The sequence below is a fragment of the Oreochromis aureus genome, linkage group 12 (genome assembly GCF_013358895.1).
Source record: "Oreochromis aureus strain Israel breed Guangdong linkage group 12, ZZ_aureus, whole genome shotgun sequence".
Classification (NCBI taxonomy): Eukaryota; Metazoa; Chordata; class Actinopteri; order Cichliformes; family Cichlidae; genus Oreochromis; species Oreochromis aureus.
In genome coordinates this window covers 1,046,437-1,168,332 of record NC_052953.1, presented here as the reverse complement: position 1 = coordinate 1,168,332, position 121,896 = coordinate 1,046,437, and the positions used below count along the sequence as shown (strand labels likewise).

The window sequence follows — 121,896 nt, the reverse complement described above, 5'->3', positions numbered from 1 at the left end:
TTAAAGATGAAAGAATTTAGACAGTTTTTAACTCTCAGTGATGCTGCAGTGTTCCTTTGACTTTGGGACCTGAAGGGGACGGAGTTTAGGACCCAGATTACTCTGCGAGGCTCCTGACTACGGTAGCCGCAATGCTCCAACAATCCATCAAGCAGTGCGGCTTCATAGCTTAGCAAAGTGCCATGTACCACATAAAATCAGTTCGAGGTCAGTAAGCACAACCAGAATTCATACATAAGGCGCGCTGTTGATTTTTGAGAAAATTAAAGGATTTCAAGTGCACCTTATAGTGTGTAAAATACGTTATACAGAAGAAAAGAATATATCACGATATATATCGTTACCGCACATGCTTCAAATTATACCGTGATATGGATTTTAGGCCATATCACCCAGCCCTAGCCTGCAGCAGGTCGTGTGCCGTCGCGCCATGATCAGAGTGATGCGATATCGGTGCTCCGATCACGTTTCTCTTTCTAACATCATCACAGATCTGTGTCCATCTACAGAGACAAGGATGTAAACAGTCGGCCATGTTTGGTTTTCTCCGTGGAGCCGTTCACGCCCCACGATGACGTTTATTAATCACACAGTTATGAAACAATAACCTGAAGCTACAGAGCGCCGTGTCACAGTCACACACACGTGAGAGTTCCCAGAGTTCAGTTCTGCGCCGTCAAACCTGTCAGCACACGGCTCTTTAAACTTCCTGTATCCAGATTACTTCCTGTATCCAGATTACTTCCCATGCCGTAAGCTTCGCCAACGTGCTGCCGTTTGTCTTTAAACGTCTGCTGAGTGTCAGGAGGCCGCAGCTGCTCGCCGTGGCTCTTAAAGCTCCGCCTCCAGTCTCGCAGCTTCACCTGTCAGTCGCCGTGGCTGCTGTAGCTAGGCAACCAAGCACCTCCAGGCTGCAGCAGTTGCTGTCGACCTCCTGGAGGAGGCGCTGAGAGAGAAACGGATCAGATCAGATTTCTGAGTTTGTGGCGTCGGTACGATCAATAATCAATAATTTACACTGATCGATTATCTATCGCTACAACCAGCATGCAAACTCCGCCCCCTCCACATTAAACAGCAGCTTTTCAAGTTCATCTGAGAGACTCAGAGGGGAAACAGGAAGGGGCGTGGCCAGATGTTAAGCAAGAATAACACTTTCAAATTAAGAGCATGAAGGTTCAGTGTAAACACACCTGAGTGTGTGCGACACGTTTCTGCAAAATGTCCTCATAATTTTATCAAATCAGCTTCACAGGACAGCAAAAAGAGCACAGAACACGCTGACACTACTCCAGTACTCTGATTACTCTGAGGCCTTTAATGTAATCTAATAATAAATATGAATATGAATAAGAAAACATTACATATTACAATACTCATTCATGACAAATAAACAGAGGAGGCTACGACTCAGATTACAATCCTGAACTCACGAGGTCAAACTGGAGGATGATGACATCATGAAGCCTCACGCAACAGGTGACTCACCTGCATGTGTCCGTGTGAGGCGGCGTCCAGCAGCCGGAGGCAGGCTGCGCTTTCATCCATCAGCTGCCGTCTGAGCGAATCACAGAGCTCCGAGTCCGAGGAGACGTCAACCATCAGCCGCAGCAAGCAACGCAGCAACGCGTCGACACGACACGCCATCCTGACGAGGGGAAACGTGAGCACGTCAAACGGGACGGTCCAACGCCATCAGGACAGGAAGTAAGTAAAAGCTTCAAACTCGCAGCCGTGTGTGTGTGTGTGTCTGTGTGTGTGAGCGTGTCCGTTACCGTGGCCACGCTGCTCTGGTCGTCTTCTGCAGCGCCTCCAGCATCCTCAGCCGGGTCGCCTCCTCAGGTGGGTCTCTGACCTCCAGGTACCCGAGCACCACCCGCTCTAGCCGCCACAGGTGTCTGCACACAGCCACGCCCACCCTGCATACCCACGCACACACACGTGTGTATTCATATCCTTGTGGGGACATCTCATTGACATATGCTTTTCTTCGCCGCTTACAGTAACCATCAAACATGCCCAACCATAACCCGACTGTAACACTAAAACCACAGTTTGCCTTCAGACTCGGGGGGATTCATGCCGCTGGAAAACATTCAAACTGTTCTGAGATCAGACTGTAGCAGCGGCGCCCCCTGCTGTGCAGGCAGAACAACAACGAGCTCTGAACCTAAAGTCTGATTATCTACAAATTCATAAAAGACTTTTCTGTTTTAATCACAGCTGAGTTATCAAAGCACGACTGAAAACATTTAATTAAAACTGAAAAAATGAATCATTATAGACGCTAAAAATTAAATACACGCATTTATCATTCCTCCTTTATTTAATAAATAATTAAATGTATTATAAGTGGGTTTACTATTTATATGCAATTCTAAATGTATTTATATAGTAACAGGTAAAAATACATTATCAATAAAATATACCACTTCACAGTAATTAATGTAACATGTAGCATCTTATATTAAATATGAAATTATAATTAAATATATTTAAAGTAAAATGAAACAAATTATTCATAATTTAATGTGATGAGCCATAAATAGTATAGATAAAAAATATACAAATAATTAAAAATTAAAATGTTTATAATTTGTCATTCATAATTAAATGTACAAAAATACAAATGATAATTTATTAAAAACATTTTAGACACAATCAATATAAACTTTAACACTTTAGTACAATATCGTAAACTATGATTTGTACTTATAATAAATAACAATAAATGTGATCATAATAATGAACAGATAATTAATATCAATAAAGATGTTGTTTAATGTGTCACATTTTCATCCAGATAAATTAAATCACTGATGCTTCCATAGTAACCAAAGGTCAAAGGTCAAACCCACCTGTCGATGTACGCCGGCAGAGCGGCAGCGTAGACGCGCCGTAGCACCACCTTGTTCTCCGCCTCCATGTGGGTCAGCATGAGACGCAGCACGTCGTCATGGCGACACGGCTTCCTGCGGGAGGACGTGGAAGCGGAGGGGGGCTTCTCCAGAACCACCAGCAGGTCCAAAAGGCAGGACAGGACCAGCTGGGTGGGAGGGGGAGGGGTCAATGACGTGTCCTCAGACAGAGACAGAGTGTGTGTGTGCGTGTGTGTGTGTGTGTGCGCGTGTGCTACCTGGATGATGGCGGCCTCCGTCCTGTACAGGTGTTTGAATAACGCCTCATAAAGAACCTCGGCTCTGTTGAACTGACGCAGCTCTGCAGGCGGCTAAAGACACACACACACGCGCACACACACATCATCATCCAATGCCAGACACTACGCTGAGTGTGTGTGTGCGTGTTTTTACCGTGTTGAGCACAATATGGTGCAGACAGCGAACTCCCAGCATGCAGTTCTCCAGTCTGTGGTGGTCACTGAAGAGGAGGGAGGGGGGAAGGAGGCGAGACAGGTGAGGTGAGAGTCCTGGGCGGGTCACCTGCACCAAAACACCAACACACAGGTGAAGACAGAGCACCTGATGGGTCCATCAGCTCCAACCTCTGTCACAGAGGAACTACTTTCTGTCCACTGTCTCCATCCACCAGCCAAAAGACACACAGCGAGATGGGAGGGCCGTTTGCCTCCCGTCAGGTTTTATCCTGCTCAGCGATGCGGCTGGCGGATGGAGACAGTAGAAAGGAAATAGTTCCTACATGGAGGCTGGAGAAGGAGCAGGTGTGTACGAGAATGAAGCTCACTTCATAAAAGACACCGGCCTCACCGCAGTCCTACACTTCTGCCTTCACAGTCTCACCTGTTCGGACCATACCACCCTCACAGGTAAGCGGGGGACGATCAAAGCATAAACAACCAAAAATATCTTTAAACACGGGTTGAAGGGGGAGCCTGGCTCCTGCTGACCTCGGACAAACTTATCTCATTAAACATCTTCAAGTGGCATCGAGAACGTTCCCGAAAAGAGCAGAAAGGGGTCAAAGGTCAAACTGACCTGCAGAAGACTCCAGACAAACACCAGCTTCACGGCTTCACAGCACTGCCACGAGTCCCTGCTCACACACACACACACACACACACACACACACACACTTAAATATTCAACAAACTTGTTTTTTTCTTATAATCACAGAAAAAAATAACACGCTAACCAATCACACAAACACAGTTTGAACCAGGTGGAGCTCAGAGCGCTGAACACGCATGTTTTAGAATTTCATGTGTCTGTGAGGACGTTTGTACAGAGCAGACATCCCTGCACTCTCTGTGGGGAGAAGGCCAAGGTCCTCACAATGTGGCTGTTCCATCAGGGACTGGTCCTCCTAAGTGATGGAAGGCAAGTGTACACACACACACACACACACACACACACACACTCCCTCACTTGGTGAGCTGTGGCTGCAGGATGTCCAGGACTCCTCCCAGAATCCCTCTGCTCCCCTCCGTGTCCCCAGTCAGCAGGTGGGCGGAGTTTCTCCACCCTCCTGCACTCAGCAGCGCCTCCAGCAGGCCCCGTGCTGCTGCTCTGGAGGCGGAGCTAGTCCACACCTGATCCTGATGAACAAAAGCACACCGGAAATCAAACAGCTGTCAGTGAATGCATCACGGGGTCAGACAGGAAGTACCTGTGTTGCAAAGGTGCATGTTTGATGTTTGCAGACTCACCTGGAAATGTGTGACAGCAAACACGCAGGTGGGTGGAGCAACAGCAAGTAGCAGACTGGTTGTCCGTTCTCTGGCCTCGCCCCCTTTCCGCCAGTCACCCAGAGCTGTTAGCAGAGCCGTGAGAGCGGCACACACCGCCGCCGCCTGTGTGGGGATGCTCTGATAGGCCGCAGCGCTCAGAGGGCTGCAGTCATCCTCCCAGAGCGGCAGAGCAGCACAGCCAATCAGAGCACTGATCAGAGAGACGTATGCTGCTTCAAGCTCCACCCACCCACTGTCCTGGCTGGCTGGAGAGAACAGCCAGTCAGATCCAGCGTACTGGAAAAGCTGCTTTATTTGAGCAATCAGAGAGTGGGATTTAGGACGGGAACCAATCAGCTTCTCCCGCAGCTGAGAAAGGAGTTCTGTGATTGGAGGAGGAGAGGAAGGGGACTGCTCCTCTGAGGAGGAGGAGGAGAGATGAAGGTCATGAAGTAAAGCGGAGAGCTCCATCCTAGACGAGAGAGAAAAGGAAAACGTCTCAATCTGTGACTCACCTCCAACATTCTTCACAAGCTTTTATTTTGAAGGGCTTCCCACACATTGACTATGTGCACGTTAGCATATGCTTCTTCCGGTGCGGAAACTCCTGTGGGGAGCTTTGTTTCCAGTGTCCTATTCGCGCCTTGTTTACGGTCCACAACAAGTTAAGCAAATGAATGAATCAAGCGGTGATTTACATTTCTATAGATGTCTTGGGCATTTACCCAATATACCTGTAAATGATGTTCATCGACTTGTTGATATTTTTCCCCCACGCCTCAGAGCAAAAGAGAAAAGGGATTCAAATGTTATATTTCTCAGCTGTCCCTCGTTTATCGCAGGTGTTATGTTCTAAAAATAACCAGCGATAGGTGAAATCAAGTAGCCAATTTTATTTTTTGATGCGTGGACATCGTGGACATCCAGTACTGCACTTCAGAGTCACACTGCTAGCGATCGATGCAGCGATTCTGTACTGTACAGGAGAGACGTCACGGAGGAGATCGTCTGCAGCGATCAGGACGCAGGACATAATGTGATGTAAAAAAAAAAAAAAGCATGCAAACTTGCACTAAAAAATCTGCGAAACAGCGAGGTGAAAGGTGAACTGCGTTATAGCGAGGGACCACTGTAATTTTGAAGGCAAGTCACAACACACCCTTCGTAAATACTAATCTATAGAAACCCTTACCAGCAATCATTCATTTTTTGTGTGGCTTTTTTTCACGGTTTGTTAACATGCTGTGTAGGTGTGTACTTGACTAGCTGATATCGACATAACGGGGGAAACATCTGGTTTGACTATTGTTCACCTGTAGTTTGAATGCTGAACATTTGCCTGTTTAAATCATAAGACCAATCACTATACAGAGATGTGCTTCTGAATGTGGACGATGTGTCTTCTGATTCTGTAATGCAGTTCTGCTTGTGTTGAGTGATGTAAACAACTGATCGATCTAAACTCTTTAAACGTCAGAATTGATCATTAGATTTTTTGTGACACAACAGTGGTGAGTGTTCCCACCTTCTCCTCTTTGCAACTTAACGCGATCCTCCCGTTTTCGAGTTTTGGACATGATTTTGGAGTATATCTTTGCAGTAGCGATTGACTGCAAAGTAAAGCTACCGGAAATGTACAACCCCACATCCGGTCTCAAACCAGGAAGTTAGCATTTTCTCGTGCACAGGGTCAATTCTGATATCCTGTACTTCACTCCAATACCGCGTGCTTCCACCAGGGGCACTGTGACCTCTAAGCTGGGGTCAGGTGATCTGCAGCTGCTGTGAGGCCAGAGGTGACCAGATGGGATGAAGGTGGAGCTGGGGTGAACCCAAGCAGACACCTGTCAGTCAAAGAGGCCACGCCCCTAATTATGTTACCTTTAACCTAATCGATACCTCAGTCTTTAACACACTAGCCTCCGATCCTGTCTAATACCTGGGTTTGGTACGTCCAAAAGCAGGATCAAGATCTAACAGTAAACAACAACCTCACCTTACTACACCTGAGACAGGTGACCTGTAGGGCCGAGGCATTGTCTTTTACAGGTGTAGCATACCTGAGCTCCATCGCAGCTTTCAGACTGTTTTTTTTTTGTGTGTGTTTGTTTGTTTTGAAATCTGCCACGCTTTACGAGGAGGATGAAGCTCGTCTTTGAGCTCCTTGTTGGAGTCTTTCTGGCTCCTCTGTGTTTGCATTTCTTCTTCTGCTGTTTTATTGTGGCTCTGTGGCTCAGCAGCAGCCATGTTTCTGTCCGTGATCAGCTGATGGAGACTAAAACTCTTCCTCAGATTTAATCACAAACATTAAAGACTGCTTCACTTGGCTCTATTTTTCTATTTTATTATCATATGCAGCGTTCGGCTGGAGTGCCTGTAGCTATGGTTACTGTACAGGTGAGGACACACCTGTCTCTGCTGGCTTTAACATCAGTCACGGGCAGAGCTTGCACCTGCACACGTCAGTAGAGCGGGAAACCCTGACCTGTGCGCGCGCTCACTGTAATCTGTACTCGTGCAGTAGAAGCACACCTGCTGCACCCCAGAAACCTGAGCGCGAGGCTCACCTGTACCAACACTCCCACTGAATAAGATCCCCGCGCGGACAGCCGTGACGTCTGTTAGCTGTGTAGTCTGAGCCGGCCTGATTAACAGATAATCTATTAATCGATGGTTTTTCGTTAAATGAGTGAAACTGACCTGAGAGCGGCTTCAGTCCTGCGCACAAGCTCATTCAAATTTACGTTAATTTTACAGGAAAGCAGCAGCGCGTGCACTGACACCCGCGGACTGTTTACGGGTACGGACGGTGTGCCTGCAATAGGCTTCCGGCTGGGAACAAGCTCCGCGTGAAAGGTTCCTGGCCCTGCTCTGTGCTTTAGTGCTGCAGGGGAGTTCGGTCCAACGGTGGAGCCGCATTCTCCGTGACCTTACAAACACGTCCACGTGTGTCACGTTAAATCTGACACCGACAACATGAACTCCGTGGGCTCTGCCTCCGTTTTCCCACAGGGGAAATCTCTGCATCAGCTGATCGACTGAAACGCTCTTCTTCAGAACAGGTTTCACTCCTGCGGACGTCCGAGTGGATCTGAGATTAAAGGTGAGGCGGGTGGAGGCGGGGTTTCCAGTGATGGCCAAATGAAGCTTTGTGAAGCTTGTGTTGAAAAACGGTTCATTACTCAAAGCTTTTCAACACAGTCCTCTCTGGTGACATCTGCTGGCCAAAAATACGAAGATCAGCTTGAATCTACAAAATAAAATGTACTGCTTCATTATGACTGAACACTACAGAGTGGGGTTCTGTCTGATATTGGGCTGCCGTTGTGTCCTGGGATCAGCAGCTTTCTGTTAAATGTGGTTTGCTGTGTGCTTTATTACAGTTTGGTGTTTGGTCTGCTGACGGAGCTGCACCTCAACCCCACCTGTGAGGAAGCCTGAGGATGAAGAGCTCAGAAGCACGAAGCAGCCAATCTGCACCTTTCTCTGATTTTTTTAAATATATTTTTTCTGATTACTGTTTATTCCAGTACAGTTGGTGTGAAGCGCCCACGATTTCGTTGTACATGTACGATGACAATAAAGGGCTCTTCTATTCTATTCTATTGCTCAACTGGAGAGATGACAGCTCATACATCCACCACCACTGATTAAATACTTTGTTACTGTACTTAAGGATAGGGATGCACCGATCCCGATACTGGTATCGGGTATCGGGGCCGATACTGTAAAATGTGTGCGTACTCGTAAAAGTCAACCGATACCATGAACCGATACTAATGTAGCCCGGATGGGAATTTGGTAGTAGATACTCATAATTCCCATGGACTTGAACGTCACATAAGGTGTTCACAGTTCACAGAAGAGAACGGCATGGAGAGATGCACGAGGTTAGCTGAACCAAAGTGAGAGACTCGGCTAGTTTTACTGAGGTTAACTAGCACAAAAGAGTGTGTGACTAGAAAGCTAACTGTGTGAGAGCTTCGCAACAGAGTGTGGGTGAAGTGACTTTTTGTTTCAACGGTCGCACCACCGTGGAAAACTGTGTTTCCAGCCATGACCGCCGAGGCTAAAGGCTAGCCCGGACTGCTTGGTTGCGCCACGGAGGCAGGACTGTCGGAGAGCTGGACAGTGACTGGCTAACGCGCTGTAGCAGAGACAGCATCGGGTCCGCAGGGAGTGGATTTAGTGTGGGACTGGTGAACGGCGACCTACCGAGCAACGGAACTGTAAGTCAGACTTTTGTGCTCTCACTGGGGAGAAGAGGATTTTTCTCCATCGTCCGGCGTGAGCAGCAAACAGGCCTGCAACAAGTGTGAATGTGAGTGTGTGGAGCCGATGTGTGAATATTGTGTGTTTAGTGGATTTATCTAAAGTGTTTTGGAGTGTATATTAGTGAGTCACTTACCAAAAGGTGATAACATAAGTTGGGTTGTTTAATATAATTTGAAAGGGAATTATGTCATTTATACAGTGTATTTCATTTGGTTAAGGAATTGGAATATCATTTGAGTTTAAAAAAGGGATGTGTTGTACAGTATTTGTCTCTGCCCTTACGTTCAATAAACGTTTCGTTTGTGTTAAAGAGTTGTCTGGGGTAGTTTCTTTACTACTGGTTAAGTTTAACTTGTGTGTGGCAGAAGTATCGGTTTTTGTACTCGGTATCGGCAAGTACCGGTATCGGATCGGTTTGAAAAAATTGGCATCGTTGCATCCCTACTTAAGGAGCATCTTCACCTGAACACCAACAAGGGCGGGATGAGTGTGTGTGTGTGCTCGTGTGCCATGTTTACATATCTTTGTGGGGACCATCAGCCCTTATGGGGACAAAGTGCCGTCCCCATAAGTTTGAAAGCATCTTTGAGACTCAAAATGTGGTTTTAGTGTCAGGATTACAGTCAGGTTATGGTTAGGCATTCAGTTTTGATGGTTAGGGTACACGACTAGGGAAAGCATTATGTCAATTAGATGTCCTCAGTGAAACATGAAAACAAGTATAAGTGTTTGTTTGTTTGTTTATCAGACCCCAGAGGGCTTCTTTGACCTTTATTGACCTTGATTATTTATTACAATCTGAAGTGACAGAAACATTCAAACTCTGAACGAAGAAAGACTCCACCCCTCAGTGTGACATCACAGTGACATTCAGCTGCAGGCCCCTAACTGCAGGTTCAGGGCGAAGTCCCCCAGGTGGTTAATGTAGTCCGTACACTCAGGAGAACTACAGTCTGTCGGCCACAGCTCCAACACGGCCTCCGAGTCCAGAGGGAGGCGATACCTGCAACACGAGCACACGAGCTCAGCCTCGGCCAATCGCGAAGAGCGACAGGTGACACAGAGAGACAGGGATACTGACTTGTAGTTGTTGTCGAGCGTGACCTCTGTCCCGCTGGCTCCCATCAGCAGGTACTGTCTGTTGTTCTGGATGTCCATGCCGCTGCAGGTCGCCTTCTTCACCAGATCCACCACGGTCCCAGACCTCACGCCCTCGAAATCTGCAGCAGGCGAGGAAAAACCACAGAAGAAGAAGATTTCACTTCACAGTGCAAAAGTGTTAAGATGTGCTTAACTATCCAAAGGCTGCGCCATCACTCCCACCACGGTCAGCACAGTTTCATCAAAACCAGCCAGGCGCAGAGCCAATCGTGACGTTCGGGCTCTAACGCAGCCGTCTGACAGCTTTCAGAATCCCGTCAGCTCACCTTTATCTGTGTTCTTAATGACTTCATCTACGGTGGCTGTGTAGGTCATAAAGTCTCCTTCTGCTGCTGACTTCGTCACAGTCACCTTGTACGCTGCGGCAGAAACACAGACACAGTGTGAGCAGCTTCAAACAATCAGGCATGAACCCACCGCAGTGAGCTCAGGTCACTGAGCTCACTGCACTCAGACGGGAACATCGAATACAAACACGTGACTAAACTCAGAATTAAATCCAGAATTCAAAATCCTGCTCCTCACATACAAGGTCTTAAATAATCAGGCCCCATCTTCTCTTAATGACCTTGTAGTACCATATCACCCTATTAGAGCACTTCGCTCTCACACTGCAGGCCTACTTGTTGTTCCTAGAGTATTTAAAAGTAGAATGGGAGGCAGAGCCTTCAGTTTTCAGGCCTCTCTTCTGTGGAACCAGCTTCCAGTTTGGATTCAGGAGACAGACACTATCTCTACTTTCAAGATTAGGCTTCAAACTTTCCTTTTTGCTAAAGCATATAGTTAGGGCTGGACCAGGTGACCCTGAATCCTCCCTTAGTTATGCTGCAATAGACGTAGGCTGCCGGGGATTCCCATGATGCACTGGGTGTTTCTTCTTCACTCACTATGTGTTAATAGACCTCTCTGCATTGAATCATATCTGTTATTAACCTCTGTCTCTCTTCCACAGCATGTCTTTATCCTGTCTTCCTTCTCTCATTGCCCCGCCCCTCCCTGAGCCTGGTTCTGCCGGAGGTTTCTTCCTGTTAAAAGGGAGTTTTTCCTTCCCACTGTCGCCAAAGTGCTTGCTCATACCCACATAGCAGACAGGTCTGGCCCAAATCTGGTGTCAAGCCGGCACTGCTGGCTGACTGGTGTCATGGCAGAGTGTATGTCAACCAGATGTGGGCCAGGTCTGGCAATGAGGCACTATTTATGTTCCTATTTTCCTATTTTAGTCAGAAGACCCAAATGCCATGTTGCAATACTATACTGCTACGGTATCCAACGTTTCAAATGCACGTTTGACAGGTTTGTGAGTGTACACTTTATCCAAAACCTAGTGAGGATTTATTCAGGTTTACCACTGAGTGGCTGTAGGTCAGGAGTTAGGGCAGGTCACCTACTGATCAGAAGGTTAGTGGTTCGAGCCCTGGTTTCTCCAGTTTGCATGTCAAGTGTATAAATGTAGTGAGGAAGCACTCAGTTTAGAGAAAGTGTGTGAATGTGACATGTTGTGTAGAGCAGCGGTCCCCAACCTTTTTTGCGCCACGGACCGGTTTATGCCCAACAATATTTTCACGGACCGGCCTTTAAGGTGTCGCGGATAAATACAACAAAATAAAACTAGTACCGGTACCGAAAAAAAGAAGATTTATTCATAACACACGTGAAAAGACCCAGGAAAACCGAGTTAAGGATAAAAACGATAACAAAATAACGCTGAAAACCGATAAAAACCCTGAAAACCATACATTTCACACCTGAGCCTCAACTCTCGCGGCCCGGTACCAAACGACTCACGGACCGGTACCGGTCCGAGGCCCGGGGGTTGGGGACCGCTGGTGTAGAGCACTTTGAGTAATCTGGGAGAGTAAAAAAATGTAATATAAGAATCACTGTCTGAACAGAGCTTCATCATGTTACTTTTGCGCTATTATGTTCCAGCACATGTTGTTATTACATGACTTGATTAAGGTACACATTAGGCTGACATCTGGGTCCAGAGCTGAAACTGTTCTGGGCCAGCACAGGGCCAGCAGTGTGCCTGCAACTGGCCTTGTGCTGGCCCATGTGTGGGCCTCCTCTGGCAAACCAGATCTAGGCCACCAAAGGGCCGTCATTCTTTGCGGTATGTGGTCCATGTGTAAGCACATTGTGTGGGCCAGATCCGGGCCATACCAATTTTGCTATGTGGGCAGGGGGTCATATGATTGTTGGGTTTTCTCTGTATGTATTGTTGTAGGGTCTACCTTACAATATAAATCGCCTTGAGACGACTGTTGCTGTGATTTGGTGTTGTATAAATAAAGTTGAATTGAACTCTGAAGCTCCACCTACACGAGGCTCAGAGGCAGAGCTGGGGTGTAAACGTTGCATTTTGGTGCGGACGTCGCTCAGCTCACCGTATTTGATGTGGGGCTGACACGTCTCGTTGGTTCGTTTGTCCACTGTGAGCGTCACGTCCACGTCTCCTCTGTAGGTGGCGCACGCCGCTGCACGACGACATGTGAACAAACACGTTACCAAAACCTCGCACAAGTGACAGAAACCTCAGCCAATCAGACAGCCAACTACCTGTCATGCACTGACACTGTTCGCCCAGACAGAGGCGCTGCAGCTTCTGCTGCTCGTAGGAGAACTGCTTTGTGCACAAACTGCCTGAAAGAGATTAGAAATAAGACTTTATTGTTATTATTCTTCATAGCAGGAAACAAACAGGGACATGATGAATCCAATAGTTCAGGAAAAACGAGAAGCTTTTCCTCACAGCGTCCCGTGTTTCCTTCTCAAGCTGTAAATAAGCGATGGGAACTTGGATGAACATGTTTAGAGCTTAAATGGATGGAGCACTGAAATAACGACACGAAGCTCTGCTGCCTCAAGAGTTTAACTGAACACGAGACTCGAGCAGCTTTGCATGATTCTCAGTTCAAAATAATCCCTGTTTGTCTCATACTGTGACCTCAGTTCATCCTGTCTGAAACAAGCTCTTTTAACACCTCTCTTTAAGCCCCTCCCTCACTAAAAGCACACTTCCTTCTGATTGGCCAGCTTCTGGATGCCAACTGAGGGGCAGCACTCAGTGTCTAAATTTGACTTTTGTAGCAGACTAGTTATTTTTAGAGGTGTTTCTTATGAAGGGCTGTAACTGGCAGGAGGCAATAAAAACAGAACAGATACTTTTAATTTGAAAGGACTGAACTTCCATGTTTCCAAACGAGTGACGGGTTTCGGACTCTCACCTCTGTCCTGGGGCTCGCTGACACTGAGCAGGGACTTGGTGGCTCCGGTCACCTTAAACGTGGTCCTAATCCGAAAGCCCACGCACAGAAATATGTCTGAGGGAACCTGGGAGCCAGACAGGAAGTGACAACAACACGTGGAAGATTCAATTCAATTTTATTTATATAGCGCCAAATCACAACAACAATCGCCTCAAGGCCAGATTGTGTGTGTGTGTGTGTGTGTGTGTTTGTGTGTGTCTGTGTCTGTGTGTGTCTGTGTCTGTGTCTGTGTGTGTCTGTGTGTGTGTGTGTCTGTGTGTGTGTGTGTCTGTGTGTGTGTGTCTGTGTGTGTGTGTGTGTGTGGTTCCTCACAGAGTCCATCTGGATGACGATGGTGTGCCCCTGGAGCTCGTAGTGGGAGATGATTGGCTGACTCGGGTCCATCAGCTGTGGAACAGCAGTCACTGTGAACACGTTCAGACTCTCTGAGCATCATCAGGCTGATCATCAGAGCTCAGCTCACCTGCTTCAGGTCCTCCAGGTACGCGTCCACACCTGTGGGCAGCTGGATCTTCATCACGGTCAGACTGGACTCGGTGAACACCTCGTTAGGAGGAGGTTTATACCTGAAACACAGGTACATGTCCTCTATGCAACATTCAGTTACTAAACATTTTCCTGCCATCGTGCTTTGATGATGACGACGTGGAAAATTGGAGCGTCTGATTCGTCAGCCTGTCCTCATTAATGAAGCGTCTACATCACAGCTAACATTCTGCTGTTTCAGAGCAGCTAGCCAACCTGTGACAGCGTCAGACACACAGAGTGGACACTTGATCTTTAACATAAACTTACTGTTGCAGCACCAAAGTGACCTCAGACTGATTTTTAGTTTGAGTGTCCTTATTTTCCTCTGAGCTATTGATTCTGTCACTAGTTAGCTAACATAAACTACTCAAAGTCTGTTAACCACAACCAACCCGGCGACGTCACCCTCTGTAGTTACATGTCTGAGAGTCTTTAGAGCAGGGATCCATGCTGTGAGTTAGCCTTCATGCATGCAGCATTTCAGTGAGTGAGAAAGACGATCATACAGAGACTCAGTGCTCTTACTTTACACAGGCCACCAGGGTAGGAGTTCGTAATCTTGGATCTGAGGAGGAGAAAGAAGACATTTAATCTGGTGACAGGCAGCTGCTGCTGCAGGTAAACAGCTGGAGCACTGTCTCTATTCTTCTCTATTCAAACAGAAGAATAGAAAATAAATGAATAAACCTCTCTGTAGTGAGACAGGAAGTGTAAGATCAATGAACAGAATCAACTTTTTGGGATTTACTTACCTGGATGATTGAGCATGAAGACAAAGGAGGACGCGTGAAAGAGTTTAATGTTCAAAGTTTGGTTTAAAAGAGGAAAAGAGGAAAAACTCTTGGCTGTTGAGGGAGTCGCACTTTCTCCCTCTCCTTCTCCCTCATCTTTCCTCCTTGGCTTCTCATGTCTTTTATATAGTCTCACTTATTCTCTAACCCTAAGAGAATCTCACAGACTTGTTCTCTAAAAATATAAAGAAGAATTATGGATTTGATCAACTGGTCCCTTAATGGAATTGACACCCTCCTGGGCTGGGGAGAGCCTGATTGTCCTGCAGAGACGTTTGCTGCCGGATACTCGATGGTCGGTTGCGTCGTGTGTCTGGCGACACTCTTGATGGAGGACACTGAACAACATCTACCAATTCGGAACCACGATAACAGAGTTCTGGCTGACTTGAGTTGGCTCGGACCTGGCCTATCGAAGAACGAGAAGCGGCTACAGCTGTTCAAAATCCCACAAGGCTGGCCGACATGATAGACGATGGGCAAAGCTGTGAGTACTCAGACTGTGTTTTGAACGATATATGGATAAGATCTTGGAGAAGAACAACAGGAACTGAGAGACCTGGTGACCAGTGATGGACATTAGACCAACTGTAAAATTGGAAGCAGTTTGTTCGCACTAACCGAAACAACTACCATCTTCATCTCATGCGGCCCCCCCGGCACCAGCTGGATGCTCAAGGCAAAAGCTAACGGGAATAACAAAACTGTTTGTTGTCACTCTCTCCCTCCTCATTCAAGGTCACCCACGTCGACCGAAGACTGTTGACTTTTGCTTAACTGGGTGAAAATAAATGGTAAATGGCCTGTATTTGTATAGCACTTTTCTAGTCCCTAAGGACCCCAAAGCGCTTTACATATCCAGTCATCCACCCATTCACACACACATTCACACACTGGTGATGGCAGCTACATTGTAGCCACAGCCACCCTGGGGCGCACTGACAGAGGCGAGGCTGCCGGACACTGGCGCCACCGGGCCCTCTGACCACCACCAGTAGGCAACGGGTGAAGTGTCTTGCCCAAGGACACAACGACCGAGACTGTCCAAGGACACTGTAGGAGCCATTTTTGGGTTAATACCTTATGTGGCCGCTAGAGGTCACCTTTTTCTGTTTTGTTCATGTAAAGGTATTTAAGGTAGACGCAAGTAATTGGCGTCAGGTGTGTCGTTAATTGTAAGAAGGCAAACAGTTTGTGACTGCTGCGCTGTTATGTTAAGTTGATATTGGAATAAAGACCAAAAAAGGACAAGATAAGCACTGCTGGAGTTATTGGACTGTTTAACTAATTCATACATACCAGTGACATCGCGTCACCCCCGTTAACAACCACCTCAGTGGCTTCAAGCGTAGGCTTAGCCTCTACAGACACTTTCTCTCAGCTGAACACGGAGCACACACACACACACACACATACGCATGTACACTGACACAGACCTACACTCACCCCCCACCCCCTCCAAACGCCTTTGAAGCTTATGTCTTCCATGTAGTGAGATGTGCTGATTCCTGTGCTGAGGTGTTTTTTCTGTTCTCAAACTGATCTCCCTGTTGGAGCTCAGTCTGGGGGGAGGTCTTTTTTTCTCCTCGTCTTTCCTCGTGTTGTGCATTTTCCATTGTTGTTTGGATTGCGGGTCGCTGCTCGTGTGGGCGACTGGCCAGCTACCTAGCCTGACCTGTCTCCCCAATGTGATGTTTGTGTATTGTATGTACGGTCGGCAAGGTCAGTCTCTTAATTGCCCCTTGGGGATAAATAAAGTCTTCTGAATCTGAATCTGAAAACTGTTTGGTGTGAAATCTGTTTTTGGAGTTTGAAAGTATAAAACCAGTAAAAACAGCAGTTTTCTGAGTGGAGTCTGCTGTGGCTGTGATCTTTCACATACACCTGTACATCCAGGTGAGATACTCACTGGTTTCAGGCATGACCACCTCGATCGTGAGGTCAAAGTTACACGTGGCCTGTGCGGACTCCACGGTCTGATAGTACACCGTCTTCATCTGCAGACAGATCGGGGAACGTTAGAGTCGATTCTGCCCACATGGCTTCAGGTGAATTAAACCACACCCACCTTCACATTGGACACGCCGCGACCATAACCTGTGGACACGGTGATGTCATCATTCTTTGTTACCTGGGAAGGAAAACAAAAAGGTTACTGTTAACCAGGAGCTGCACCTGACCTCGCTGCACTGAACCGTTCTCACCTGGAAGGGCGAGGCCACGGGTCGACTCTGGCTCAGGTGGATTTGTCCCAGAATTCCTTTTGTTCTGTAGCGGATGCTGATGTCCTGACTGAGGGCGGCTCGAGAGACAACTCTGGTGTACTCCGTTAATGCCTCCAGAGTCAAGAAGGTGTCCTGAGGGAGGTCAAAGGTCAACAAGAAGTGCAAAAGAGGTTAACAGAGAGTGGTTTTAGGTGGCAGGCCGAGTTTGGGGCGTATTTACCTGCACAGAGTAGAAGCCTTCACCATAGTGCTGATCCTGGGTCAGCCAGGACAGGATGGGTTTCACATACGAGATCCTCCCCTTAAAAAACAACAACATTATTTTAAAATGAGAGTGGAACTACAGAAACACGCCCTCTACGGGCTGAGAGTAGAACTACAGAAACACGCCCTCTACAACCAGAGAGAACTACAGAAACATGCCCTCTACAACCAGAGAGGAGAACTACAGAAACACGCCCTCTACAACCAGAGAGGAGAACTACAGAAACACGCCCTCTACAACCAGAGAGGAGAACTACAGAAACACGCCCTCTACAACCAGAGAGGAGAACTACAGAAACACGCCCTCTACAACCAGAGAGGAGAACTACAGAAACACGCCCTCTACAACCAGAGAGGAGAACTACAGAAACATGCCCCCTACAGGCAGACAGGAGAGAACTACAGAAACACGCCCTCTACAGGCAGACAGGAGAGAACTACAGAAACACGCCCTCTACAGGCAGACAGGAGAGAACTACGGAAACACGCCCCCTACAGGCAGAGAGGGGAAGTACAGAAACACGCCCCCTACAGGGAGACAGGAGAACTACAGAAACACGCCCCCTACAGGCAGAGAAGGGAAGTACAAAAACACGCCCCCTACAGGCAGAGAGGCGATGTACAGAAACACGCCCCATACAGGGAGACAGAAGAACTACAGAAACACGCCCCCTACGGGCTGAGAGCAGAACTGCGGAAAAAGAGGAAAAACTAAAATATCAGCAGGACGTCACAGCACCTTAACCAGCATAGTCAGCAGGACGTACGCCGTCATCTCCACCGTCACACCGCTAGATTGGTCGGGCTTCGTCCAGTCAGATGTCACACTGGCCTCCTGCCAGTACCTGAGTACAGCAGGATTACCTGAACAAAAACACAAAAACACTTCCAAGTTTAATTTCCTGAATCTTAAGCCTCTATTCTACTGACACCTACTCAGCGCGACATTTTTAGGGGTTTTCATAAACTAGTAGTACCTGGTACTTTTTAGTACCTACTCGATCTGAAAATGTGATGTCAGCAGGCTCCATGCCACTGATTGGCCAGGCAGTGATGTCACTTGATGAGTCATGAGACCGAGAATACAACCCGAACTGTTTGAAACCCAGCAGAGTGAGAACCCTACTTACTGGACTCCACCCACACTGAGGTGGTACTCAACTTTAATGCAAAACAACCAAAACCCAGTAGAGTTGAGCTGGTGTTGGAAACGAGGCATTAGTGATGGATGGAGCATGAGCAGTGGATGTGATACACTTCAGTGACTGTTTTCTGCCTTTCTTCTTACTGATGTATTAATGCCATAAACTTTAAAATCCTGAAATTAATGTAAAGGAAAAGAAGCACACTGATTTTTGAATATTATCAGGCATCCTTTGAGTGGTTTATAACAAATCCATCAAACAGTCTAAGAAACAATCAAACAGTAACTCAAAAAACTGCCATTCAACTAACAGAGAGTCAATCACAAAGAAGGAAAAAAACACACAAACACCTTTTTGCCGTGCCAGCTTCTCCAGGCTGCTGATGAGCTGGAAGGATATCATGCTGTTGGGGTCATGAAGGGTCAGCGCATAGGTCGCCACTGCACGTACGTAAACACTCTTCACACTCAGGGCATGCTGGGAAATGTAGGCTACAGCAGAACTAATACTGTCCTCGTGGATCTGAAAGCAAGATGGTTTATGAGCAGCTTTTTCATTATTCATTTGTTTAGCGCTCAAGTTAGCTGATGTGTTGAGTGATGAGACGAGGAGGTGTGGTCTCACCTGAAGCTGCAGGATCGGGTCTCTAATCTTTGTTGCTTTGTGTAGAGCAATCAGTGTAAAGGATGTCAGATACACTGATTGGTCCACTGGATCTGTCCCCTCAGCCTGCAGCCAATCACAATACACAAAATTACACAAAGCTCTGTCTCACCACCTTTACCTTTATTAGTCCCACAAGGGGAAATTTCATGTTAAGGCTGCCGACCTATTGCACGCAATGGCGGCGCCATCTTACCCTCCGACCATACATACATTACACAGAAACATCACATGGGGAAGACAGAGAGGTATAACATGGAAAATGCACCACATGAGGAAAGATAAGGAGAAAAAAATAACTCCCCCCAGACTGAGCTCCAACAGGGAGATCAGTTTGAGAACAGAAAAAAAAAAACACCTCTACACATAGCACATGAAAAAAATCTTAAGAAGCATTCAAGTGAGAACAGAAGAAGAAATGGAATAAGCGGAGGCAGAGACCAAGATTCTGTTGGATTTGTAGGGCGACTCCTCAGTGAAGGATCCATCCGGCTGCTGAGCCTTGAACATCAGCCAGGTCACAGACTCTGAGAGAGTCTGATGGTTCACGGACACCACGGGGTCCGCCGCAGCCAGAGCCCTCACCACCAGGGCCGTGATCCTGACAGACAGCACAGAGGGACAGAAGTACCATGGTGTCATTCTCAGTAGAGATGGACCGATCCGATATTACGTATCGGTATTGCTCCGATACTGACCTAAATTACTGGATCGGATATCGGAGGGAAATAAAAAATGTAATCCGATCCGAAGTATCACAAAGTCACCTCACAAAGCGCGCAACTTGGCGCAACCCAGCTCGGCGCATCGGAGCACTATGTGTCACGTGATAGAGCGGCTGTTGTCTGCGAGACCTGTCGGCGGTCTGTTGCAGCATTTGGAGCCTCGCTACATGCTTCCTAACCGCAGCATTTCATCTCGGCAAAAACTATCCCAGAGAAGTAAAGCAAGTGTGTAAGTTCATCCCTGAATGTTTGCATAGTATTTCCACGTTAAGCTTAACAACTGATATATTGAGCCACAGCTGGACTGGCCATCGGAGTTCCATATTGAGGTGAAAAGGAAGCGATTTGTCCCGTAATTCAGCTAGAATGAAAAAATAGACACAAAGCTGGAGTGATTCTGTCTTTGCTGCGCAGTTGCGTCTACTTCTCTCATTCACTCTCCCTCCCTCTCCTGTTATTACTTCAAACATGAAACTGATTAATGATCAGCTGATCGGCTTTTCTGCCGCAAGTCCAGCCTTTCTTGTTTGTTTATCGCCCACTTTGCGCTAGAAAGAGCAGACCAGCGGATAAACAACAGCAGCACGTTTAAGTGTGAGCAGCTGTTGATAGAATTTATTTAATATTAATTTCTAGTATCAGCTGATGTTTGCTGGAGCCACAGCTGTAAAGCTGCTGGTCATGATATCGGTTTGGTTATCTGGTGAGAGGGAAACATGAAGATGAAACCAGGAGATGTCCTTACTGAGTCATCAGAGCTGAACAGGTGATGGAGAAACAGGTTTACCTTTTAGGTGACATGAATGAGTTGAAGTTATGAGCTGTTTCTGAGAGACAAATAACACCAGGATCCTTTTCTATGTAGCTGACAGCTGGTAACTGTGCAGGGGCGGGTCTAGCAAAGTTTTGCCAGGGGGCCAGGTAGGGCATTAACAGGGAGAGGGGGGCACAAAGAAATACTTTTCTTTGTTATGTAATTTAGAAACTTTGAATAAATATCTGAATCTTACAATAAAAGTGCCCATCTGATTAAATGTATAGAAGTCCATTACTGTATATAGTAACTGTTAGGTCTAATATACCCTAGTAAGCTATAGTACTTTTTCCGTTGGGAAGGTATCTGTGCAGTCTGCAATTCTGTTGAAGAAAGATGTTGAATCTATTTAATTATTGTAGAAAAATAATTGATTTCTGTGCATTTGTCTTACACTTGCATTAAATTAAAGTTGATTACATCGATTAAGGGCGGGGGGTGGTTCCCTAATATTTTTGCTGGGAGTTTGCAACCCTATTAGTTAGGTTGCTTAGTATTTCCACTAAGTACTCTTTAAAATACCAGAATAGGGAGGATGGAGCAGGTTTAAATTTATTAGATTGATCAGTGTTGCTGAACTATAAAATGTTTTGGGTGCAGTGTATTTTTTGCATACAGGTATAACAGAGTAGCTTCAGTCTCTTGTTTTTTAAAACTTGAGTATGAACTTATACAAAATGCAGCAAGATATTTATAAAAAACAGTTTTATTGACAAAATACGCTATATCGGATTCATATCGGTATCGGCAGATATCCAAATTTATGATATCGGTATCGGACATTAAAAAGTGGTATCGTGCTATCTCTAATTCTCAGAACCAACCAGCAGATGGCGCCAAAAGCACAAGGAGGAACCCGTGCAGATCCACACGCTCACGTTTGATAAAAGCCAGTCTGGGCTTTACTACAGCAAAACATCTCACCTGAATGTGTTCATGTGTTTCTTTTACTTTAGACGGAAGCTATGCTGTTAAATTCAAATACTCCATTACAAGTGTGATCCTGTCAGATGGCTGACCACCGTCTCATAAAACTACAGGTCCATTCTGTCTCACCTGCAGACAGGTGAGGAGGACACTGCTGCCGAGGCTTTGATGTTGACCTACCAGGTGCTGGGCTCTCTATTCCTCCACATGCTGTAGCTTGAGTCTCCAAGTCTGAATGAACTGATGCTGACGAGGCCTACACACACACACACACACAAACACAAACACACACAGTAAATGAACTGTTAACCCTCTGTGCTACCATCGGGGCCTCTTCAGTGCCTCCTCACCCTCCCTGATCTTCCTCTTCATGTTAGCTGCGCTCTTCTGGATGTCTTCTCCCAGCACGTTCCAGCTGCCCGATGTTTCCAGGTACTGAAACAGCTGGATGAGGGGGAGGAGGCCACCAAGCTCCACCTCCGCTGATCCAACCGGCAGGTTGATGAGCTGCCGGAAGCCTTCGGGGTTGTGCGCCACTGACAGGACTTCCCCCAGCACCTCGCCTGGTACACAGAACAAACATGATTTTGTTTGACATGCAGCTCTGCAGCGAGAAATGCGTTCCACTTGTTACCATTGATCGTCAGCATCCTCTCCACATCCGTGTTGGGAACCATGTTGATCGGCACTTGGTTCTTCAGCTCCACTGTCCTCTTCTCTGAGCCTGCAGGGCCACAAACAGCCCGAGACAGACTGACATCAGCAAAAACTTTAGGTGGAGCAGAGCTTCACAGAGCAGAGCCTACGCACCATACACTCCCTGTGGGTCGAGTCTTCCTCCAGAGCTCACCTCCCGCCTCACTCCTTCAGGCTGGAAACACACCCGAGGTTAGCATCATTTTACAGGCAGCGGTCTGGTTTCAGTCTTTAGGCTGGAAACGCTGTTAGCAGCAGGTTGGCGAGAGCGTGGCTCTGCTAATGTGATTATTAGCATCTGTGTTTCTGTTCACTTTCATACTCCTGAGACAGTCCAGTGTTACATTCATTTTAAATATCTGACCAATAATATGTCTTTAGCAGGTTATCCTGATCTTTGTGCAGGTACGTACCACCACTCGCAGCTTCTTCTCCACGATGTCTGCCCGTCTGTAGGGTGTTTTCAGGGTGAAGGTCAGGGTGTGCTCTCCAGGCTCCAGACCCAGTAGGGTGAAGGTCACTGGTTCCACCCCTTTTCCTGGTATGTTGTTCCATCTGCATGCTGTAGAGCGAAGCCCTTCCTGCCCAATCACAGGCTGAGACTTGAGCAGGCAGATCGCTGGGCCGACTGTCAGCGTCACGCAGAACTGAGGGTGAGTACGGACAGAACCAAGATTCTTCATCAGTGAAGCCACAGCTTACATGGATGCATGGCAGAGGATCATGGGATATGTGGTTGGGTGATGTGTGTTGTGTACCCTAACGCGGTCGAGCTGCTGGTTGTACACGGAGCCCTTCAGCTCCAGCTGCTCTCCTCTGACCACCTGATAGGGCAGCGGGATGTCCACGCTGAGCAGCAGACTGACCGACACCTGGACGGGATCTGCCACGCACATACCTGTCGGACAAACGGGAACCATCCGACTTTATTTATCCCTGCATACTGAGGGGCAGAAAACTGAAGAGCAAGGCAAAAAAGCTGTTACAGACGAGTAAATGAAAGAAACTCGCCGTTCTTGAACATGCCGACGGCCTTTATCTGCCACGTGGTGAGAGAGTCCGGCAGAGTCCTGCTGACCACCAGCCGCCCTGAACTAAAGACAGGAAATACAAGGACAGTCACAACAGTCCCTAAAGACAGGGAGGCGGATCTCTAACCAGCTGTGGCGCCTAGAGCATTAAGGCTGCCATCATTGTTGGGACCATGTAGAGACCATCGTTCACCTTTTCTGCCCAAAGACACAGCAGGTGGAACCAAAGATCTCAGATGTGGACTCATCAGACCAAAGCACAGATGGTCTGATGTCCACTCCTTGTGTTTCTTGGCCCAAACAAATCTCTTCTACTTGTTGCTTTTCCTTAGTCGTGGTTTCTCAGCAGCTGTTTGACCATAAAGGCCTGATTCACACAGTCTGCTCTGAACATGCAGAGATGTGTCTGCTACTGGAGCTCTGTGTGGCATCTATCTGGGCTCTAATCTGAGCTGCTGCTACATAATCCCAGATGTCTTCAGTTTGTATCTACTATTTGGAAAGTAGTACAAATAAAGAAAGCCCATTAAATGAGAAGGTGTGTCCAAACTACTGACTGGCAGTGCAGATTCAATGCATTCAGTGCTGTCACCTGTAAGACGTCCTGGTTTGAATCCACTCTCTGTGTGGAGTCTGCATGTTCTCCTCATGCCTGCTTCCTCCCACACACATTAGATTTACTGGTAATTTAAAACTGACTGAAGGTGTGAGTGGTTGTTTCCCTCTCTATGTTAGCCATGAAACAGACCGCTGACCTGTCCAGGGTTTACCCTGCCTCTTGCTCTATAACAGCTGGGATAGGCTCCACCCCCTCTGTGACCCCGAGTTGGATAAGTGGAAAAAAAGGAATGGAGTTGTCTTAGAAGAATGTTTCCTGCTGAGCTGCATCACTTTGAAAGCTCAGATGGTCATCTCGGAAGCCCCACCTTTTAGTAGTACAGCCGTGTTTATGAGGCAGCCAATCAGAAGAGCATTAGTTTGAAGGGGGGTGGAGCTAAAACAGCTTGTTTCAGACAGGATGGACTGAGGGTTGCACTGAGGCCTAGTATCAGATAAATAAGCATTATTTCTAACTGTGAATCATGCAAAGCTGCTCTGGTAGAGAACAGAACTACGGAGCTGGGACTGAGCAGAGTAGGTCCACTTTAATCGATTTTCTTCCTGAGGTGTGTTTGATTTGTGTCACCTGATGCGCTGCACCTCCCACATCCAGCTCTCTGGAAAGTAGCTCCGCACCAGAGAAGGAGCGAGGTCAAAGTCTGCACCCATTTCTGTACACAAACAAGAGTGCAACACAGACTGACTTACACCTGCTCTGACATCATAATAAACTCTATAAACCAGTCAGAGAACAGCTGTCTGTATCAGCATACAGGAGCTGCTAACAGGTAATTCAGCTATGAAATAAATATGTGCTGAACAGGTGGAGCAGCAGTGGATTGTAATAGCACAGAAATGAGCTCCTGTTGTTACGTCGGTATCATCAGAGTGTGATGCTGTAAACAGAAAAGTCCACACTGACCATTACGTGCAATGACGCTGCCTTGGCCGAGGCTCCTCAGGAGATGCTCACAGCATTCTTGGTAGGCCTTTACGCAGGCTTCTCTTCCTCTCTCATGTTTGAAGACATTCCTGTTCTTGTGGACAAATACCTTAGCTTCTTCAAGGCAGGTTCTATACGTTGGAGCACGCTTCATCCCATTTTCACAGCACCAGTTGAAGTTACCATATCTTGCCGCTGGACAGACAGAAGGACACACTTTACTTTACATCGACCACTGATTTATCCCCCATCATTACAAACATGTCAGCAAAACACACAGGTGAAGGTGTGTGTGTGTTAAACTCATATCTATCTAATAGACTCCAATTTGTACATGTAAATGGAGAGTCCTCATCACACACTGAAGTTAATTATGGTGTTCCACAGGGTTCAGTGCTAGGACCAATTCTGTTTACTTAATACATGCTTCCCTTAGGCAGCATCATTAGAAGACATAGCATAAATTTTCACTGCTATGCTGATGACACGCAGCTCTATCTATCCATGAAGCCAGGTAACACACACCAATTAGTTAAACTGCAGGAATGTCTTAAAGACATAAAGACCTGGATGGCCGCTAACTTTCTGCTTCTTAATTCAGATCAAACTGAGGTTATTGTACTCGGCCCTGAAAATCTTAGACTCTTAAATTCAATTCAGCTAAATTACACACACACATATATGTAAATGGTGGTCACTGGGTGCTGCACAGTGGCTTTGTCTACTGATCAGGATAGGATGGGTTACATGAGCTACAGTGGCTTGCAAAAGTATTCGGCCCCCTTGAACGTTTCCACATTTTGTCACATTACAGCCACAAACATGAATCAGTTTTATTGGAATTCCAGGTGAAAGACCAATACAAAGTGGTGTACACGTGAGAAGTGGAATGAAAATCATACATGATTCCAAACATTTTTTACAAATAAATAACTGCAAAGTGGGTGTGCGTAATTATTCAGCCCCTGAGTCAATACTTTGTAGAACCACCTTTTGCTGCAGTTACAGCTGCCAGTCTTTTAGGGTCTGTCTCTACCAGCTTTGCACATCTACAGACTGAAATCCTTGCCCATTCTTCTTTGCAGAACAGCTCCAGCTCAGTCAGATTAGATGGACAGCGTTTGTGAACAGCAGTTTTCAGATCTTGCCACAGATTCTGGATTGGATTTAGATCTGGACTTTGACTGGGCCATTCTAACACATGGATATGTTTTGTTTTAAACCGTTCCATTGTTGCCCTGGCTTTATGTTTAGGGTGGTTGTCCTGCTGGAAGGTGAACCTCCGCCCCAGTCTCAAGTCTTTGCAGACTCCAAGAGGTTTTCTTCCAAGATTGCCCTGTATTTGGCTCCATCCATCTTCCCATCAACTCTGACCAGCTTCCCTGTCCCTGCTGAAGAGAAGCACCCCCAGAGCATGATGCTGCCACCACCATATCTGACAGTGGGGATGGTGTGTTCAGAGTGATGTGCAGTGGTAGTTTTCTGCCACACATAGCGTTTTGCATTTTGGTCTCATCTGACCAGAGCACCTTCTTCCACATGTTTGCTGTGTCCCCACATGGCTTGTGGCAAACTGCAAACGGGACTTCTTATGGTTTCCTGTTAACAATGGCTTTCTTCTTGCCACTCTTCCATAAAGGCCAACTTTGTGCAGTGCACGACTAATAGTTGTCCTATGGACAGATTCCCCACCTGAGCTGTAGATCTCTGCAGCTCGTCCAGAGTCACCATGGGCCTCTTGGCTGCATTTCTGATCAGCGCTCTCCTTGTTCGGCCTGTGAGTTTAGGTGGGCGGCCTTGTCTTGGTAGGTTTACAGTTGTGCCATACTCCTTCCATTTCTGAATGATGGCTTGAACAGAGCTCCGTGGGATGTTCAAGGCTTGGGAAATCTTTTGTAGCCTAAGCCTGCTTTAAATTTCTCAATAACTTTATCCCTGACCTGTCTGGTGTGTTCTTTGGACTTCATGGTGTTGTTGCTCCCAATATTCTCTTAGACAACCTCTGAGGCCGTCACAGAGCAGCTGTATTTGTATTGACATTAGATTACACACAGGTGCACTCTATTTAGTCATTAGCACTCATCAGGCAACGTCTATGGGCAACTGACTGCACTCAGACCAAAGGGGGCTGAATAATTACGCACAGCCCACTTTGCAGTTATTTATTTGTAAAAAATGTTTGGAATCATGTATGATTTTCGTTCCACTTCTCACGTGTACACCACTTTGTATTGGTCTTTCACCTGGAATTCCAATAACATTGATTCATGTTTGTGGCTGTAATGTGACAAAATGTGGGAAAGTTCAAGGGGCCAAATACTTTTGCAAGCCACTGTAAATGACAACATGGACACTTTAACCTCTTGAGAGCTACATGTAGGGTTCAGGATGTAGTTTAGGTTCATATATTTTGGGGGGGTGGGGGTGGGGGGTTGTTGACTTTTTGCCATTACAGTTCATCTGCTCTTTTGGTGCTGCAAAAGGTTGGTGCTGTGGCTGCAATGATGTGGATGCTGTACTGGTCCGTCGTGGTGAAGAGGGAGCTGAGTGTGAAAACAAGGCTCTCAATTTACTGGTCGATCTACGTCCCTACCCTCACCTATGGTCACGAGCTGTGGGTAGTGACAGAAAGAACAAGATCGCGGATACAAGCGGCGGAAATGAGCTTCCTCAGAACGGTTGCTCTCCCTTAGAGATAGGGTGAGAAGTTCAGCCATCCGGGAGGGGCTCAAAGTAGAGCCAGCTGAGGTGGTTCGGGCATCTGACAAGGATGCCCCCTGGGTGAGGTCCCGGGGCAGACCCAGGACACGCTGGAGAGATTATATCTCTCGGCAGGCCTGGGAACGCCTTGGTGTTCCCCCAGACAAGCTGGAGTTTGTGGCTGGGGAGAGGGAGGTCTGGGCTTCTTTCCTTAGGTTGCTGCCCCCATGACCCGGCCCCGGATAAGCGGAAGAAAATGGATGGATGGTTGGATGGATACGTCTGGACTAATCCTAGACGGGTCACTGGTCAGTTGTTGGATGTGAAGAAGTGAAATGTCAGAGATTTCTGCTTATCCTTGTCAGTGGGTGGAGCCTATCACAGCTAACGCACTGTGAGAGGCGGGGTCCACCCTGGACAGGTCGCCAGGCTGACGCAGGGCAGTCAAACTTTAATCAGACACAATGTTTGTCATGTATTCTCTGAGGAGTGTGATTATGCTTTGTGTTTGAGTCACACCAACCAACGTGATGCTCAAATGAGCAGACTGACGGGACAACATGGAACCGAAAGGAAACATGCTGCTGCAGTCTCACCTTTCTCTTTTTTCTCCTCTTCGGTCAGAGCTCGCTTTGCACGCACGACAGCTGTACACGCCTCATCTGAAACAACATAACCAAAGCACGAGTGAGCCGTGCAGCACTTTAACCACAGCGTCTCCCTTCACTCATTTACTGACTGACGTACTGCTGGTCGAGGGGGCCGTGTTGGCGTTGGTGATGAAGGTGAGGCCGGCCAGACGGAAAACATCTGCGCTGTCTTTACCGCCGCCTCCACCGCAGCCCAGGTCGCTCTGCTCGATGTGACGAAGAACCTGCGGGTCAAAGTTCATCCTGTCAGCTGTCAACACGTGGAAACTGAAATATCGTCCTTTAAAGTCAGGGCCATCAGTTTGTTGTTGTGTACGTTTTTAATAACAAACAAAAGCAAACTGCCTCGGATAAAACGGGATGATTTTGGCGTTACCATGGAAACGGGGTCTTGGTAGTTGGGTCGTAGGGTAAAGATGGCGGCGTCGACAGCAGACAGAGCCACCAGGCCATCCTGATTGGCCCTCACATCCAGCTGGAGTTGTTCCTTGGGCTTGTAGTACTGCTTACCCAGAGACATGTCAGTCTACCACACACACACACACACGCACACAAAGGATATCAGTCACAGCGATATTCGATGTTCTGACCAGAAGCTTACAGGAAGTGCACAAACATACCCGACAACACTGACACAGAACCTTTTCTGGTGTTTAAGAAGTCCTAACTATCCATCAGTTTTCTCACGCTTATCCAAAGACAGCCATGATGACTTTGGATAAGCGGGTACTCCAGGCATCCTCCGCTCTACAGACACTTTCCAGCTTCTCCTCTGGGATCACGATGTGCTCCAAGGCCAGATGAGATATACAAATTACCTCTCCAGACACCCTCCCTCCTGACCAGCGAGGTCACATTCCACATCCCAATAACCACATCTGTAATGCTGAGGGTCAACACACCTTCCACCCAGCCTGTCCCTGTGGGTGGCGGTCCACAGAGATGGGGACATGGCAGCGCATTCCTGTTATTTCTTCCGGCTGTGCTCGGCCCTCTGAATTCAGCCCTGTCCACCAACCTCTACTCTGGGGTCCAGATTCAGGAGGGGGCCCTGGTTTTTCACTTCCAGTGCGGTTATCCAGCACAGAGACTTCTGTTTCTCTCAGGTATTTTGAAGTATTAACTTCTCTAGTGATGAGAGGCTGTTCTGTCCTGGGCTCAGACACACAGAAGATGAAGGTGCGGGCAGGGTTTGAGCCACCGGACATCAACCATCAGCTAACAGCTAATTCTTTTAATCTCCTAAGCTCGAGTGAAGGATTTTGAGTTTGTAACACATAAGATGTGTCACAAAAGGGGGGAGTTACAGGATTTAAGGTTTAATTTGAAATGGGTTTTAGGATCGTTTTATGACGTTTGGGGTTTTTGATCATTTAGATATGGTAAAATTGAGGCAGAAATTGTTATTTTCATGTTCTTTTTGATCTGTTTTTATGCTCAGATGGTGATGGTTTATATCTTACCCTGGGTGTGTTTAACAAGGCTAACAGTGTTGCTCACACACATGAAGGGCATGGAGATTAAGTAAAGTTAATATAAAGGACAGAGCCCAGAACATGATATGGTGAAACAACTTTGAATGATTAAAGGAACCTTAGATGAATATAGTAGATTAGTGAGGTGTAGCAGAGAGAGGCTTTTTGTTTTCTATCCTTTACAGGAGAAGATTTCAGGACCACAGCAACCACAGGGGTGGCAAGAATCCTGGAAGCCTGAGATCGAACGGAACCAACCAGAGAAAGGAGAAAAACAGAGCACAAATACACCTAGTTGTTTATATTACAAAGAAGATCAAAAGCTTGTTAGACATAGGTTATAATGGAAGCATAAAAGGGATGAGAGGAACTTTACATAACATAGAAATCCTGCAACAATTCGTAAATTGCCCAAACACAGTGTTCAGACCGGATATGCGCTACCCGTTAAAGGGGCGAAGAAATCAGGCCTAAGTTTGAAAAATGAAATGGGTTAACTCGATGAGAGGATGTTTCCAAAGGTCGAGAAAATAATGTAGGACCTTTTACCAGGAGAAAGCTAATTGTATCTTTTACACTTTACAGTGTGCACTGAGGGAAGTCAGGAATAGTTTAAACTAGGATTAAAAAATTAAACTAGGTGAAAAGGGGGTGTAGCAAGTAGATTTAGGGCAGCTCACAGCCTGGCGTAAACGCAAGGTGCTGTCACACAGCTTAAGTTATTTGTTTGATTTATTTTAAACATTGAAAACATACAACCCGTTGAGGAGACAGATAGGGTTGGGGAATTGAAAGGTTTTGTTTGTTTAGCATAATCTCTTTTGTTATATTTTAGCTTTAACAGGGAACATGCCTCTCTGGAGCTTCTCTCCTGATGCTACCCTGCCAAAGACCCTTATCCATAGAGACTATGTCAGCTCCCAAACAGACAACAACAAACCAAATCTAGCAATAAACAACTTAAACATCAATAGTAACAAAGCAAGAACAATACAGAATCCACATCTGAACCGAAGATTAAAACAGTGAAATGTGGATTATTAAATATTAGGTCTCTCTCTTCAAAGCCTCTGTTAGCTCACGCCAAGCGGTCGCAGCAGATGGCTGCCCGTACCTGAGCCTGGTTCTGCTGGAGGTTTCTTCCTGTTAAAAGGGAGTTTTTCCTCCCCACTGTTGCCAAAGTGCTTGCTCATAGGGGGTCATATGATTGTTGGGTTTTTCTCTGTATCTATGAAGCGCCTGGAGCCAATTTTTGTTGTGATTTAGCGCTATATAAATAAAATTCAATTGAATTGTATTGAAGTAAACTTAATGTAATAAATTAGGAATTAGTTCATTTCTCAAGTGAAAAATGAAAAAGGGGGACTGGTGTTAGGAATAAAAGAAATATTTTTAATGTGTATCTGCTCATTATCTTGTTTTATGTACTTTAATAATGAAGGCTTGTAGAGCAAGGCCACCTTTGACTTACAAACAAGAGCTCAGCCAGATTGAAAAACAGGAAGTTTTAGTGCACAAGGCATATTAATAGATATAGACACAAAAAAGAGGAACTCCCCATATAAACAACGTTCAAGCCTGTGTGACGTGTAAAGTACCGAAATAACACCATATAGGTCACAGCTGATGATTCTAATGTTAGAGAGCTCTTGCAACTGGCGTCTGAGCTGTGCAGAGGTCTCTCACCCCGGAAGATGATTGAATAAAGAAAGACAGGTACTTATGTATATGTCAGCATAAGGTGGAGTCCAACAGAAGCAAGGCACCCTACATGCGCACAGCATGCAGCAGGGGTTGCCAAAATAATATAGAAAACAGCACATGTAGTGAGAGAACACCCACTAAAAGTTCTGACTACACATAGTGTGGTGGCATATGTGAACTCGCAGGCGTTCGACTATGACATCATTAGCACAACAGAGACTGAGTAAAGTTTTAGATGCTCCAAATCTGACATTTACACGTGAAGGAATCAATATGGCAGATTTAATGGGATCAGGAGAACCTCATGATTGTACTAAGAAAGCAGAAGTTGAAGGGAAAGTCAGGGAAGATTTAAAAGCAGAACCTATCCCTGGAGCTGAGGATTGGTTCAGAGATGGCTGCTGTCATCGTGATGAAGAAGGATCGAAAGCAGGCTATGCTATAGTCTGCAAACAAGGAACTGAATTTGAGCCCACGAGGAGCTCCAGCAGTGAAAGGAGCCACGCTGGACGGGTCCTTATGAGGTCGTTGCCAGAACAACTACAGCAGGTCAACTAAAAGGGAAAGGCGATACCTGGTATCATTGGTCGCAGTGTGTACCAGCACATGAGAGGTTGGTAGAGGAAAACCCCTCTACACCCAACACAGGTGGTAACGAGCAGAGGCAAAATAAATCCTCTCACCTGTGCAACGGGCCAACCAGTAGTCTACCTGGGAGGCCAAGAGAGAAGAGGAGCAGCGCAGAAGGTCGCCACGCCAGCAGAAAGGAGCGGTGACAAGTTGAGGACTCCACAAAAGCAGGGGAGTTTCATTCCAGGATATAAAGTTTATATAACATGATGCAAACACACGAATCAGAGACACGTAATGAGAAAACTGATTAGAATGTTCCTTACAACTACATGTTTATTGTATGCAATGATATTAATGATGGCTGTGTTGTTTATTGGTTATATTTTGCAGGGCACTCCGGACCACTTGTCTGAACACGGAGGCCAGTCCAGCCCAGCACTTCCTGAGACTGTACTTGCCAATGGGATCGGTAAAAACGACAAAAGCGCGAGAGGTGTCAGGTAAAGGTGATGAGTGTCTCAGCATGAATAATGGCATAGAGTTGAATTATGTTAAAGGGTCTACCAGCTCATTCATGTTTGATTTGTGTGACGTCATTAAGTGTACAGGAGCTAGTAGTAGCTGGAGAGCATATGATGTATGGGTCTGCAATCACCCCATGATATGCTTAGGGTAAATTTAGTTGATGCAAAGTCTAAGCCGTTCGCAGAAACCTTAATCACCATTCTGACTGATCAGATGGTAACTTCGAGAACAGTAGCTCAAAAGGAACAGGAACCAAAAGAGAGATTACTTCTGACGACAGATTACTCTAGACTGAAGCCTAAGGATTTGATAAAGCGTGCCACCGGTTTCAAGGACAGTAACCTCTGGCTTGATTGGGTGGCTCAAAATGCTAGAGAACAACATGTATCTGACTGTGTTGCCTGTGCTTCAGTTAGGCAGGTAAAGGCTATTCCACAACACAACACACGTACCTTAGCCGCCAGAGGTAAGAGACATATTTTGGCCGAAAGAGGGACCCAGGGTACACATGCATATGACCCTAGGTTAAACTCTCCAACCTAGACTCTATTGGAGTGCCCAGGAGAGTTCCAGATGAGTACAAGCTGGTAAATCTGATAGTGGTAGAATTTGAAAGTAACTATGTTCATTGGAATCTGCTGAGACTCTCTAACCTAACCAGGGATGCCATGATGGGGTTCGCAGAACAATTGGGTCCGAGTTTGCTGATGGGAAATCGAATGGCCCTTAACATGAGAAGGGAGGTGTGTGCGCCATATTCGGAGACATGTGCTGCACTTTTATCCCCAATAATACTGCCCCAGATGGCTCAGTAACCCGAGCTCTGGAGGGCTTGAAAACTTTGTCTAAAACTATGCATGAACACTCAGGTATCGAAAATCTGCTGGCGTCCCTGGATGACATCTGTGTTTGGACAATGGAAAGGTGTGGCTATGTCAGTGATGTTTTCTTTGACTGTACTTTTGGGAATACTGGTCATCGCTAGTTGTTGTATCATTCCTTGTGTCAGAGGATTGTTGGTAAAAGTAATGGCGAGGGTTCCTAACCCTGGCTGGGTTGAGGGCATCTACCAGATGAACTTAGAACCCCTAGAGTGGGGCAGGGAGTGATACAACATGAAGTGTGGTGACATTCCTTGATGGAATGTCAAAAGAGGGAATGTTGGGATTTAGAGATTCTTTTATTGCTGCCATATAATCTGCCTTATGATAAATGCATTAATAACATGTTCTACAGTATTATTTTATCAGTAATATTGTTTACAGGGTTCATATTGCATTGAATATGTTTGTCATCACATTCATTCTATTCACAGGTTGAGTTCATTCTATACACAATGCATAACTGTGCATGTTTAGAGTTGATGTTCTATCCAAGAGGGTTTTAAGCTTCACTGGTGAGAGTGTCCAGGTGATACATGTTGACGGAAGATGAGAACATAGCAGGTTAATTGCATGCATGCTTACAATACACATAAATCTAGTAGCAGGCCTGAGCGAAGGCCCAAGTGTCTTCTGCTTCTTATTTGAGACCTGCGCCAATTTAGTCTACTTAGTGATTGAGGACGAGGGTCCATTATTAGCCCTTAGAGACCCTGAAGCTTGAAGTTATTACCTTAAAAGGAAGGTGTTATCAAAGAGAGAAGTTATATGTCTGTTTATAGTTATTAGAGATGTACAAGATGTACCCTTGTCTGTAAACAATGACTGGACATAATGTATTTTTGACCTGTATTGACGTGTATGTGGGGGTGTGATCCTCTATGCTATAAAACCAGAACTCAGTGTATTTTTGTCAGAGCAAATAAGCCATATGCTGACGGTTGTTCTCCGTTGTCAATAAACTCATCGTTTGATTGTACTTTTCTGGGCCTCCGTCGTTTGTTGTCTGGTCTACAGTTGATCGATCTCGCTTCACACCACACTGATGTCCATGCTGTGTGGTCTCACAGCATGCAAACTGGTCTCAGGATTGCACCCAGGATTAGGCTTGCACTGGTCTATTAGCTTTAGGTCATCCCGAGGTTCGACTCTTGGATTACAGGTCCAGTTATGCTGAGCTTCGGCTCTTCTTGGGTTTTTGGTTCCTGTTAGATACAAAGATGGTAAAAGCCCTACCCCCATTTCACACCTGCAGCACCTCCCTGCCCACCTGAAACCTTGTGTCTCTCATGTTTCTGATGTTGTTTGTCATTGTTTCGTGGGTCGGTCTGATTCCAGGCGTGTTTACCTTCCTCGACGTCCGTTTGAACACATCATTACACCCGACTCTGGAGCAACAAACCATAGGCTGTTGTGTGTTGTTGTACCTGGAGCCCGCTGATGCATCTGTCTTCGACGTCCAGCCACACGGAGTCGGCCACCAGCTCGGACGTCCCCTCTCCGAACAGGATGTAGTAGACCAGCAGCCTGATGGACGGCACCATGGCGGGCGTCACCTGAAAGCTCAGGCTCTGTTTGCTGTCAGCGTTGGAGAGAAATTTCTGGCTGCCGAAATCCACCACCTTCCCTTTAGAGATCACCTGAGGGACCGCGGCACGATGTTGTGAGAAATAATACAAACAGGAAACGCAGCATCGTGTGGCAGCTTCTCCTCACCAGGTAGCTGATGGTTGTGATGGGAATGTAGGAGGGCGTGGCTGAGTACACGCTGAGACGTGCTGGTCGTCCCACCTGGAGGCCGGGGCCCATCAGCGGGGCGTCGATGTAGAGATAACGTTGGTTTGGCGAGTAATAAGCGACCGCTGTCAGAGTCAGACTGCTCTGACTGGCTGCTGGGAGGGTGGAGTCATCCGTCTGAAACTGTCAACAACAACAAGGGGAGATGTTAGCAACAAGTACACAACTAAACAATAAGTACACACCATCATGACACGAAGTTAAAATTTAAAAGACAAATAAAGAACAACGAGTAAAGAAGCAGTCAGGCAGACAAGATGGAAAAAAGTAAACAACGAAATACAAACAAAATAAATAAACAGTAAACAAAAATAAGAAAACAAGGAAACAACACGTAAAAAACAAACTAAAGAAGCACACAGGAGACAGATCTGAGTAACACTTCCTGTCTTCTTTCTTTGGTCGTTGTCACACAGTCACATGATCACATGCTCACAAATCCAGCACGGCGAGTTTTACCTGTCCCTGAGACACACACATCTAAAGCACCTGCACCGCCCACCTTGAGAACAGCCCTGACTCCATCACCAGGTGTGTTGCAGATGAAGAAAGCGAGGCCGTTTGATTCGCTGGTGGAGCTGTCGCTGCAGGACATGGCCTCGGGGTCCCTCCCCTGTCTGAACAGCTGATTCTCCACCAGACTGACCTGAACACCTCTCACTGGCTTGTCCAGGTGATCCTTCACCTGCACCTGTAGAGACACAGTGAAACAGCAAAAATGGACAAACTGCTTTAAACTTGAGGAGTGTTTGCGAGATGTATTTGTGTTAGTTGCAGCTGTCTCAGAGAAGATTCATGGATGTAGGACATGTGCAGAGAAGGATGCTGGGATGGGAGGAGGTGGATGATCCTCTGTGGCCACTTCTAAAAGAAGAAGAAGCTGCAGCAACGTCTCTTCTTGAGTGCTAGTTATTCGAGTGTATAGACATTTCTGTTGCTGGTATCTTCAACATAATGAAAGATGTCATATGATCCTTCTGTGAAGTAGGTGCCATCGCAGCAATGTGTCTTTGCTATCATCTGTTTGTTAAATCTGATATAATTCACCATCTCCAGGTCAATATGCTTCCCAAAGACAACCAAGCGCAAAAGGTTAAAAATGTAACGTCCAGCAGAATCCAGGGGAAAAAGGGGACTGGAATTACAGGTTAGGACCAAAGTTCCCAGTGAAAGATGTGTTTGAAACTCATGTAAGGCTCATGTCTTGTGACAGAAAGAACGAGATCGCGAATACAAGCAGCGGAAATGAGCTTCCTCTGAAGGGTGGCTGGCCTCTCCCTTAGAGATAGGGTGAGGATTTCAGCCATCTGGGAGGGGCTCAGAGTACAGCTGCTGCTCCTCCATATCAAAAGGAGCCAGTTGAGGTGGTTTGGGCATCTGACAAGGATGCCTTCTGGGTGAGGTGTTCTGAGCATGTCCCACCAGGAGAAGGCCCCGAGGACACACTGGAAAGATTATATCTCTTGGCTGGCCTGGGAACGCCTTGGTGTTCCCCCGGACAAGCTGGAGCAGGTGACTGGGGAGAGGGAGGCTTCTCTCCTTGGGCTGCTGCCCCTGTGACCCGGCCAGAAGAAGATGGATGGATGGATGGATGGATGGATGGATGGTTGGACGGACGGACGGATAGACGGATGGATGGATGGACGGACGGACGGATGGATGGACAGACGGACGGATGGATGGACGGACGGTTAGACTGATGAATGGATGGATGGATGGACGGTTGGACGGACAGACTGATGGATGGATGGATGGATGGATGGATAATGGTAAGGCTCATGACTGTTCTTCAGTAAAGCTGCTTTCAGCTGCTCCTTTGCCACAGGAATCACTACAGCAGGTAGCTCCACCTGTGTGGTTCAGCAGAGGTTTCACAGTGGATGTCCTTCCTGACAGGGATCTGCATCTCTGGGAGGAATCACACCTAAGAAAATGTGTTCTTCCTGTTAAAAGGGAGTTTTTCCTTCCCACTGTCACCAAGCATTTACTCAAAGGGTCTCATCTGATTGTTGGGTTTTCTCTGTATTATTGTTGAGTCTTTACCTTACAGTATGAAGCACTGTTGTTACCATTTGGCACTATATGAATAAAACTGAATTAACCGTTTCACACATAGTGGTCACTACAGTGGACAGTTATTGAAAGGCCGTGTTCTTGTATTTGTGTCAGTGTTGATGGTATACTTGCACATAAACCACTACACTGGACACTAATGATGTCACTCCATACCTGCCACCCACTGACATGTATGTTGTCCACCTAAGTGGACATGTAAAAAACTCTGAAAAGTACATGTTTAAAAAAAATGAAGTTCAAAGATGAATAAAAATACTTAGGAAAAAAAATCCTGATTAAGGCTGTCATAATTCATGCATGAAAGGGTTAAACTGAAATGGATGAACAGGCGTGGGCAGCATCTGGGCAGCCAGACTGATGTGGTCATCGGTGTCCAGTGTTGGGAAGGTTACTTTTAAAATGTATTCCACTACAGAATACTGAATACATGCCCCAAAATGTATTCTGTAACGTATTCCGTTACGTTACTCAATGAGAGTAACGTATTCTGAATACTTTGGATTACTTAATATATTATCATGCTGTTTACAACTACGTGAATGTACTATTGCTGTGATTTATTACTGTTACTGAAGGTCCGCGGCTCTGAACCGTAGTAAAGGGACCTCTGGCTAATACGGTGGGTTCGTGTCGGGCTGGTAGCCGAAAACTAGCTTTACTTTGTTGTCTGGGTCACTTTGCTAGCGAGAGACAGAGAGAGGCGTTGAAAGGCTGCTCCAACGGAACTTATTTTTTCCGGAGGAAAACACGAACACAGTGTACAGTTGAGTCTTAATAGCTTACTTACAGCTGGGCTCGTCAGGCACTCTTCTTGGCTGCTGTGGTTATTATTATATTTACATGCTTCCAGCTCCCGTTTTTGCTCCGTGACAGCTCGGACTTTTCCTTTCTCTCCCTCCCTCGCTCACAGACACATAACGTGTATGGTAGTCCATTCTCGCTGCAGCACGGACTACACTGCCCATCAGGCTACATTCTTTAGGGCCATGCCTGTAGCATTCTGCCTTTTAGCTTAGCACAACAACAACAACAAAAAAGCGCTCTCTCACCCAGGAAACACGCAGAGAGAGAGAGCGTCACCCTGTAACCATGGCAACCGTAACGCTGCCGCCTGGAACAACATTACGTAGCTGTCAAACAAACCCAAACAATCCTGACCCGCGAAAATTTGAAACAGGGAAGTACCGCCGTGTATTCCATTTATTTCAACAAAGTAACTGTATTCTGAATACCACCTTTTTAAACGGTAACTGTAACGGAATACAGTTACTCATATTTTGTATTCTGAATACGTAACGGCGGTACATGTATTCCGTTACTCCCCAACACTGTCGGTCTCTGACCCACAGTTTGGAATTATTGGATTCTTGTGTTTTTCTTCATTATTAGACGGCCCTCTGTGTCCTTTCATATATTGTTTAGTCTGTTCTGTGAGTTTCGTATCAATATTTTTAGTTGGGTCATTTTCTAACTAGTATTTTCAGAAACTGTTTGAGCTTTGGTGAAAAATGACTTTGACGCTGTGGTGCTGATGCCTGTCCACAGCCTGGGACACTATGGATGCTCACAAATGGAAGATAACCTCAGCATAGCAAAGAAGAAGAGGATTCAGAAAAAAGTAAGCGTAGTCAAAGACTTCCTGGTTCTGAAAACCCTGTGAAACGACTGCAGCTATCACTAATACTGCTCCCGCTCCCATTGGCTATAATGGGAAAGTATTTGTGGGATGTGAAGTGCTTCAAAAACACAGCGACTGTATTCGTGCGAGGACCACGACATGAAACTTGGTCTGAACACGGCATTGCACAATCCCTCAAAAAGGCTTCAAACTGAGCGACGGTCACCTGAACCACACGTTAAACATAAAGAGCTTCTATGACACACACCTGGATGTTATAAGGAAGTCCAGGTTTGAGGAAGGGGGGCGTGGACACCAGGCTCAGGCTGTAAGGTGATTTGACAAACTTCACAGCAGCAAACTCGGTCTCCTGAGTAATACCACCTGAGAGACAAAATCCGCCCCACAAAGTAAATATTTAAGTATTTTAAAGACTCGGGCTAAGAGCAGTGATCCATGCTCACCTGTGCTCTCTTCCACCAGTACAGCTATGTACAGGTACTTCCCCAGCAGGCTGTTGAGGTCTTTTGGTCCATTGTATTCAGACAGAACCTTCTGCATATTAACATTCACATCCACGTCACCCGCTGAGGACAACTGAAAGAGACACACACAGACACCGCTGTCAAAGAAACACAACAGATATCAGTTACATGATGAGAATCACCTGGAGGAGGATTGTCAATAACCTAACACCACTAGAATGACGTCGGCTTCTCTTTATGCAGGTAGCATCCTAGAAAAGGCCCAAAGTTAGAAGCACTGACCTCATCGACTGTCGGTGGGATTAAGTGGTTCAGGTGCAGATGCAGCAAACACAGAGTTTCTGTAGTCTTGGCCCCAAAACGCCAAAGTTCAAATCAACATTCTGAAATGTAAGATGATTCTTAAAAAACACCAGCACAGTGAAGCAGCTGGACAAAGAACCTGACTCTACGATCACGCCTTTTTAAGAGACCACATCGAGCATTTCCACCTCCACATGGAGATGAAGTTCGTTTGTTGTTTTTGCTTCAGTACCTGTTTGGAGACCTGTAAGATTTGTGACATCCTCCAGCATTCAGATCAAGTGAGTAGTGTGCGAGGTGAATACCACGGCAGGTCTCGCACACATCACACAGTTCTGAGTTAAAATGGACCGTCTGCAACTTCAAAACATCTGTTTTGGTTTTGGTTATTGGAAAACTTGCCTGATAAAAGAAATCCATAACAGTCTAAATATTGAAAAAACAACTATAAAAGTTACAAAAAGTCAAAGTAATACGTCAGTCATCCTGAAAAAGCTGAACATTCGGATATCTGGATGGTTTCTGTAGCATAAAACAGCTGGAGCACGAGTGAAATGGTTCGAATAACAATAATGTCAACATTAATCAGCATTAATAATAATAATAACAACTGTCCTTGTGTTTGTTCATGTCTCTTACACTTTCTCTGATGATTGAGTTTGGGATGATAACTGGAGGACTTTTCCCACTAACATAGCCGTAGCGCAGAAACACGTCACCATCAGCCACCGGAGGGCCGTGGAGATACCTGGGACAGGTAAAAATACCACTCGTGTGTAACTGGCAGCTTTAAATTATTTGAAAGTTTATAAATGGTGCTGAAATGTTTATTCACCTGGCTGAAACCTTGAAGTTGAAATTGGTGAATAAATTGTGACTGATGTAATTTGCTTCTGGTTCCACTTGGATGGAGAAACTGGGAAGAACTGATGCAGGGTGAAAGCTGTTAATGATGTGTGTTTTACCCTCGATCAGCACCAGCAGTTTGCCTCATGATATTATAATGTACCGTATTCTCTAACTTCAAAGTCGGTGGTTGCTGTTGTGGTGAAATCATTGGAGTAAGAAGCTTCAATGGACCAAATGCCCAACCTGGAATCACAGACATGACCTTAGATACACGACCATGCAGCTGTGCGTCGTTTGCTTTACACTCTTATTTCTTACTTTGGGTTGACGGGGATCTTAAAGGGGTTTTGCAGAGATGGGATTCCATTGTTCACATCGACCATCTCCACAATGTCCACTGTTGTATGGTCCGGGTCCTGGCGGGAGGGAGGGGGTAAGATATTATGGAACCCATCAGAACATATCACTGCCCCCTTCTGCTACTACACGGGACGACTTCCTGCTTACCTTAAATGTCAGGTAGACGCTGCGATTAGCTGGCCTCAGCTCCTGGTTCAAGGAGAACGCCCTCACTTTGACTGGGAACAGAAACACAGCCGTATGAGTGACGAGGGTGATGGTGTAACGGAGACCCTGAAAGAGGATCAGCTGAATTTTAAGGTTAATGAGAACTATCCGACTACAGAAACCATGACAAAGACAGCCTGAAAGATGAAATCCAGCTCTGAGCTGATGGAGACCTTAACAGGAACCCTTGGCAAGGACTGGCTGAGGAGATCTACCAAACTCTATGAATGCATATGAAGCTGTTGATCAATGACACCACACACCAATGCTTCTCATGGAAACTGAGCGGAGACAGAACTGGCTGACTCAGAGAGTGAGGGGGCGGAGTCTCCAGTGGACCTCCAGGTGTACGAACCCTCTCCCACATGCAGGTAGCTGTACTGTTACCTTCTTTGACTATGGCCACTAGTCCCAAAAGGATGATTCTGTTCATCTGGATGTTTTTAGTGGGAGAAACGTTTCATCATCATCAGGTGACCTCTTCAGTCTCAGCTGACTGCAGGTTTCAACCTTATAAACAGGACATTTGCATAATGACTGACACTAGTTCAGGGGTCTGCAACCTTTAACACCCAAAGAGCCACTTGGACCCGGTTTCCACGCAAAAGAAAACACTGGGAGCCGCAAATACTTTTTGAAATCTAAAATGAAGATAACACTGTATATATTGTTTTTTATGCTTTGTGCGGACAACTAAAGTAAGTAAAGTTTATTTATTAAGTGCTTTTCACAGACAGGCAGCCACAAAGCGCTGTACACAAATATTAAAATAAACAATACAATCAACAGACATTATACACAATGTAAAAGATCAAATGAAAATAATGTAAAGAATATAAAATACGTAGATCAACAAAAGGCTTGTTTGAACAGAAAAGTTTTTAACTGCTTTTTAAAATCAATCAATCAATCAATCTTTATTTATAAAGCACTTTTCATACAAACTGTAGCACAAAGTGCTTTACATGGTTAAAAGCACCCCACCCCACCCTCCCACTCATTCCCCTGCACTGTCATTAACAGAAGCGGTCATGATACACATCCCCCCACACACACACACACATACATACACACACACCTAAAGAGTAAAATTGGGCTGGGTACGCATTAGCCAAGTGAGGAAACACTATCACAGGGAGCCGTCTGCACCGGGAGCCGGTCACAGACCGCAGCCTCCAGGCTGGGCACACAGCAGGAGGGAGGCAAAGAAGCCCCCAGCCAGGCTGAGAGGACCCACAGAGCCCCAGCAGCCACGGTCGATCACAGCCCCGGTGCAGAGAGCCCCCTCCGAGGAAACACTGGAGATATGACCTAATAAGAATATAAACAGGATAAAAAGATAAAATAAATAAGAGTGGGATACAATATAAATATAAGTATAAACAGAGTAAGAAGATAAAAAATGAATAAGAATACAATCAATAGGTATTAGGTAAAACTAAATTAATAATATAAATAGAATAACAGGATAGAATAAATAAGCATTAAATAAATAAACGTTAGTTAAAAGCTAAATTAAAAAGGTGGGTCTTGAGCCTGTTTTTAAAAACATGAACGTTCTCTGTGGCCCTGAGCTCCTCCGGCAGGCTGTTCCACAGTCGAGGACCATACCACTGAAAAGCTGCCTCTCCGTGAGTATGTGTCCTGACTTTAGGGACAATCAAAAGGCCAGTACCAGAGGACCTCAGGGTCCGCGAGGGTTCATATGGTAAAAGCAGATCTGAAAGATAAGAAGGCCCAAGACCATTAAGACATTTAAAAACCAATAAAAGAACTTTAAACTCGATCCTGAAACACACGGGGAGCCAATGCAGCGATTGTAAAACCGGTGTAATGTGGGCCCACCCTCTGGTCTTCATCAGCACACGAGCCGCAGAGTTTTGTAAAAGTTGTAAAGATGAAATGTTCTTTTTGGGGAGACCAGAGAGCAGGGCATTACAATAATCAATGCGACTGGTAATAAAAGCATGCATCAGCATCTCTGTGTTGGCCCGAGAGAGAATAGGGCGGACTCTGGCTATATTTTTTAGATGATAAAATCCAATTTTGGTTACGTGTTTAATATGTGGGATAAAACCAAGCTCAGAGTCAAGAATAACACCCAGGTTTTTCACTTGTAGTGAAGGGCATAGTGAAAATGCCTGTAATTTAGACAAGAGTTTCTCTCTCTGAGCCTCAGGACCGATGATTAAAACTTCAGTTTTGTCCTGGTTAAGCTGTAAAAAGTTTTCTGCCATCCAAGATTTTATATCTAGAATACAGTTAAAAAGGGCATCCATTGGTCTGGTGTCGTCAGGAGACACGGAGATGTACAGCTGAGCGTCATCAGCGTAACTGTGGAAGTTCACTCCATGCCTCCTGATGACACCGCCAAGAGGAGCATATACAAATTAAAAGTACAGGGCCTAAAACCGACCCTTGAGGCACACCACATGTCATTTTATGGATCTTAGAGGAGCATGTATCCATACTCACCATAAAAGTTCTGTCTGAGAGATAGGAAGTGAACCAGTTGTGTACAGCACCAGAGAGGCCCACCATGTGTTTCAGTCTGTTTAAAAGTATAGTGTGGTCTACTGTATCAAAGGCTGCGCTTAGATCCAGTAGCACCAGGACTGAGAGCTTTTGGGAGTCCCAGTTACATCTAATATCATTTAAAACCTTTAGGAGAGCGGTCTCTGTGCTGTGGTTCACCCTAAATCCAGACTGAAATATCTCCAGGATCTGTTTCTCATTCAGAAAATCATTAATCTGAATAAAAACAAGTTTTTCTAAAATTTTACTTAAAAATGGTAAGTTGGATACAGGTCTGTAGTTATTAAAATCATTACAATCCAAATTGCTCTTCTTCAGAAGGGGCCTCACCACCGCCGAAAAGAATCCACAGAGCAAAAAATCCATGAAGTGCTACAGAGAAAATTACATTTTATTTATGTAATTAACACATTTTGAACTCTTAAAGAAATATAACAAAAGGAAAGACACCCAGCTGAACTAAAATGATCCATGTAGCAAACAAAAACTGTTGTGAGCCGCCACCCTTATATTTGGGCTTTTGGAGCCTTGACCTGACTTTTAAAAAGTAATTGGAAAAAAGCACTATGCTGCTAAAAAAAAAAATAAAAATAAATATTTGCAAAATTCTGCCTAAATATCTATTTTACCTTGTTAATGTGTGTGGCGGGGCGTGGTCTGCAGTGCCGCTGCAGGGGAGTCGGACGCACCTGAGCAGCACCCGCAATCGCGCCTCGCCGCCTTAAAGTCTGTGCTCTCTCTGCTGTTGTGTTGTCGGGCTGTGAGCTGCAAAGCTACAGCCGGCTGTATGCGTACAGCAACCGTGTGAGAAAAGTGGTCAATAAAGAGATGCTGAAAAGCGCGTTCATGCAAACATCGTCGGGTCTGCCGTGATGTGTTTACAATGAGACTTCTGGTCCCGAACCTCTGCGCACAGCGTCTGCAAATCGGGGCTTTCATCTTTACGCAGGACTGTAAGCTGTCATCTGTGAGGCGGGAGCGGTGTTTGTTTTTAACATAGTTCACGGTGGAGAACAGCTGCCGATATAATGTGGATCCGAAGATCCATAATCGGCCTATCTGGGGTTGAAAGTCTCAATAAATGCACGGCGTTTCGGCGGGTATACCGGCTTCCGCGAGTGTGATGCTTATTGTGAGCGATGAAAAAAAATTATAAGATATAATTTTATTTTTATATTTCAAAATCACAATAATCTTCCAATTTAGAACTACAAGTTAAAAAAAAAGAACTAAACACAAATAAAATGCACTTCAGCGAAATACTTCTATTTTCCCAAACCACCCGGAGCCGCAGTATAAGGACTAAAGAGCCGCGGGTTGCCGACCCCTGACCTAGTAGCACTGAACGAACGATGGGCTGTGAGGTCAGTTTATGATCATGTACCATTCACAGTGAGTTGGGGAATGGCTGCAATCACAGCATTGTAAGATGGTGACAGATGTACCCTTAGGCCCCCTCCTCGATTCAGAGATGGTCTTTCCCTTTTCACGTAAATGGCCTCCTTGACTCCGCCCTCAAACCAGCGTTCCTCCCTGTCCAGGATGTGTACATCCTCATCATTGAAAGAGTGTCCACTGGCCTGTAGGTTTAAATAGACTGCAGAGTCCTGGCCTGACGAGGTAGCTCTTCTGTGTTGTGCCATCCGCTTCGCTAGAGGTTGTTTGGTTTCCCCGATGTATAAATCCTGGCAATCCTCCTGGCACTTAACAGCGTACACTATGTTACTCTGTTTGTGTCGGGGGACCCGATCCTTGGGGTGGACCAGTTTTTGGCGCAGCGTGTTTTGGGGTTTAAAAGCCACAGAGACCCGGTGTTTAGAAAAAATGCGTCTCAACTGCTCCGATACTCCTGACACATATGGGATCACTACAGGTTTTCGCTTGGGCAGCGGTTGTCCTTCTCTCCTGGATCGGCTGGAGCTTTCTTTAGGCGCCTTCCCAGCTTTGACAAAAGTCCAGCTGGGATAACCACATTTACTCAGGGCCTTCTTGATGTGCTGTTCTTCTGCCTCCCTGGCTGCTGTGTCAGTGGGGATGGTGTTCGCTCTGTGTTGTAGCGTCCTGATGACACCCAGTTTGTGCTCCAGTGGATGATGAGAGTCAAACCTTAGATACTGATCCGTATGCGTAGGTTTACGGTACACGTCAGCTTTTAGATGTCCCCCATTACTGATGGAAATCTCACAGTCTAAGAAGGCTAACCTGCCACTTTTCATATCCTCCCTGGTGAATTTGATGTGTTTGGTATTTACTTACCTGGATGATTGAGCGTGTCCAATAGTTTGTTGTGTTTGTGTACAGATCATGTTGAAAGTGAATTTAAATATATTTTATTATGTTTTATATTATATTTAAATATATTTTTTCAGCACCTTAAAATCTGACAGATGATTTTTAGATGCTACCCAAAGACCCCAACAGCACACAGACTCTGGAGGGAGCAGTCCCCGACTGGACCTCCAGGTATATGAACTCTTTTACACATTGGGCATTGAACTGTAATTTGCTATGATACAGGTACAGTGATACAGTGGTTAACATGCAGCTGGAATTCAGATTGAAGTTATGTCTCTGTTCTCTTAAACAGACATCTCCAAATCAGCAGCTGATGGTTCCAGTCCAGCCACGCCTGAAGCTCCCAAAATTAAGAAGGACATTTTAGAAACATCACCTTAGATGGTACGTCCCTCCATCATAAAAACATTTAAGTGGTGTATCTGTGTCTTTGTATTCCTGATGATACCGACAATGAGCTCATAATGCTGCTGATCACACACAGCACTAACACAGCTGTCTGTAAAATCTGCTTCTTTCTTCTTTAATCTGGACGAATAAGGAAAAAAGTTCAACACACCGAGTACTATTTGATCTTTTTCACCTTCACCTGGTTCATTATTATCAGGATGTCCTGAAAACTCCCTGAAAAGTCTTCAGCTAATCCAAAATGCTGCAGCAAGAGTCCTGACAGGGACTAGAAAGAGAGAGCAGATTTCTCCTGTATTGGCTTCCTGTTAAATCCAGAATTCAAAATCCTGCTCCTCACATACAAGGTCTTAAATAATCAGGCCCCATCTTATCTTAATGACCTTGTAGTACCATATCACCCTATTAGAGCACTTCGCTCTCACACTGCAGGCCTACTTGTTGTTCCTAGAGTATTTAAAAGTAGAATGGGAGGCAGAGCAGCATGTCTGTATCCTGTCTTCCTTCTCTCACCCCAACCGGTCGCAGCAGATGGCCCCGCCCCTCCGGGTGAAGTTTTTCCTTCTCACTGTCGCCAAAGTGCTTGCTCATAGGCAGTGTTGGGTAAGTTACTTTAAATTAGTAACTTAGTTACATTACTAGTTACTTCTCTAAAAAAGTAACTCAGTTACTTCAAGTTACTCGTTACTTTCAGAGTAACTAGTTACTCGGGAAAGTAACTTTGGTTTTACTCAGAATTCTCTTGTTAATGTGTTGCTTCCGTAACTGGATACCCAGCCAGATTGCCAGTCTTCTAGCTTGCTTACTTGCCACAAGTGCACTGTGCCACCTACCAATAGAAAGGAAAAAATAATGTGCACATTTCCACGAGAGAAATCACGCCTGGACCGTCGTTGACCGCCGCCATGATTCTAGCCTGCTTTTTACATCCAACACAAAAACTGCAGTCGTGGTGCTTTTGATTGTACTCAGAACTTGGAAATTCTGCCTTCTGAATAGGAAGATGTAGGTAACTCCAGACTGCAGATGAGCTGCATACAGAGCTGGACTGGGACAAAAAAATCGTCCCGGGCATTTTGACTAGAGACCGGCCCGCCATTATAGGAAAAATCATAAAGCCTTTGAATGAAAATAAACACTGTTGTGACAGTGATGTACACTGTTCTGATGGTATATATGTATCAATCTATCAATCGTTTGTTGTAAGACTCAGATAATTATTTTTTTAAAAGCGAGACATTTTAAATGAGAACTAGAAAGCGAAAATTTCAGAAGAAATTTTATGTGTGCCTATGCCGCTGCTAATCTGTGTAGTTTTCCATTCATACGGCTACAGAGAGCAAAACTCAGAAGAGCAGCCATTCTCCACCATGAATTATGGTAAAAACAAACACCGCTCGCGCCTCACAGATGACAGCTTACAGTTTTGGGTAAAGATGAGGTCACTTTGTACAGCCCGGATTTGCAGACGCTGTGCACACAGGTTCATAAGCAGAAGTCCCTCTGTACCACGGCAGACCCCGACAATGTTTGCACGAACACACTTTGAACCAGTACGTTATGGACCACTTTTCACACATGGTTGGTGTACCTCCCAGCCAGCTGTAGCTTTTCAACTCACAGCCCGACACACACCCAAAAACAGCCGAGAGCACAGACTACGCCCGAGAGGTGTGATTGCAGATGCCCCTCAGGTGGGTCCACCTCCCCTGCAGCGGCACTGCAGACCACGCCCGCCACACATATCAAACACGTAAAATAAATATTTATGCACTTTTGCATTCACTTTTTGTTTTTGTTATTTTTACACAGTGTTCTGAATGATGAACAATGGTCTACAGCCAATCTTGTGTATTATTATACAAACTTTGGTTGTAAGATTCAGATAACTATTTAATAAAAGCTAAATATTTTATACAGGAGTGCAAAATTATTAGGCAAATCAGTATTTTGTCCACATCATCCTCTTCATGCATGTTGTCTTACTCCAAGCTGTATAGGCTCGAAAGCCTACTACCAATTAAGCATATTAGGTGATGTGCATCTCTGTAATGAGAAGGGGTATGGTCTAATGACATCAACACCCTATATCAGGTGTGCATAATTATTAGGAAACTTCCTTTCCTTTGGCAAAATGGGTCAAAAGAAGGACTTGACAGGCTCAGAAAAGTCAAAAATAGTGAGATATCTTGCAGAGGCATGCAGCAGTCTTAAAATTGCAAAGCTTCTGAAGCGTGATCATCGAACAATCAAGCGTTTCATTCAAAATAGTCAACAGGGTCGCAAGAAGCGTGTGGAAAAACCAAGGCGCAAAATAACTGCCCATGAACTGAGAAAAGTCAAGCGTGCAGCTGCCAAGATGCCACTTGCCACCAGTTTGGCCATATTTCAGAGCTGCAACATCACTGGAGTGCCCAAAAGCACAAGGTGTGCAATACTCAGAGACATGGCCAAGGTAAGAAAGGCTGAAAGACGACCACCACTGAACAAGACACACAAGCTGAAACGTCAAGACTGGGCCAAGAAATATCTCAAGACTGATTTTTCTAAGGTTTTATGGACTGATGAAATGAGAGTGAGTCTTGATGGGCCAGATGGATGGGCCCGTGGCTGGATTGGTAAAGGGCAGAGAGCTCCAGTCCCACTCAGACGCCAGCAAGGTGGAGGTGGAGTACTGGTTTGGGCCGGTATCATCAAAGATGAGCTTGTGGGGCCTTTTCGGGTTGAGGATGGAGTCAAGCTCAACTCCCAGTCCTACTGCCAGTTTCTGGAAGACACCTTCTTCAAGCAGTGGTACAGGAAGAAGTCTGCATCCTTCAAGAAAAACATGATTTTCATGCAGGACAATGCTCCATCACACGCGTTCAAGTACTCCACAGCGTGGCTGGCAAGAAAGGGTATAAAAGAAGAAAAACTAATGACATGGCCTCCTTGTTCACCTGATCTGAACCCCATTGAGAACCTGTGGTCCATCATCAAATGTGAGATTTACAAGGAGGGAAAACAGTACACCTCTCTGAACAGTGTCTGGGAGGCTGTGGTTGCTGCTGCACGCAATGTTGATGGTGAACAGATCAAAACACTGACAGAATCCATGGATGGCAGGCTTTTGAGTGTCCTTGCAAAGAAAGGTGGCTATATTGGTCGCTGATTTGTTTTGTTTTGTTTTTGAATGTCAGAAATGTATATTTGTGAATGTGGAGATGTTATATTGGTTTCACTGGTAAAAATAAATAATTGAAATGGGTATATATTTGTTTTTTGTTAAGTTGCCTAATAATTATGCACAGTAATAGTCACCTGCACACACAGATATCCCCTAAAATAGCTAAAACTAAACACAAACTAAAAACTACTTCCGAAAACATTCAGCTTTGATATTAATGTGTTTTTGGGTTCATTGAGAACATGGTTGTTGTTCAATAATAAAATTATTCCTCAAAAATACAACTTGCCTAATAATTCTGCACTCCCTGTATGAGAGTAAGAAAGAAAAGTATATCTTTGTGTCCACCTTTCTCTGTTAATGCCCTACCTGGCCCCCTGGCAAAAGCTTTGCTAGATCCGCCCCTGCACAGTTACCAGCTGTCAGCTAAATAAAAAAAGGAGCTTGGTGTTTATTTCTCTCAGAAACAGTTCATAACTTCCCTTCAACTCATTCATGTCACCTAAAAAAAAGGTAAACCTGTTTCTCCATCACCAGTTCAGCTCTGATGATTCAGTAAGGTCATCTCCTGGTTTCGACCAGCCGCTTCTACAGCTGTGGCTCCAGCAAACATCAGCTGATACTAGAAATTAAAATCAAATGAATTCTAACAACAGCTGATCAAGCTTAAACGTGCTGCTGTTGTTTAGCGCGATAAACAAACAAGACAGAAAAGCCGATCATTGATCAGTTTCATGACTGAAGTTTGAACAGGCGAGAGAATGACAGGGAGGCTGTCATAAAGTTCAACATCAGTAACTTAGCGCGCACACAGCTGTATAGAAACTCCATCGTGCTAGCTACCACGCAGTACGAGTTATTATAACTGATTGTAAAAAGTCAGCACAACGAAAATAAACTACACCTAAACTCGGTTTATATCTGACCCAAATAGAGTGCAGGTCATAACTTCTTACCTGAAATTCAGTTCACCTCACGCTCCGACCGGCAGCCGCCTGCTTCTCCTGCCTTCGGTTTCCTGATCCACGATCTACCACCGGTCGATCGGCGGTCGCCTCGCCGCCTCGTTCCCCGCATGTTCTTTCTGACACACACGGTGGATAGCTGCCCTCGGTTGTAGCTCCGTCAGCGACTACCAAACAACTCAGTTATTTTTTCCACATCGACCAGCATCTGGACAATCCACCGCCTTTCACTGTTTGTACCGTTACTAAAAAAAAAACCCCTCATCGGCTCATAAAAACGAAAAATAAGTCCAGCTATGACCCTGAGTCAAAAAGACAGCCAGCTCGGGTTAGCTAGCTACCTGTCTAGCTCTTTGCAGGCACCGAAAACATCAGAGCTAATATGGGATGTCTTGGTAACACGAGCAGATATTTGAAGTTTACATCTGGCCAATCCACCACCTTTCACTGTTTATACCGTTACTAAAATGAATAAATAAATAAATCATCGGTCCATATAAACGAAAAATAAGTCCAGCTAAAACACATACTGTCGGCGAGCGACCGGTGCTGACACGAGTTTCACCCGCCTCAATATAAGCCAAGCCTGGGTGCTTTTTCACGAAGGGTCGCTAGCGGTGCGAGCTAACTATGCTAGCGGCGCTAGCTAGCTAGCCGACTATCAGCAACACATAAGAGAACTGCTGCTAAATAAACTACACCTAAACTCGGTTTATATCTGACCCAAATAGAGTGCAGGTCATAACTTCTTACCTGAAATTCAGTTCACCTCACGCTCCTGCCTTCGCTTTCCTGATCCACGATTGACCTCTGTGTTAGCAAACACCGGTCGATCGGCGGTCGCATGTCCTTTCTGTCATACACGGTGGATAGCTGCCCACTGTTGTAGCTCCGCGTTATAGCACCACCAAACAACTCAGTTATTTTTTCCACATCCAGCTGTAACTCCGATTCTATGCGAGCATTTGCGAGAGACCGGGAGGTGAAACGACAGAGAGAGTCCCTCGCTATCCATTTGCAGCCAAGTCGGCAGCTAGCTAGGTAGCCGGCTAGCTGTCAGGCAGGACCGACGTCGTCAGAGCACTGTCGCTAAATATGGGATGTCTTGATAAAACAAGCAGATATTTGAAGTTTACACACCTACATTCTCGCCTGAAAATATCTTAAAAGTTTATTTTGTGACCTAGAAACACGAATAAAAGACATATAAAACGAAGTGGTGGCGCCATTGTTCACTCTGTAGAGGCGTGCTATGAATTGTGGGATATGGAGTTTTCAACACAAGGATAAAATCTTTTCGGCTGTACTACTCCCGGTATACCACTAGAGAGAGCCAAGACACCACAAATGAAGTCTGTTTCTATGGTGCCAAAAGCAGAATCTTTCTCAGGAGCCTAGAAATTGGCCTAAATTTGCACTAAAATCTAAATATTTCAAAAACTATAAAAGTTATAAACACCAAAAGTCACACCATACTAGCCCAGCTCCAGCCGCACAAAATGATGTAACATATGTACCCCTATTGTCAAAACTGTTTGGCAGAGGAGCGGAAAAAATTTTCACTAAAATATTAATATTTAAAAACTATAATATTCATAAACACCAAAAGTCATAGCACACCATTCCAGATCCAGCCGCACAAAATGAGGTAACATATATGAAGCTTGTCCAAAAACTGCGGGTCGAGATACACTGCAAAATTTCAGGCGGAAAAAGGAAAATAATAATAATAATAATAATAATAATGAGAATAATAAATCCGAGGAATAGTAATATGTGTGCCTCTTGGCATAGGCACACATAATAATAACTAGAAAGCGAAAATTTCAGAAGAAATTTTATGTGTGCCTATGCCGCTGCTATTCAGTGTAGTTTGCCATTCATACAGCTACAGAGAGCAAAACTCAGAAGAGCACCCATTCTCCACCATGAACTATGGTAAAAACAAACACCGCTCACGCTTCACAGATAACAGCTTACAGTTTTGTGTAAAGATGAAGTTACTTCGTACAGCGCCGATTTGCAGACGCTGTGCACACAGGTTCATGAGCAGAAGTCCCATTGTACCACGGCAGATCCGACAATGTTTGCATGAACACGCTTTGAAGCATTACGTTATGGACCACTTTTCACACATGGTTGCGGTACCCAAACAGCTGGCTGTAGCTTTTCAACTCACAGCCCGACACACACCAAAAAACAGCCGAGAGAGCACAGACTACGCCCGAGGGCGTGATTGCAGGTGCCGCTCAGGTGGGTCCACCTCCCCTGCAGCGGCACTGCAGACCACGCCCCGCCACACACATCAAACACGTAAAATAAATATTTATGCACTTTTGCATTCACTTTCTGTTTTTTGTTATTTTTACACAGTGTTCTGAATGATTAACAATGGTCTACAGCCAATCTTGTGTATTATTATACAAACTGTGGTTGTAAGATGCAGATAACTATTTAATAAAAAGCTAAATATTTTATATGAGAGCAAGAAAGAAAAGTATATCTTTGTGTCCCCTTTCCCTGTTAATGCCCTACCTGGCCCCTGGCAAAAGCTTTGCTAGATCCGCCCCTGCACAGTTACCAGCTGTCAGCTACACAAAAAAAAAAGGAGCTTGGTGTTTACAGGGGTGCAGAATTATTAGGCAAATGAGTATTTTGTCCACATCATCCTCTTCATGCATGTTGTCTTACTCCAAGCTGTATAGGCTCGAAAGCCTACTACCAATTAAGCATATTAGGTGATGTGCATCTCTGTAATGAGAAGGGGTGTGGTCTAATGACATCAACACCCTATATCAGGTGTGCATAATTATTAGGCAACTTCCTTTCCTTTGGCAAAATGGGTCAAAAGAAGGACTTGACAGGCTCAGAAAAGTCAAAAATAGTGAGATATCTTGCAGAGGGATGCAGCAGTCTTAAAATTGCAAAGCTTCTGAAGCGTGATCATCGAACAATCAAGCGTTTCATTCAAAATAGTCAACAGGGTCGCAAGAAGCGTGTGGAAAAACCAAGGCGCAAAATAACTGCCCCATGAACTGAGAAAAGTCAAGCGTGCAGCTGCCAAGATGCCACTTGCCACCAGTTTGGCCATATTTCAGAGCTGCAACATCACTGGAGTGCCCAAAAGCACAAGGTGTGCAATACTCAGAGACATGGCCAAGGTAAGAAAGGCTGAAAGACGACCACCACTGAACAAGACACACAAGCTGAAACGTCAAGACTGGGCCAAGAAATATCTCAAGACTGATTTTTCTAAGGTTTTATGGACTGATGAAATGAGAGTGAGTCTTGATGGGCCAGATGGATGGGCCCGTGGCTGGATTGGTAAAGGGCAGAGAGCTCCAGTCCCACTCAGACGCCAGCAAGGTGGAGGTGGAGTACTGGTTTGGGCTGGTATCATCAAAGGTGAGCTTGTGGGGCCTTTTCGGGTTGAGGATGGCGTCAAGCTCAACTCCCAGTCCTACTGCAAGTTTCTGGAAGACACCTTCTTCAAGCAGTGGTACAGGAAGAAGTCTGCATCCTTCAAGAAAAACATGATTTTCATGCAGGACAATGCTCCATCACATGCGTCCAAGTACTCCACAGCGTGGCTGGCAAGAAAGGGTTTAAAAGAAGAAAAACTAATGACATGGCCTCCTTGTTCACCTGATCTGAACCCCATTGAGAACCTGTGGTCCATCATCAAATGTGAGATTTACAAGGAGGAAAACAGTACACCTCTCTGAACAGTGTCTGGGAGGCTGTGGTTGCTGCTGCATGCAATGTTGATGGTGAACAGATCAAAACACTGACAGAATCCATGGATGGCAGGCTTTTGAGTGTCCTTGCAAAGAAAGGTGGCTATATTGGTCGCTGATTTGTTTTTGTTTTGTTTTTGAATGTCAGAAATGTATATTTGTGAATGTGGAGATGTTATATTGGTTTCACTGGTAAAATAAATAATTGAAATGGGTATATATTTGTTTTTTGTTAAGTTGCCTAATAATTATGCACAGTAATAGTCACCTGCACACACAGATATCCCCTAAATTAGCTGAAACTAAAAACTACTTCCAAAACATTCAGCTTTGATATTAATGAGTTTTTGGGTTCATTGAGAACATGGTTGTTGTTCAATAATAAAATTATTCCTCAAAAATACAACTTGCCTAATAATTCTGCACTCCCTGTATGAGAGTAAGAAAGAAAAGTATATCTTTGTGTCCACCTTTCTCTGTTAATGCCCTACCTGGCCCCCTGGCAAAAGCTTTGCTAGATCCGCCCCTGCACAGTTACCAGCTGTCAGCTAAATAAAAAAAGGAGCTTGGTGTTTATTTCTCTCAGAAACAGTTCATAACTTCCCTTCAACTCATTCATGTCACCTAAAGTGTAAACCTGTTTCTCCATCACCAGTTCAGCTCTGATGATTCAGTAAGGACATCTCCTGATTTCATCTTCATGCTCCAGCAAACATCAGCTGATACTAGAAATTAAAATCAAAAGAATTCTAACAACAGCTGATCAAGCTTAAACGTGCTGCTGTTGTTTAGCGCGATAAATAAGAGCGAACAGCCGATCATTGATCAGTTTCATGATTGACGTTTCAACACGCGAGAGAATGACAGGGGAGGCTTCGTAACGACAGAATAAATCATAATGTTTTCTCTGAATGTGGGACGATTCCGTTTGTACGGCACGGCAACTCTATGAACTAACCCTAATGAATAAAATAAAGTCCAACGACAGTAACTTAGTGCGCACACAGCTGTATATAAACTCCCGTGGCATTACGATTGTAAAAGGTCAACGAAAATAAATTACACCTAAACTCGGTTTATATCTGACCCAAATAGAGAGCGACCGGGTGCTGACACGAGTTTCACCCGCCTCAATATAAGCCAAGCCTGGGTGCTTTTTCACGAAGGGTTGCTAGCGGCGCGAGCTAACTATGCTAGCGGCGCTAGCTAGCTAGCCGGCTATCAGCAACACATAAGAGAACTGCTGCTAAATAAACTACACCTAAACTCGGTTTATATCTGACCCAAATAGAGTGCAGGTCATAACTTCTTACCTGAAATTCAGTTCACCTCACGCTCCTGCCTTCGCTTTCCTGATCCACGATTGACCTCTGCGTTAGCAACCACAGGTCGATCGGCGGTCGCTGCATGTCCTTTCTGTCATACACCGTGGATAGCTGCCCACTGTTGTAGCTCCGCATTATAGCACCACCAAACAACTCAGTTATTTTTTCCACATCCAGCTGTAACTCCGATTCTGTGCGAGCATTTGCGAGAGACCGGGAGGTGAAAGGAGAGAGAGAGTCCCTCGCTGTGCATTTGCAGCCAAGTGCGCGGCTAGCTAGCTAGGTAGCCGGCTAGCTGTCAGGCAGGACCGACGTAGTCAGAGCACTGTCGCTAAATATGGGATGTCTTGATAAAACAAGCAGATATTTGAAGTTTACACACCTACATTCTCGCCTGAAAATATCTTAAAAGCTTATTTTGTGACCTAGAAACACGAATAAAAGACATATAAAACGAAGTGGTGGCCGCCATTGTTCACTCTGTAGAGGCGTGCTATGAATTGTGGGATATTGAGTTTTCCACCAAGCATTACCGTAACTTTTGAATGATTTGCGCAACCTTAAAAATTCCAATGGCTCCTGAAAGCAGCGACGCTGTGCGCACCGTTGAAATTGTCATCATTACGGTAATCCAAATAAGGGTAGACAGGTTGTACCACTCCCGGCATACCACTAGAGAGAGCCAACACACCACAAATGAAGTCTGTTTATTTGGCGCCAAAAGATGAATTGGCCTAAATTTGCACTAAAATATTAATATTTAAAAACTATAAAAGTCATGAACACCAAAAGTCATGACATAATAGTCCAGCTCCAGCCGCACAAAATGATCTAACATATGTAACCCTAATGTCAAAACTGTTCGGCAGAGGAGCGCGGGAAAATTTTCACTAAAATATTAATATTTAAAAACTATAAAATTCATAAACACCAAAAGTCATAGCACACCATTCCAGATCCGGCCGCACAAAATGAGGTAACATATATGAAGCTTGTCTCAAAACTGCGGGCGAGATTCGCTGCAAAATTTCAGGCGAAACTGGAGAATAATAATAATAATAATAATAATAATAAATCCGACGAATAGTAATATGTGTGCCTCTTGGCATAGGCACACATAATAATAATAAGAATAATAAATCCGAGGAATAGTAATATGTGTGCCTCTTGGCATAGGCACACATAAAAAGTTTGCATTTCCTGCGAAAATGCTGTGTGGATGCCTTAACGCTGAAGTTGCCTGCTGAAAATGACTGAAAAAGATGAAAAGCTGCAAAAATTCTATGGCAGTAAAGAAACTGAAAAATTATGCTGAAAACAAGTGAAAAAGCAAAGATTCTGTTTCAAAGGGGTACAGAAGTTCAAATTTGTACTGAAAAGAGGTGAAAAGGTTTCCTCTGAAATGAGCAGAAGATACTGAGATTTGTATTGATAAGAGGTGAAAGGCTGAAAATTCTGCATAAAATAGGTGAATCAGCAGAATATTAAACTGAAAAGAGGTAAAGAAGTAGAACGTTGCACTGAAAACAGGTGAATCAGCAGAATGTCTGCTAAAAAAGAGATTTCTGTTGAAAACACCTGAAAAAGCTGGGATTTGTGCTGAAAAGGGGTGAAAACACTCACAATTCTGCTGAAACGGGGTGAAGAAGAGGTGTTAGGCTGTTGAGAAGAGTTAAATAAGTTGAACTGATATGTTTGACTACAAAAACTATGATTTGGCAATAATACTGGGTTTTAGCACAACTACTGAGATTTGGGTGAAATACTATGGTTTAGAAGAAATACTATGACTTCGTACAAATACAATGTTTTGGTTCAAATAATATGATTTGCAAAAAATACTATGATTTGGTACAAGTACCATGATTTAGTACAAATACTACAATTTCGCTCAAATACTATGAAATTGCAGTGATACTATGATTTTGAAGGAATACTATGATTTGGTAGAAATACTATGCCTTAGTAGTAGTAATACTATAACATAGGAGATATAATGTGATTTTGCAGACATAGTATGTTTTTGCACAAATACTACGATTTCGCTCAAATACTATGAAATTGCAGTAATTCTATGATTTGACAGAAATACTGTACTTCGTACAAATACAATGCTTTGGTACAAATACTATATTTTGATTTCAATACTATGATTTGGCACGAGTAGTATGATTTAGTACAAATACTACGAATTGGCAGAAATACTGTGACTTAGTAGTAATACTATAACATAACAGATATACTATGATTTTGCAGACAGTCTATGTTTTTGCACAACTAGCACAATATGGCAGAAATACTATGATTTGGCACAAGAACTATGATTTAGTACAAATACTCTTATTGGCACAAATACTATGTTTCAGTACAAATACTACGATTTGGCAATAATACTGGGTTTTAGCACAACTACTGAGATTTGGGTGAAATACTATGATTTAGAAATGTTTTGGTTCAAATAATATGATTTGCAAAAAATACTATGATTTGGTACAAGTACCATGATTTAGTACAAATACTACAATTTCGCTCAAATACTATGGAATTGCAGTAATACTATGATTTGGAATGCTATGATTTGGTAGGAATACTATGCCTTAGTAGTAATACTATAACATAACAGATATACTATGATTTTGCAGAAATTCTATGTTTTTGCACAAATACTACAACAACTACTACTACAAATACTACAAGAAATACTATGTTTGGGCAGTAATACTATTATTTGCTATAAATACTATTATTTGGCACATATACCATAATCAGCAGATATACTATAACATAACAGAAATTCTATGACTTAGTAGTAACACTAATATAACAGAAATTTTAACTGGCGACAAAATAACATGATTTGGCACAAATACCATGATTTGGCAAAAGATACCATGATTTGGCACAAATACGATCATATTGCAGAAATACTATGATTGGGTACAAATACTATGATTTGGCACAAGTACTATGAATAAGTACAAATACTATGATTTGGCAGAAATACTATGATTTAGCAGAAATACTATGTTTTAACATAAATAATATCTTTTCACAGAAATTTCTGCTAAAAGGTACTATTTCTACTTTTAGCAGAAATACTGTAATTTTGCATAAATACTATGATTTGGGATAAATACTATGATTTGGCAGATATACTATATTCAGCACATAAACTATAACATAACAGACATTCCTGCACTTAGTAGTAATCTCATAACATAAAATTAATATTATGGTTCTGCCCCAAACCATGATTTGGCACAAATACCATGATTTTTCAAAAATACTATGATTTAGCAGAAATACTATGATTGAGCAGAAGTACTAAGATGTAGTAGAAGTACTTTGATTTAGCACAAATACTATTATGGAGGAGTAATACTTTAACATGGGAGAAATATTGATATACACACACACATACACATAGAGCAAAGTGTACAGGGGCTGTTAAGAGTCTGGGCTTGGTATATCTAGGTCAGCTAAATTGGCTGCACCTGCTGTAATCAGCACTTACACACACAGACACAGAGACAGCTATGAGTTTTCTGCAGTGTATTTCTCACATTCAGGATTCCCCTCGAACAAATGGCCATAATTTCCTAACCGTAGGGGCTAGAACGCTCATTCTGACACCGATTTGTTCAGAAGAGATGGGGAAAACTTCAGGCCTTCATAATTCAGAGATAAAATATAAATTATTGAAGATATATGACTTGTAATACACTGTAACTGAGTAGAGGCGAAGCAAAACTGCCTTGACTTGCCCTCAAACAACGTTTTGTAACTCTAAATCTATATGGAGCATCAAAATCATTCTTTCACCGTAAGAAACAGCAGGCTTTGGTGAACAGTCATGGAAATTTTCAGGTCTCTGTTGAAATCAATCAAAAGATATGACGAGAGAAAAAAGTGCCTCATTTCCAGAGTTTGAAATCTGAAGAAATCTGAGCGAGGAAAAATTTCCTACCCTCAAACAAGTGTAATTCATGGCCAAACGGTAATAGGTGAGGAAAAAATTCTTGAATTGTGAGCATCAGGGATGTCTGAAGATATATTGGCACAAGCGTCATGTCTCAACTTTGTTTCGTTAAGGAGATATGACGATTTGAAAATGCCTCTCATTAGAGAATTCCAGCGCTGATTTTGAAGAAACTCTCCATTGAGTTTCTATGGAGAGTTTTGAGACTTTATGTTACTCTGAGGAGATTTGCAAAAGTCTATAAGTCCCACAACAATGATAGTGACATTTTCTGAAAGCCAGCAAAAATACCTACGTTTTGATGTATAATTTGTGGGGTTGAGTGGAAATTGAGCGAGTAGCAAGAAGTTGTTCAGACATGAAGAGAAAATTCAGAGAAGGACGAGTGCACACTCTGAGTTAATTGCATAGCAACCATAACAACGCATGTATTTTCTGGAAAATCACAATTTTGCAACTGAAAACTTAAAGAGGTATAAAATTAAAATGGTAGAAGATCTGAAAAGCTGAATCATTCAGGAATAGCCCAATAGTCTGAGAACATTTTAAAGTTTGAATGGAGTTTCTAGGTGAAAGTATGACAAAGTAGTTAAGTTTCAAAAACAAGCAAGTTTTAGCAGAATTGTGGAAGTTTTCCATTCATTTCAATGGGACAAATTAAAGGAAAAAAGTGTAATATTTTAAAAGTATAAGAGTAATAAACACCAAAAGTCATAGCACACATTAGCAGAAAGAGCAGAACAGTATAGAGTTTGAACGGAGAAAATCGGCTGAAAACTGAGGCAGTAGATAGACGGCAAAAAAAAGCGTCGGAAGTCCTAAGAATAATAATAAAGAACTAGAAAATTTGCATTTCCTGCGAAAATGCTGTGTGGATGCCTTAACGCTGAAGTTGCCTGCTGAAAATGACTGAAAAGATGAAAAGCTGCAAAAATTGTATGGCGGTAAAGAAACTGAAAAATTATGCTGAAAACAAGTGAAAAAACAGAAACTTTTGCTGAAAAGAGGTGAAAAGGCAAAGATTCTGCTTCAAAGGGGTACAAGTTCAAATTTCTACTGAAAAGAGGTGAAATGGTTTCCTCTGAAATGAGCAGAAGATACTGAGATTTGTATTGATAAGAGGTGAAAGGCTGAAAATTCTGCTTAAAATAGGTGAATCAGCAGAATTTCTACTGAAAAGAGGTAAAGAAGTAGAACGTTGCACTGAAAACAGGTGAATCAGCAGAATGTCTGCTAAAAAAGAGATTTCTGTTGAAAACACCTGAAAAAGCTGGGATTTGTGCTGAAAAGGGGTGAAAACACTCACAATTCTGCTGAAACGGGGTGAAGAAGAGGTGTTGGGCTGTTGAGAAGAGTTAAATAAGTTGAACTGATATGTTTGAGTACAAATACTATGATTTGGCAATAATACTGCGTTTTAGCACAACTCCTGAGATTTGATTGAAATACTATGATTTAGAAGAAATATTATGACTTTGTACAAATACAATGTTTTGGCACAAATACTATGATTTGGCACAAATACTATTATTTACCAGAAGTACAAGGTTTCTGCAAAATTACTATGATTTTGCAGAAATACTATGTATTAGTAGTAATACTATAACATCACAGATATATGATGATTTTGCAGACATTCTGGTTTTACACAAATACTATAATGTGGCAGTATACTATGTTTTAGCACAAATACTATGATTTGCTATAAATACTATGATTTGGCACATATACTATATTCAGCAGATATACTATAACAAAACAGAAAGTCTATGACTTAGTAGTAATGCTATAACATAATAGATATACTATGATTTTGCAGACAGTCTATGTTTTTGCACAACTAGCACAATGTGGCTGAAATACTGTGATTTGGCACAACTACTATGATTTAATACAAATACTCTTATTGGCAGAAATACCATGCCTTAGTAGTAATACTATAACATAACAGATATACTGTGATTTTGCAGACATAGTATGTTTTTTCACAAATACTACGATTTCGCTCAAATACTATGAAATTGCAGTAATACTATGATTTTGAAGAAATGCTATGGCTTAGTAGTAATACTATAACATAACAGAAATTTTAATTGGGCACAAATACTCTAATTTGGCACAAATACCATGATTTGGCAAAAATATACCATGATTTAGCAGAAATACTATGATTGAGCAGAAGTACTAAGATGTAGTAGAAGTACTTTGATTTAACAGAAATACTATTATGGAGTAGTAATACTTTCTGCAATCAGAGGTACTGCTTCTGTCTGCTTCATCAGGCTGTGTACTTGTATGTATTTCTGCCATGGAGCGTTAACAAGAATCTGAGGTCCGTATTAGACAAACTGCTAACATCATAAAACTTTGCAGAATTGTAATAAATTAGCAATATAAATTACAGGTCTGTGATAGTGTATAAATTTGTAGTGAAAAAAAATGTGGACCAAGGTGGAATTGAACCCACGACCTTTGGGCTACAGACCCGTGTCATTACCAAATGCGCCACCGACAAAGAGAGCCAGTGCCTGGAAAACAGGGAGATGAGCAGTCAGAATTAGATCGCGGTGAGAGGCGTAAAGCGCCGTTTTCTGGAGTTACAAAATGTCGTGTAACTCAAAAACTAGGTGGGATAGAAGCACAATTCCTTTACTGGGTGAATCAGCAGAATTTCATGAACTTTGACTGCGATAGTCTTTGTACCTCCGTCATGGAGATATGACGAGAGAAGAAACGGCTTCATTTTAAGAGTTTGAAAACAAATGTAATTTATGGTTCAAGAGTTTGAAAACAAACGTAATTTATGGCTCAACAGTAAGATGACAGTAAAAACTGCTCCAACCGTGAGTGTCAGCAGTGCTTGAAGATGAATTGGCACCAGCCTCTCATCTTAACTTTGCTTTATTAAAATTATTGTGGCATGCAGATGAATCTTGCAAAGAAGCTCACAGGGACAGATTGAGCCTGTATTTCCACCCCAAGCTGGTAGGGGAGTTTTTATTGAACATACTTGCTTGTGCCACAATGTGCTTCAAGGGTCAATAACAGCATAACAGAACTCACTTATGGTACTGCATTCTTCCTATAAAACAATAACTGTCAGTGACTTTGTACCGTAGTATAAACACAACATTCAAGACAACAGTTAAAAGTAACGTAACCATAAACAATGAAACAAGAACATCTAAAATGCAGCACGTGTCCCAAGGCATGATGGGAGAGAACTAGCTGTTCCCCAACACGCCACATTATTTATGATTTATGATTTGGCAGAAACACTGGGACTTGGTATAAATACTATGATTTACATGAAATACTTTGACTTAGCAGAAATTCTGTAATCTAGCAAAAGCACTTCAGCATAGCAGAAATTCTATGATTGAGCAGAATTACTAGGATTTAGCACAAACACTATGATTTGTCTAAAAAAACCCTTTATTTTGCAGTTATATTGTGATTTGGCAGAAATACTATGCTTTGGAACAAATACCAAGATTTGGCAGAAATACTATGAGCAGTAATAATATAACATAGCAGAAATACTGTTATTTTGTGGAAATACTATGCTTTGGCACAAATACCATGATTTGGCCAAAATACTATGATTTAGCAGAAATACTAAGATGTAGTAGAAGTTCTTTGATTTAACAGAAATACTATTATGGAGGAGTAATACTTTAACATGGGAGAAATATTGATACAGACACACAAACATACACATACACAGAGCCTAAAGGGAACAGTGGCTGTTAAGAGTCTGGGCTTGGTATATCTAGGTCAGTTAAATTAGCTGCACCTGCTGTAATCAGCCCTTACACACACAGACACAGAGAGAGGTATAAGTTTTCTGCAGTGTATTTCTTACATTCACATTCAGGATTCCCCTCGAACCTCCTGGTCTCAAGGCAGCTACTCATCTCACTGAGCCAAACTCATTCTCACAAAAAGAGGTAGATAGACTGACAATTGTGCTGAAATTATCAGAAGCTGCTGAGAACTGTGCTGATAAGAGGCAAAAATGATGAAAATTTTGCAGAAAAGAGGTGAATCAGCAGAATTTCTGCAGAAAAGAGGCAAAGAAGCAGAATGTTGCGCTGAAAAGTGGTGAATCAGCAGAGTTTCTGCTGAAAAGAGTTTTTTTTTCTGAAAACCGCCAAAAAAGCTGGAATTTGTGCTGAAAAGGGGTGAAAAAAATGAAAATTTTGCTGAAAAGGGGTGAAGAAGCTAAAGTATACCAAATCAAAGTGTTTGTGCCAAAACATGGTATTTCTGCCATATTGTGGTATTTGTGCCACAAAAGTTACTACATTACAACATGAATACGGATTAAAGATGAAAGAAACTGGCAACAAATTCCTCCACTACAAACCAGTCTGATACCACTTCTTTGCAGTGTTCACGTTTACTAAGGCACTACCCAAAAGGCGCCACAAGAGGGCACTCCAACACAAGAGATGACCTATGTACACTGATGCACTTAGTAACAGTCAGCCTTCTACTTAGCCACTACGTAATACAGTGATATTACAGTGTACAAATTCACATAAATTTGCAGGGGGAACAAACAAAGCAGGAACAAGCCCAAAACAATCAAATAACTGTGCTGCCATAGCTATCGCTAACTAGCACATACGCTAAAGGTAAGTAAAACCAATACACACAAGTAGCAGGGTAAACATCTTAAGCATGGAACATTAACTCACGTTTATGTGACACACACCATCCCCAACAAATACAGGATGGGCTATTTGCTCCCCTTCCCAGCAGCTCTCTCCTCAATCGTTAGCCCAGGAACGAAGGAAGACCATCTAGCTCAGAAGTCCCATGAATCCCCTCACTGCTCAGAGGCTGCTGGGTAATGTAGCTCACACTAACACAGGTTTTTCTACAAGCACAAATACTATAACATAGCAGAAATACTGTGATTTTGTTGAAATACTATGCTTTAGGACAAATACTATGATTTGGCAGAAATACTATGTTTTAGGACATATACTATGATTTGGCTCAAATACTATGATATAGCAGCAATACTATGTTTTGGTACAAATGCTGTGCTTAGGCACAAATATTATGATTTGGCAGACATGATGATTTAGCAGAGATAATATGAGTTGGCAGAAATACAATGTTTTTGCAGAAACACTGTAATTTCACTCAAATACTTTGAAATAGCCGTAATACTATGATTTGGCAGAACATAACAGAAATTCTACGACTTAGTAGTAATACTATAACATAACAGAAATATTAATTGGGCACAAATACTATATTTTGGCACAAGTACCATGTTTTGGCAAAATCCCATAATTTGGCACAAATACTATGATTTCATGAGACACTATGATTTAGCAGAGATAAAATCATTTGGCAGAAATACTAAACTTTAACACAAATACAATAATTGAGTACTTTAAGATGAGAGAAATACTATGATTTTGCAGAAATACAATGTTTTTGCAGAAACACTGTAATTTCACTCAAATACTATGAAATAGCAGTAATACTATGACAAAGCAGAAATACTATGACTTAGAAGTAATACTATAACAAAAGGGATTCCTCAAAATACTATGAAATTGCAGTAATTCTATGATTTGGCAGAAATACTGTACTGTTACAAATACAATGCTTTGGTACAAATACTATATTTTGATTTCAATACTATGATTTGGCACGAGTAGTATGATTTAGTACAAATACTACGAATTGGCAGAAATACTGTGACTTAGTAGTAATACTATAACATAACAGATATACTATGATTTTGCAGACAGTCTATGTTTTTGCACAACTAGCACAATATGGCAGAAATACTATGATTTGGCACAAGTACTATGATTTAGTACAAATACTCTTATTGGCACAAATACTATGTTTCAGTACAAATACTACGATTTGGCAATAATACTGGGTTTTAGCACAACTACTGAGATTTGGGTGAAATACCATGATTTAGAAGAAATACTATGACTTCGTACAAATACAATGTTTTGGTTCAAATAATATGATTTGCAAAAATACTATGATTTGGCACAAGTACCATGATTTAGTACAAATACTACAGTTTCGCTCAAATACTATGAAATTGCAGTGATACTATGATTTTGAAGGAATACTATGATTTGGTAGAAATACTATGCCTTAGTAGTAATACTATAACATAGCAGATATAATGTGATTTTGCAGACATAGTATGTTTTTGCACAAATACTACGATTTCGCTCAAATACTATGGAATTGCAGTAATACTATGATTTGGAATACTATGATTTGATAGGAATACTATGCCTTAGTAGTAATACTATAACATAACAGTTATACTATGATTTTGCAGAAATTCTATGTTTTTGCACAAATACTACAATTTGGCAGAAATACTATGTTTGGGCAGTAATACTATGATTTGCTATAAATACTATGATTTGGCACATATACTATAATCAGCAGATATACTATAACATAACAGAAATTCTACGACTTAGTAGTAACACTATAATATAACAGAAATTTTAACTGGACACAAATAACATGATTTGCCCCAAAACCATGATTTGGCACAAATACCATGATTTGGCAAAAAAATACCATGATTTGGCACAAATACGATGATATTGCAGAAATACTATGATTGGGTACAAATACTATGATTTGGCACAAGTACTATGAATAAGTACAAATACTATGATTTGGCAGAAATACTATGACTTAGCAGAAATACTATGTTTTAACATAAATAATATCTTTTGACAGAAATTTCTGCTAAAAGGTACTATTTCTGCTTTTTAGCAGAAATACTGTAATTTTGCATAAACACTATGATTTGGGATAAATACTATGATTTGGCAGATATACTATATTCAGCAAATATACTATAACATAACAGACATTCCTCCACTTAGTAGTAATCTCATAACATAAAATAAATATTATGGTTCTGCCCCAAAACCATGATTTGGCACAAATACCATGATTTGTCAAAAATACTACGATTTAGCAGAAATACTATGATTGAGCAGAAGTACTAACATGTAGTAGAAGTACTTTGATTTAGCACAAATACTATTATGGAGGAGTAATACTTTAACATGGGAGAAATATTGATACTCACACACACATACACAGAGAGCAAAGTGTACAGTGGCTGTTAAGAGTCTGTGCTTGGTATATCTAGGTCAGCTAAATTGGCTGCACCTGCTGTAATCAGCACTTACACACACAGACACAGAGAGGTATAAGTTTTCTGCAGTGTATTTCTCACATTCAGGATTCCCCTCGAACAAATGGCCATAATTTCCTAACCGTAGGGAGCTAGAACGGTCATTCTGACACCGTTTTGTTCAGAAGAGATGGGGAATCTGCAGGTCTTCATAATTCAGAGATAAAATATAAATTATTGAAGATATATGACTTGTAACACACTGTAACTGAGTAGAGGCAAAGCAAAACTGCCTTGACTTGCCCTCAAACAACGTTTTGTAACTCTAAATCTATATGGAGCATCAAAATCATTCTTTCACCGTAAGAAACAGCAGGCTTTGGTGAACAGTCATGGAAATTTTCAGGTCTCTGTTGAAATCCATCAAAAGATATGACGAGAGAAAAAGTGCCTCATTTCCAGAGTTTGAAATCTGAAGAGATCTGAGCAAGGCACGAATTTCCTACCCTCAAACAAGTGTAACTCATCTCAAAACGGTAATAGGTGGGAAAAAATTCTTGAATTGTGAGCATCAGGGATGTCTGAAGATATATGGGCACAAGCCTCATGTCTCAACTTTGTTTCGTTAAGGAGATATGACGATTTGAAAATGCCTCTCATTAGAGAATTCCAGCGCTGATTTTGAAGAAACTCTCCATTGAGTTTCTATGGAGAGTTTTGAGACTTTATGTTACTCTGAGGAGATTTGCAAAAAATCTATAAGTCCCACAACAATGATGGTGACATTTTCTGAAAGCCAGCAAAAATACCTACGTTTTGATGTATAATTTGTGGGGGTTGAGTGGAAATTGAGCGAGTAGCAAGAAGTTGTTCAGACATGAAGAGAAAATTCAGAAAGGACGAGTGCACACTCTGAGTTAATTGCATAGCAACCATAACAACGCATGTATTTTCTGAAAAATCACAATTTTGCAACTGAAAACTTAAAGAGGTATAAAATTAAAACGGTAGAAGATCTGAAAAAGCTGAATCACACAGCAATAGCCCAATAGTCTGAGAACATTTTAAAGTTTGAATGGAGTTTCTAGGTGAAAGTATGACAAAGTAGTTAAGTTTCAAAAACAAGCAAGTTTTAGCAGAATTGTGGAAGATTTCCATTCATTTCAATGGGACAAATTAAAGGAAAAAAGTGTAATATTTTAAAAAGTATAACAGTAGTAAACACCAAAAGTCATAGCAAACATTAGCAGAAAGAGCAGAACAGTATAGAGTTTGAACGGAGAAAATCGGCTGAAAACTGAGGCAGTAGTTAAACGGCAAAAAAGCGTCACGGAAGCAACTGAAGAATAATAATAAAGAAGAAAGAGAAACAGGATCTCAATAGTGTGGAATCCCTTTTAGGGCATCCACACAATAAAGAGAAACAGGAACTCAATAGTGTGGAAGCCCTTTAAGGGCATCCACACAATAATAAGAACTAGAAAGCGAAAATTTCAGAAGAAATTTTATGTGTGCCTATGCCGCTGCTAATCACTGTAGTTTGCCATTCATACGGCTACAGAGAGCAAAACTCAGAAGAGCAGCCATTCTCCACCATGAACTATGGTAAAAACAAACACCGCTCACGCTTCACAGATGACAGCTTACAGTTTTGTGTAAAGATGAAGTTACTTTGTACAGCGCCGATTTGCAGACGCTGTGCACACAGGTTCATGAGCAGAAGTCCCATTGTACCACGGCAGACCCGACAATGTTTGCATGAACACGCTTTGAAGCATTACATTATAGACCACTTTTCACACATGCATTCACTTTTTGTTTTTGTTATTTTTACACAGTGTTCTGAATTATGAACAATGGTCTACAGCCAATCCTGTGTATTATTATACAAACTTTGGTTGTGAGATTCAGATAACTATTTAATAAAAGCTAAATATTTTATATGAGAGTAAGAAAGAAAAGTATATCTTTGTGTCCACCTTTCTCTGTTAATGCCCTAGCTCCCCCTAAAAGCTTTGCTAGATCCGCCCCTGCACAGTTACCAGCTGTCAGCTACACAAAAAAGGAGCTTGGTCTTTGTCTCTCAGAAACAACTCATAACTTCCTTCAACTCATTCATGTCACCTAAAGTGTAAACCTGTTTCTCCATCACCAGTTCAGCTCTGATGATTCAGTAAGGACATCTCCTGATTTCATCTTCATGCTCCAGCAAACATCAGCTGATACTAGAAATTAAAATCAAAAGAATTCTAACAACAGCTGATCAAGCTTAAACGTGCTGCTGTTGTTTAGCGCGATAAATAAGAGCGAACAGCCGATCATTGATCAGTTTCATGATTGACGTTTCAACACGCGAGAGAATGACAGGGGAGGCTTCAGTAACGACAGAATAAATCATAATGTTTTCTCTGAATGTGGGACGATTCCGTTTATACGGCACGGCAACTCTATGAACTAACCCTAATGAATAAAATAAAGTCCAACGTCAGTAACTTAGTGCGCACACAGCTGTATATAAACTCCCGTGGCATTACGATTGTAAAAGGTCAACGAAAATAAATTACACCTAAACTCGGTTTATATCTGACCCAAATAGAGAGCGACCGGTGCTGACACGAGTTTCACCCGCCTCAATATAAGCCAAGCCTGGGTGCTTTTTCACGAAGGGTTGCTAGCGGCGCGAGCTAACTATGCTAGCGGCGCTAGCTAGCTAGCCGACTATCAGCAACACATAAGAGAACTGCTGCTAAGTAAACTACACCTAAACTCGGTTTATATCTGACCCAAATAGAGAGCGACCGGTGCTGACACGAGTTTCACCCGCCTCAATATAAGCCAAGCCTGGGTGCTTTTTCACGAAGGGTTGCTAGCGGCGCGAGCTAACTATGCTAGCGGCGCTAGCTAGCTAACCGACTATCAGCAACACATAAGAGAACTGCTGCTAAATAAACTACACCTAAACTCGGTTTATATCTGACCCAAATAGAGTGCAGTTCATAACTTCTTACCTGAAATTCAGTTCACCTCACGCTCCTGCCTTCGCTTTCCCTGATCCATGATTGACCACCGCGTTAGCAATCGCCTGCCCGGCCTCATATGTCTCGTTGGCGGCATGTCCTTTCTGTCACACACGGTGGGTAGCTGCCCTCTGTTGTAGCTCCACCACCAAACAACTCAGTTATTTTTTCCACATCCAGCTGTAACTCCGATTCTATGCGAGCATTTGCGAGAGACCAGGGAGGTGAAACGACAGAGAGAGTCCCCTCGCTATCCATTTGCAGCCAAGTGCGGCAGCTAGCTAGGTAGCCGGCTAGCTGTCAGGCAGGACCAACGTAGTCAGAGCACTGTCGCTAAATATGGGATGTCTTGATAAAACAAGCAGATATTTGAAGTTTACACACCTACATTCTCGCCTGAAAATATCTTAAAAGCTTATTTTGTGACCTAGAAACACGAATAAAAGACATATAAAACGAAGTGGTGGCCGCCATTGTTCACTCTGTAGAGGCGTGCTATGAATTGTGGGATATGGAGTTTTCCACCAAGCATTACCGTAACTTTTGAATGATTTGCGCAACCTTAAAAATTCCAATGGCTCCTGAAAGCAGCGACGCTGTGCGCACCGTTGAAATTGTCATCATTACGGTAATCCAAATAAGGGTAGACAGGCTGTACCACTCCCGGCATACCACTAGAGAGAGCCAACACACCACAAATGAAGTCTGTTTATTTGGCGCCAAAAGATGAATTGGCCTAAATTTGCACTAAAATATTAATATTTAAAAAACTATAAAAGTCATGAACACCAAAAGTCATGACATAATAGTCCAGCTCCAGCCGCACAAAATGATCTAACATATGTAACCCTAATGTCAAAACTGTTCGGCAGAGGAGCGCGGAAAATTTTCACTAAAATATTAATATTTAAAAACTATAAAATTCATAAAGACCAAAAGTCATAGCACACCATTCCAGATCCGGCCGCACAAAATGAGGTAACATATATGAAGCTTGTCTCAAAACTGCGGGGCGAGATTACTGGAGAATAATAATAATAATAATAATAATAATAATAATAAATCCGAGGAATAGTAATATGTGTGCCTCTTGGCATAGGCACACATAATAATAAGAATAATAAATCCGAGGAATAGTAATATGTGTGCCTCTTGGCATAGGCACACATAATAATAATAATAATAATAATAAATCCGACGAATAGTAATATGTGTGCCTCTTGGCATAGGCACACATAATAAATCCGACGAATAGTAATATGTGTGCCTCTTGTCATAGGCACACATAATAATAAATCCGACGAATAGTAATATGTGTGCCTCTTGGCATAGGCACACATAATAATAAATCCGACGAATAGTAATATGTGTGCCTCTTGGCATAGGCACACATAATAAAGAGAAACAGGAACTCAATAGTGTGGAAGCCCTTTTAGGGCATCCACACAATAAAGAATAAAGAGAAACAGGAACTCAATAGTGTGGATGCCTTCAAAGGCATCCACACAATAAAGAATAAAGAGAAACAGGAAAACAATAGTGTGGAAGCCCTTTTAGGGCATCCACACAATAAAGAATAAAGAGAAACAGGAACTCAATAGTGTGGAAGCCCTTTTAGGGCATCCACACAATAAAGAATAAAGAGAAACAGGAACTCAATAGTGTGGATGCCTTGAGGCATCCACACAATAATAAATCCGAGGAATAGTAATATGTGTGCCTCTTGGCATAGGCACACATAATAATAAAGAAAAGTATTTCCTTGTGCCCCCCTTTCCCTGTTAATGCCCTACCTGGCCCCCTGGCATAACTTTGCTAGACCCGCCCCTGCACAGTTACCAGCTGTCAGCTACTTAGAAAAGGATCCTGGTGTTATTTGTCTCTCAGAAACAGCTCATAACTTCAACTCATTCATGTCACCTAAAAGGTAAACCTGTTTCTCCATCACCTGTTCAGCTCTGATGATTCAGTAAGGACATCTCCTGGTTTCATCTGCATGTTTCCCTCTCACCAGATAACCAAACCGATATCATGACCAGCAGCTTTACAGCTGTGGCTCCAGCAAACATCAGCTGATACTAGAAATTAATATTAAATAAATTCTAACAACAGCTGATCAAGCTTAAACGTGCTGCTGTTGTTTAACGCGACATCCGCTGGTTTCCTCTTTCTGGCGCAAAGTGGGCGATAAACAAACAAGAGAGAAAAGCCGATCAGCTGATCATTGATCAGTTTCGTGATTGAAGTAGAAACAGGAGAGGAGAGAATGAGAGAAGAAGAGACAGCTGTGCAGCTTCAGCTTTGTGTCTTTTTCATTGTAGCTGAAGTCCGGGACAAACTGTGTTCCTTTTCACCTCAGTACGAAACGCGTAATATTTTCTCTGAATATGAGCCGATTCTGTTTTTTAGGGGACGGTTGGCAACTCTAATAATTAACCGTATGAACAAAATAAAGTTCAACATCAGTAACATAGCACCCACACAGCTGTATAGAAACTCCGTCATGCTAGCTAGCACGCAGTACGAAAAAGTCAGCATACCGAAAATAAACTGCACCTGAACTTGGTTTATATCTGACTCCGATAGACTGCAGGTCATAACTTCTTACCTGAAGTTCAGTTCACCTGACACGCGGACCGGCGGCCGCTTCGGGTCTCTCCTCTTGCCTCCCTTTTCCTTCATCCACCTGCTGGCCTCCACCACTTGCTAATGTTATTGAATCTGTGGAAGCTCGCGATATCCACCACACGGGCAATAACGAGTAACGAGCCTATCTAAATCCCAGTAACGAGTAACGCGTTCCTGGTTTTGGCATAATAACTAGTTACCGTGCTCGTTACCACAATAATAACGTCGTTACTGTAACGCGTTACTTAATAACGCGTTAGTCCCAACACTGCTCATAGGGGGTCATATGATTGTTGGGTTTTTCTCTGTATGTATCATTGTAGGGTCTACCTTACAGTATAAAGCGCCTTGAGGTGACTGCTGTTGTGATTTGGAGCTGTATAATTTGCGATTTGTGTTCCAGTTCTGAAGCTCTCGTGCCCATCGTTGGTACTTTCAGGGCTGAACACGGGTCAGCACGGGTACCGTGATTGGTCTGCGGCTATGCGGTCCCTTATGCAACAAACTGCGATGATCTTTGTACCGTGGCGCCTTTCTATGAGAAACACCATGAACTTCTTCTGCAGTTTGAGCAGCCTCAACAGGCCACACCCTCTATCCTCAGACCCCCAAACCAGTCTGCCTTCATGACTACACGACGACCACCTGACTAGCTGAGTGTAAAGATGGATTATAAAACACAAGATTAATGAGGAGAAGGCTGGAGTCTGAACTGGGACAAACTTCTCTCACCACTCTGACGCGGCGTGTACAGCGGTTTGTCGGTTTGGATGAACAGGAAGCCATTGGTGCGACTGATGGGCACAGACTGGTGCTGATTGATCACGTCTGACTGCACATGGAGAATCACATGAGTCGCACTCTTGTCCAGCTGGTTTGGGTACAGCTGTAAAAAAGGAAGTGACATCATAAGTATTTCAGATGCCTTCACGTAAACTGCAGGTGTTAGCCTGCTGGTGTCTTGTCTCACCCGGACTTTGGCGTCAGCCTGGTGGTTATTTTGTGCATTGAGGGTCACGACCTCCCGAGCCAGAACCCGGTGATTCGGAGCCATCGACGTCTTCAGGAACAGGTAGACGGTGACTTCACCTGTAAAACCAAACAGCTGCACCACCACGGTCTCCACGGCGTCCAGGCGGAGCGATAGAGGCGCCGTTATCAGATACCTGAGAGAGGAGACGTTTTATTTATGTTGTTATTAGTTTGTCATGTTCGTCTAGAGCGGCTTACACTGTTGATACTTGCACATATCACCACCACATACAGTCTGTGAACGTTTGTCCAGACTCGTATCAAATTTAAATTTAAGGAATTACATTTTTAAAAAGCATATTTAAGCTCAGTGAATATTCTGCTGTTATTTCAATGAGTCAGAAACAACTCAAAGCTAGCGCTCCATGGTCTAAGCAGCTCGGAAAGAAAAGCGTTGGGACTTCTTTAAGTTTCCTTGAAGACATTTAATCCGAGAAGCTTCTTCAGTTCTAGGGTCACATGGTGGAGAGTCCCAGATTTAAGCCCTGTGGGAGTGTCCCCACCAAGAGGGTCAATGGACCCCCTAATGATCCTCTACCTAATCATATGAGCCAAGGTGTAAAAACGGGTGTAGCTCACAATCAGCCAGGGTTTCGGGTGAACTCATTGTGAAACCTAGCCCCACCCTATCATGTGACTAACTGAGGTCAGAAGGCCCAGGATGTGAGTGGGCGTTAAGGCGTCTGGATTATAGGTGGCAGACAGTTGGTGTCATAAGCCCCGCCTCTGTTTAAAGATGGCCGTTCACAGTGGACATAGATGCTTCTTTCACTCCTCTTTCAAACCATCTGTCTTCTCTTTAGAAGATGGAGACCTCCATAATCACTCCTTGGCTCCTGTGATTATGTAGAGGATAGTCTAATCTGGGACTCTCCACCATTTAACCTTAGAGCTGAAGAAGCTTCTCGGGTGAAACATCTTCAACAAACTTAAAGACGTCCAGACGCTTTTCTTTCCGAGCTCCTTGGACTACGATGACCTGGATGACTGAGAACCTTCACAGACTAACACTTCATGCAAGCTACGAGCTGTTTCCCCCCCACACACATCCCCACAAGTTCAATGCTCTCAATGTCCAGGAAGTTCCCAAAGAGTTCAAAGGTGTCTTCAAAGGGTGAAATAAACCTTTAGTAGTTTTTTCCACCTTCTTATTTCGGGGTCTTAAAAGTCAACTGGATGTAATTTTGGTTTATTTCAGCCTGCTGTAAAATCAGAGCTCGGTGTGAAGATTTCAGTTTTATCACGTGGTGCCAACTCACAACAGCGCTTTATATTGAAAGACTCTGCAAACTTTGTTGCAGCTGCAAATTTAAAATGCTGGTTGCAAAAAGAGCCCCGACTGCTCTGCACCTGTACTGAAACGTGACCCTTGAGCAGGGGGGTGTTTGGGTTGGTTAACGCTCTCCTGGAGGTGTATGACTCACCCGGTCAAATGTGATTGGTCAACAAAAGCTTCTTGCACAAAAACCTTGTCCCTGTTTATAGAGGTTATTGATTCTGTGGCTGTTCACCTCTTAACATCCACAGGTTTCCACCAACCTGTTTGGAATAGGATCACATTTATACGGAATTTTCACCTGTTTGGAAATCTGGAAGGTCAAAATGGATCTATGAGATTTGGTTTGAGAGGTAAAATCATCTAGTTTGGAAAGCTGGGCGTGTTTAGCATGTGGGGAAATTCAACCTAACCTTAACCCTCACGTATCCACTGGTGACCTGGTGGACGGTAAACAGGACTAACGAGGACCACGCTGACTCTCTGCCGGCCTGAACGAGGAAATGCAGGACGCCACAAGCTTCTTTGTGCTTGGGCGTCAAATAAGTTGTTCTGACCTTTTGTTTCTTCTGCACACCCTGCAGCTGAACATGAACACAGCTGTTTAAGCCCAAACAGCTGCGGCAGTAAATGTGAGGCTGCAGGGTAATAAAACATTCATTAACAAGTAAAAAAGTTCAAACAGACTTACGAGCTGGACTGAGCCTCCGACCTCCAGCAGAGAAGCCACACACACACGAGGAGGACACACACCTTCATCCTGAAGGTGAGTAAGAAACACACTGAGCTCTGCAGAGAACTGAGCGACACAGCTGGATTTGATTAGTTATTCATTTACTCGGCTATTGGCAAACAGCTGGGGGTCGTCAATGAAACACAACCAAGGTGGAAGCTCCTCTGTTTGTTTGTATGCAGAGCTGAGTGTGTGTAACAAAGGTGAGTTTACTCAGCAGGGGTTTTTGGGTCTTACCTAACACTGGTGACTCTCAGGTTATCAGAACGCAGGCATTCACCTGTCTGCTGCCGGCTGGTCTCCTCCAGAAAACACGATCAAAGGTCATTTTGGAGAATTTTAATAAAACAGACCAACTGAGTGAGGTGTTGTTAGCGTCCACTAGAGGGCGCTGTCTTCAAAGCAACCAGAGCAAACAGCGTCTGAAGGCTGAGACTGTGCTGTGAGACCAGATCTGGGTCTCCTGGTGGTTCGAGGCCTTTCTGTCTCTGAGGAGCATCTGCACCACCAGGTGCTGCACCACCATCAGAATCCATCTAAACCAGGAGAAACACTGACCCTCGATGAACATCTTCTACAGTCCTACTTTTTGTACCTGGTTTGGGTTGCGGGTCCCTCACAGACTGTCGCTGTCCCAGGTTTGTGTTTGCGAGGAACTGTTAGTTATTTCTGGAATGAAGTTTGAGATGTTGTGTATTGTTTCTCTGCTCTGCTCGTATCTGTCTCTCCCTCAGCTCAGTCATGTCTGGGCCTCGTCTCATGTGCACTGAGTTCAGTTTGCTTCCATTATGACTGTTTGCTCCAGCTGGGCTACGGTTAGGCTGCGTTTGGGTCCTCGCTCCACACGTCACTAAACACAGTGATGTGTTTGCTGACCTCACAGTCCACTGTTGTCAGTGCTGCTAGTTTCAGTCAGTGTCCTGTTTATAAGGTTGAAACCTGCAGTCAGCTGAGACTGAAGAAGTCACCTGATGATGATGAAACGTTTCTCCCACTGAAACGTCCAGATGAACACAGACACGTCCTGACTCCAGTACATGCCCACCAGCTAAACTATGCTGCACAGGGAACTGGTCCTTCCTCCGGCTCCTCCTATCCCAGCATCCTCCTGTGTCACACCAACACTCAGCCTGTCCTCCTTCACAAACACTAGTCTCCACCCACTCCACCCTGTCTGCACTGTCATCTTCACCTCTATTTGGACCTCAGGTATTTAAACTCCTCCACCTTTCTACGTCTGTTTCTTGCATGTTCACCACCAGCTCTCCACCTGCTCCCCACTCTCACTACAGTGTCGTCTGCAAACATCAGAGTCCACAGAGACTCCTGTCTGACCTCATCTGTCAGCCTGTCCTTCACTGCAAACAACAACCTGCTCAGAGCTGATGTAATCCCACCTTCAACCCATTTTAAGGGTTTTGATAAAACACAACAGCAGTTTCATTAAAGACAACAAAAAAATTATTTTAAGGAAATTCAAACACAAAATCTCTAGCAGTGAAAAGAGGAAATAATCAAAAACCATCAGTGTAACTGACCACTTTGTAATTGTCAGTAAACAAACTTCATGCAGTGTGTGACCTTTTCCTTGTTAAAACAGCCCTCTGTGTCGGCCTCCAACCTTCCCTTCATCTCAAACGTTCTTGAAAGAGCTGTAGCTCAGGAGGTCAATCAGGTCATCTACTTATTGGACGTTGGTGGTTCGATCCGGCTGCTCCAGTCTTGGGCAAGACACGAAATTCCCAGTTGATGCCATTTTGTGTGTGTGTGTGTGTGTCGCCAAGTGCTTCCTCACTGGAGGTTATCAGATTGTTGGGTTTTCTCTGTATTATTGCAGAGTCTTTACCTTAGCTTAGCTTACAGTTGTCCTGAGGCGACTGTTGGGTGAAGATGAGATACAGTAACACTTTATTAAGAGTATATAGGCTCAAATACAGTGTCCCTTTTAGAAGTCAACATACTTCATTACCAATACATGTGCCATATATGACCTTCTACATATACATATACAGAGATAAAGTGACAATAGAATTATGTTCTGGGCATAAAGCACATCTCATGTTTATATTCACATTCTTATCTTTGACAGTACGATGCTAATTTACACAGCAGCAAAAAAAGTCTGACAGCTAGCTGTCAGTTAACAGGCTCAGTCAGTTATTTGTGTCTATTGTCATCATTCTGAGCATCATATACACAAATCAGGCCTCAGGCCTCAAAATCGTGCAGAGATAAAATTACAGTTCTCTTTTTTTTCTACCAAACATATCTGTTAGCCTGTTTAAGCCTGCTAATTAGTTAGCATCAAAGCGAAAACATTATCAGCATTAATGATGAAAAAACAGTAAAACATGCTAAATTTCAGACTCCTTTAATAATTGTTGAACTTCTTCAGAGGGATTTAATGACTTTTTAGCAGACTGATTTGTTGGTCAGTAATGTGTTTGTAGCTAACATGTTAGCATGCAGCTAATGCTGCACCAAATGTCAAAGCACAAACAAAACAAAACAAATATATTCATTAGCCCGCTAATTTGTCTTGGCAAGCTAATACATTTGTATGAAACTACCTGTCACTACCACGGTATGTTAGGCTACCATTTAAGCTAAAAATGTTTAAAACTAAAACTTTTAGAGTGAAAGTAAAATGATACTCTACATTTTAAATTTTCATTTGAGCTTTTTTTAATTAAATACATAACGTGTAAGCTAAAGTGCTAGCATGGTGGCTACTGCTGCATAACAAGGCTAAAGTGTCAATAAAGTTGCTCTGATAATAGATGAAAGTAGTCACAAAGAGTTATTTTATAATCAACTCAACATGGTACAAACTAACAGATTAGTACAGAATTAGTATTCAGGCACAACATGCAGTCCTGTGAAAAACTGAGTCCACCCCACGCTTCAGCGGTAAGTAAAACCAGCATTCATTCATGCACAGCTCTCTGAGGTCTGGACTTTGACTGGACCACTGCAGCAGATCCATTCTTGTCTTTTCCAGCCGCTCTGCTGCAGGTTTCCTGCTGTGCTTGTAATCATTGTCCTATTGACAAGCCGGTTTGGTCCAAGCTTTAGCTGTGAGACAGACGGCCTCACATGTGAATACTTTGGCATACAGAGGAGTTCATGGTCCATTCAGCGAGCCACAGTACTGACATTTGTTACGATGTGTTGGTTTGGTTTGGAAACCTAAACTGAGAAGAGGCTTTCTCTAGTAACCCTTCCTTCCAAACAAAGGGTGGACTTAGGTTTTCACAGACTGTGTTGTTGTTCATCAGATTTAAATCATTTTGAAATCAGCTAAGCAGCAGATATGTTGTTTACTTTCTTTTCACTGTGACCACACCTGGACAAACTGACCAGGTGGGCTGTCTACCAGAAACTCAGTGTTGTCCTCTGAAGAAGTCTGAGTGCTGAAAGACTTGGAGGCTGTAGCATCTTCTTCTTGTTTTCACACACATGCCATCCTTTAACAGAGAAGCTGGAGCATGCAGACCAAAGCACGGCACACGTAAGCTCACAGACACAGATTCAAACGTACGTGAAGGACCGAACACGACTCGTCATGCAACAGGAGCATGCATCTTCATGAAGCAGCACGTTCAGAACAAACTGTCCCAGTGGGTGGGGTACGGGGGCGGAGGGTCATATGTCGGATAAAACTCGTTTCCATGCACGTAACAGCGCCCCCCCACAGGAAGTGCCCCGGGTTGGGTGATGGAGCTGCTGGATGTTTGGAGGTCATTTGTTTGTTGCCAGAGGTGAGTTTAATGACGGAGCTTTGCCTTTTCTTATTGTTGCTGTTTCTGCAGAAGACGATGGCGCCCTCTGGTGGTTGGTTGGAAACATCTCTCTGTGATTGGTTGATGAGACGTGAGCAGGTTCCTGTCCTATTTCCAGCCTGAAACGTGTCCGTATGCACGTCGGTTATTTCAGCTCGTCTCCTCTCGCCGTCGCCCCATCACAGCACCATGGTGGGTATGTGGTGAACCAGCGACGCTGGGTGAGGCACGGCGGTCAGCTGGGGAGGGTGAGGAGGAGGCGGTGAGTGCGTAGAGTGCACCCCGCCTCCTCCTCCTCCCACCACCACTACACCTCCTCCTGGGGCGGCGCTGTCCCCCGTGGGGCGGTGCCTGGCGCTCTTCTGGTGCGCTCGCAAACCAGCCAGCTGCGAGTACGCCGACTGGCAGACGTGGCACTTGTAAGGGCGCTCTCCGGTGTGCAGTCGGACGTGGTTCCTCAGCGTGGACGACTGGCTGAAGCGACGGTTGCAGAAGCGGCAGACGAACGGCTTGTCCAGGGTGTGGATGCGCATGTGTGAGCGAAGGTTGCTGCGAGAGTTGAAGCCGCGGTGGCAGATAACACATCGCATGCGCCCCAGACTGGTAGAAGAGGTGGAGGTCGTGGAGGTGGAGCCTTCACAGGTGTGGAAATCATCTGCAGAGAAGAAGAAGAGCTTCAGACTGAACTCTGGGACCACCCTCTCACCTGTGGAGAGGAACCTTTCAATTCAATTCAACTTTATTTAAACAGCACCAAATCACAACAGTCGCCTCAGAGCCGTTTATGTTGTAAGGTTCTGCTGGAGGGAGTGTTTCCTTCCCACTGTCACTGTCAAGCTTCTGTCCCAACAGCACCTCTCTGATAATAATAATAATAATAACATGAAATATGTATGGAACTATATAAATATACATATATATATATATATATATATATATATATATATATATATATATATATATATATATATATATATATATATATATATATATATATATATATATATATATATATATATATATATATATATCTTATTTATATTTCCTATAATAATGATTATTAGTTCTATGAATAGCAATCCAACAATAATATAGTTGAACATATATGCATTTAATTTTTAATTTAATTTTATTATTATTATTACTACAACTTTTAAATGTGTACACTTTTATACTAATGTGTACTTTAACTGCAATATTACAATGATGTACTTATATTATACATTACAATACACACACACACACACACACACACACACACATACTTTTAATAAAACCAAATATAAAATATACATTTACTTTTTAAATGATTGTTATTCCAAACTGGTTAAAGATAAATTAAATCTACATTGTTTTTCACACACATTCATAATAATAGTAATTTTTATTTTCCAAAATAATATTTTATATCTAGCAGAACTTCATGTGTAATAATAATAACAATAATAATGATAATGATAATAATGATAACAGTGTGATGGATTAAGGCCCTTTCAATGACTCCAACACAGATTTAATAAAATATCAATGAAACAATATTTTTGCTGCTGTTTTCAGGGTTTTTGCTGGATGTTTGGCTAACTGAGCAGATTTATGAATGACCTCACTGATCAATAATCAATAATGATTACCGCTCTTGGTCTTCTTGCTCTGTTCGTCCTCTCCTCCAGGAATTCCAGGGATTCCCAGGAATGTGTTGTGAGAGTTTCCGTACCAGACGAGCAGCTCCTGGTCGGGAGGGATGGTCTGAGGAGGAAAGAGAAAAGAGGAAGAACAATAAATACTTGAATCAGCGTTTACTTTATCGTAGCAACATTACTGCGTTTCATTATCACAGTATTATTGTTTTATTGTAAAAATTTGATTCTTTCTTTCAAACTTGTCATAAATTCTGAAACATTTTCAGAATTTCTGTTTTTCTTTTTTTCAGTTCAAATCCGTTTAAATTTCAGCTGCATGTGTTTAACCTTCGAGCATCCAGAGCCGCCGGAGTGGAGGGTTACGCTCAGACAGCTGGAGGAGCCGGGTCGAAGAACGGCACCTGAAATCAGGCCGAGCTTCATCGCTCAAGGATTTATTTTAGAGAACAGATGACGGCAGCACGCTGACGCTTCCCGTGTTTCCTTCACGTGGATCTGGAGGGTGGAATGACCACCACCCTCCTGTGCCAGCGGCTGACCTCCTCTTCAGTTTAACGATCAAACAAACTTGAGTGAAGCCTTTAAAACATTTGTTCATGGACAAAAAACACATTTTACTCTGATAATGATGTAAAATTATTCTTAGTCTGAACATTAATGTGAACACTGCGTAACAACACTCTCAGTCACACTTCGTTTATCGTCTTTCGTCTCATTTTGACAAATGAATGTGAGACTTTTTAAAAACAGATCAGATGCTCAGGCGGCGCTCTCGTGTGTCGGTTTGGACAAATCTGAAGGCGAGGCGTCTCTCATTAAACTTGTCAGAATATCCACGAACAGATAATAAAACTTCATTTTCATTCTGCAATATTTGAGTTTTTCCTTATTTCTCTTCTTCACGTTGATCAGTAATGAAAGTTATTCATCGACTTTGCTCTGTGTTGCTTCTGTAACACGTCTGCAGGCATTTCTCATCTTCTCTATGTGACGTTACTGCAGAATCACAATCTCAGTACTGAACTAAATATAACAGACAGCTCTAATTATAAATGTCCCAGTATGTTACACAAATTAAACATATGCGGTTGACACTGAGCTTTTCAGACTGTGTTATTTCCTCTGCAGAGGATTTGCAGGTATTCAGGGTGAAATAATTGCAGTGTGGTTGTAGATATCCACAGCCAGGAATGATTGCATGAATGAATCTAGTGCATGTTTGTCGTGTTAATCTTTGCAGATTTTAATATTTCAGAGAACGTGTGACAGTGACAATAACTGTCTTTGTGAAGGTTATCAGCCGGGCAGCTTTCATGGTCCATTGTCACCTGAAGTAACAAAGTATTTTTACTGTGAGACTTTGGTACTTTAACTGCAGTAAGTCAAACCTTTTTATCCTGCCAGCAGAGGGCGCCACAGACCTGAGCCCAGTTTACCTCCGACTGCAGCAGAGGATGAAGGCTGATGACTTTAATGAAGTCAGCGCTCATATGGACATTAGAGGGAACCACATGGAACAATCAAGTGAGCCAGAGAGGTCGTGGTCAGGTAAGGTACACCTGTATTTGTGGTTGCCTCGTGAACACCAGGTGTTCCCAGTCGGAGCCTCTCAGGTGTGAGCGGGGAGTTTCCAGGTGAACGTTGGTGGTTGGTATCCGGGTCGATTCCACTGCTGGTTTGACTGTTTTGGTTGTTGCTGTGCTGCTTCGGTGACCTTTGTGTGCACGTTTATGGTGTAAGTTAAGAGGCGTGTAGAGTCTGTAGAGGTGTACAGTGATGTTAGGTTTCTTCACTTAAACATGGACGTCTTCCTTTATTTATTCCTTTGTTGTTCCAGCAGGCGGTTTGATAAAGGTAAAGATAAATACTTCTGAGCAGACATTAGGAGGAAAAGATCCCTGACCCATCAAGAACCTCAGCCTCCAAACCACCAACATCTCACCGTGAATGCAGGTGTACATTTACCTGGGTCACATGATGTCACACTGCAGGTGGAAGCAATGATACCTGAGAAGTTAGAAAATGACAGAGTTTCACTAACCTCCACCGCCTTGTAGAAGATGCTGCTGCCGATCTGGACCACCTCGAGGTTCTGCTCCTGCTCGTTCCTCGCACACTTGATGTATGTCATCCAGCTCCTCTGGTCCTCCTGACTCGCATCGATAAAATACCTGACTGTGCCGTCCTCATTAAACACCTGAGGAGGAAGACAGGAAGAAGAAAGTAAACCCCATTTCCAGCTAAAGTCATTAGTTTAGTGTTCTCACTAGGTGGTTATTTCAAAGACCTCATACACAGATAATAACCAAGCTTTTTGACATGCTAACCAGTGGAAATATGGCGGTACTGCATATGAGGATCAGTTAACAGTTAGTTATCATCATGCTAATCTGTTGGTTCAGTTATTTTGATTGCAAGCTAAGAATCAGCATATAAGTTTGTAAGTTAGATTAGCCATGTAACTTGTTGCAAGTAGTTGGATCGTTAATAGTAAAGCATGTTGTTGATAAACCAATTAGCTGGCTAGGTAACAATTAACTTGTTAGTTAGGTGTGAGCTAGCTAGTATGCTAAAATCAAGTCCCTAAACTTCTTAGTTAACCGGCAAACTTTAATACTGAGGTTTGTCTGTAAAGGTACAGCCAGCAGCTAGTTAACACTGGAAATAAGCCAGAAGGCTTGATGGTTAGCATTGAGTTAGCCTTCAGGTATTTATTTAGCAAGTATGTTAGCATTCAGCTAGCCACTTGTTCGCTGTGAGTTTTAAAAGTTGACTGGCTGTAGAGTTAGCGGGAAGCTTGTTACTAGTAGGTGACTAATTAAGTAGAGTGTTAAAATTGAATGAGTTAGTGTGATAGCTGATAGTAAGTCGGCAGATTTCTCAGTTAAAGGGAGAAAAGACTCGGACCCAGAATTAAGCCTTGAGGAACTCCACATGGGGGCAACACTGAACCTAAAACCTTCCTCTAACAAAGACTGTTTTTTTTTTTTTTATTTACTTACTTATTTTTAAGGAGCACAAACAGCTGCTTTGCAGTAGAGGATAAAGAAGGGTTATTTTTCATTATGAATCATAGAAAGCTGCTCTAAAAAAAATCCAAGAAAAAAGAAAGACACCAGAACATGAGAGCTGGAACAGAGCAGTCTGTCCGTGAATGTCGCCTCACCTCCCACATCAGGTTGTTGTTCTTGTACAGGTCGATGTGTTCAGGTGAGACCAGGCGTCCGGTGAAAGGACCCATCTCTGTCCCCGCTTTGATCCAGGTTTTAGAGAAAATGCCCAGACCTTCTCCTGGGACCACAGAAAACAGTAAAGAGAGGGTGTGAGTAGGTCTTTACAGAGAGACCAGCAAACCCGCAGAGGTTTACAGGTCAGCTTACCTGGGACTGAGCTCTGAGCGATGATCACCTCACTGGGTAAAACCAGACTGGACAGCTTCTGCACCTCTGGACACAAACACAGCGTGCAGATATTCATGTCAACATGTGTCACTCCTGCTTCTACAACTGGAATTCAAAAATGAAAATAGAAATGACAGAGCTGCTTCGAACTTTTTAAACACATTTTAAACTGCGTCGGAAACGCTCGGAGCGCATTTTTCTGCCGGTTTATGGATGAAAAAGTCCCCGAAAGATGAATAAGTGATGGAAGCAGCAGGAAATGTTCCCGAGAACACGTCTACAATCAGTAAAATCCCCGGGACATTATACCGGAGAGCAGAAGGAGCGCGCGGGGAGAGAAAAGCGGGAGTAACGGCGTGAAGATGAAAGCTGAGGCCGCTGTCACGGGAAAACGCGACACGTCCGTCGGAGAGTTGACCCGGAGCATCCACCCGAAGCCCGGCCGCTCCTCCTAAATTATCCCCAACGAACTTCACCCAGAACGGAAACGAATTTCACAATAAAATCACATTAAAATGAAAAAGAAGTGAGCGCGCGACAGCGAGAAACGGGCCGCGGCTCGCGCTTTGAGAGATCACGGACGTGATTACCGATCAGCAGCATCAGTCAGCAGCTGTTTGTTCATTAACAAATCATTTAAAGAATTTGATCAAATCTGATCAGTTATTGATGAGGATAATTAGCAACAAACAAACAAGAATCAATATTTTAAATTCATATTTAAACAGTTTGACAGATTTATTTTAAATACGAGTTTAAAGGTTAAATTAAATCTTTTTTCTGTTTCATTAAAGATTTTTATCTTTTTCGTTTTAGGCTCCAAAATTAAAATTTAGGCGACACTTGTGTAAATATTTACAAATATTTACAAATATTTGTAAATATAGAGAATAAATAAAAAGGGTAAAAATTAAAAAAACACAAATCAAACTGTGGAAAACCGACGGATTAAAATGTGATTTAAAAAGAGGAAGAAATGTGATCAATTATTATTGTTGTTGTTATTATTAATAACAGTATTATAGTAGTATAAGTATTATTATATTTTGTGTGTTTGTTTTTTTGTTTTTTGTGTTGTGTGATGTGTGGACATACAGCTAATTAATTTGCCATTGGGGACAATAAAGTTACCACTGACATTTATTATTATTATTATTATTATTATTATTATTATTATTATTATTATTATTATCATTGTTATTATGCTTGTTGTCACTGACCTCCGGAGAAGGACTGCGCGAGCACCTCGGCGGTGAACGCGGTCTTGGGGCTCGCGCTCGGGGCGGTGCGGTCCTCGTGCTGCAGGTGATGCTGGTGCGGGTGGTGCTGCTGCTCGCCCAGCACGTGCCTCCAGCGGCCGTACAGGAAGCTGTGCAGGATGTCCGAGGTGATGATGTCCGCGAGGGACAGCGGAGGCTTGAAGCCCGGCTTCAGGCCCAGAGAGGAGCCGGGGAGCACGGAGCCCATGGCGGGGAGAGCCGAGAGGAGAGCCGGGGTCAGGGAGGAGTCCTCCCACTGAACAAAGTTTATAAAAAACACCCAGAACAGAGTCAAAAAGTCCTGTTTAACACCGACCGAGGAGCGAGGAGGAGACAGGAGCAGAGGAGAGGAGAGGAGAGGAGAGGAGAGGAGAGAGGAGCAGCTTGTGTGTCTCAGTCAGAGGTGAAGTTAAAATCCTGAGAGGAGCAGGAGCAAAGCGGGCGCGGGCCGTGTGGGGGGGTCTTTATATGGAGCTCCATCACCTCCTTCTCCTCCTCTAACAGAGGGAGGGGGGAATCCTGCACGCGCTGTTATTGGCTCCGTTTACAGCTCGGCTCGTGACACCGACACTCCACCGGGACTTAATGACAACAGCCCCCCCACCACCACCACCACCCCCGCCTCTCCCCGGGAGGGAGGAGCGGCGCAGGGCCTATACTGGGCCGGGGCCCCGCGGAGGTCCAAGCCCACAGCCGGGAGAGGTGTGATCAGGGCAGGTGTTCACGCATGCATAGGTCAGCTTCCTGGTGCGTGTTTCAGAGCTCACCTGCTCCGGCCTGAAGGCAGGGTTGGTAGTTTGATTTCAGCCCGCAGGTCAGGCTCATGGGCAGGCTCTCAAACAGCTGATCATTAAAAACAAAAACAGGAAATATTTCAGCGTTCCCAACCACGTCACAAAACTGGGCGGAGACTAAAAAGGATTAAAAAAATCAAATCCATCAATCAAATATGAGAAAAATGATCCTAAAATCAGACTGAGACCCGCCCACAGCTCAGAAACTGTTACTGATGATAAACTGATATGATTGATACATTGTTATCATTTTAATCAAGCTGACACAATAAATGCAGATGAATGTAAAATGTGTCATGTTTGTGTTTGACATTCAATCAAACACAAACATGATTTTTTCTGTTTAACAGGTTTGAAAATGAAGCGCAGGAATGTGTGTGTGTGTGTGTGTGTGTGTGTGTGTGTGTGTGTTTGGGGGGGCTGAGTGACAGAGCAGAAAAACTGATTAGAGGACAACAGCTGCTTTCTTCATCACCTCCTCCTCCTCCCGCTGTCTCTCAACAGGATTATGATTCTCTCGCTCACTCTGATCTGTATTTATGAGCTTTTAAACATTTATTGTCCTCACACACACACACACACACACACACACACACACACACACAGCGTCATGAAGTGTGTATGTGTCTGATGTTAATATTTGTGCTTATTTGAATGTAAATATAAAGTCTGGCATCAATCTGCTCCGGGACTCCTCCGGCGGCCTCGGCCCCGGCTCTCTCACGCCGCGCGCTCCCGGAGCAGAGCAGGGCTTTGCTGACGGGGACGCGCATGTATTGAAGCGGACACGCTTTAATGAGCTTCTCCGACAAAAAGGCCCGTGAGCGTGCCCGGTGTTCTCGAGCCTTTATCCCGCTCTTCACGGCCAATCAGGATCCACTTTAGGCGGGAAGTCAGGGGCCGGGGGGCGGCAGGTGACTGGCACGCGTGAAGACAAGAGGGGGAGGCGGGGAGGAGGTGAAAGGAGAGGTGAGGAGGAGGTGGTGGGAACGCGCACAAATGGCGCACTGATATTGTTCCGCTAACGTGATTAAGCAGCGCTGCGGCCTCATTAGTATTCATGCGGCGCGCAGACGGAGCCGCAAATAATCCGCGTTTAAAAGCGCGTTAATGAGCTCAGCTGCGCGAGACACCCCCCTCCCCCAGCCTCTTCATCACCACCATCATCATCCTCCTCTGCTGTCAGAGGTCAGTCGTGATCATTTTTCTGACCTGTTAAATTCAGTTTTCAGGAGACGAACCTGAGCCCTGCTGCGTGAGACTGTAAATAAAAGATGGAGTTAACCGTGATCTTCCGAGGCTGTTGTCTCCGCCCTCCTCTCACAGATGACCACACAGAACCACCCCAATCGGAGGTCGGTCCAAGTTCGGCTCAACGTGTCAGCGTGTTTCAGTGTTCCACACGTGGCGCTGCTCAGGTTCTGGTTCAGGTTTGTTGTAAGTTAGAAAGTGTAACTTGAGCTCTGTCAGGTGTGTTCAGGTTGTAATAGAGTACATCTGCTGCACACTTACGTTTCTAAGACGAACCGATGCTTAGAAATGTTTCTGCTCCGCGTGGTCATGTGACCCGGGGTGCTGAGGCAGAGCGTCTCCTCGATCCTTATTTCTTCACCGTTTTCGAGGTTTCAAGACAAATTTTAACACATTTCATTGTTCTGGCCTCACGCTCCTTCAACCTGGTTTCAAGAAGAGGTCAAAGTTCAGCAGAGCGCTGCGAGCACAATTCAAACATGAGTCAAGTCAAGTCAAGTCATCTTTATTTATATAGCACATTTAAAAGACATCAAGTGTCGGCCAAAGTGCTGAACAGAGGGATAATATAATAAAAGAATTAAAATAGAAAGAAAACATTTTAAAAAAGAATTGTAAGACATGTAAGAGTATATAGCACATAATGTACATGCAAATATGCACATACATATACAAAAACTGTACGCATTCACACACAAGCACACATATGTGAACAGAACGTATATACACATACGACACCATCCAATAAGATAAGAGACCAAATAGACAGAATAAAAAAGGATATCAAGGAGATCCCAAAGCCTTGGAAAATAAGTAGGTTTTGAGATTCGATTTAAAGACTTCCAAGGATGAAGAGAGTTTTATGAAGGGGGGAAGACTATTCCAGAGTCTCGGGGCGGCAATGGAGAAAGCCCTGTCACCTCTAGATTTGAGCTGGGAGCGTGGAACTGATAAAACCACCTGACTGGAGGAGCGCAGAGATCGAGTGGGTAAGTGCAGGCTAAGAAGATCTGAAATGTGACCTGGAGCCAAACCATGGAGAGCTTTAAAAACAAATAGTAAAACCTTAAAATCGATTCTATGTTTAACTGGTAGCCAATGTAGAGATGCGAGTACTGGAGTAATGTTCTCTCTCTTTCTGGTACCCGTCAGGAGCCTTGCAGCTGCATTTTGAACAAGTTGCAGGCGTGACAGGCTTGAGTGACAAATGCCTAAATAGAGAGAGTTACAATAGTCAAGACGTGACGATATGAAAGCATGGATAACAGTTTCCAGGTCTTTAGATGACAGGATATTTTTGAGTTTAGAAATGCTCCTGAGTTGGAAAAAAACTGCCATGAACGACTGAATTTATTTGCTTGTCCAGCTTGAGTGGAATCAAAAATGAAACCAAGATTTTTTACATGGGGATGTACATTAGCTGATAATGGGCCCAAGTTGTTTCTTATCAGACTAATAGAGTCCTGCTTACCAAAGATTATAATATCGGTTTTGTCATGATTTAGTTTGAGAAGGTTCAGAGAGATCCAGCAATGTATGTCGCTAAGACACTCTGAGACTTTCTGCAGTGTACTATCAGCACCTGGTTTTAGAGAGAGGTAGAACTGTGTATCGTCTGCATAAGAGTGATAGGAGATCTGGTGTTTCTGAAAAATGGAGCCTAATGGGAGCATGTATAAGGAGAATAAGACCGGGCCCAGAATAGAGCCTTGAGGTATTCCACAAGTGAGTCTAGCTGGGGAAGAGTATTTGTTACCCAGCATCACAGAATATGTTCTGCTCTCTAAGTAAGAGGCAAACCATTTTAGAGCAGAGCCTTGAATGCCGACACATGTCTGACCGAGGTTCAGTGCAGAACAACGCCTCCGAGTGCTGCGGACACGCTGTGGAACAACCAGGTGAGCATCTGTGTGACGTCACTCACATCAGGTGCACATCTGGTCTGCAGCTGTTCAGTAACAGAGGACGATGACATCGCTCACTGTGTATCCAGTCTGTGACATCACTCATATGTATGTTCTCATTATTATTATTATTCTATGTTATCATCACTGAAGTTACAGTTTAACTTTGGTGCCAACGACAGTAAATGTCAGTCTGTCATCCAGCTGTTTGGGCTGATGTGTGTGCAGGGAGGGGTGGGGGGGTACAGACATGGAGGTACGTGTTAAAGACAAGTCATGTTTCCTTTGGAAGGATGTTCACCTGCTCACATCAAAGCTTTTTCCTTCATTTCAAACTCAAAAGATGAAGCAGCAACTGCAGGAGCGTCCACAAACTTGTGGTCTGGACTGTCCTCCGGAGCAAACAAAGCCTGGATGATGAACGAGGCGTCACGCTGCTCTGTAACCTCGGCTCTTTGCCTTAGGAAGGGTTAATATTCATTGTAATGTTCTGTCATATCAGCGGGACAAACATCGACCGCAGGACTGAAACCACACGAGTGCAGGCTTTTAGAGCAGCGCATTAATGAACACTGAGTCACGCGTCCACATACTTCTGCCCCCTGCAGCGAGGCTGACAGACAGATTATTGCCCTGCTGGTCTCCGAGCTTCGGGGAAAAGGTTTGGACTGAATCCAGATCACCATTACTTTAATGTTTAATCAGGCCCGCCACAGACTCAGGGTTCATCTGTACTTACCGAGCTGCTTCCTGTACTTTACGACCGCCGACACTCTCCTCTGCACCGCAGCACACACTCACACCGGTCCAGCTGTCTCTGTAAGGACCCGCGGCGATATAATGCGACATCAGGACTGTGGCGCCGACCCTGAGCTGGATTCTACCGTGAGCGCGAAACATGTTCAAATACTTAGTCGGCCCTGTGCAGGTGTCTGAGGACGGGACAAAAACCTTCCATAAAATCATCAAGCGATAAGGAAACGTCCTCATTCTTCAATAAGTTAACAGAGAATTGATAGCTGCCAGTTTCATACTGAATAATTACTGAAGTGCTGCACTCAGTGACTGCAGGGTCCCCTGAGGACGCTAATGACACCACGGTCCCCACAAAGGCAGATATACGAGTACACCTACACTGGCAGTAATAACAGAGCTCTCACTTCCTTTCCCTCCATCTTCAACACTTTAAACATTTCTCACTCTGTTCAGCGCAGTGGGAACAAACGCCTGTCGGTCAGCTTCAGGTTTACAAAAATAACACCGTCTCGTCACGGTCATCGTGAAACAGACGCCATCTCTGAAACTTGTTGCTCCTGTAGGAGGCCGTGTTGGGGCGGGGCTTTAACTCTGCTCAGGTGCCCGGCGCCTCGAGCTGCAGACCTGATGGATCGCCGTTATTGATCCCCGGAGATCTGCAGGCGTGTGATTACAGTAATGCCCTAATGATGGATGACATCAGGCCGTCACTCAGACCATCTGTCTGCGCTCCGGGAACATGAATAAATGATAACTCCCACTTTTCATGTCAGAGGAGCTGCTGTGTATTTTTGAGGACCAACTCCACACCAGAATCTAATTCAGAATCTAACAGATGAACAGAAAAATGTCTGAAGTCGGAGCTGCAGCTTTGACCCAAGATGTCCCAGCTTTCCTCAGATGGCTTCAAGAATCTTCCCGGGTCTTCACAAACATCCGGCTGAAACTTTAAATGTTGCAGGTTCTGAAGGTACACCTCTGTGACAAACATGCTTTAACTTGAAGTTTAAAATCCACCTGAAAGATTTGGAAGAACCTGTGAAAACCTGGTGCGGTTGGCTGAGGCACAGACCGCAGAGGGAGCGCTTTATATTCTCTGAACTGGCTCCACAATGGTTCTCACTTTCAAATGTGAAGACTCGGGGCAATTCTGATTGGATGATTCCAGCACAGGAACAAGTTTTAAGGTCAGTAAGAGTAAACCTTAAATCAGTTTCCTGATAGCAGACACATCGGTGCCACGTTTGGCATTTATGGCTCAGATATGGCAAACGTGGTGTCGTTCAGAGTTCAGCCTAGCGTGGGTCAGAGGAAGCTGTTTCTATGGAAACGATGAGTTTGGTTGTGTTGATGCACGCTCAGTCAACCAGGTAAGGAAATCCCAAAAGGTTGATTCTGTTCATCTGGATGTTTTCAGTGGGAGAAATGTTTCATCATCAGCAGGTGACTCCTTCAGTGTCAGCTGACTGCAGGTTTCAACCTTATAAACAGGACATTTGTACAATGACTGACACCAGCAGCTCTGACTAACAATGTGCTGGGAGGTCAGTTTATCATCATTAATATGCAAATTCTTATGACCACTGATCAATGTCCATGAGAACCATTCACACAGAGCTGGGGAGCGGCTGCAGCATTGTTCATCAGTGCTGCATGTTTCAGTCATTGTGCAGATGTTCTGTTTGTAAGGTTGAACCCTGCAGTCAGCTGAGACTGAAGAAAACGTCCAGATGAACAGAATCAAGTTTTTTGGATGGTTTGCTGCTTGTTTACAGGCTGCTGTGGGAACCAGTCAATAAGTCTCTCTCAGCACTGCTGTTTGAGTTGGATCCACATTTAAGGGAACTGATGAAATGATTGGATCACCAAAGGTCTTAGCTCAACGCTTCCTACACCGCGACGGTTAGCATAACTGTAACCGCGACTTCAGAAACATTAAAAACAAAGATCTGCAAACAACTTTAGAGTCACGACACTTGGAAAAAGACATTTAAGAACTTCGAAAGTTTGCATGGTTTGGAAGCTTTTGAGGACATCTGGGCAGGACTTTTCTGGAGCAGCGGCCGCCCACGCAGTCCACCACGCAGCTCTGAGACCGCAGCTCGTCCACGTCGACCCCATCTGAAGAGGCTGAACCTAAAATAACACCAAACACAAACTGTGACGGGGCGGTTTCTGTTTCAGACCTGCTCCAGAACTAAAGCACTGGGTTTGCATCAGAAGTGTCAGAACTCAATAAAGGGAAGCTCGTCAAATGTCACTGCTGAGCGGGTTTATGTAGAGATGGAACAAAGGAGACTTCATGAGAGGAGATGAACAGGTTTGTCACGTAGCTGCAGCTCTCAGCAGCCGGCTGTTTGATGTGAACGCAGGTCACAAAGACAGAGACACAGAGTCAGAAAGAATGAGCCCGTTTATTAACCCTCATGTTAATCATCATCATTGTCCTCGACCTCGGCCACCGACAGTCTCGTGGCTCGGGTTCATACACAACTCTATCTGTCAATAGAATCTAATAGAAAAATCTGCAGGTTACAGTTAGGACGTCTGTCCATTAGAAAAACAACAGAAACCATAAAACCAAAAGCTCCCCGTCCCCCCTTCAGGACCGGGATCGGGACTGGGAAGTTCTAGGCCAGAGCGGAGCGAGCGTCGTGTCCGGTTCAGATCCTGAGACGTTGCGAGAACCGGACACCAGGCTGGTGTCCGCTCCGCCGTTAACAACTCCGGGGGGTTTTACCCCTTCACTATAGCTCCCCACGCCTCGGAGCGGCCACAACAACGAGCTGCGGGACTTCAACACGCCTGCGATGACAACACTCAGCTCGTCTGGTCCAATTACAGGCGTGTTGAAGGTGGCGGCGTCCAGACGGGAACAGGCGAGGAGAGGAGAGAGAGACAGTTAGCCTAGCAGTCTTGAGAATATAACACATATTCAGCTTCGGTTAGACACGACACGTGAATTAAACAATATCATCTTTAACAAAGTACATTTTAACTGGAGAGCACCCGCCAGAGTGGAAATTTACACAAACCATATCATCACATCGACAAAATGAATATTCATAACAGATTTAAATAGACCCCTGAACAGGAGAACTCATTATTATCGTCATTATTATCATCTTCAGCATCATCATCATCACACATACACGAAGCAGAAGCACTGATTCAACAACAACCAGATCTCCCTCGACAAGACAAACCTCTCTGTGGTCCGACACGCACAACGTTCAGAGAACTGCTCTGCCAACACGCACACAGCGCCGAGCCGACGCACAAATCTGAGCCAAAACGCACAGTTTCATTAAACGCTCAGCTAACAAACAAAACTTATAACGGCACACGGCGCTAGCATACATACGCTAACACGCACTCAAAGTTTAGCTAAACATTCAGCTAACACACGGATTAAATTCTTACCACTTGCTTAGCTGATAATGTTCAACTAACAAGGTTTTGCTAGGAGGCAAAAGTGATGTGCTAACGCTAAGTGTAGCACATGTACAGATGAGCACGTTTTTAAAAGTATCAATGAATGTGAATTTATGCACAAAACAATTTTATTGCTAACTGCATGCTAACGCTAAAGAAACTAATCAGTAGATTCAAAGTCCGGCTGCGTGTGAAAAACAAACAAACAAACAAAAAAAAACACATTTACAATCTGTGCAAGTATAAAACAGCAACAAAACAATTGTACATTTATTTTGAAGTGTAAACCAGCCCTAATATAAACAGAACATACAGCTAATGTACAGCAGCCGGCTAGTTTGTTTGGCTAACGGACATTAAAGTCGTATTCACCGAGTCATTCGTTCATGCTAGTCATGCAGTTGAATGAGACAGATGGATATTCAGCCTAGAAACGCTGTTTTTGGCCTTTTGCTAACACATCAGGTCACACCATTTAGCATTAACAGTGTCAGAGCTCATGCTTCCACGTTCAGACATTATACTGTACAGCTCTACTTTTGTAATATACTGGTTATACAGGTTACATGTTATTGGTCGTTATTTACAGTCTGTGCAACACGTCACGAGCGCAGAGTAACACCAAGTTCCCAAACAGTCACTCCTGCTACGTTCCCCACAGCTATACGTAATGTTAGTCATTAGCCACACAACGTGACGACTGCTGGAACCTGTGAAAGGGATTTTCTGTTCCCTGTATGGCTTTTAGTTAGACTGCCCGACATGTCAGGGAACTTGAAATAAGCTTAGCGCTTCCTGAGATGGAAACGAGGCTTAGAGGTTAGCTTAACCATAAAGCACCAAGGGAACAAAAATGGGAACATATAACCTTGGAACAAAAACGCCTGAGAACTTAGGAACCTGGAAACTGGGAAGCAACTTTGGGAACACGGGACCTTGGGCATAAATGAGCTTGGGAACAATTTTGGGAAAGTGGTTTTGTAGACCTACCCGACACCTGGTTAACACACAACAGACAAGCATCTTGTTCAGTTAGCACACTCATTCAGCTAGCCTCTGCAATGCGCACATAGACAAAAAACAAAACAACAACCCCGCAGCAGCTAACGTAGCGCTCGGACAGCATTTCCATTTACTTACATTCAGCTAACAGGCACCACTTAGCTAACGAAGCACAGCTAACAGAAACATTCACACGCTGAGGTAACACACACGTTTGTTTAGCTAACACGGAATCGATAACTTCATTGATCAGCTCCTGAAATTGCCTCTAAAAACAAATCAGAAAATAGAAATGCAGACCAACAACAACAATAATAAAGTTCACTCAAAGAAAACGGTCATCTCCACAGTCTCGGTCATAAAAGCGGAGGCGGGAAAACGTGGCGGTGACTGGAGGTTAAATCGTGTGAGAATACAAAGCGTTAGACCACAGAGAGATCTGGCTTTAGACAACGCAATACAAATCGCTATTTATTCATCGTTACATCATAAAAACCTAAAGAAATCACTATAAAGATACAAGAATAAGAGCTATGGTCAAACCAAAAGAAAACAATAATGCATCATTGCACCTCCAAGTTGGCGACTGAACAGGTAAAATTAGGAGAAACAGACCCAGCGAGCAGATTTAGTACAAAAACTTTACATTTCCATCCGATGTCATTAAAACGGTTTGATGCCAAAATAAAAAACAAACTGAGTCAACACACAGCCTGACGCATGCTTTAAAACATTATCATAACCAAAATGATAATAATAATATTAATATCTGATTTTCATACTCAAGACTGCTAAGCCTATTACCGTTTTCTTATTGGAAAATAAAACTAGACAAAATATAGATTATACTGGATTTCGTTTTGTTCAAAGCCACACGGATACATCTTGAAATTCAAGTTTGATAAAAAATAAAAACAAAGAAAAACCAGGTCTACACCGCGGGGAGACCGGAGGCTAGTCCAAAAACATCTGCCTGACAAAATATCGACTTTGTAAGGTTAAAAAACAGAAAGAAAGAGTTCGTGATTTTTCAGTTAATCCTTAGTTTTTCTCTACAAAAGGAGGAGGAAGCGGCAGAGCGTTGCTAGGAAACCCCGATTCGGACGCCATCGACGACCATCCGAGGCCTTCGCCGGTGAGGGAGGAGCCTCTAGTGATCCTGAGGAGACAGGAAGTGACAGTGACATTTAGCCGCCGTGATAAATGGGAGGCGGAGAGCGCTGTGAAGCAGAAGCTGCCCGTGTTACCTGTATCTGGGCGGGGTTCCACAGGTAGGGCTGCTGCTGCTGTCTGTAGTATTCTGCTAATGCTGCAGTGTAGTCTGGCACCGAACTCTGCTGAGACGACTGAGCTGCGCACACACACGCACACGCACACATTACTTCAAAGCCTCTCGAGCCCACCTGTCCACCTCTTGCCTCGGCATTGGTGTGTCAGCTGCCAGAGACGCCCTCATGTGGACAAGAGGGCGGAGCTTTCTAAAACTCTTTCACTTTAACGTAGTGTGATGTTGTTCATCGCCCAAATCAGCTGTTCTTAAATGTAATGAGGCCAAACTTGACCTTCACACTACAAATGTTACTGAGCAGGAGCAGCTCAGGTAAAAACAGGACCTGGCTGTCAGCTGCCTGCTGCCCCGCACACACCTGTGCACGCCTACCTTTGTGTTTTAGCTCAAGCTTGTAACGCACACCTGACAGCCGCTCAGAGAGAAACGCAGAGAAGTGACTTTCCTTTCTGAGCTCGAGGAACAGCCTGAAGCTTCAGCAGGTGTTGGGGAGTAACAGAGTACATGTACAGCTGTTACGTATTTAAAAGACAAAATATGAGTAACTGTATTCTGTTACAGTTACTGTTTAAAAAGGTGATACAAAACACGCATTAAGAGGCTCTAATGCCTGCGTCTCAGTCTCACGGCCCATGTCACCTTTACTTGCGGCCCGCATAATGACCTGAAGAACCATTTGTAAAAATTATTATTCAAAAAATGATTTAATATGAAGGCAATAGGCTGAGTGTTACAGGCACAGCCCTAAAGAATGTAGCCTGATGGGCAGTGTAGCCCAGTTGTAAGTAAGCTATTAAGACTCGACTGTACACTGTGTTCGTGTTTTCCTCCGAAACAATAAGTTCCGTTGGAGCCTTTCAACGCCTCTCTCTGTCTCTCGCTAGCAAAGTTGACCCAGACAACAAAGTAAAGCTAGTTTTCGGCTACGAGCCCGACATGAACCCGACGTATTAGCCAGAGGTCCCTTTACTATGGTTTGGAGCCGCGGACCTGTTTTATATACGCGCGGAATAGTTTTCTGTACGAGATCGCTGCAAAAAGTGCAGCCTTACCTAATGTCCACCTACTGTTACTCATTTATATTAAGATTTAAACATCTAGTTGGTATTGGTATGGCGAGTAGCCTTCAGTAATAGTAATAAATCACACAGCAATAGTAAAAAAAACATGATAATATATTAAGTAATCCAAAGTATTCAGAATACGTTACAAAATACATTTTGGGGCATGTAATCTGTAGTGGAATACATTTTAAAAGTAACCTTCCCAACACTGAGCTTCACATACTCAGCGACACACATCTTACTCTGTTTCTTGTAGTAGTCCTCCCAGGCCTTACTGTAGTCTGTCATCAAGCTCTGAGGCTGGTTCTGCTGACCTGGACACACACACAAACACACGTGCACACAAACACACACACACACACACACACACAGCCAATGTCACTGCTTGGAGCTCAGATACATAAACATTACACATTCATATATGAAACATGTGTCTGTCACAGCTCTGTGTGTGTGTTGACTTGCCTAACTTCTTATAGTACTGCTCCCATGCTTTAGAGTAGTCCATCTGTCCTGTCTGAGCCATACTGTGACCTACACACACACACACACACACACACACAGAGTCTTAGCTTCTAGACTAAACAAAGGCAGTGTGTGTGCGTGTGTGTGTCCCTGTGTGTGTGTGTTCCTGTCCCTGTGTTTGTGTGTGTTCCTGTCCCTGTGTGTGTGTGTGTGTGTGTCCCTGTGTGTGTGTGTGTGTGTGTGTCCCTGTGTGTGTGTGTGTGTGTCCCTGTGTGTGTGTGTGTGTGTGTCCCTGTGTGTGTGTCCCTGTGTGTGTGTGTCCCTGTGTGTGTGTGTCCCTGTGTGTGTGTGTGTGTGTCCCTGTGTCCCTGTGTGTGTGTGTGTGTGTGTCCCTGTGTGTGTGTGTGTGTGTGTGTCCCTGTGTGTTACCTGGGTCTTGCTGTCCTGGGTTCTGCCAGCTGGTCTGGTAGGTGTTTCCCCAGACACCGGTCAGGAAGGTCTGCCCACTCCCACAGCTGCATAAAAACATGTGTTTAACACACAGCTGGCTGAATTAAGGACACACACACACACACACGCACACACACACACACACACACACACACACACACACACACACACACACACACACACACACACACACACACGCGCGCGTCCATCATCATCAGCGCTGACACACCATCGTCTCAGCCTCGTGCGTCTCAGCACGAGGCCGTTAGACAAAGGAACGCGACAGAATCCAGAGGACGGTTAATGAATCAGCTGACGTGGCGGAGCGCCCACAGCCACGCCCACAGCTGCCTCAGACTCACTCGGGAGCTCACACGGGCCTACGGCGCTGCCGTGGTCGTGCTGGAGGCGGAAACATCACGCGTGTGTGGACCATGAAGGTTTTCATCAAGACCACAGGAAAACGGGTCGCGCTCATAGCTCTCGAACTTCTCCACGAACCGTTATCACACAGCGCCATCACAGAGCACGCCCACAGCAAACATGGCCTCTGCCCTCACACCCCCCGAGTCAGAGCGTGGAACTGTTCATTTAAAGAATGTCACGTCATTAGGGTTTCCATGGTTACCTGAAACTACCTTTTAGGTACCACGTTTACCTGCAGTGAAGTTAGCAATGCCTTCAAACAGTCAGCCAATCAGAGCGCAGCTTGCTATCGTTACAACAGGATGTTCAGACTCAGAGCAGGGGCGGGGAAGTCCAGGCCTGAGGAGGTCCTATAAATCAGCTGTGATGGATCATCATCTCAAACCTGCAGGACTCTGGCCCTGAGGCCTGGACTTCCCCACCCTGCTGTAGAAGAACACCAAAGCAGCCCCGCCCACTCATGGACCGGACTCGCTCCGTGGGTGCAGCGTCCTTCCTGCGGATCATGGAGGTATGTGCTGTGTGATGGCGGCGTGCGCTAAGATCTGAAGACTCTTACTTCTGGTGTGCAGCGGGACCCTGGGTGAAGGGGCTGAAGCCGAACCCTCCGTTACTCATGATACCCGAACCCTGTGGGAGGAGACACAGGCGCAGGTCAGCGCTCGTTCTTCGAGCTCAAACTCTACAGAGGTGCGCTCGTTTTACGTACCCCGATCTTGTCATCTATTAGCTGGCGAGCCAGGTCCATCTGCTGGGCGGTGCCTCTGATGGTAAAGACCCGGGTGTTGGGGTCAGTGGAGGGTGGAGGGTTCCTCTGCAGCTCCACGTGAGCTCCAGACTGCTGGTTAATGCTCTTGATGGTTTCTCCACCTGCACACACAAACAGCAGGTGTCATTCACACAGCTGATCAATATGAGCGCCGGGGGCGGCCCCGGCGTCAGCAGGACTGTACAGAGGTTGTGATTCATTCAGCAGGGCTCAGCGGTGCCACTGCTGGGAAAACGAGACAAAGCTCAGGTAGGAAACCATCCGACAGACGCTGAGAGTAGAACCTGTTGTTCGTTGCTGACGTGCAGAAACAGACGTGCTTCATTCATCGATAGGATTTTAATGTGTTTACACTTAAAGAAAAATCCTGATGCAGGATGCTGCATGGAATCATGGGATGACCTCGATGGCTGGGTTAGCTCAGCGCTCTTGAACATGTCGGTCTATGTGACTTTAAATAAGTTGAAAACCTCGACTTTAACTTTAAACCTGACTTATAAACAAATCGAGGATTTTATCTGATTTGCTTAATTGTGGGAAAATTATTAAATTAAATTTAAATTTGTGTAATGAGCCGCGGGGCCTGGGGGGCTTCACGGGTACAGCTGGTCCCAGCAGGACAGGAAACATTAACCTGCTGGCAGAGCTGCTGTTAGTCTGAAGCCTACAATAATACAAAGAAACCCAACAATCATATGACCCCCTATGAGCACTTTGGTGACAGTGGGAGGGAAAAACTCCCTTTGAACAGGAAGAAACCTCCGGCAGGCTCAGCGAGGGGCGGGGCAAACCTCCATACTGAACCTCATTTCCATGAACACAGTGGAGCCTGTTAGATCTGATCAGCTCTGAGTCTGACCCCGAGTATAACCCTGACAATTAGAGGTTAAAGGTCACCTCTGAAGTTGTTTCATTCTTGGATTCTGTTTGAGCAGTTTTGCATTAATAATCCATCATCTGACACTGGGCTCACTTCATCCTTCACCTCTCTGATTGGCTGCTCCTCACAACCAGCAGGTTTGAACAGCGGGGTTCATCTTCACTTTTCTCTCTGTTACAGCTCACGTTCATCCTCTGACTCAGTCATCGACTCTGAGCACGAACAATTCATCAGAGGAAACGAGCATGAGGTCCTCTATAGTGGTGCAAAGCAAGAGAGTGTTCCTGTCTAGCTATCTTTGTGAGGACCAAAATCTGCATTCTACTATACTTGTGAGAACCAGCAGTCACTTGTGAGGACACACAACCTGGTCCTCACATTTTTGAGGCTCAAAATGTGGTTTTAGTGTCAGGGTTACAATTAGGTTATGGTTAGGTTTAGGGTAAGGGTTAGGGTTAGGCATTCATTTTTAATGGTTAGGGTTAGGGTAAGGGGCTAGGGAAACCATTATGTCAATGAGGGTCCTCACTAAGATAGCTGAACGGGGTTGTGTGTGTGTGTGCGCAAACAGGCCATATGGTGTCTAAATACGCTGTACTTGACATTTTCTTCTTTGTGGCTTTTAATTTGGAGGCTGCTGCTCGACCCTCTTGACCTCCAACTCTCTCTCTCTCACACACACACACACACACACACACACACACACTGAGTGGTTGATGGGCTGTAAGAGGTTTTTAAATAGAGTGAATGAGGCTGCTCTGCCTGTTGTTGGTACTGTGGGGTTAAAATGTGTCTCACAGCACAAACACATGCTCCGGACTAAAACACTAAAATAAGACGCACAGTGACAGGATCCTTATCATGTTACTCATCCAATCCACGTCGAGCAGTTTCTGCTGAAATGAGCTAACTCAGCCTCGTTCACGTGGATTAAAGTGAAACTTCACCAGATTACTGTGATCTTTAGATTGTGTTTAAAAATGAGACAAGCTCTATTTTTATTCTGTTCAGGGAAAAAACAACCATATTCAGTCTGAGTTCACAGCACGTTCCATAAATCACCATAACCAACTGCTGCATCACACTCACTGCATTTAATCATCTATCCCACGAGTTTGCTAGCTACAAAAATAATAATAATAATTTTTATGATTAACATGTGTAACGTACACATAGTGAAAAATGATTTACTCGGACTTACACATGGGCATGTTTCAAACCTTGAACAGACAACATTAAAATCCAAGCATATTCAAGGTTTTCAGGCACCTGTTTGAACCCTGACCCTTTGCATTAATGTAAAGCAGTGTGAATGTTTTCCTCACCTTCAGTTTTCTAACCAGACCAACCAGACTCAGTTTCCTACCTTTGCCAATGACCAAGCCACATTTGTCAGCAGGGATGGTGTATGTCACTTCCTGTAGGGGGCCAGGAGAGCCCATAGTCCAATCACCACGACCTCTGACCCGCCCGCCCCGGAGGGCTGAACCAAAACCATCACGTTCCTGTGAAAACACCAACATGTAAAAGGACCCATGAAGGAGAACATGAACAAAGGTCCCCACTCAAAAGAAAAACCAACGTGCGTGTGTTTACCTGTGCTGTTTGGATGAGTTCGTTGATGAGGTGGACAGCATGCTGACAGCGGTCTGGCTGACCCATCACCATGGCGACGCGCTCTAGACTGATGCCATCATCTAAAAGGTCAGAGGTCAAATCCTCAGCAGTGTGAACAGAAAGTCTGTTGCTTATCTGTTTCTTCACTTGTGTAAACAAGCACTGTAATAAAATGATGAACTCACACTGACCAGTTTAACTGTGGGTTAAACTGGTGTAAACACAAAATCAGACTAACCAGCCTCTCTCTGCTGGATAATGTTAGCTAGCTTACCTGCAAAGAAAAACGTCGCCTCCGAGGATTAAATGGAGACAAAGTTAAAGAGCAAGCTAACGGTTCCAAGCTAGCTGCTAAGGTAGCCATCAAGTAGTCAGCTAGTAAGCTAATGCTAGTCAGAAGAAAGGCAGTGTGTCAAGTCAATCTGAGCGTTTGTTCCTCCAAAAGCAGCCGGACAAACTAACAGCTTTACATATGACTGACAGATGAAACCAGGATGACGTTCACAATAACGTCACTGAAGATGATGAAGCAGGAAAGTGCAGAGAAGCAGCTGAAGCGTCCACATGATGGTGGAAGCGGCTCACTGGTGTTCATGGATGATGTGACGATAGGAGCTGCAGAATGAAGCGAACTTGCAGAGCTCACATTTAGAAAGATTCAGCGGGTAATGAGCCAAAGCATGACACACCTGCTTTAAACTGGATCCGGACCCCTGCATCGTTCTGGATCTTCTTGATCATTTCTCCATTTCTGCCAATCACAATGCCGACAGCAAACCTGGGAACGGGAACCTGAGGACAGACGGAGAGATCAGCACGGCGTCCAAACACAACCATCCCAGGTACACTTGTTTGCCTAAGTCATACATCCAGGCTGGTTCCTCCCAGTCGGGCGCCGAAGTCACTGCGTCCCGATCTGAAGTCTCCGTCCTTCTCCCGGATCACCTCCAACACCAGCTCCCTCGCTGCCTGCAGGAGGAAACGGCCCGGGATTAGGCCCCGTCTCAGAGGATGGAACTAAAAAGCATCGAAATATTTACCAACTTTCTGCTTGACCTCAAGTCTCTAATTCGATCAGTAACCTTTTCTCATTGAAAGCCAAAATCTTTTAAGGATCATCTAAACCAAACCAGCCCAGGACGTCAGAGGAACCCGTGACAGATCCAACAAATCAGAGCCCTGAATCTGCTCGTAGGTTTCACTGATCCTGTTACAGGATGTCCTCAAACTTTGTGGATTCAGCAGTAAAACTTTCCTCACTAAACACTCTGCAACAAATCTGTAGTGAAAAAGATCAGATCAGGATGTTTTTTTAGATGATTGTAACTGGTGAGTTTTCCTGTATTAATAAGCTGCAGATAGTCACATGGTCTCATTTCATTAGGAAGCAGCTGCTGTGATTGGCTCTAGGTGTCCTCAGCTCGTCCTCTGACAGCGAGCTGAAAACGTCCACAGCTCCTGCTTCACTGATGCTCAATAATAAATCCCCAGTCTGCGTCACAGTTATCGTCCTGCAGAACGATCACTCCTGGGTTACCTGCACTTTGTACGGGTCTCCGGAGATGCGCAGGGGTTTGTCGGCCCCCGTTGGCATCGGGCCGTCCTGGATCATCATCATCTTCACTCCAGCTCGCTCCTGAAAACCAGAGCCGTTAACATCACTAACATTTCCTTCTATTTGAAACCCTGTTATTCAATCAGCACCTCAGTCCTGACCTACAAACGTTCCTGCTTCACCATCGTCACTAGTGCTGGGCGATATGGAAAAAATATTTATCACGATATGAATTATTTTATATCACGATAATATATATCACGATATACCACCTGACCTGTGGTCATCTGGAACGTATGCAGTCTGTAAACAGCGAGTGGAGAGGGTGCAGTCTTTGTTTTGAGTTACCGTAAAGCATGTCGCAAATCCAGGTGCACGTAAAGCAGCACCATGTCGCAAAACCACAAGACGGAGTTTCTTTGCGAAAAATATCATTTTTTATACTTTATTTTCTCTTGCATAAAGTTAAGAGTATGTATAGTGAGAAGACAACACTAATATATTTGCACAGGCTATTTAACCCTTTAAGACCTACCATAGAACCAAGTCCGCCAGAGCTTATCTTTATATTTTTACATGCTGTGGAGCCATTTGTGGGAGCATTTCAAGATGCTATACATCAATACAACCGTTATAGCCCAAATTTTAATAATATGTATGCATTAAGTCCATAGTAACTACATAAATTGCAAAAAAGTGCAATAAACTACAAAAAAATTGAAAATCGTTTGTTTTTTACATGTATTTCTAGCTAGAGAAATTTAAGAGGCTCAAAACTGTAAATACAAAAAAGTTGCACAAAGTAGTTTCCAACCACGAGAAATTTATTTTGAGTGTCTTCATAGTTTTATTTTTGAGATACACTAATTTTTATATACTGCAGGAAAAATGAAAATAAATAAATGCAAATTTGCAAAAACACAGCATGTGCATCAAAATAAACTATTTCCAACAGTGTAATTTGACTTCTAAGCATCCCAGAAACGATACAGAAAAGCATAAAGTCAAACATGACTTTTAAAAACACCAACATAGGCTTTGAAGCTAAAAAACTACATTTTCCGCGAAAATGACGTCACTTCCGGTTTCGGAGAGGTAATGGCGGACATGCATAGTTCGCGCTGACTTATATTCCAACGTAGGAAGTGTTATGAACAGCTGATCGGATCGGCAAAGCGTGTTTCTGGAATATTATGCTTTTGTTGCTGGAAGTGCTTTTTATGCAATTTTTGCAAAGCTATATGTGGAAGGAAACCGTGACCTCGGGCAAGCTAATGGAATAAGATGTAAGTACAACTCCTACAGTTTCATATGCAAAAAAAAATTATTGCGCTAGCTTACGTGGTTCCAGTTCTACAGGGTTAAAAAATAGTTACGCAAAACAGAGCGTGCCTGCTCCGACCGGTTGTAAAGGGTTAATGATATATTTTATGTAGTAATTTATAAAATTAGGGTTAGAAACGATAGAAGACAAATGGCACGATAGACACTTTTCTATCGTCCACACGATATATATTGTCATATCGCCCAGCACTAATCGTCACGATTTGTTCTATGAAAGGAAAACACCTGATTTCATGACGAACGCTCTAAACATGACGCATGTACTCCACCAGCCTGCACAGATAACTCTCCTCAGCAGGGTTACGAAAGTGAAAACTTGTTCTATAAAATAACTACAAAGAAAAAAAATTGTATTTGCATCATTAAATTATTATAATTATGTAAAAGAAACACTAAACATGTTTATCTAAAGTTCAAAGACTTGGAAACATTGTTACTACAAAGTCTGAACGAATTTAAGAAAAAAAAGAAAGAAGAAGAACTCGAGTAAGATCAAAGAAGCTGTCTGCAGAGCCAACAGTGAGCGTAACGATGTCAGCTGTCATATACATTTCACCTCTCGCAGTGACATCACTTCCTCTGGGACTCATAAACTAATCTGCTTCTTGTTCTCTTGAGCGAGAGCCTCCCCGTTGATCTGAACCTCTGGCGTGAATCTACCTGCAGCTGTTTGATGGTGTCTCCTCCTCGGCCAATCACCAGCCCCACCTTGCTGGCCGGGATCAGCATTTCCTGCACCGAGGCCCCGCCCTCTCCATCGCCATGGAAACCCGGACCGTTTCTGCAGCGGTCCACGATCTGGGCCAGCAGCCGCTTCGCCTGCCTGAAAACAGCCAGACGTGACAGAGTTTAGCGGGAGCGTCGCTTCACCTGCGGCTCCGACAGCTCCACCTTCACTAACTCACTCGATGCTCTCCGGAGTCCCCGTCAGAGAACACGGCCGCTCCATCAGACCCCCGCCTTCTGCAGAAACACGCATGTGTTAGGTAAGTCGTCAGGCCGTTCAATTCAAAGGGAGCACTGAACTCACCGGGAGCGATCTGGATCTTACAGCCCGACTCCAACTGGATCCTGGTGATCTGTTCTCCTCCTCTGCCAATAACTGAGGTGGAGGAGGACAGACACATTCAGAGGAACATCCACCTGCTGCTTCTGTACACGCAATAAGTAAAGGACTGTGACTCCAGGTCAAACACACTGACGTCAGCCTGCTTCCTCTGAGGTAACGTGAAGAAAAATGAGACCTTGGCTCAGCTGATCTGCCCGAGGCTGCTTCTGAGGCCGGACAGGGCGCCTCGGACAGGGCGCCTCGGACAGGGCGCCTCGGACAGGGCGCCTCGGACACACATTCTGGTTCTGACATTAACGTCTGACTTATGGGACAAGCTTCCAGCCAAACCAGAACCGTCGCAGTTCTGAGTCAAAGGAAAGGTTCAGTAAAAACGCTGAGACAGCAGGTTACCATCAGACTGGAAGCCCATTGGCTGAGGAGAGGATTTAGTCTCTGTGGGAAAGGTTTCGAAGCAAATACCATCACTGTTTACCTGCACATAGCCACAGGCTGCTCAGATTTGATTGGTCGCTACAAATGAGACTACAGACAGACACCGGGAATCCTGCAGACCACAGTACAGGGGAACAGCTACAGGTTCTCACGCATGTTCTAGATAAAGGTTCAAGAGCCCAGCATAAGGTCAGAGGTCATACTCACTGAAGCCCACCATCCTGTCGGGGACCTTGTAATCCTCTGTGATTACCCTGCAATACACACACATTGGCATCCTGGTCACGCATGGCTGTGTGTGTGTGTGTGTGTGTGTGTGTGTGTGTGTGTGTGTGTGTCAATAAGTGATTATGCTGATGCAGACTGCAGGAGGACAGATCTATAACACTGGTCCACCTCCATGACCTCACACATGTTGATTTGCAAACAAGAATATGAAGCTGCACACGCATCATTACACACCACTAAGAGTGTGTGTGTGTGTGTGTGTGTGTGTGTGTGTGTGTGTGTGTGTGTGTGTGTGTGAGAGTGATCAATACGAGCTGTGGGTCGTACCTTTGATGCCCCATGGCTGCTAGCTGGTTACCTACTGGGAGACAGAGACAGAGATTAGACGTCAGGCTGATGCGACGGCGCCGATCATCAGAGCGAACAGCGAGAATCAAACTGGCATCACGTGTGCGGTAAACACGGGGAACACGGGCGGAGCACAGACACACGCCTGTCCGGCTTTAAAGGAGCTTTCTCCCGCCGTCGTTTATTAGACAAAATAAAAGCACGTCACTGCAGCTTCAGTCGGGCCGGAGTTACAGCAGGTTTCCCTTCTTACATCCACAGACGGCCTGTAAAGTGTTTTCATAAGAACTCGACGAATGCTCGAACGTCACGGCCGTCCTGTCACTGATCAGTCTGACAGGTGGAGCGCGGGTGTATGAGCCTCTTACCTCCATCCTCTCCTGGTCGTTTCTGGCCCGGGTAGTACAGCGAGGGCTCGACACTTCCTGAGGAGCTGTTGAGGTGAGACATCCCTTCTCCGCCCAGCTTGCCGACCATCTGTGAACATGGCAGAAACAGCTGTAACACCTGGATCTGTTCACAGCAGCTCAGCAGGAGGGAGGCCAAAAACTAACAGTGATAATAGGATTAGAACGATAAAGTTTTTACAGTACACAGGTCCAAAACCACAGGTCAGGACCAGGACCAGAATAGAATAATCCTTTAATTAATAATCCTAAAAATGTGGGTGTAACAGCAGCAAGAAGGACACATATACAAACAAACAGTACACAAGACACAGAACAGAAACATACACAATTTTTACATATTTACATCAAGGAATGGTTACCAAAAACAGTACTGTACCGTTATTACATTAAATACAATTAAATAAGAGGCAAACCCAGGTTATAGTCTGAATCGGTTGATAAAATGGTGCAAGTTACAGCACAGATGTAAACCTCTATGTTTGTTGGGAGCAGTTCTGATTGTACAGTCTGACAGCTGCAGGGAGGAAGGACCTGCGGAAACGCTCCTTCATGCATCGAGGATGCAGCAGGACTAGGTCCAAAACTGGTCCCAGGTCAGCAGAAAGTCCAACAGCACTGCTGCTTTACAGCAGACATGTTTTCATATGCAGCCTGTTTCCAGAGGTCGACACAGCTCAGCCTCACACTCCTCTTCCTCCCTCCTTCCTCACTTCCTAAACTAGGAGGCTTCCTAATAAGGCGCCCAGCTTGGCTGCAGACGCGCTCGACTCCTCTGACTGGGCTCAGATATTTCTAACAGAGCTGCAGCTCATTAAAGTTTAACCACATTTGGGTGGAAGAACAAAGATTTGGTGGAGCCGTTTTAAAGGTGTGAGCCTCAAACGTCACAGCTGTACCTGTGAGACTAAACCTTCCTCATCGCCTCCATCATCTTCTTCAAGGTGTTTGTAGAGTCCTGCATCAGATGTTCTTCTACGACAAACACCCAGAAAATGTTCATCAAACTATAAAGAAGGCCACAAAGAACCAGGAAATGAAATCCAGACTTCAGCTGCCATTTAGGGGGAGGAGCTAAAGCTGTTTGTTTCAGAGGACGAACTGAAGGTACGCAGACACCATTAAAATGTCTCACACACACACACACACACACACACACACACACACACAGAGGAAACCTTGAGTGTTTTCCTGATAAAGACTTGTGGAAAAATCCGCTGCTCAGTAAAAATAGTCCAGTGGGGGGAGTCAGTCTGCTGCACCTGCTCACACCTGTTCACAGTGCTCCACAGCCTCACAGTATTACCTGTAACAGGTGAGCTGCAGACAGCTAGTAAAGAAAAACTGTTGAAACTCTCTCAGCTGAAACGTGCAAACTTTAAACGAAGGTTTCTGACCCGGCACCTGACGGAGGCGTCGTCCTCTTCCTCCTCAGCTCAAGGCTCATCTCCTGAACTGTGGTCAGGGCTCTAACACTGAACGTGCTCATTTACTCTTGATAATGCTGCACTTACTTATTGTCAGGAGATTAGACGTGTGACCCTCCCATCTCTGGTCAACTGACACCTAACCGGCTAAACAACAACTGCTAACATTACGCTAACATCATGCCAGCTAATGTCAGGCTCGAGTGTCCTAAAAAAAAAAAAACAAAAAAAAAACTGAGGCTAAAAGCAGCTAACGGCAGCTAACTGAGGCTAACAGCAGCTAATGGGGGCTAACAGCAGGTAAGAGCAGCTAACTGAGGCTAACAGCAGCTAATGGCAACTAACTGGGGCTAACAGAAGCTAACGGCAGCTAACTGAGGCTAACAGCAGCTAGCGGGGCTAACAGCGGCTAGCTGAAGCTAACTGAGGCTAACAGCAGCAAACAACCACTAACTCAGGCTAACAGCAGCTAGCAGGGCTAACAGCGGCTAGCTGAAGCTAACTGAGGCTAACAGCAGCTAACAGAAGCTACCCGAGGCTAAAAAAAAAAAAAAAAAAAAAAAAAAAAAAAAAAGGCTAGAAACCGCGCTTACTAAAACTTTTTTGTTAGTATCAGTGTCATTGGACAGAAGTGAGCTCGTATCAGACTCCTTTCACACAGTGTTATAGCCTCCAGAGTAAACACACCTGGACAGTCGAGGCACACAGCAGGCTGACAGCCTACACTCACTAGAGATCAACAGCAGCTAGATTTGTTTGTCCTTCAGCAGCCACCATAGCGAGGATTCTGCCCTTAAACTTGGAGGAGAAAGAAAACAGAACTTAAATAACTGCAATCTACTGACATTAGTGGTGAGATTTCCACACTCAGGACAGGCTCCCCCACCGCCTCTCCTGAGCTCAAACACTCATTCTGCTCCACATTATTCTCCAAATGGTCCCAGTTCTGCTCATGAACCATTTTTCACCTGCTGCAGGTTCTGGTGTGAAGAACAGAACCAAGGTTACCATCACACCTGGAGTGCGGTACAAAGGAGGAGAAGCCTCCAACAACAGGAGGAGAAGCTGCTAATGACAACAAGGACTGTCGTGACTTACCCGTAAGGACCGGGGACAACTGGTTAACAACAACTGACCTTTCAAAAGAGCTTGCTGACTGCTCTCAGGATGACGACAGCAACAAGTTTACTCATTGAGAGAAAACACGAGAGCAGCCACGAGTCCAACAGCCGAAAAACCGAGAGCGAGCTAAACGCTGACCGCACAAACATCAAGTCACAAACCTCAAAATCCAGTCACGTTTTAAATGTCTCACACATCTGTTGCACATCTGACACACACACACGTTGTGAGTTAGCACAACATAGCTAAAATCACCAGTGCTGGCAGCAGCAAGTTACCAACTTGCAGCAAGCCGGTGTCTCAAATCCAGCTCGCTGTCCTAACACATTTCCAGAGCATGATTTGATTGGTCAGCAGCAGCACTTGCACTCCAAAAGAAGACAGTTCAGTATGGTAACACTGTGACATCACTTCCTACGTAGTAAATGAGAGGTGAAGCGTGCGATTCCTGACCGTCTGCTGGAGGTGTTACAGTTTCTTTAGTGGAGGTTCACTTGGTGTAAACCATCATCAGAGGGACAGGGCGGGGCTAAACTTCGACCAGCCCAGAAAAAAATTCTAACCGCCATCAAATCAGCGAGCTGGCTGATGGAAGACGCCAAATACACTGCGACACCAACCGGAAATGTAGAACGTTCGCCTTCAAAGTAAAAGTCCTCCTTTATCACTAAAAAAAACAGCACAGCTTTTACTTTGAAGGCGAGCGTTCCACATTTCCGGTTGGTGTCGCATGTTTCACTTCGCTTTGTGAGAGTTTGCAGACAGGTCGCCGTCTTCCATGTAAACTACAGTCCATCGAATCAACGTGCTAGTAACCAAAGCAATCGCACCAAGGTTTTTGGTAAAGCATCGTTTCGTGACCAACTCTACCCGATGACAAGCAGCAATCACTCAACATTTTTCCTCGGCAACTGGTGGTTGCCAGGAAGTCGCCGAGCACTCTGTACACGTTGGACTGCGCCTGGTTAGTCTGCATCGCCCACCGAGCGTTGCCTCAGGCCAGGTGTTAGCGGGCAGTGACGGATGTTTTTACCCAGTGTGACAGTTGATAAAATGACACATTCATGAGTGTGGCTGAGAGTTAAAGGAGCTTTAGAGACAACACACACTAACAGGAAGTAAAACAAACGATCCACCTTCCTGCAGACTGCTTGCACCTCACACCTGAGGTCACCGCAGTGACACCTGGAGGAACACACCTGCGGCACTGGCTTGTTTCTGGTCCAATAAAACAGACCCATTAACAGGGAAACTATTGCCAGACAGACTCGCCGTGACTTTGCGAGCTCTCAGGGCTTCAGGTGAAAGTTACCGGTGCCTGGAGGAGTTTTTCAGTCAGTCCTGGGGGAGCAGGCTGTGATTGGCTGGGGTGCCAGTCAGAGGTCAGGGTGCCAATTTAAAGGGCACACTCACCTGTCTGTTTACCTGAGGCTGACTCTTAGGTGTGGTGCACGCAGGCAGAAGTGCAGAGTGAGGTGCATGCAGACACAGGAGGGTGAACCTGTCTGTCTATAGGCGCAGACACACCTCCTGCCTGTATATGGCTCTCAGGCTGTTGCGTAACGCCAGCCTACTTTCTAACCAACTTACAGTAAACAGCAGCCTGGGGGGAGGGGGCCCGGCTCCCCGATTAACCGCTGGGACTCGGTACAGACACCCCCCGGCCTGCGGGAGACCCTCGACGGGGGCAGAAGGCGCAGTAACCCCGGTGACCCGCGTCCTTTCTGCCCCTCGCAGCCCAACAGGTTGCCCGCTGGCGGAGTGACACGTGTGGCCAAACTTCTGTCCCGCTCCCCCCCACCCTCGTCTCCCTCCGCGGTCCCAGCGCGCTCCCCTCCGGGTGACAGCTCGGCAAACTCCCCCCAAACTCTCTCCGGGAGCGTGTCAGCCCCGGAAAAGTTTACACAAGCGGCCACAAGTCCAACTCCGAGCTGCTTCCAGCTAGTTAGCATGCTGCGGAGTGTGTGTGTGTGTGTGTGTGTGTGTGTGTGTGGTACAAGTTCGAGTAGCAGCAGCAAAACACGGAGAATTCCGATAAAAGTGCTTTGGCTCGATCTAAACGGCCCGATTCGGTCCGGGACGGGTGTGGGCTGAGCCCGGGTGGAGTTGTTACCTGCCGGGCGCGCTGCAAAACATCGGCCAGGCCCTCTGACTTCAGCCCCGGCTGGTTCATCGAGGCCTGTCCCTGCACCAGCTCCGCCATCATAGCGCCACTAGCAAGCCGTTAGCTGTTAGCTGTTAGCCGGATTAGCTCGCGCTGTTAGCTGCGCTGAAGAAAGAGGCGAGAGGTGTCACTCCGAGAGAAAAACTAGACCCCGGAGCTGCACTGCGCTCGTATGAAACTGATGAAACTCTACTGAAAGTGCATCGAGAAAAGCCCGCGTGGCTACATGGACACAATAAAAAGCTGGTTTTAAAACCAATTCTACCAAATAATACAACTTTAGCAAAGATATCAACACAAATGATGCGCAAGCTCTCACAAAATAACACAAACCGTTAAACAACAATAACAAGGAAGCTCAGCATGACCAAAAAGATTCAGACCTTTATCATCATAAAGAATCCTGATCTTAATGCTCACTGGACATATATCAGAGCTTTGACTGAAATAACATCACAAACCAACTCAGAGACTCACAAAGACCCGTGAAAACCTACAGATGACCCAAAAAAGGCCACAAAGAGTTTGTGTGAAAGGTTTTCAGTCAATAAAAATGTTTTTTAAGAGTTCTCACTGTTGTCTGATATTTATCAGTGATCAATAACACTGATCGGTTTTTAATGTGTTTGTTCAGCGCTGCACTTCCTGCTGCTCTCGGTGAACACGTGCTCCGTAGCCGTTTCCGGTCTATTTAAAATCTGAGCGGAGCGTCGCCGTCATAGACGATCTCTGCTCGGCTGCTCAGCTGTTGCCACTTCGCTGCTCTGTTTCCGCTTCCGCGTTGAGTCACGTGTCAGAGCCAGCTCCACAGGTGGAGAGCGGAGTGAAGTTTAAGCTGCAGCAGAAGAAGGAGGAGGAGGAGGAGGAGGAGGATCTATCAGAGACAGAGGTTTTCTGTGTGTGTGCAAACAGACCTCTGACCTTTGACCTCTGGTTAAACTGTTCCACTGCACATAAAGACTCAACTTGACTTCAACATGTAGTCCACAGCAATAAGGATAAGAAGTAATCAGATTACTCAACTCGTAATATACACATGTTTTGCTCTTTAATGTCACAGCAGCGAGGCGTTTAAGGACCAATCTGATTTATGCTTTCTGCCCTCAGTCCCCGCCTCCTGTCAGAGGGTCTGAGGCAATAGGGGCGGGGTTGATGTTGATGAAGCGCCTGTATGATGGTTAGTGCCGCCACCCTGTGACCACCTGATGACCCCAGGCCACGTTTATTAGAAACGTCTGTGAGAGAAGCTGTTTATGCACAGTTCATGCAGGGGTTTAGTGAGAGTGAGAGACAGAAGGTCAGAAATGTCCTTAACTGTCCCTCATCGGGGGAGTTCAGGTGTTCCAGCAGCAAAGTGACAGGTAGAAGGAGCGTGCAGGTTTGCAACATAATGAAAAATAGCTTGTGTGGATCAGGTCGGGTCTGGAGACAGTGTGACCTGGATCCACAGGAGGAGAAGAGCTCCTCCAGAAACACAAGTCCACACGTCACGTTTAACACGGAGGCTCAGTGTGACCTGCAGTGACCTCACACGCACTGACACACTTGCACTGTTCATATGAGGTGATTTATGAGGACCCAGTTGGTGTCCCCGTAATCCATCCGTCCCTCCATCCATCCATCCGAGACTTCCTGCCTCTTCAGTTTCTGTGTGTCCTGTTTGGGGGGACAGCAGGTCCTCAGAAGTTAAATCCTTCATTCACTTAAAGGCTGTGCAGTGTCCTGTGAAATCACAGAGTCTGTGTAAATTTTATTATGTGTGTGTGTGTGTGTGTGTGTGTGTGTGTGGTATCTGTGTGTGTGTGTGTGTGTGTGTGTGTGTGGGAATGTATCTGTGTGTGTGTGTGTGTGTGTGTGTGTGTGTGTGTGTGTGTGTGGGAGTGTATCTGTGTGTGTGTGTGTGTGTGTGTGTGTGTGGGAGTGTATCTGTGTGTGTGTGTGTGTGTGTGTGTGTGTGTGTGTGTGTGTGTGTGTGTGTGTGTGTGTGTGTGTGTGTGTGTGTGTATGTGTGTGTGTGTGTAATGTGTGTGTGTGGAGCTCTGCAGAGTGGAAAATGATGGCTTCTGAAGAGGTTATTGCTGAACATCAACAGGAAACACTAACAGCCTTAAGTGGCATTAAGACCCGCTACAGTGTGTGGGAGTGTATATGTGTGTGTGTGTGTGTGTGTTCCTGTCTAGCTATCTTTGTGAGGACCGAAATCTGCATTCTACTATACTTGTGAGAACCAGCAGTCATTTGTGAGGACACACAACCCGGTCCTCACATTTTTGAAGGCATTTAAAGGCATTTTTGAGGCTCAAAATGTGGTTTTACTGTCAGGGTTACAATTAGGTTAGGGTTAGGGTAAGGGGCTAGGGCAGGGGTCAGCAACCTTTAACACCCAAAGAGCCACTTGGACCCGGTTTCCACGCAAAAGAAAACACTGGGAGCCGCAAATACTTTTTGACATCTAAAATGAAGATAACACTGTATATATTGTTTTTTACCTTTGTGCTTTGTGTGAACAACTTAAGTAAGTAAAGTTTATTTATTAAGTGCTTTTCACAGACAGGCAGTCACAAAGCGCTGTACACAAATATTAAAATAAACAATACAATCAACAGACATTATACACAATGTAAAAGATCAAATGTAAATAATGTAAAGAATATAAAATACGTAGATCAACAAAAGGCTTGTTTGAACAGAAAAGTTTTTAACTGCTTTTTAAAAGAATCCACAGAGAAACTAAGGTGTGCTGCTTATGAAATCCATGAAGTGCTACAGAGAAAATTACATTTTATTTATGTAATTAACACATTTTGAACTCTTAAAGAAATATAACTGTCATGATCCTGGGTCCTTTTGACCCAGCGTTTTGTGTTTTCTATTAGTGTCATTTTGGTTCTGTTCTTCCTACTGTTTAGTGTTGTTCTGTTCTGCCGTCTACTCCTGTGTTAAGTCCGCGTTTCCTAGTCTGTGTCTTTGTGTGTATGTGTTTCCCGTTTTATTGTGAAGGTCTGCGTCTGATGTGAGTGTTTTCAGTTTGCCTCCCTTGTCTTGTCAGGTTAATCTCTCCCAGCTGTGTCCCCCACCTGTGTGTATCTCCCTGTGTTCTCTGAGTGTATTTTAGTCGTGTCTTTTGTCTTAGTGATTGCTGGTTCGTCTGTGTTGCTCCCCGTCATGTCCTGGTGTATTCTCCCTGCATCTACGTTTCTCACCTCAAGGTTTTAGGTTAGTTTTTGTGTAGCTTTTCCCAGTTTAGTTTATTCTTAGGGTTTGGTTTTCCTCCTCCTCGTTCTCGTTGGTTTTCCTTTTGTTAATAAAGCTCGCTCACAACTGAAGCAGTCTGCATTTTGGGTCCATTAATATTCACACACGGCCTGCCTCGGCACCCCGTGACAGTACGAACCAGCCACGACATGGATCCAGCGGACTTACCCGGGGAGAGCGATCTGATGCGAGTCCAACGCCTGGTCGAGTGGATAACCCACACCTCGAACATGAGAGCTAGGATCGTGGGGATAAATGGCATTGAGGAAATCCTCAGAGGAAATCCCTATCTCCGCCAGGTCAGAGGATGTTCGGACTTATTGGCCAACTTGTATGAAGCCCGGGAGGCGGCGCGAGCTCGGGAAATATCGGACTTTGTCCAGCAGCAACAGCCAGCCACCCCGGAGCAGCCGCGTCAGCCTCACCTGCAGGATGCGAGTTTACCCGCCTGTCGGAGCCGGCTGCGGGAAGAAATGTCGATCGCGCCGCCCGGCACACCACCCCACAGCCGGACGTTCGGACTTCTAAATCGCCGGCTGTGGTGAGTGAGGACTCTTTTCCATTGTGGATTGTGGAACTGTTTGTTCCGGGGCAGTGTGTTGTGCGACGGATAACAATGTAAACAGCTTATCGCCTGCTCAGCCATTCTTAGCTCAGTTAGCTGCTACGCAGCCACTCTCCACTCAGTCTCCAGTGTCAGTCGCTCACTCACCGTCAGCTCAGTCTCCGGTGCCACACTCTGCTCAGTCTCCAGTGCCCCCAGCGTCACCTGTAGTTCAGTCTCCAGTGCCCCCAGCGTCACCTGTAGTTCAGCCTCCAGTGCCCCCAGCGTCACCTGTAGTTCAGCCTCCAGTGCCCCAGCGTCACCTGTAGTTCAGCCTCCAGTGCTCCCAGTGTCACCCTCAGTGCAGCCTCCAGTGCTCCCAGCGTCACCTGTAGTTCAGCCTCCAGTGCTCCCAGCTTCACCCTCACCCCAGTGCTCCCAGCTTCACCCTCAGTGCAGCCTCCAGTGCTCCCAGCTTCACCCTCAGTGCAGCCTCCAGTGCTCCCAGCTTCACCCTCAGTGCAGCCTCCAGTGCTCCCAGCTTCACCCTCAGTGCAGCCTCCAGTGCTCCCAGCTTCACCCTCAGTGCAGCCTCCAGTGCTCCCAGCTTCACCCTCAGTGCAGCCTCCAGTGCTCCCAGCTTCACCCTCAGTGCAGCCTCCAGTGCTCCCAGCTTCACCCTCAGTGCAGCCTCCAGTGCTCCCAGCTTCACCCTCAGTGCAGCCTCCAGTGCTCCCAGCTTCACCCTCAGTGCAGCCTCCAGTGCTCCCAGCTTCACCCTCAGTGCAGCCTCCAGTGCTCCCAGCTTCACCCTCAGTGCAGCCTCCAGTGCTCCCAGCTTCACCCTCAGTGCAGCCTCCAGTGCCGCCTGTAGTCCAGGCCCCAGTGCCCCAGCTTCACCCTCAGTGCAGCCTCCAGTGCCGCCTGTAGTCCAGGCCCCAGTGCCCCAGCTTCACCCTCAGTGCAGCCTCCAGTGCCGCCTGTAGTCCAGGCCCCAGTGCCCCAGCTTCACCCTCAGTGCAGCCCCCAGTGCCGCCTGTAGTCCAGGCCCCAGTGCCGCCTGTGGTCCAGGCCCCAGTGCCGCCTGTAGTCCAGGCCCCAGTGCCGCCTGTAGTCCAGGCCCCAGTGCCGCCTGTAGTCCAGGCCCCAGTGCCGCCTGTAGTCCAGGCCCCAGTGCCGCCTGTAGTCCAGGCCCCAGTGCCGCCTGTGGTCCAGGCCCCAGTGCCGCCTGTAGTCCAGGCCCCAGTGCCGCCTGTAGTCCAGGCCCCAGTGCCGCCTGTAGTCCAGGCCCCAGTGCCGCCTGTAGTCCAGGCCCTGTGCCGCCTGTAGTCCAGGCCCCTGTGCCGCCTGTAGTCCAGGCCTCTGTGCCTCCAGTGTCTCCAGTGTCACTTTCGGTTCGGTCTCCAGTGCCCCTGTAGGTCAGGCTCCTGTAGTTCAGGCCCCTGTGCTTCCAGTGTCACCGTTACTTGCAGTACAGGTTCCAGTATTACCAGTTTCACTCATTCACTCCATGCAGGGAGAAAGTCTAAGTTCCAGCCAGGGAGTTTCTCGCACTTTAGCTGCTTCAGGCACCGTTATGCACTCCAGGGCCTCCCCAGAAGCTAGGTTTCAGTCCCCAGCTGGTTCTGGACCCCTGAAGATTAAGCAGCCCTCAGAGAATAACTCCGTGTCAGCGCTGTCTGAGCAGAGCCAGTGCTCAGCACAGCACCCTCTACTTTCGTGTTTGCTAGTGGCCTCCATGACCGCTGGCTTGCTGATGGCTTCCGCTGGAGGGTCCGAGGGACCGCTCCGGCCTTTGTCTCTGGTCTCCGCTGGAGGGTCCGAGGGACCGCTCCGGCCTTTGTCTCTGGTCTCCGCTGGAGGGTCCGAGGGACCGCTCCGGCCTTTGTCTCTGGTCTCCGCTGGAGGTCCGAGGGACCGCCCGCCTTCGTCTCTGGTCTCCGCTGGAGGGTCCGAGGGACCGCTCCGGCCTTCGTCTCAAGTTTCCGCTGGAGGGTCCGTGGGACCGCTCCGGCCTTCGTCTCTGGTCTCCGCTGGAGGGTCCGAGGGACCGCTCCGGCCTTCGTCTCTGGTCTCCGCTGGAGGATCCAAGGGACCCGTCCAGCCTGCAGCGCCTCCGGCTTCCACGCCGTCAGCTGCAGCGCCTCCGTCTCCGGCTTCCACGCCGCCAGCTGCAGCGCCTCCGTCTCCGTCTTCCACGCCGCCAGCTGCAGCGCCTCCGTCTCCGGCTTCCACGCCGCCAGCTGCAGCCTCACCATTCATGCCAGGTGCAGCCTCATCTTCCCGCCAGCTGCAGCGCCGCCGCCTCCGGCTTCCACGCGCCGCCAGCTGCAGCGCCGCCGCCTCCGGCTTCACGCCGCCGCCAGCTGCAGCGCCGCCGCCTCCGGCTTCCACGCCGCCGCCAGCTGCAGCGCCGCCGCCTCCGGCTTCCACGCCGCCGCCAGCTGCAGCGCCTCGCCTCCGGCTTCCACGCCGCCGCCAGCTGCAGCGCCTCCGCCTCCGGCTTCCACGCCGCCGCCAGCTGCAGCGCCGCCGCCTCCGCTTCCACGCCGCCGCCAGCTGCAGCGCCGCCGCCTCGGCTTCCACGCCGCCGCCAGCTGCAGCGCTTCCGCCTCTGGCTTCCACACCAGCTGCCGCCTCTTCATTCACGCCAGCTGCAGCGCCTCCGTCTCCGGCTTCCACGCCGCCGCCAGCTGCAGCTTCACCATCCACGCCAGCGGCAGCCTCACCATCTCGCGCCGCCTCCGGCTTCCACGCCGCCGCCTGCAGCGCCGCCGCCTGCAGCGCTTCCGCCTCTGGCTTCCATGCCTGATGCCGCCTCTTCATTCACGCCAGCTGCAGCGCCTCCGTCTCCGGCTTCACGCCGCCGCCAGCTGCAGCTTCACCATCCACGCCAGCTGCAGCCTCACCATCTACGCCGCCAGCTGCAGTGCCTTCGCTCCGCTGCCAGCCGTGCCCTGCGCCTCCGTCTCCGCTTCCACGCCGTCACCTGCGGCCTCTTCGCCTCCGGCTTCCTCGCCACCTGCGGCCTTCGCTCCGCCTCTTCACCTCGGCTTCGTCTCCGTCCTCCTGCGTCACCTGCGCCTCTTCGTCTCCGGCTTCCTCGCCGTCACCTGCGGCCTCTTCGTCTCCGCTTCCTCGCCGTCACCTGCGGCCTCTTCGCCTCCGGCTTCCTCGCCGTCACCTGCGGCCTCTTCGCCTCCGGCTTCCTCGCCGTCACCTGCGGCCTCTTCGCTCCGGCTTCCTCGCCGTCACCTGCGGCCTCTTAGTCTCCGGCTTCCTCGCCGTCACCTGCGGCCTCTTCGTCTCCGGCTTCCTCGCCGTCACCTGCGGCCTCTTCGCCTCCGGCTTCCTCGCCGTCACCTGCGGCCTCTTAGGTCTCCGCTTCCTCGCCACCACCTGCGGCCTCTTCGCCTCCGGCTTCCTCGCCGTCACCTGCGGCCTCTTAGTCTCCGGCTTCCTCGCCGTCACCTGCGGCCTCTTCGTCTCCGGCTTCCTCGCCGTCACCTGCGGCCTCTTCGTCTCCGGCTTCCTCGCCGTCACCTGCGGCCTCTTCGTCTCCGGCTTCCTCGCCGTCACCTGCGGCCTCATCGCCTCCGCCTCTTCCTCGCTTCCTCGCCGTCACCTGCGGCCTCATCAGCCTCGCCTGGTCCAGCCTCCAGTCTTCAGCGTCGTCTGGTCCAGCCCGTCGGGGTCTGCAGCGTCGCCTGGTCCTACCCGTCGGGGTCCGCAGCTGACTGGCCACCTTCCAGGCCACTGGCCAGGCGACATCGCCGTCGTGGGCGGCCCCGGACCGCCTCCGCCTGGGTCGTCGCCGCTGCCGTCCTCACGGCCGGCCCCTGAACTGTCCGGGCTCCTGGGTTGTCGGCCCCGGGCCGGCCCCTGACCTGGGTCCACATCGCCACCGTGGCCTTCCGCACGCAGTCGGCCCCGGAACTGTTTGGACTCCTGTGCGGTCGGCCCCTGGCCGCCCCTGAACTTTTCTGTTTTGGACTCTGTTTTCTTGTGCTCCGTGTGTTTCTTTTGTTGTTGTTCTTTTGGTGCTGGACTCGCGTTTTGTTGTGGACTTTCTAGTGCTCCTGTTTTGTTTTGCCTCGAGCCCTCCGTCCTGGACCCCGCCGCCCGCCCTGGTCCGGTTGTTTTCGGTTTTTCTGGCTGTTTTTGTTTTCTTCTTGGGCTGTCTGGAGCCAGCCTTTGACGGGGGGGTACTGTCATGATCCTGGGTCCTTTTGACCCAGCGTTTTGTGTTTTCTATTAGTGTCATTTTGGTTCTGTTCTTCCTACTGTTTAGTGTTGTTCTGTTCTGCCGTCTACTCCTGTGTTAAGTCCGCGTTTCCTAGTCTGTGTCTTTGTGTGTATGTGTTTCCGTTTTATTGTGAAGGTCTGCGTCTGATGTGAGTGTTTTCAGTTTGCCTCCCTTGTCTTGTCAGGTTAATCTCTCCCAGCTGTGTCCCCCACCTGTGTGTATCTCCCTGTGTTCTCTGAGTGTATTTTAGTCGTGTCTTTTGTCTTAGTGATTGCTGGTTCGTCTGTGTTGCTCCCCGTCATGTCCTGGTGTATTCTCCCTGCATCTACGTTTCTCACCTCAAGGTTTTAGGTTAGTTTTTGTGTAGCTTTTCCCAGTTTAGTTTATTCTTAGGGTTTGGTTTTCCTCCTCCTCGTTCTCGTTGGTTTTCCCTTTTGTTAATAAAGCTCGCTCACAACTGAAGCAGTCTGCATTTTGGGTCCATTAATATTCACACACGGCCTGCCTCGGCACCCCGTGACAATAACAAAAGCAAAGACACCCAGCTGAACTAAAATGATCCATGTAGCAAACAAAAACTGTTGTGAGCCGCCACCCTTATATCGCCTTTGGGCTGTTGGAGCCTTGACCTGACTTTTAAAAAGTAATTGGAAAAAAAGCACTATGCTGCTAAAAAAAAAGATATTTGCAAAATTCTGCCTAAATATCTATTTTACTTTGTTAATGTGTGTGGCGGGGCGTGGTCTGCAGTGTCGCTGCAGGGGAGTCGGACGCACCTGAGCGGCACTCGCAATCGCGCCTCGCCGCCTTAAAGTCTGTGCTCTTTCTGCTGTTGTGTTGTCGGGCTGTGAGCTGCAAAGCTACAGCCGGCTGTATGCGTACAGCAACCGTGTGAGAAAAGTGGTCAATAAAGAGATGCTGAAAAGCGCGTTCATGCAAACATCGTCGGGTCTGCCGTGATGTGTTTACAATGAGACTTCTGGTCCCGAACCTCTGCGCACAGCGTCTGCAAATCGGGGCTTTCATCTTTACGCAGGACTGTAAGCTGTCATCTGTGAGGCGGGAGCGGTGTTTGTTTTTAACATAGTTCACGGTGGAGAACAGCTGCCGATATAATGTGGATCCGAAGATCCATAATCGGCCTATCTGGGGTTGAAAGTCTCGATAAATGCACGGCGTTTCAGCGGGTACACCGGCTTCCGCGAGTGTGACGCTTATTTTGAGCGATGAAGAAAAATAATAAGATATAATTTTATTTTTATATTTCAAAATCACAATAATCTTCCAATTTAGAACTACAAGTTAAAAAAAAAAGAACTAAACACAAATAAAATGCACTTCAGCGAAATACTTCTATTTTCCCAAACCACCCGGAGCCGCAAAATAAGGACTAAAGAGCCGCGGGTTGCCGACCCCTGACCTAGGGAAACCATTATGTCAATGAGGGTCCTCACTAAGATAGCTGAACGAGGTTGTGTGTGTGTGTGTGTGTGTATTTTGTTTTGTGTTATTTAATGTGGTCCAGTGCGTGAAGGTTGATGGATGAATCAAGTATTGTGATTTCATGTGGAGCACTCTGCGGACACGCGTGGAGTCGCTCGATCTGCTTCTGATTTTTCTGGATCGTTTGTCGTGCACGAGGTTAAAAATAAAAAGCTCGTGCAGCAGCTGGTTTGAGCTTTCCTCTATTTAAAGCTCAGGGCTGATGTCAACATCACAGCGCGCTGGTTAATCACGATCCACGCACCGGGGTGATAAAGAACTCGGATTATTTACCGCCATGAAAACGTCACAGCAGCTCGTGTTTAAGGAGCTTAGTTTCCAAAAAGTGCAAATATTAAAGTGTGTTTTCAAAGTGTCCATGTCTGCAGGAGGCGCACGGCTGCACCCGCTGCTCCTACCTGGCATTTTGAATTCAGTTCAATTCAATTCAATTTTATTTATATAGCGCCAAATCACAACAGAAGTCGCCTCAAGGCGCTTTATATTGTACAGTAGATCGTACAATAATAAATACAGAGAAAAACCCAACAATCATATGACCCCCTATGAGCAAGCACTTTGGCAACAGTGGGAAGGAAAAACTCCCTTTTAACAGGAAGAAACCTCCGGCAGAACCAGGCTGAGGGAGGGGCGGGGCCATCTGCTGTGATTGGTTGGGGTTAGTAAGCCTGCAGTGTGAGAGCGAAGTGCTCTAATAGGGTGATATGGTACTACAAGGTCATTAAGATAAGATGGGGCCTGATTATTTAAGACCTTGTATGTGAGGAGCAGGATTTTGAATTCTGGATTTAACAGGAAGCCAATGAAGGAAGCCAAAACAGGAGAAATCTGCTCTCTTTTCTAGTCCCTGTCAGGACTCTTGCTGCAGCATTTTGGATCAGCTGAAGGCTTTTCAGCGAGTTTTTA

The 121,896-nt window shown here is 45.1% G+C and overlaps 4 protein-coding genes and 1 long non-coding RNA gene across 8 annotated transcripts; 1 reads left to right on the top strand and 4 right to left on the bottom strand.

Moving 5' to 3' along the window:
• Positions 1-536: 536 nt before the first annotated feature.
• Positions 537-7,492, bottom strand: tti2 (TELO2 interacting protein 2). Its single transcript, XM_031750228.2, has 10 exons — positions 7,346-7,492; positions 4,625-5,117; positions 4,344-4,513; positions 3,954-4,011; positions 3,312-3,440; positions 3,137-3,229; positions 2,859-3,046; positions 1,776-1,919; positions 1,489-1,648; positions 537-946 (listed from the first exon to the last, which is right to left on the bottom strand). Exons 2-10 carry the CDS (start codon positions 5,114-5,116, stop codon positions 860-862), a joined length of 1,521 nt encoding a protein of 506 aa, XP_031606088.1. The 5' UTR covers position 5,117; positions 7,346-7,492; the 3' UTR covers positions 537-859.
• A 115-nt stretch (positions 7,493-7,607) lies between these two features.
• Positions 7,608-8,245, top strand: LOC120443184. Its single transcript, XR_005615220.1, has 2 exons — positions 7,608-7,748; positions 8,029-8,245. It is a non-coding gene; the product is annotated as an uncharacterized LOC120443184 (long non-coding RNA).
• A 1,401-nt stretch (positions 8,246-9,646) lies between these two features.
• c5 (complement component 5) lies at positions 9,647-75,221 on the bottom strand. 2 transcript variants are annotated; one of them, XM_039620451.1, is made up of 42 exons: positions 75,119-75,221; positions 73,090-73,285; positions 72,852-73,005; positions 40,846-40,916; positions 40,657-40,754; positions 40,499-40,581; positions 40,325-40,415; positions 40,129-40,237; positions 39,166-39,298; positions 38,970-39,085; positions 35,510-35,698; positions 34,927-35,130; positions 34,638-34,850; positions 28,429-28,578; positions 28,150-28,276; positions 27,999-28,064; positions 24,682-24,897; positions 24,346-24,430; positions 23,140-23,222; positions 22,887-23,026; positions 22,542-22,775; positions 22,243-22,303; positions 22,067-22,156; positions 21,783-21,995; positions 21,613-21,688; positions 19,408-19,567; positions 18,928-19,032; positions 18,654-18,825; positions 17,898-18,022; positions 17,115-17,195; positions 16,874-17,026; positions 16,738-16,800; positions 16,579-16,666; positions 14,404-14,443; positions 13,814-13,916; positions 13,663-13,737; positions 13,309-13,414; positions 12,641-12,724; positions 12,469-12,558; positions 10,348-10,440; positions 10,002-10,140; positions 9,647-9,923 (listed from the first exon to the last, which is right to left on the bottom strand). In XM_039620451.1, exons 1-42 carry the CDS (start codon positions 75,184-75,186, stop codon positions 9,791-9,793), a joined length of 5,076 nt encoding a protein of 1,691 aa, XP_039476385.1. In that variant the 5' UTR covers positions 75,187-75,221; the 3' UTR covers positions 9,647-9,790. The 2 variants fall into 2 exon arrangements, with proteins under 2 accessions (XP_039476385.1, XP_039476386.1); XM_039620452.1 differs by lacking the exons at positions 72,852-73,005; positions 73,090-73,285; positions 75,119-75,221 and adding an exon at positions 51,028-51,044.
• Positions 75,222-77,092: 1,871 nt separating this feature from the next.
• Positions 77,093-90,091, bottom strand: LOC116327497 (PR domain zinc finger protein 12-like). Its single transcript, XM_039620806.1, has 9 exons — positions 89,931-90,091; positions 89,501-89,650; positions 85,902-86,019; positions 85,204-85,498; positions 83,963-84,028; positions 83,749-83,873; positions 82,624-82,779; positions 80,574-80,688; positions 77,093-79,597 (listed from the first exon to the last, which is right to left on the bottom strand). Exons 1-9 carry the CDS (start codon positions 90,089-90,091, stop codon positions 79,122-79,124), a joined length of 1,662 nt encoding a protein of 553 aa, XP_039476740.1. The 3' UTR covers positions 77,093-79,121.
• Positions 90,092-92,342: 2,251 nt separating this feature from the next.
• On the bottom strand, positions 92,343-111,549 carry LOC116327477 (far upstream element-binding protein 3-like). Of its 3 annotated transcripts, none has more exons than XM_031749076.2 (19): positions 111,392-111,549; positions 106,691-106,799; positions 106,302-106,335; positions 105,954-106,000; positions 105,273-105,344; positions 105,148-105,205; positions 104,903-105,065; positions 102,881-102,979; positions 102,211-102,312; positions 102,033-102,135; positions 101,323-101,423; positions 101,093-101,231; positions 98,787-98,947; positions 98,637-98,707; positions 97,631-97,716; positions 97,202-97,270; positions 96,979-97,050; positions 95,632-95,735; positions 92,343-95,543 (listed from the first exon to the last, which is right to left on the bottom strand). In XM_031749076.2, exons 1-19 carry the CDS (start codon positions 111,482-111,484, stop codon positions 95,535-95,537), a joined length of 1,692 nt encoding a protein of 563 aa, XP_031604936.1. In that variant the 5' UTR covers positions 111,485-111,549; the 3' UTR covers positions 92,343-95,534. The 3 variants fall into 3 exon arrangements, with proteins under 3 accessions (XP_031604936.1, XP_031604946.1, XP_031604963.1); XM_031749086.2 differs by having other exon boundaries at positions 106,302-106,332; XM_031749103.2 differs by lacking the exon at positions 97,202-97,270.
• Between the last annotated feature and the right edge of the window lie 10,347 nt (positions 111,550-121,896).

Excerpts from the sequence above, each read along its gene's own strand:
- tti2 (XM_031750228.2), bottom strand. The coding sequence starts at position 5,116 with ATGGAGCTCTCCGCTTTACTTCATGACCTTCATCTCTCCTCCTCCTCC. Across the intron at positions 1,649-1,775 it reads ACCAGAGCAGCGTGGCCACG|GATGGCGTGTCGTGTCGACG; the intron begins GTAACGGACACG and ends TCCCCTCGTCAG. Across the intron at positions 947-1,488 it reads CCTCACACGGACACATGCAG|CGCCTCCTCCAGGAGGTCGA; the intron begins GTGAGTCACCTG and ends TTTCTCTCTCAG.
- c5 (XM_039620451.1), bottom strand. The coding sequence starts at position 75,186 with ATGAAGGTGTGTGTCCTCCTCGTGTGTGTGTGGCTTCTCTGCTGGAGG. Across the intron at positions 17,196-17,897 it reads TGCTGACTATGCTGGTTAAG|GGGAGGATCTCGTATGTGAA; the intron begins GTGCTGTGACGT and ends TTGTTTTTTAAG. Across the intron at positions 14,444-16,578 it reads GGTGGTCATGCCTGAAACCA|ATCCAAGATTACGAACTCCT; the intron begins GTGAGTATCTCA and ends TCTCCTCCTCAG.
- LOC116327497 (XM_039620806.1), bottom strand. The coding sequence starts at position 90,091 with ATGTTTCGCGCTCACGGTAGAATCCAGCTCAGGGTCGGCGCCACAGTC. Across the intron at positions 89,651-89,930 it reads AAAGTACAGGAAGCAGCTCG|GCAAAGAGCCGAGGTTACAG; the intron begins GTAAGTACAGAT and ends ACCCTTCCTAAG. Across the intron at positions 86,020-89,500 it reads ATGAAGGAAAAAGCTTTGAT|GCCGGAGCAGGTGAGCTCTG; the intron begins GTGAGCAGGTGA and ends CCCTGCCTTCAG.
- LOC116327477 (XM_031749076.2), bottom strand. The coding sequence starts at position 111,484 with ATGATGGCGGAGCTGGTGCAGGGACAGGCCTCGATGAACCAGCCGGGG. Across the intron at positions 102,313-102,880 it reads GAGACCCGTACAAAGTGCAG|GCAGCGAGGGAGCTGGTGTT; the intron begins GTAACCCAGGAG and ends TTCCTCCTGCAG. Across the intron at positions 101,232-101,322 it reads AACTCATCCAAACAGCACAG|GAACGTGATGGTTTTGGTTC; the intron begins GTAAACACACGC and ends GTGTTTTCACAG.